Here is a 144179-nt window from a genome sequence, read left to right on the forward strand (position 1 = left end):
AATTTCTGCTTTTTCTTAAACTTTACTTCACACTCACACTACTATGCTGGATAATTTCTAATATTTGGTCTAGCACTTTGAAATCACATTATAGGAGACTCAGCTGAAGGAATTGGAAATGTTTAGGAAAGATTTTTTTTTTTTGGTGGGGAGGAGAAGTGGGTGAGGATGACTGTCTTCAAACATTAGAAAGGATGTCATGGGGATGAGCCTTACTCTGCTCGGCCCCAAAAGAATTGGAAGTAGGAGATATAAACGTAGGCCTGATGGAAGGAAACTCTTCCTTACAACTGGAGACATCCAATCTGTCAACTCAATCCAAAGGCAAAATGAAATACAGTCTTTCCTCTCGAAGACTTTATTTTCTATTGGGGAAAACAATGTATGCACAGGTTAGCATATGCAGAATATGTACCAAGTAAATACAGGGTGATTTGGGGTGGAGAGGGAGACACTATCACCTGGGGGGGTCAGGAAAGGTATTTTTGGTATTTTGATGTTCTTTGAATTGAGTCTTGAAAGAAGCCAGGGATCTTAAGAGACTGAATTGAGGAGGGATGGCATGCAGGTATAGGGGATAACCTATGCAAAAGATGGGGAAGAAAATGGAATGACTCCTGCAAGGAACATAGACTTCTTTGGTTGACCACAGAGTGGGTAAAAATGCTGTTGTTCTCCTTCATTCTTGAAGAGGACCGATGACATCAGGAGGGGGATGTCTTAACTTGCAAGTGAATCCGATTTAAGTGAGGCAGAGCTGTGCAGAGTCATCAGCCTCACTCGCTCCTTCAGAGTCACTGGAGTTCAATGGTAAGATGGTCAGTATGACTGGAGATGGCCTCAGATGCAACGGGAGACCTGGTAAAGTGAGTAAGGTAGGTTAGAAAAGGTAGGTTGGAGGCAGGTTGTGGAGAGCTTTAAATGCTAAAGAGAGGGGTTTGTGTTGGAGTTCATAGAAAATAGCAGCAGAGCAGTAGCAGGGCAGTAATGGTAGTAGTAGTAGTAGTGGTAGTAGTAGTAGTAGTGGTAGTAGTGGTACTAGTGGTAGTAATTTAGATAGTGCATTCAAACTTACCAAGTGCTTCACCTTCAGCTGAGAAGTACAAAAGTGCACACAGAAGGAAAATTCAGGTAAATCAATCTCTTAATGCGGGTTGGAAATCCCATTCCCATAATCTGTCAGTAATCAATAAACATTTATTAAGCACCTAAAAACAAAGTTAATAGGGACCCAGGTGAGTGGACCTGATCCCAAAATAGAATGGGTTGTCTTAGGAAGGTAGTAGAATATCCCTCACTAGAGAGGGCTTTTGGCCAAAAATCTGGGTGCTATTATCAGATGTGTCATCATGGGGAATTCTTATTTACGTTGGACTGGCTGCTTCTGAGGGCCCTTCTCAATTTGAAATTGATGATGCTTATAACAACTCTGTGATAGAATGTATGCTACTCGGGTCAAAAACTATTTCATGTTTGTTTTTGTATTCCCAGCACCTAGAACAGTGCCCAGCACGGAGTGGGCACTTAATACTTGATTGATTGAGTGGCTGGTTGAAATGAGTAGCACAGGAATTATTATCCCCTTTTACAAAGGAGAAGGCTCAGGTTCGGAAAGGTCCCAAATTATTGAGTTAAATGGAAGACCAACACATCCAAAATTGAACGCATCTTTCTCCCCTAACTCTTCACTTCCAAATTACCCTCTTACAGTCAAGGGTACCACCATCCTCCCAGTCACCCAGGTTCATGACCTTTACTTTCTCTCTCATTATATTCCTAACAAACATCTCTTCTATCCACCCCATCCTTTCCTCCAACACCAGTGCTGGCCCGATGCATGTCCTCATCACTTTACACCTAGACTACAGCAATAGCTATTGATTGATCTCCCTGTCTCATCTCTCCCCAAGCCAGTCCACTAATTGTCAAATAATCTTCTAATCTAAAGTACAGGTCTGACTGTCACCACCCCTCGCCTGGAACTCTCTCCTTCTCCTGGCTTCTTTCAGGTATCAACTTAAGCTCCACCTCCTCACAAGACTTTCCCAGTGCTTTCCTTCTGAGATAATCTCTGATTTATCACATATAGACATGTCTGTCTATCTACCTATCATTGCTCTCGTTTATATATACATAGTAGGCTGCCTGTTGTCTCACCCATCAGACTACAAGCTTGTGCAGAACCAGGGCTGTTTTTGCCTCTTTTAATCCTTAGGACTTGGCCGAGTGCCTGGCAGACAGGCTCATCACCTTGAAGACCCCCCTTGGGGAAGTCAGGTTACCAGGGCCCAATTCTGCCTTCCCACCTTTCCAATTCAAACAGTAACTCCCTTTGCCCACAAGGTTAGAATCACACAAAGACAACTCAGCAGCAAAGTTCCCTTTTATTATTATGTATTGTCATGGTCAGGGGTACAGGGGTAGAAAAACTCATTAAAAATCACAGACGGGGGTGAGGCAGAGGGAGAACATTGGGTGGCGTGAACCAGAGTCCATTCTCTTTTCTGGCTTCACACACTTAATCCGCTCAAACAACTGCCCTGCCCTCATCTCAACTCTCTCTGAAGGGGCTGACACTTCCAGATACTATCCAACACTGGAGTGGCTAGAACAGACAGGTGAGAAGATAAAAGTCCAGACCTTGGCAAGAAGCTGGGCCTGTATTACCGGTTAGGGGAAGGGGGAAACAATGGAGAGACCCAGCTTGTTACCCAATTTCGACTTCCCACACAACTGAACCTGCAAGGTCCTGCTTGTTTATGTGGGAAGGAGGAGGATCAGGTCCCTGGCTGGACCTTCAAGGACACAGTATCCTCTGGGGAAAGAAGCCTCCTTCTTATAAACCAGAGCCTCCTTCTGGATCCACCAACACGGAAAAACCAATTGGTGAGCTAAACAGGTTTGGGGTACTATCTGTGAGTGACCTCTCCACTTCCTAAGGGTGGAAGTCTTGGCCTGGAAGAAGCAAGATGGCAGATGTATAGTTCTAGTTTATTATCCCTGGTCTTCCTGAGATTGTCCAAAGTGAGTAGGGGCTGCCAAGGAGCCCCAAAGTCACATGGCTTAATGCAGGAGTCACTGACAAAGGTGGAGAAATGGATAGCATGGGCTGACAGAGATGGAAAGCCTTAAAATTCTGTCATTTGCTGCCCGGTCCCGACTCTCTGGGGACCTCATCCTCCATCTCTCACCCCAAAAGAATAAAACACAATGTTCTCAACACCATCTACCTCATGATTATGTCACGGGGGATGCCAGACTAGGATCTGTTTGCCAATGGGACGTGATGGAGGGCAGGGGAGGGGCTCAAAAGCTAATGACTGCCCCTTTTCCTCAGATACAAGGGAAGAGGAAATCAAATGACTAAAGGAAAAGAGACAGCACAGGAAGTATTATCACTAGGCACGGAAAATCATGACTGTCCTGTAATCTACTAGGCTGCAGAAAGATGGGGTCCAATCCTCTCCTATCCCTAGTGTTACAGTTTTCATTAACAGTCCAATGCCAGGTGGGTCTTTCACACCCAGGAATGGTACTCACCCTTAAATGAAAGAATAGCAAATGGAAGTTTGGACAGAGAACAGCAAACACTGGCTGGGAGCTTCTGAGAACATTCAAAGGAGACAAAACAGCCATCTTGCCATCCTCTCCTCCTTCCCATTCTTAAAGGAGGTGCCAATTTGGAATTTGAGAGAGAAGAGAATTCCTAATCTGGAGGTAACAGATGGATACACGAAGCACCATAACACGTCAGCTCCCTCTTACAGATAGGGAAGCCCAACAGTCTCTGTAAACATTAGACTTAGTGAGATTCTGGGGCCGGATGATACCAAGAAGGCTGGCCAAGCCCCACTGGAATGTAGTGAGATGGAGGTACCTCAGGGCCATGGAATAGTGGTCTTTATTCTTCCTCGGTCCCAGCCAATTCGACGCTGAGAGGAAGAGACAAGGTTCCAGATGGCTCTGGGTATAACTAGTGATTAGTGGAAGGACATTTACCAAAACAAAGTGGGACAAAATGGGGTCAAGGGAGCCTGGAATCTGGCAATACAACTGGCTTGGGTCAGATCTCTGACCTTCGTTGGCCAGAGCTTGCTCACTCATGCTCTCTGGGCAAGGAAAGATCCTCCATTTTGTGATGGTCATTGGCATATTTTGGAAACCCACCATGTTGGAGCTACTGAACTGCACACTTGAAGTCACAAGTGGCGTTGGTCATTGCACGTAGTGTCCCTTGCATGAAGGCTCCCCAGAAGTGCTGGGCTCTGCTCCCTGCCCGGGGCCAACCTTCTGCAGAAAGTGTTTTGCAGCAGAGGAAGCATTTTCTCCTCACTCAAGTGAGACTAGGTTCTCTCTTCTGAGCTTTTCCTGCTCCTCTCTACCAACGGGTAAAAGAAATGGGGTTTTAATTTTGGATACAGAGACAGCAGGAGATCCTTGGGAAGATTCAGTGGTGAGAGAGGATTCTTTCCCACCATCCACAGCACTGCTGGTAACCGGGGAAGTTCCTGGGCCTGTCCTCTGACCAGAAAAGCCCCTTGGAAGGAGACTCCACCTCCCTGCCTCATAAGGGCACTGACGATGGGTCGTGATTAAACAAGATGCGATATGGTGTGGTCCCCCCGACAACAGCCAGAGGCTGGTGCATGGATATGGTTCCTCGAGGTCTCAACAGAAAAGGCCACTTTTTCCCTTTGGCTGTCCAGTCCCAAATTGAGAGGTTAGGCCGCGAGATTCATGAAGATGGCATTGGTTGTGGTTTGGCCAAAGATGAAGGCTCCAAGGGTGACCAAGAGGACACCGTAACTGACTAGTGCCCACCAGCTGTAAACAGAGAAGAGAGGAAAGGACTCTATCATGGGGTCCCAACAATCTGGGGTGACAGAGGAGGGGACAGGACTCTGTCATCCAGTCCTCGCAGATGGGTCTAGAGGGAAAATACTTCTCATTTGTATCCCTTCTGTCGTCTTCACCCTTACACTCTTTGAAGCACTTAATGTTATTCCAAAGTGCAAAAGGACAAGTAGAATCTCCATCTGATGGGTTAGGAAGCCAGGCTCCAGGAGGTAAGTGACTTTGGGCGGAGCTGGGCTTGCACCCTGGCTTCTTCCTCCCTTCCCACTGCCCCAGGTTACATCTCCCAAAGAGCCCTCAGGACAAGGAGTCATGAGACAATATGGAGCTTTACCTGCTTGGTTTGACTTCTTCAATTTCAGAAAGTTTGGCTTGAATGAGGCACAGCCCTAGGAGAAACCAAACCTTTGGTCAACCAACTGGCCAGCTCAAGCCAAGCAAGGGTTGGCCAAGAGTCTGGTTCCTTTCTTCATTGATTCCCTTCTCTGACCACACCCTCCCCCCAACACACACACACACACACACACACACACACACTCTCTCTCTCTCTCTCTCTCTCTCTCTCTCTCTCTTCAGTAAGTCAGAAACCATGACTCAGGGAAAGGGAGAGCTCAAAATGTTTCTCCTTCCCAAGACTGAGACATTTGCCGCTGCTCCTTCCAATTTCAAGGAGTGGCCAGCGTCATCTGTCTGTGCTCCTGAGCAGGACTGGAGGAGACACCTAAGCAATGGGGATTTTTGAGGCTGGAGACTAAAGAGGAGGAGAAGAGAGGGGCATTCCTAGTCAGTAACACATGGCTGGGCTCTGGACGCACGGTGGAGGGTGGTGGTGGGGCTGCCTGTACCTGGGAAGACGAAGATGAAGCAGGCTGCAAGGCCGCCGATGATGGAAATGACTTTCCCGATGTCTGGGATGAAGAGGGCCAGAAGCAGCGTCAGTAAAAACCAGGTGACCGTCTGCAGCACTCGGCGTCGCCTCTCCCTGGCCACGTCTTCCTCCACCGTCTCACCTTTGTAGCGCAGCCATAAGCCCTCCAGGACCGCCCTGTGCATAAGCTCACAGATTAGGAAGGGGGTGCGCAGGGGATGCCAGACTCTTCCCAAGATCAGTATAGCCTGAGGGGAAGAAAGTCTGGCCATGCCACGGAGTTTCCCAAAATGAAGCAGATGGGAAGCTGGACATACATACAAAGCACATGTAGTCAAGTTCAGGAAAAGGCTGGGAGTAGAGCAAAGGAGGAACAGGGGCAGGGGTGGGATGGCCAAGCTCTGTACAGGGAGACCCAGCACCCCCAGGACACACTCCTCTGGGGCATGGAAACATCTCTTCCTTGGGAAGAGGCATCACTCAGCTAGACACGAAGCCCCCTCCCCACTGCTGGCACTGCCCGCCCAGGCAGAGGGCCTCACCGTCCACAGAAGTGCAGAATGGGGTAGGAGGTCAGCACGCTGATGATGATGAAGACACGGGCAATGGCGACAGGTATATCATTCGAGGGGTAGGAGAGGAGCACATCGGGGTTCACACTGACCCCGAAGGTTAGGAAGCCACAGATGCCTGAGGGGCCCGATGGGGAGAAGAAAGTGCAGAGCAGTTGAGTCAGGATGGGAAAGGCAGATGAAAATGGTAAGGCTCTTGGGAGGAGGGTAAAGAATCTTTCCAATCTGTCTGGCCCAGGAAACAAGAGCTGTTAGGAATGGGTCTGAGGAGGTGACGACAAGATTGGGGGGGAGGGTCTGTAATCACTTGGATTTTCTCTTCTAGGAGAAGGCTCTAGGACAGAGGGAGGAGAGAGGTCACGGGTACTTGAGTTCTAGCTACTTCTAGCAGGACCAGCTGAGAAGGCAGAGGGCATTAGGCCCTGAGCATTGCCCACCTCTGCCCGAGAAGGGGTGATGATGGCACAGGAAGAGCGCAGACATCGGGTCTGTCCCTGGCCCTTTCCCCCACTCTCCACCCCACCTCATCTTGGCCAGGAGGGCACTCTACCTTACCTGTGCCCATGTAGACACAGAGGGCTATGACCATGGCTGCCGTCACCACCCCGCCCCAGGTCTGCACCTTGGGCCGCTGCATGCTGTTGAAGACAGGCACGCTGCTCACATGGCACTGCCAAAGACAGAGGAGCCAGCTGATAGGTTACACCATGCTGCTTGCCTGTTGGCCCCCGCCCCACGACTCGGGCAATCACAGCTATCATGAACCCCATTTTATAGCCAGTACCTGGAATCCAAAGCAGATCGTGGGCATGGCATTGAACACGGCCATCCAGGAGGTCGGCCTGCAAGGAAAGCAGCCACATGTGGGTTCACGGTGAGGGGCAGGCCAGACTGGAGGCGGCCCCCCGCCCAGCTTCAAAGCAAGGCCCCTCCACTCTGGCGTGAGTGTTTGCACGAATTCAGACGTCAGCTGCTCCAGAGCTGGAGACCAAGCCCAAACAGGGCCCTCCGTCTAGCCCCCCAACTCTGCTCTGGAAATGGAAATGGCCACTGAAAAACTGTCATTCTAATATCAGCGTTTATGTGTAATGTGAAATGTGAAAGGCTTTCTGGTGGTTTTTTGAGACAGGGCCTTTCATATAAGATGTATTATTCATTTTTATGGATGTAGTAACCAAGAAGAGAGCAGAGAGGATAAAAATGCATAAGATAAGGAGCGTTATTATAGGCTCTACGTAGGCTTTAGAGAAGCCAGATTTGGAAAAGTATAGCCTACGTTGGAATCAACATGCCTCCTGCTAAGCCACCTTCCTTGTCCCAAATGAAATGACTTTCTCATAATATGGTAACAGTCCCATGGTAGAGTGCTTCATACTTTTCAAAGTGATTCCACATCCATTTTCTCCTTTAATCTTTATAGAGAAAAATGAGGTACCTCTACCTCTGTTTTACAGATGAGAAAGCTGAGGGCCTGAGAAACGAGATTTGCCAGGCCAGTCCATAGGCTTCTGGTGTCCCCCACCTCACCCCCCAAGCTAGTTTTCTTTCTACTATACTGTGTGTCTTCTACTACACTGTTCACTGCTCCCAGTGGACCCTGGGGGGAATCAAGTGAAACTGGCCACCCTGAATTCACTTCTGACCAAAGCAGAGAGCAATGATCACATACATAGCTCTAGGCTGGTAGTCAGGTGCCCCAGGTTCTATCTTCATCTAGTTCTGTTGATATTCCTGGCCAAGTTTTGTTCTGGGTCTCAATGAGCTCACCTGTAAAGTGGGGATGGGCAGTGAGGTGGTGCATTGAATAGAGTGCCAGGCTTGGAGTCAAGAAGACCCAAGTTCAAATATGATCTCAGACACTTACTAGCTGTGTGACCGTGGGCAAGTCACTTAACCCCACTTGCCTCAGTTTCCTCATCTGTAAAATGAACTAGAGAAGGAAATGGCAAACCACTGCTGTATTTCTGCCAAGAAAATCCCAAATGGGGTCACAAAGAGTCAGACTCAATGGAAAACCAGTAAAAATGCGATATTCCTCCTTGTTTATCTTTACAAGGACCAATGAGCTAGCTATATACGAAGCACTCTCCTTAGGAGGAAGGGCCCAGGATCAATACAAGAAATACAGTTAGCAGAACCATCAAAAGGAGTACGCTTATGGCCCCTGCAAGGAGGTCACATGGAAGAAGATTGTTTTTTCTCCTCAAGTGGGGCAAACATTCCCTTAGTCCGCATCAGAGCACCCAGCTGAACCGAGGCCTACCAGTTATCAGTGCCCAATGCGATGGCTTGCTCCAGGAGAAAGAGGCCTCCCTGACAAGGAGGGGATTCATGCCTCAGGGTGGATTCTGAGGCCCCTTCCAACTCTGTGACTGAATCTGAGATGCCGTGATCTGAAGCAGAAGGACCTGATGAGGACAAAGGCCTTTGTGAAATGGCTCCTCAACGAAACCTTTCACCTACCTGGTGGGTATATCCCCAGGGAACATCTCCTTATCCGGCCAGATGTATTTGATAACGATGATGGCTGTGACATACCAGGTGCCCAGGACACTGAGGGAGCTGCCAGGGAGGAAAGAATTGGGTTTTGGTGAGCACCGGTCATGCCTGCCCCACCCCTAGCCACATCCTCCTGTCCCTGTCCAGGGATCAGTCTGTCTTCGCTTCAGGAGTCAGAAGCTCTAGAGATTTTACTTGGAGTCGTGAGCCCCCTGCCCCCACTCCCTTACCCTCTCCAGACTTTGGATAAAACCAAAATGAACATACACAGCTAGACGTCCAGTGTGTCAAGAAAACGCCATTACTGAGGCGGAGGGAAGTTACTGACCGCCGATCGAGGGCAGATTCCTAACACAGGGCAGAGCTTTGTCTGAGAGGGTGTGAAGGAGACGGGACCCAGACCGGAGAACAAAGCTTACTGACTCCATCTAAGCTGGCACAGGGCCAGGAAGAAGCTGGGATCAGGGTCTCCAAGAAGGCCAGGAACAACACAACCCCTCTTATGGGAGGGAGACATTCAGGGGAGATGGGACTTAAAGACCTGGAGACTGACTCTTGGGTGGGTGCCGAGAGATTTACCAAGTTCTGAGACAAGAGTTGTGACTGACCGACGTGTGATTGTGACCTTCCCAATTCTCTCCAGCCTTTGGGTCCCACTTCCAGAAAGTGAGTGGGCGAGGAGGAAGGAGGAGAAAGAACCTAAGAGCACACAGGCCTCAGAGAGAAGAGGTCTATGATCCCTGAGCCCTCCCAACCCAGAGCATCCCCTCGACTTTGAGGACGGGAATAACTCCCACCTGGCATACTTCTGGAAGCCGATCTCCCTGGGGATGGAGAGGGGAAGGATAAACAAAAAGGCAGTGAGGCTGATGGTGAATTTTCGGTCCGTGTACCAGTGGCTGCTGCCTGCCTCCTCTGACTCCTTCACGAACACAGCAATAACTGGGGGGAGAGCCAGGAGAGGGATGTCAGCGGAGCAGTGGGCCCCTGCTGAAGTGACCTCCCCTCCCTCCCACGGACTCATTGTGTCTCCCTCCCTTTCCTCTATGTCTGTTTTCTATTCCATGTAACAGACTTAGCACTTCTGATGCTATGGCCTGGAGGGAAGCCTGATTTGGTCAATACCCCGGGCCATCCCAGGCTGATCATAGACAGTGACAGGAATTCCTTTCTTCCTCGCTCCATTTCCCCCAACCAGAGGCAGCCCCCGGGGATGGGGAGGGCTTACTTTTGTCTTGTTGGTCCCCGATGATGATGAGAAAGGCAATGCAGGTACCAAAAGTGTACACAGCGATGGCCACCTCGCACAGGACCCCGGTCAGTTTGCCACACACCGCCCACACCACTTCCTGGTAGGTGCGTTCGTTACTGGCCTGGGAGCAATACGCCAGGATGACCAGTCCACTGATGATGAAGACCAACATGCCCTGCAGCAGAGAGAGGTTTAGGAGGGGATGCCAAGGAAAGTCAGGCCAAAGCACCCATCCCCCTCCCTCACCGGGCAGTCTAGTGTGCCCTGCCACTGCACACAGCCCAAAGCCCTCTCCTCCTTCGAAAACAAGGGGTCTGCTCCATCTCCCTGGCCCCGGGGAAGCCCGCCTCACTCACAATCTGCAGCGCAACGCCAGCCGCTACCCCACCAGCTGTGCTGAAGGCGGCAGGGAAGTTCAGCAGGCCGGCACCCAGGCAGGCATTCACCACAATAAAGACGGCTCCCAGTGTGGAGGTGGTCCCTCCGTTTGTGGCTCCCCGTTCCTCCTCCTCCCCTTTGGGAGCTCCGTCCACGATGGGGCTCTGTAGGAGGCGGGCTCGCTCGCCGGCATCCGAACTCCAACCCCAATCACCGTAGTCACTGTTGATGACCATGCTGGTCTGAGCCATGGCCACATGGGCTCCGTGCCTCGGGTGCTCGTCTCTGCTGCTCACTCACCACCTCACTTCCCATCCAGCCATGAGAGAAACAAGCGTCCAGACAGCGGTCAGGCTTAGCATGACCACAGGCTCATCGCCCTGGGAATGGCTCTGTGGGGCCCTAAAATAAGACACAGAAAAGCAGCATTACCCTTCGATCCACCAATACCTCTCCTAAGCCAATGCTCCATTAGGGATCAAAGAAAGAGGAAAATGATTCATGACTACAAATATTCATAGCAGCTCTTTTTAGAATGGCAAAGGCTGGGAGCTAAGGGGAATCCATCAGGTGGGGAATGGCTGAACAAATTAGGGTAGATGAATGTAATGGAATACTACAGTGTCACAAGAAATGACAAAAGAGGGGCAGCTAGGTGGTGCAGTAGATAGAGCTCTGGCCTTGGAGTCAGGAGGACCTGAGTACAAATCTGGCCTCAGACACTTGACATTTACTAGCTGTGTGACCCTGGGGAAGTCACTTAAACCCAACTGCTTCACCCCCCCCAAAAAAAAATGACAAGAGAGAAACCTACGAATGTTTGTATGAAATGATGCAGAATGAAGGGAGCAGAACTCGAATAATTTATGTGATAATAACAACACTGAAAAGATAACTCTAAAAGACTCAAGAACTTTGATTGATGTAATTAATGGCCAACAGAGGCCCAATGATGAAGCCACAACCCACCTCCTGAGAGGTGATAAGACTAAAGGTACTGGAGGTACCTTTTTGGACAAGGCCAGTGTGGAAATCTGTTTTGCTGGAGTAGGCGTATTTGTTACGAGGGCTTGGGTTTTCTTTTTGTCAACACGGGAGGAGGCGGAAGGGAGAGAAAATAAATGCTTACTAACTGATAATAAATTTAAGCCATAAAAAAAGCAGGATTAAATCAGAGAAACAAGGAGATAAGTAATGGGGTGTGGCTGTGGCATTGGGCAGCAGGTGCTGGAGGACAGTCATGGACTTTCAGAGCTGGAAGGGACTCGAAGTCATTTAGTACAACACACACCTTCACCAGAATTTTCTCTACAAAAAAACAGTCAGCCCAGATGTGGAGAAAACCCCGGCTCCTGGGGGCGGCACACTCCACTTCTAGACCGCCCTAATTGCTGGCAAGTTTTTCAAGCCTAAATTCTGCTGCTTTGTGACTTCTGCCCACAGCTACCGGCTCTGTTCTCTGGGGACAAGCATCACTGGGGATGCTTTTTAAATACCTGAAGACAGTCACCATATCCTCCTCATCAGGTTAAAGGCCTGAACTGGACAAACCCACTGAAATGCTAGTTTCAGCTCATGGACAGACGCCTAGGCTTGGAGTCAGAAGACTTGAGGTCAAATGCTATCCCAGATATGACCTACCTGTGTGACTCTGGTTGCCTGGAAAACTGCTCCAGCAATCTGGTGGTGGTGTTCTGTTGTGTTCATGTTATTTCTCTTTCTCTGTCCTCACAACCTACACCACCCCTCCCCCTGCAGCTCATAAGAAACATATTCAGAATCTGTCACTGGCTGGCTACTCCTCAAAGCAGTGGAGCTCAGAACAGCTGCATGAAACCCAGAGCCAGCCACAAGCTTTTTCCTTTCCTCCTGATAACATGCCACAAGGAAAGGTCAGGCAGCTCAGAAATCCCTTAGAAGGTGATTGGAAGGAAACATGAACTGGTCAGGCTGCTTTTACATCTAAGAGCCACAAGCCCCAATGCCTGGAGAACTTCTCAACGTCCTCAAATAAAAAATGGGTAATCTGGAGCAGGTAGGCTTCCTCTTATGCAATCTGATAACTGGAGGGGTCAATAACTGAGCAAAGATCAAAACTGCCCCACACCCGGACTACACAGCATGCTGGGAAAAGCTCCAGCACAGAAACTCCTTTTTGTTGACCATGCATAACAACGGTGTTGGGTTTTTTTTTTCTTTTTTAAAAGAGATGGGGGTAGGGTAGGAGAGAAAAAAGGTTTTTGTTAGTTGAAAAACGTATCATAAAAATTTGCCAGGTTCCCCAGCACATGGGGATTCTTGGGCTCTAGCTTCTGCTCCAGAGACTTCCTTCCCTTCGCTGGCCAGATGTCTCGGGGTGGGGTTTACGGTTCTGCAAACTCCTGGCTCAGCTTTAAGCAGTAATGAGGATACTGATGACTCAGGTCACATGCTCAAGTAAGGGGGTGAAAAGGCATCGTCCAGCCCTTCCTTAGCAAACTGCCCCGCACGAACGACCCCACTCCTCCGAGGCTTCCCTCTCGGTGTTACCTGGGGCAGGTGAGCAGGTGGTTTCTTCTTTCTCACAGCTTCCTTCCCGTGCCCTTCTCCCTTCAGTTCTGGGGGCGCAGAGGCTCAAGGGCGGCACCTGGAGTTAAGAAGACCCGAGTTCAAAAATACTGCCTCTTATCCTGGGCAAGTCATTTAAACACGCCTGCCTCAGTTTTCTTGGTTGTACAGTGGGGGTGGGGGTGAGGGTGGACCTGATGAATTCGGAGGTTCCTCTCAGCTCTGAGCCTGTGGCCTAGGGCACCCCAAGCCCTCGAGGGGTGCCCCTCCCCAGACCTCCCCCTCTTAGGGGTGCAAGGGGGGGCAATGGGGCCGAGGCAGCCAGTGGAGGGCGGGGCAGGATGCAAAATCCCCTCCAGGAGGACAGGAGCCCTGGGTTCGAATCCGACCTCTGCCACTGACTCACACACGAAGGTATGTCCTCTTCCCATCCCCGGGCCTCAGTTTCCCCATCTGTAAATGACCCAACTGGCCCCATAAAGGGCTCGGGGTCCGGGGCGGCCCCGGATGCCGAAGCCAGGGAACCTCCGGGTCCCAGGAGAGAGGGAGGGGGCCGAGGCCCCTCCCCAGGCTTAGCCCACGCAGCCCCCTACCCACCGCGGACTCACCACGGGCTGCTCCGGCGACTGCCGCTGCTCGGGCTCTTCGCCTCCGGCTCCAGGTGCGGAGCCAGCTGACTCGCCGGTCACGTGAGCGCGGGCTTCCGCGCTAGGCACGCTGGGAGTTGTAGTCCCTCCCCCTTAGCCTGCGCCCCCTAGAGTCCGGCTCCCTGTGCGGGCTGTTCTGAGAGGCGCCGCCCTTTAGCCCGGCCTTTGGTAGCCTCGGAGAAAGTGCAGGCAGGACATTTACCCCCGTGTCACTGACCTTGCCCTGGAACACAAGGGGGTTCCGCTAACTGACCCCGGCACATGGTCAGCAAGCATTTATTAAGAGCCATCCCAGCCAATTCCACAGATTTAGGGCTGGAAAGGACCTTAGAGCTCATGGGGTCCAACCCTCTCATTTTGCGGGTGGGGAAACAGGCACCAGGAGACCTAGGATCATATTTTAGGGCTGGAAGGGACCTCAGAGACCAGCCCCTTCGCTTTGCAGATGAGGAAACTGAGGCACACTCAGGCCATTCACCTCAAAGGCAGCCGGCTGACACTGGACAAGGGACAAGGGGTCAAGAAGATGAGTCCTCCCTCCTCTCTGACACTTCCCAGCTGTGTGATCTTGGCTAAATTATCCGAATTTCTCACTGTCATCTTTTAAGATAGCGATAATTATAGGACCGGGTTGTTGTGAGGAGCAAAAGAGATAACGTTTGTAAAATGCTTTGCAAACCTTAATGCATTCTGTGAATGCTCGCCGTTATCGGGATCTTAGCTTTACCGCTGGAAGGGTCCTGAGAAGTCTCTATTCCAACCCCCTCATTTGGCAGAAAAGTAAAGGAGAAGTCCAGAGACGGGCATGCCCAATGCTACGGGGGTGCTGTGGCTGGGATTTGAATCTAAGCTCTCTGATTCCACATCCAGTGGCTTTTGATTAGCGCCCAATGGGATATTTTAATATAAAAGAATCCAGTGAAATGAGGTTCTCTTGGAAGTTCCATCATCCATATGTCAGAATCTACTGACTACTGCAAAGTCTCCTGGTTCTTCCCAGTACCCCAGGGTTGGCCCGTTAAATCTGGTAAGTTTTGCCTGTGTACATTTAATACTGCGCCTGAATGAATCTCTGGTGTCTTTATGTGCCCACACACACATATATATTAGAGTTAATGAAGCTTCTTAATTAATAGGCTCTTATGGGCTGATACATCTTTGAAAACTAGATTGCAGTTCCAGGTGCTGCACCTAACAGCTCACCCCAGTGGCTTGTATTTAGCATCGATGGCATCATGGGGGGGGGGGTGCTGATTTGTCACCAGCTCTCCACTAATCTCCATCAATCAAAAATGTGTGACTTTGGGGGGGGGATTTTTTTTTTGGCCCCAAGGCCAGCCCTGCCCTTGCAGAGGATTAGCAGAGGCACAGATAAGGACTCGGCATATTTCACCATCCTTCACAATACAAAACCCTGAGCAGAGAGAACTTTGTACTGGCTCATTTCCTGTCCCTCTTGCTGCTACTTCTACTGTGTCTGGTGCCTGATGAAAGTTATTGGCTCTTTCTTGTCAGGTCCCCTACAATGGGCTCCTGCTTTTCCCTGGGTGGAGTTCTGTGGCATAATTTTGGACCTGGGAACAGTCCTTGACTTGGTGGAAAGAGTCAATAGAGACCAAGATGACTAAGTCAGTGGCCGGATATTATGATGTAATAACATTAATAACATATTGAAGAATGCATCAAAACTTAAAAAATCTCATTCTTAAAGGAAAATAATTTTCTGATTCTGGGTGACTAATCATCCTTAAAATAAGCAAAACTAGGTATGCAAAATAACTTACATTCCATTTTACAGGTGAGAAAACTGAGGCTTATAGAGATAATGACCTATTCATGTTCACATGGATTTTAAGTGAACCGTTAAGTCCAATGAGGCTGAGTCAAGCCCAAGTCCTCGGTCTCCAAAGTTAGCACTCTTTCCATTGGACTGTACTGCCTCAATCGCTTTTTTCTTTTCTGGGCAAACTGAAACCTGTAGCAAAAGTTAGCCAGTCAAGGGGGCAGTTAGGTGGCACAGCGGATAGATCTCTGGCCTTAGAGTCAGGAGGACCTGAGTTCAAATCTAGCCTCAGACATTTGACACATACTAGCTGTGTGACCCTAGGCAAGTCACTTAATCCTGATTGCCTCAAGAAAAGGAAAGTTAGCCACTCTTTTGAGTCTGTCAAGAGCCAGCTGCAGTGGACAGAAAGAACACTAAACACTCTAATTCCAGGACCAGCTCAAGTACTTACTGTGAGACCCTCATTATTTTGGCCTTAATTTCTTCCTCCACAAAATGAGGAGGCTGAACCAGCAGATCTTTGATACTGTGATGTCTATGAAAGATGGTACGACAGATATTTGTATTTGTTTCTTATCTTGAGATTCCCTGAGGGCAGGGACCTCTCCTTGTTTGAGCTTTATGTAGTGATTATTTCTCTGACTTCACTCTTTTCGATTGAATTTTTCCCTCCAGGATCTAGGGGTACCTTGAATGTTTTGAGGGGTGTCACGTCTCTAATGTCATTGGGTTGAGCACTCACTAGTTTTGTTACCACCACTGTTAGACACCAGGGACTAGCACCCCATTTCCTTTTTTTAAAATAGTATTTTATTTTTTCTAATTATGTGTATACAAAGACAATTTTTAACACTCATTAAAAAAATTGAGCTCTAAATTTTCTCCCTTCCTCCCCTCCCCCCTCCCTAAAAGGATAAGCAATTTGATATCATTTATATATTAGCACCCCATTTCCATTTAACCACTTAACATAAATAAGCATTTAGAAAGGGATATTTATGTTGAAGATATAGTGATGATAAAAGTACAAACATTTCCCTTACCCCCAACACCTTCGGTATACTCTCTCCCCCATCCTGCCTTGTTCTGTGGAGAAAGTAGGCTCAAATTTAGCTCGGTTCCTACATGGCATTGGACTCACTAAGTTCACGTCCAGCTGTGGCATGACTGCTAAATGAGTCCCTGTCTCAGCCACTGCTGGGCTGGGTCCTGAAGGTTACTTCTGAAGGTCATTCTTGGTTCCTCACTCGGTCCATGGTGGGCTGGGTACAAAATCTGGATTCTAGGATGCCCAGATGCTCACTCTTGTGACTTTTTCAAAATTCACTGGGTGGAGTCTCTAGTCCCTTCACCTGAAACAGAAGAGAGCAAACCCAGAGGCAAAATGAAGAAGGCCTATTTCACAGTGCCACATGCAGCCCCGGTGAGCTGGGCTGAAGGTCTCTCCTGGTATGGCGGCTTTCCTAGGATGAGGCCAGTTGCCAAGGAGTCAAACCAAAGGCAGAAGCCAAACAGAAGCCAATACTCTGGTTGCTTGTGTCTTTCTGAGGGCACCCTCATTTCCAGCTATGCAGTCAATTGAAGAGGCTTCTCCTAACCACGTGATTAACAGAAGGAAACCAGTTACAGAACGTCTCCACATACTCAAGTCCTTCCACGGCACTTCCACTACAGGTGATCATGACTCTCCTGAAGACAGGCTCCTTAGGCTCTTCACATGGAGAGACATCGGAGGTGCTCTTTAAATATTCTGGTCCCGAACGCAGTCACGTGGTTTGGAATTTGAGTGCTTTGCTTTTTCTCCCTGAAGGGCAGTTAATTTCCTTAATCATTTTAACTGCACTTTGCTGAGCCCTCCTAAGGTCTCCAAGCAACTTCCAGTATTGGAAGTTTCATTCAGCTGGAATTTTGTCAAGTATAAGAATGAATGAATGAAAAAAGTAAAAAAAAAAAAAAAGCATACTTACTATGTGTTAGGCCCTTCAGTTACCCTCAGCCTTGTTTAGCCTGTCTGCAGAAATGATTTTACTAGGATGCGGCTGCTGTGTATGCTACAGCTTCTTGGAGCCCAGGTTGAGAGTTGAGTGCCAGGTAGACATCAAAAGTGGATGAGCAGCCCTGAAAAATGCTCGGTAAGCCCACACACCAGAGGTGCTAGTCCTGCCTGAATACTCCATACACCCCTAAAACCTGTCAATGAGTTGGGGGGGTGTCTACCACAAGCATGTGAAAGCTTCCCACCATGGAATGGGGAGATGAGAACAATTTGTTCCAATGGCCATGAAGGTGGCTGATAGTGCTGTAGAGTGATTAGAGACTGGTCAGACATTGAAGATGTCAGGGTCATCCACTGCTTCCCAGGCCATCACCAGTCATCTTGACTTTTGTCTTACTGCTGGACTTTGATGATTGGAAGAGAGAGAGGCTGGTGACTTTGCGCAACTCTGCCCCACTTAAATCTAATTCACGGGCAGGTCGAGACATCATCTGTGATGTCACTGGTCCTGTTTGAAAATGAAGGACAAACGATAATGTGTTAGACACTTTGCTAAAAGGTAGAGATTCAAATACAAGCCCCTGCCCTCAATCAACTTACATTCTAATAAGAAAAGACAACTTATGTAAGGGAGCAATAGCTAGGGAAGGAAATTTTGGTTTGTTTGGAAAGATACAAGAATGGTAAGTAGAACCCAATGCAAATAAATTGACATACCATATAAAAGAACTGATTATGGTTTGAGAACTTGGGGTGGGTAAAGAGGGGAGATGGTGGCTTGTAAGGCAAAATCTAGAAAGTTAAGTGAAGCATGATGGAAGCCTGGGCTGGATATAATGAAAAACTGAGACAACCACATCAGGGGTCCCAGGGTTGGCGGGGTTTTGGGCATGAAAGTATCAAATCATCCAGGGCTTAGTTCGGGGAATGGAGACTGGTGAGAAGTCTCAGATTTGAAGGAAACCCTCACCTTGGCATGGATATAACCTTGGCTTCCCAAATACCATGCCAGTAGAACTTAATCTGTGTCAGAGCCTGTCTATTAAGCTGGAAAGACTTTGAGGATAGACCCAGTGATGTCTCTGAAGATCAACCTAGCTGAGCATGAAGTAGCTTCTTACTAGTTTTCCCAGGTAGTGATGGGGCTTGGGGCCATAATGAAGACAATCTAACAAGCAGCAGAAGAATTGTGATCTCTCTGGAAGAACTGATGAAATCAACTTGATAAAGTCAACAGATCCTTGATATTTTGAAATAACTTGAAAAGTTGAGCATGGAATGGTGATCAGCTCATTGATAGAGGTCTTTCTCTCTGGCTGAGAGCCCTGGTCTCTCAGGAAACAAGTTCAGTCGAATTCATCAAACATTTACTAAATGCTTGCTTCAAGTAAGGCACTGTGCTAGGTGATAGGGTTGCAATACATGAAAAAATAATGTCTCCTATACCCTCCAGGAGCTTACAGTCTGATGATGATGATGATGATGATGATAACTAGCATTTACATAGCATTTTAAGGTTTATAAAGGTCAATATCTTATTGATCCTCACAACAATTCTGAGAAGTAGGTGCTATTACAATTTCCATTTTACAGATGAAGGAGCTAAGGTTCAGGAAAGTTCAGTGACTTGCCTAAACTCACACAGCTAGAAAAGTGGCTAGGGTGGGATTTGAACTCAAATCATCCATAACACCCAGCTGCCTCATAGAGGGAAGATAGAATACATGTGCAGAGAAGTGAGGTAGAATGTGACAGGAGCAAAGGACAGCTAACCGCTTTGCCATGAGAAATTTGAGGAGACAGATAACTGTTAGCTTGGACTTGGGGATTACAGGAAGAAGAATGAGATCAAAGAAGGCTTCATGGATGAGAGGTGAGAATGAGAAGGGGAAATGAAAAGTAGTCCAGTTTGGAAGACAGAATAAGAGGTAATGGGAAACAATATGGTGTAGAGTTGGACAATCAATCAATGAACATTTATTAAGCACCTACTATGTGCCAGATACTGTGTTACACCCTGGGGATACAAAAAGACAAAAAAAACCCCAGTGCCTGCCCTCAAGGAGCTTACAATCAAATGGGCTATATTGTGGAGGGCCTTGAATGCTGGAATTAGAGGTTTAAATGTATTTGGTAGGTACCGGGGAGCTTTTAAAATTTTGGGGGTAGAGTAGTGACCTGATCAGAGAACTACATTAAGAAATTACTTGGGTCTTGGTACACCAAGGAGGTCAAATCAGTCAATGCCTAAAGAGATTAATTCAGGCTATTCACTGGAAAGTCAAATCCTGAAGCTGAAGTTTAAATACTTTGGCTACATAATGAGAAGATGGGACTCACTGGAAAAGACGCTAAGGTTAGGAAAGATTGAAGGCAAAAGGAAAAAGAGACAGCAGAGCATGAGATTGATAGATAGTGTCTGTCCATCACAGCAATGAATGTGAGTTTGGACAGACCTTAGGAGATAGTGGAGGATAGGAGAGCCTGGTGTGCTGTGTCCGTGGGGTCATGAAGAGTTAGACATGACTAAACAACTGAACAAGGCTTTGGAGGCGAGAAATGCTGGAGGTAGGAAGACCACAGGCTCATAGATTTAGACATCCTCATTTTACAGATGAGGAAACTGAGGCTCTGAGAGATTTAGTGACTTGACCAAGATCATACAGGTAGTGAGAGTGGTGGGTTTTTAAACAGTTGAGAGCCTATTATAATAACCTAGATGAAAAGGGTGAAGGCCAATACTAGAAGTGACAGCAATTGGAGTGGAGAGAAAGGGGCTGAATTGGAAGGATATTTCAGAGATGGAATTGACAGGATTTGGCCACTGATCGGATAGGGAGGGGTGAAGGTAAGACTCAAAGACCACTTCCAGGTTACAAGCCTGGGGGAATGGGAGGATGGTGGTTTCATTCTCAAAGAGAGAGAAATTCCATAGAGGGTCAGGTTAGAGAAGATGGGGAATTCAGCTTTAGATATGTTGAATTTGGGGTAATAGTGAGCCATCCAGGTGGAGAGATCTACAATTCTACTATGCTTATTAAGTGCCTTGTGAGAACAAGGAACGGTGGCAAGTGATATGAATTAAAAAAAAAGTTGGGGTTACTAGGTGGCACCATGGATAGAGCACTGGCCCTGCAGTCAGGAGGACCAAAGTTCAAATCCAGCCTCAGACACTTACTAGCTAGCTGTATGACCCTGGGCAAGTTACTTAACTCCTGTTGCCTCCAAAATTAAAAAAACAAAAACAAAAACAAAACAAAACAAAACAAAAAGTTGGAGCAGTCCCTGTCTTCAAGGAACTTTTACCCGGGGTAGAGGTGGGGAAGGGGATCAACTTATGCCTATATGTTTAAGAAAAAACCATACTTCACTATGAATTGTAGACCCAAGCCTGCTAGAAACAACTTTTATTCATTTTAGATTATGCTAAATTCAAGCATTGTTCTGCTTAGAGGGAGAAATAGCCAATCTGACAGTTCTTTTATGCCCTGAGACATAGCCCTAATATATTGGGTTCTTGAACAAGGGATGTTTCACAGTCAAGCTTGAAGAAGGGTCTAGTGTCGGTCAATTGCAGAGTGAATTCGCTTATAGTGGGCAGCAGAGCCAAGATGGCAGACAGGAGGCAGCAACCCAGCTGAATTCTTGCAATATTCCCTCCAAACAACTTTAAAGTAATGCCTAAAATAGAATTCTGGAGCAGCAGAGCCAAAAAAAAGGTTGGGGTGAGATAATTTTCCAGCCCAAGACACTTCAGGCGATCAGCAGGAAAGGTCTGTGATCCTGGGGTGATGGTCAGCCTGGAGGGCAGCACAACCCCCCACACCAGGAGAACCAGCAGCAGGCCTTGAAGGTGGCTGCATCAGTGGCAGCAGCAGCTTTGGGAGGTCTCAGCCCATAGATAGTAGAGGAGTTAGAAAAATGGTGATAAAAAGCAGGGGGACCCTTTGCTGGTCCTAGGTACAAGACCGTATTCCATTGCCCATACCTAATTCTAGTTCCCATTTCCATAGCACAGAAGAGTGCTTGTGGTTGCTCACAAGGGAGTTGGGGTCCTGGTCTCACGTCCAAGGCTTTATCATAGGTCAGGCACATGAACATTTGGAGTGGAGATGTTTCTAAATTTGTGCATTTAATGTTTCTTTTGAGCTACTGTAATTCTGCTTTGCTCACAGAGCATAGCACTTTCTTTGATGTGGGCATGCCATGCTGGGTGGTCCTTTGTCAGTGTCTCCCATGTTAAACAATCGATTCTAAAGTTCTTCAGGGAGACCTTGAGAGTGTCTTTGTATCACTTCTTCTGACCACCATGTGAGCACCTGCCTTGTATGAGTTCTCTGTAAAATAATCTTTAGGCAAAGATTACAGCAATATATCACAAAAGAGCATACATTATGAACAGGTAAAATTTATAGCGGGAATGCAGGGCTAGAACAATATTGAAAACTATCAGTATAATTGACCATGTCAATAACAAAAACAACAAAAACCATAATGATTTTCTCAATAGATGTAGAAAAAGCTTTTGACAAAATACAACACTTACTAAAATACAACTTACTAAAATACAATACTTACTAAAAACTCTAGAAAACATAGGAATCAATGGAGCTTTCCTGAAAATGATAAGCCGTATCTATCTCAAACTATCAGCAAGCATTATCTGTAATGGGAATAAACTAGAAGCCTTCTCAATAAGATCGGGGTAAAGCAAGTTATCACCACTATTATTTAATATTGTTTTAGAAATACTAGCTATAGTAATAAGAGAAGAAAAAGAAATTGAAGGAATTAGAATAGTCAACGAGCAAACAGAACTATCACTCTTTGCAGATGATATGATGATATACTTAGAGAATCCTAGAGAATCAACTAAAAACTAGTGTGAATAATTAATAACTTTATCAAAGTTGCAGGATATAAAATAGACCCACATAAATCATCAGCATTTCTGTATATTACCAATAAAGCTCAGCAATAAGAAATAGAAAGAGAAATTCCATTTTAAATAACTGCAGACAATGTAAGATACTTGAGAATTTACCTGCCAAGGCAAACCTTGGAACTATATGAACACAATTACAAAGCACATTTCAAACAAATAAAGTCATTTCTAAATAGTCAGAGAAATATTAATTGATCATTAGGTAGGCCGGACCAATATAATAAAAATGACAATTCTACCTAGATTAATTTACTTATTCAGTGCCATACCAAACTACCAAGAAATTATTTTACAGAACTAGAAAAAATAATAAAACTCTGCTGGAAGAACAAAAAGTTAAGAATATCAAGGGAGTCATTGAACAAAAATGTGAAGGAAAATAGCCTGGCAGTATCACATCTCAAACAGTATTACAAAGAGGTAATCATCAAAACAATCTGATACTGGCTAAGAAATAGAGTGGTGGATCAATGGAATAGGTTAGGTAGTTAATACACAGAAGTAAATGACCATAGTAATCTAGTGTTTAATAAACCCAAAGATCCAAGTTTTGGGGATAAAAACACTATTTTGCAAAAAATTGCTATGAGAACTAGAAAGCAGTTTGGCAGAAAGTAGGTCTCATATACAAGACAAGTCAAAATGGGCACATGATTTAGACACAAAGAGAGATATCATAAACAAATTAGGGGAACATGGAAAATTTTATCTGTCAGATCTATGGATAAGGGAAGAATTTATGACCAAACGAGATAGACAGAATCATGGGATGTAAAAAGGATAATTTTGATTACATGAAATTAAAAAAGTTTGTTGTTTTTTCTTTTTTTTGCACAAAGTCAATGCAGCCAAGATCAGATGGAAAGCAGAAAACTGGGGGAAAAATTTTACACCAAATTTTTCTGATAAAAATCTCATTTCTTAAGTATATAGAGAACTGAGTCAAATTTATAAGACTATAAGTCATTCCCCAACTGATAAATGGTCAAAGGATATGAATATGCATGTGAAAAAATGCTCTAAACCACTATTGACTGAGAAATGCACATTATAACAATTCTGAGGCACCACCTCACACCTATCAGATTGGCTAATATGACAGAATAGGAAAATGACAAAGGTTGGTGGGGATGTGGGAAAATTGGTACACTAATGCACTGGGCAGTTAGGTGGCACCGTAGATAGAGTGCTGGGCTAGAAGTCAGGAAGACTCATTTTCCTGAGTTCAAAACTGTTTTCTATACCACGAATTCCACAAAGCCATTGTTGAATCACGAAGAAGCTTTGTTAATGACCTGGGAAGGCAGGGTGTCCCACGTGTGTGAGAGCACACCTATAGACAAATGCACACTTTTTATTCCCTATTCCCTATTTGAATTTCCTTCCCCTGTTTCCTCATTGGCTGGGTACTATAGAGATTACAGCCTATCTGAAGCACCTAATTTCCCTACGTGAGTCTCTGTCCCTAATTACATCTCCCACTTCCCACATTTGGGGCACCCTGGCTCTTACTTGGGAACACCCCTTTTGATGTTAATCTATACCTAACCTCAGAACTGGTTTTCCACCAGTTAGTCTATTCACCACTGATAGTGTTTTTCTTATTATAATGTAGCTCCCTTTGTTCAACTTCCACCTAGCCCTTTAGATAGCATTCCTTAGGTTCCACTTGACTTTTGTAGAGATTAAAAAAACTAGCTATTTCTCACATTTCCTCCTGGTTTAAACTGACTCCAGTGCTGTCACACAGGCACCCAACCCCTGACTGAATGATACGCAGAAGCAACATCCCCAACCACATTTTCCACAAAAACTGACTTCAGACACTTACTAGTTTTGTGACCATGGGCAAATCATTTAACCCTGTTTGCCTCAGTTCCTCATCTGTAAAATGAATTGGAGATGAAAAGTGGCAAATCACTCTAGCGTCTTTCCCAAGAAAATACTGAATAGGGTCACGAAGAGTCAGACATGACTGAACAAAAACGATGCATTGTTGGTAGAGTTGTGAACTGGGCCAACCATTCTGGGGAACAATTTGGATCTCTGCCCAAAAGGCTACAAAACTGCATACCTGTTGGTCCGGCAATAACACCACAACAAAACCCAAATAGATCAAAGAAAAAGAGAAAGAACCCACATGTACAAAAGTATTTATAGCAGCTCTTTTTGTGGTGGCAAAGAATTGGATATTGGGATGGGATGCCCATCAGCTGGGGAATGGCTGAACAAGTTGTGGTATATGATTATGATGTAATATTATTGTGCTATAAGAAATGATGAGCAGGATGGTTTTAGAAAAACCTGAGAAAACTTAGACAAACTTACACAAAGTGAAGTGAGCAGAACCAGGAAAACGTTGTACACAGTAACAGCCACATTGTGTGATGATCAACTATGATAGACTTAGCCCCTCTCAGCAATGCAAGGATCTAAGACAACTTCAGAAGACTCATGATGGAAAATGCTATCCACATCAGAGAAAGAACTACAGAGTCCGAATGCAGATTGAAGCAATTTTTTTTTCTTTACAACATGGCTAATATGGAAATGTCTTATGTGATTTCATAATTGATATCATTTCATAATTGATATCACATTTCTTGCCTTTACAATGGGTGGGGGAGGGTTAGGAGGGAGAGAACTTTAAACTCAAAAATTTTTAAAAGTGAATGCAAAAAACAAATGTTAAAAATTGCTTTTATATGTAATTGGGAAAATGTTATTAAAAATGCTAAAATAAATTCTTAAATTTATAATTATTTTAAAAAGAAATAACTTCTACGATAAAATGTTTTAAGTCTAAAACAAAAGAACACAAGCTTCCAAAATGGCATCAAATGTTGCATAAATTTAAAAAAATCTGGAAGAAAAAAATTTCATTATGATTCCAGAATGGTTAGAGTGGTGGGAGATGTGGTGTGGAATGGTGGTCAGTGAGAAATCTGGGGAGTGAAAGGATTTTTTGTTTTAATGTTAGTGAGACTTTATTAATTTCTAATATTTTATTGTTGTATAGGACAAAAAATGAAAAAAAAGTCAAGTGGTAAAGCATTCATGCCTAGGGGAGTGAGGGGAGAGAAATCACAATGAGCCACAGCATAAACAGTGCCCCAGCAAGCACACAGGTTATCACAAGAGCGTTTATGAAGGGAAGACAAATAGCTCCAGTAGTCACTTAACTTTAGACATGCCTTTACAGAATAGTTTTCCTAAAATCATTCAATCTTTCTTAGACCACTCCCTTCAAGGATTTTCCTTTCAGGATCGCCAGAGGCAACTCCAGAGATAGGGGAAGTCTGATCATTTGTTGTTGAGTTGTTTTTCAATCCTGTCTGACTTTTTGTGACCCCATTTGGGGTTTTCTTGGTAAGATACTGGAGTAGTTTTTTTTTTTTTTTGGTGAGGCAATTGGGGTTAAGTGACTTGCTCAAGGTCACACAGCTAGTATGTGTCAAGTGTTTGGTCTGAGGCCGGATTTGAACCCAGGTCTTCCTGACTTCAGGGCTGGTGCTCTATCCACAGCTCACCTAGCTGCCCCTGGAATAGTTTAACATTTCCTTCTCCAGCTCATTTTTGAGGCAAACAGGGTTAAGTGACTTGCCCAGGCTCACACAGCTAAGTAAGAGTCTGAGGCTAGATTTGAACTCACAGAGATGAGTTTTCTTTATTTCAGCCCCTGTTCTCTGGTCATTATCCTAATCATTTAAGGGATTGGAGAAAGAGGCCACTAATCTGAGGTGAATCAATATAGTGAGGGTCTTCTGCTCTAATACCATTATTGCCTTTATTATTTCAAGGGAAGATTCCCTCTTGCGCTTGAAATTGATAGTTAAAAAAAGATCAGTTTTGTCCTTCAGATTAGTCCAAAGGCTTCCGGTATTTTTCAGATACTTTCTTTTTCATTTGTTTGTTTGTTTTTGCTAGGCAATGGGGTTAAGTGACTTGCCCAGGCTCACACAGTAAATGTCAAGTGTTTGAGGCCAGATTTGAACTGGGGTCCTACTGACTCCAGGGCCGGTGCTATATCCATTGTGCCACCTAACTGCCCCTCTTATTTTCTTTTTAACTGATGTTTGTTGGTCTCTTTGACACCAGTCACTTTGAAATGCTCCTTCCCCCTCCAACTCTTCCTTAATAACAAATAATAATTATAGTCAAGCAAGAAATACTTTCTTAATATTTCCTTCTCTTTAATTAGTTTTTTTCAATTAAAAAGTATTTTTCTCTCTTTCCTACCTCTCCAACACTGATGACAAAAGCCTTGTAACAAAAGCCTTCAGTCAAGCAGAACAAATTCCCCCATTAGGCAGATCCAAAAATGTGTGTCTCATTTCACAGTCTAGTATATCTTTGTCAGGAGATGGACAGCATGCTTCATATTCTATCCACTGGAATCATGGCTGGTCGGTCACTGGATTGATCAAAGTTCTTAAGTCTTTAAAAGTTCTTCATTTTTACAATGTTTTTATTGCATAAATTGTTCCAGTCAAGTCAACAAGTGCCTCCTTTGTGCCAGGCATTGTGCTAAGCACTGGAAATAAAGGCAAAAAAAATTTATATACGTATATGTATACATATATATATGTATATATATAATATATCTAAATATATGTATATATATTATATATATATATATATATATATATATATATAAAGATCCAGTCTCTGCTCTCAAGGAGCTCACAGTTTAATGGGGGAGACGACATGCAAATAATTATGTGCAAACAAGTTATGCTGCATGCAGGATAATTTGGAGATAATCTCAGAGGGAAGGCATTCACTGGCCTTAGAGGAGACCTAGAAAGGCTTCTTATAGAAGTAGTGGATAGAAAGCAAGAATTAGAAAACTCATTTCTCTTTAGCAAATTTGCTGGATGACCTAAAGTGAGTTTCTTGATCTATTTTCCTAATCTATAAAGAGAGATAGGCCTGGAGGATCTCTAAAGTGTCTACCAGCTCTGGGAGTTTACTATAATCAATACTTAGGTCTCAAAAACCTTTGAAATTCTACGACCAAGAGTAGTCAAGACCAAGAAACAAGGCTGCCTACTTGCAGTTGGCCTCATCTTCCTCCGCCACTAGGTGTCGCTATTACTTCACAAAGAGTCCAGAATAACATTCGAGTAACCCCTTCGTAAAAAAATACAGAAAAATTCCTTCATGTTATTGGATCTCATAAACTCCCCACTTTAGTAGGGCCTTGGGGTCTAGTTATAATGATCCTCCTCAAGAGCAACAGGGTCTAGAGAGATCGTTCAGTTCTATGAACTTTAATCATGGGCCCACAATTGCATGGCCTTAGAGGGCCTAGAATTTAAGAAAGTCTGAATTCTAGTCCATGCTTCCACACCAGCTTCATAAAGCCTCTTAGAGAAGTCAGAACCTTTCCTGAGATTCTTCTGGTTACCTGTATACTGTTGTTTGCATGAAGTGCTGCAGGTTCATAAAACACACACACACACACACACACACACACACACACACACTCACACACACACTCACTGGTTGACAAAGTCAAACTAGGGTTGGATAATTACAGAAGGGAGCAACAGGAGTTATCTACCCAGAAACTGCCCAGTTTGTCTTTTTAGAAATTGCCCTACTTTTAAAAAAATTACATTTTTATAGATAAATTTTGTTTTTACATCACTTTTATTTCCTGTTGTTTTTCTTCCTGCCCCACCTCCCATCCCTTATAATAATACTAACAGTTAACATTTTTGTAGCACCTATAATGTGCCAGGCTTTGTGCTAAGTGCGTTACACATATCTCATATCCTCACAACAACCCTGGGAAGTAGGTGCTATTATTATCCCCATTTTACAGCTAAGGAAAGTGAGGCAAACAGAAATTAAGCAACTTGCCTAGGGTCAACACAGCTAATAAGTATCTGAGGTCAGATTTGAACTCAGATCTTCCTGACTTCTGGTCCAGGGCTTTATCCACTGTGCCACCTAGCTCCCATTATCACATTCATGTACCACAATTTGTTGAGTCATTCCCTGAGTGATGGATATCTACCTTATTTCAATTCTTTGCTGCTATAAAAAGTGATGTGATAAATGTCTTGGTGCATATGGGACTTTTTTTGTCATTGTCTTTCTTGGAGTGTATGCCTAGCAATAGAAGAAACTGCCCCGCTTTATTATTTTTTTCTTTTACAAATTATGTATTTATTTTTACAAGCATTTATTATCTCTCTTCCCACTGCCCCCTCTCACTAAACAATAAAAAAAGAAAAAGAAAACTTTCCAAATGATGTAGTCCCATGGAACAAATTCCCCCAATGGCTATGATCAAAACTGTATGTCTCATTCTGCATTTTAAATCATTGACCTCTCTGGCAGGTAAGATGGCCCCACTTCATAAACAATATGAAAATACAGAGACTTCATTGTTTCAACAAAGCAGGCCTTGTTTAGGGCTAGGGTAGTTCACCGAAGAGTTGACCAAAATCATACAGAGAGATATACATTCACAGCAATGGGTTATGTTGCATGATTTCAGATACACACACACACACACACACACACACATATAAATACACATATAACATGGTAGCAATCATTTAGTTTGTTCACAAAAGGGAACTTTTCAGCCCTGTTTGCTCAAAGATTGGACATTTTATCATTGTCCTCAACATAGTAACTAGTAATCCATGGTGGCAGGTGGTAGGAAGGATCCTACAGAGACCAGTTGGTGATCTAACACAGATTAGAGACCTCCCTGCAGTTAAAATGGGCAGTGGCTGACTGCCAATTCTGAACATTACCTCCATTGTATTCACAATTGACCCTTGCTCACTGACTCTCTAAATGCCATTTTTCTAAGTTTCATTTTGAAAAAATAAAATAACAGCATCGGAAATGTCCTATGGTGCTTTTGTAGCATTGTCTGTTTTCTTGCAAAAGATGCCCAGCTCTACCCATCCCTCCCTGTCCCTATTCTGATCTCTGCCTGGCAAAGGTCACAGGGACCTACATCAGTGTGCCCCTTAGAAGTGGTTTCTCTTCAACTGCTAGGCCTGTAGGAAGCAGTAAGTTTCAGAGGCTTCGTGATTAGCAGCCAGCATCCCCTGCCCTCTCATCATAGCACTTGTAGAAGGCCAGCAGGAATCGATTTGAAAGGGAAATTGGCCTTTGAGTAAAGACTTCCCATTGCTGTTATTTCTAATCCAGGTTCCCTAACCTGTGGCACCAGCCTGAATAAAACCAACGTATTTTAAAGTAAAGCCTCTCAGCTGGTAGCACTTCTTTCCTTCCAAGTACCTCAGCTCTGAACACGGGATGCCTTTGATATATAGCTTTCATTTGGTCCCTACCATCAAACATCAGTGCCCCAGTTAGGTCCCCTGCTAACCTGAAGTGTGCACGAATCCTCTGAAGACATGGTAGGTGGGAGAAGTGAGCCCCGAACATGGCAGGAATGAGTCAATTGGAGTGCTGGGTTTCACAGCCTGAAAATCCCCCCAGGTTCTTTCCAGATTGTGTCAGGTCTGTTACTATTTGGTCATTTGCATATCTGTGGGTATTAATGACAACAAATGTTGGGTTGAATTTAGCCACTTTCAACCCAGCAGTCGAGTGGTCAAGATGTTAGTGGCACCTCAATGTTTTTCTAGTCTCTGTTTCATGAAGGAAAATGATATTGCTGAAATGGCACATTGGTTGGGAGCGCAGGATAAAACCCAGCTCTTAATTTCAATGTTAGGGCTATTGCAATAGTAGCTCATATCACTTTACTGAGATGGACCTCCACGGTCCTCTCCTTGCGGCTGGAGAACAGAGGTAGCTGGGTGCGGTGCACAGAGCACTGGGCCTGGAATCAGGAAGAACTGGGATCAAATCCAGCTTTGGACACTTGATAGCTGGTGACTTTGGTGCAAGTCATGATCTCAGTTTCTTCCACTGTAATGCGGGCATAATTAAAGCACCCACTTTCTACAGCTGCTACAAGAATCCAATGATACATATTTGTAAAAGTGCTAGATACATAGTAGATGTCAGTGAAATGCTTATTCCCTCACCTTCAATGTCCATTCCATAAAGGACAAATCCCCTTCATTTTCACCTTTCTTCTCATGCTCTTTCCATCTTCTGAGAACAGGGACTGTCTTTTAACCTTCCTTTGTATCCCCAGTGCTTAGTATGGTAATTGTCCCATAGGCACTTAATATTTATTAAGTCACTGGGTCCTTCCATTCTGCCTATAAATATGCCCAGGTCTCCCTCATCCATTGCCTCAAAAGGCTATTGTCTTATATAGCTCTCCTATTTTTCTTGGTGAAACTCCCAGGAAAAAACCCCCGAAAACTGTCTACATTTGTTACTTCCACTTCCTAATATATTTTTTAAAATTACTGCAGATCTTTAATATCAAAGATATTGGGAACAGCTCCTGGTGGGGAACCTCTACCAATGAGAGAGACATTTTCTTATCTAGGGTCACAAAGCCAAGACATGTCAGAGATTAGAATTGAACCCAAGTGTTTCTGATTGATCTTGACTCTCTATCCACTATTCCACACTTCCTCTCCTCTTACTTCCTGACACTTGTTTTAATATTTCTTCTGTTTGGCCCTTTCTGATTTACAGGGAGTCCAATTCTTTGATAAGGTTTACCTATTTTTAAAATATTTTTTAAAAAATGTAATATTTATATAATTTTCTGGAATATGGTTTACTGATTCTAAATATATTATTCTATTCTAACCTATTGGATCTCTTTGCTATTCTGTCCTTTCTAGGTGTCATTTCATTGAACATTTCGTATGTTCTTGCTTTCCTTTCTCCACGGATTTTTGTAATCCCCGCTCAGTCAGTCTGATTCTATTCCCTCTAGAATCAAATACACACTGCTGTTTTCCATGAAAAGCCCTTCATAACCTGGCCTCTTTCTGCCTTTTTACTCCCCTTAAATGATCGCCATAGTCCAGCCAAACTGGCTTTTCCTCTGTTTAGGACACTCTGTGCCTCTGCCCTGGCTGTTCCCCTTGGCTGGAATGTAGCCTGCCTCTTCATGACCGTGTCTTAGAATCTCTAATTTCTTTCTAAGCTCAGTTCATGTGTCACCCTTCTAAGTGAAGCCTTTCCCCCTAAGATCACATATGTAATCTTCCCATCTTTTTGCTGTAAACTCTAGGTAGCTGGTGGCTCAGTGGATGGAGTGCTGGGGCTGGAGTCAGGAAGACCTCACTCACTTAGCTATGTGAACCCAGCGGGTGAGTCACTTCACCTCTCATGTTTCCTCATCTGTGAAACGGGGCATTTTTCCTCCTACGTTACAGGATTGTTATGAGGATGAAGTGAGAATATTTGTAAGTGCTTAACAGTGCCTGGCACATAGTAGGAGCTTAATAAATGCTTACCCACCTCCCTCCCTACTTGGCCCATAGTAGGCACTTGATAAATGCTTGCTGATTGGGAGAAGGAAGGGGTATGCATTTCAGATAGAAAGGTTTGGGCAAAAGCAAGATAGGAATATCACAGGGCTTTGGGAAGATAAAGATACTAGAAGGTCTCTGGAGAATGCATAAGGTCAAGGCCAGCTCTCAGAGGAGCTCTAATGTTGGGCTGAGAAGTAGGCCAACTTTACTCTACAGGCAACAAGATGCAGGGAAGTGATTTGTGCAAAACAGTATTTTTATAAATATCAGTATTTCTTTAGCACCCAGGATTGGAGATACTGATACAATTTTAGGACTATAAACATTCCCGAGACATTAAGCACTCCCACGAAACAGAAGGAAGTATGATCACTGCTTTGTGGAGAAGGTCGGAAGTAATTAGGGAAAACTTGGCTTAGTGGGTGTTAAGTGTCCCCGACTGGATCCCACAGTCTGAGAAGTTGTCTTTCATTCTCGAAGAGGACCATGACATCAGGATGGCAAGGCTATGACATGCAAGTGAAGTGGATTTAAGTGAGGGAGGGCTGTGCAAAGTCACCAGCCTCACTCTCTCCTCCAGAACCATTTGGGTCCAGTGGCCAGATACACAACAGGATGACCGGAGGTGGAAGAAGCGTCGTAAGTGAAGATTCTATCCTCCTGAGAAATGTAACAAGATCAAAATACCATGTAATTCCTTTCAGAAAAAAAAAAAGAAAAAAAAACGGGCACCAGCCCAAGATGAACACACATGTACTTAAAAATAAGGCTCTCAGGGTGGTCAAATTTCTTGCCAAGTTAGTGTGGTCAGAAGCCAGTTTTCAGCTGCTCCCACTGAGGGCTCTAAAAACACTGAATGACCATTTAATGGAAGGAGGCCAGCTCCTTTAGACGTACATTAAGGACAGAAGGGGAAGGACAGAATGATTATTTTCCCTCAGGTTTACTTTCCAAAAACATTCTGTTGAGTCACTCTCCATGAAAGGAAAGCTTTTTATTTTTTTTTTTAAAATTTTTATTTTTTTATTTATAACATGTGTTTTTAAAACTTTGGGTTACAAATTTTCTCCCTTCCTCCCTCATCGAAAAGGCAAGCATCTCGATACAGGTTATAGATATGTAGTCATGCAAACACTTCCATAGTAGGCCTGTTGTGAAAAACTAAGTATATTTCCCTTCATCCTATCCTACCCCCCATTTATTCTATTCTCTCTTTTGACCCTGTCCCTCCTCAGAAATGTTTGCTTTTGATTATCTCCTCCCTCAATCTGCCCTCCCCTCTATCAACCCCCTGCTCTCGTCCCCTTCCCCACTTATTTTCCTGTAGAGTAAGACAGATTTCCATACCCCATTGTGTATGTTATTCCCTTCTTAAGCCAGATCCTATGAGAATAAGATTCACTCATTCCCTCTCACCCTCCCCCATTTCCCCTCCACTGTAAAAGCCTTTTCTTGTCTGTTTCACGTGAGGTATTTTACCTCATTCTACTTCTCCCTTTCTCCTTCTCCCAGTATAATCTTCTCCCACCCCTTAATTTTATTTTCCAGATAGCGCCCCTTCATCTTCAACTCACCCTGTGTCCTCTATCTATCTATACAAACATGTAATTTTTTCCCTCCCACTACCCTAATACTGACAAAGGACTCATGAGTTACAAATATCATCTTTCCCTGAAGGAAATGTAAAAAGTTCAACCTTAGTCTCTTATGATTTCTCTTTCCTGTTTACCTCTTCCATGTTTCACTTGAGTCTTGTATTTGAAGGTCAAATATTTTATTCAACTCTGGTCTTTTCCACAGGAATGCTTTAAAGTCCTCTATTTCATTGAATGACCATTTTTTCCCCTGAAGGATTATACTCAGTTTTGCTGGGTGGGTGATTCTAGGTTGTAGTCCTATCTCCTTTGCCCTCTGGAATATCATACTCCATGCCCTCTGAACCCTTAATGTAGAAGCTGCCAATTCTTGTGTTACCCTGATTGTGTTTCCACAACACTTGAATTGTTTCCTTCTGGCTGCTTGCAATATCTTCTCCTTGACCTGGGAATTCTGGAATTCGGCTGCAACATTCCTAGAGTTTTCGAAAGGAAAGCTTTTTAGTGACTCTGAGTAACCATTCAGCAGCTTGAAGGAAGCAGAAGAGCAGAGAATTAAGGTTATGCTTTGCTTCTTGAGTTCAGGGTCCTGAGGGACGCAGGATCAATGTTGGGTTCCAGGGAAGAAATCAGAACCCTGAAATCAAAGACAACCCAAGTCTTGTTTCCCCTTGGTTAAGGGCCAATCGGTTGGGGACACACAGCATCCCCATAAGGAATACTGTGCACACACTAGGCAGCAATAGCTGCAAAGGAACAACGTGAAAGCAGGGCAGGGAAGCTACTAAATATCGTGCCATTATTCAGCCACAGCCCAAGACCCTTCTTTACTTTCCCCTACCTCCAAAAGCATCCTAGCAGCAACATTACTTTCCTTTCTGGTGGTTAGCTCCCAGAGAACCAGTATCTTTGCAAAGGACAATTTGCACAAAAAAGATGAATGCGCAAGTTTGGTTTCAACTCTGGCCCAGATTATCATCATATATTCATTAGTTTTTTGGGGTGAGCTAAATATAGTGTTAGTTATAGGCTACTGTGGCTGATACCATTTCCCAACCCTGCTTCCCCTTAAAAGAACAGCCTTGGAGACGGTGATCCAATCTACAATAACTTTATTGTAACAGAGAAACCAGGCTGCATAAAGGCCTACATGATTACAATGGAGGGTGATCTTTTCAAGGTTTATGTTTGAACTCGGCTAGCAACACAGAGAAGCTTACAACCACAGCTCAAAATACTCATCTCCCAGGACCGACTGCCCCATACATACTTGTCATCAACAGGTTATTTACTGCACAACCACATTGATGAGGTCTGGTGGGGAGGTGGCAGAAAAGGGGACGATTAAAAACTTTACAATGATGCCAATATTAAAGTGCAGTCATTTTATCGAATTCTCCTCCTCCATCTTTTGCTGAGAGAGGGGAGGAGAGAACATGCTCACTTCTTAAATTACATTTTACTTAATTCTCCAAGTATATGGATCCTGATAGGAAGGGTCTGAAGGTTAATTCAAGCAGAGGGAGGGAGAGAAACCAGGGCAGATTTGGATCTTTGGGTCAAAGGGAAAGGACAGCAATAAAAATGGGAGGAGGGGAGAGTTAAAAAAAGTCTTAGATGTCCAATGGGTGAGAGCCACCTCCCTTTCCTGCTATTTCTGAAAGCCAAGATGCTGTGCAACAGCAGCATCTACGATTTCCAAAAACCAACTGCCACGCGAGGTGCCTCTATCAGCCATGGGAGGCCCATCAGAGGTGGAAGTCAGAACTGGGCAAGCCTTCTTTGGAAGCTTTTAGCACCACAGAGATTTTGGTTACGCGGGTTAAGTGATATTTATTACCTACATTAAAGCTCTTGAACAACATTGTAACGCCGGAGATCTAAGACTGGGGGAAGGGGAGAGGGCAAGGAATTCTGGTTTCTGGGTGGGATTTTTGGTAGAGTTACTGTAAACATAAAATGTTTTGGAAAAGTTGTGGAGGATGGGTTGGGGAGTTTGGGTTAGACCCACGAAGCTCCAAACACTAGTTTCGGATGCCTTTAGCCTACTCACAGGTCTTGTTCTGAGATACTTTCAATGGCTGAGCATTAAGCACTGTGGTTGAAAGAAATTCTCACACCACTCCTATCTTCGCCAGCTCAATCATCTCTCTGAATCTCAAACAGCAGAGTCTGAAGGTGGGAAGGTCGTCTCTGCTCCATCTCGCCAGGGAGAGTTATTTGGTTACTTGGTGAATGGCATGGGCAAGGTATCCTACGTTGCCTGATGTGACCCCTGCTACAGAAATTCGGCCATCTTTTGTCATATAGATGGAGAATTCCTTGATCAGCCGTTCCACCTGCAAAAAGAGAAGAAACTGGGCATTTCTTACTGCTTTGGGAAGACTTACCTCCTAATCAACTAAAATTCAAAGTACATTTCTATCTATCATACATGCTCTCTCTGCAATTTCTATCATACTATGCTGCTTTAAAATGGCAAAGAAGGAAGACCACATATAATGACCATGGAGGTAAAAAGGTTTTAGACTTACACAAATCACACAGGTAGCATTTAATAGAAAAATCAGAAAGAACTGTGTTTTCCTTTCAAACAATCACAGCTTGTTTAACATTGTTATTCTAAGGAAAAAGACTCAGTCTTTCTGTTTCTCATAAGCCCTTTCCCCCTTTAATTGAAGAATATCTAAACAACCCTCATGAAAATTCCACCTGTGATTCTGGAAGGAGTCTTTTGACAGCGCACCCACCTGCTCAGGTTTCAGGCCTGTGAAACAAAACATGCCAATCTGGTCAGTGATGTGCTGCCAGTTGTGGGAGGAGCCTTCTTTCTTGAGGTTGGAAACCAGCTGGGTTCGCATGCCAATGATACGATCTGCCATGCCTTTGACCTCCTGCAACCTAGAAGAAAAAGAGAATCACTCCAGTCAACTCCAGGGCCCCTTCCCTCCAGCCTCCTTCTGACAGGAGCCAAGATTAATTCTAATTCCCATGTGAGGAGATGGTTTCACAGCTTTCTGCTCTGCGTGGGAAGAACGCTATTTTGACCAAGGCAGCTGCAGTCACCGATGCAGCTAGTTTAAGGGTGCAGCCAAGTTGGTCAATGAATCTGGTGAACCATTAACTTCCTCCTCCGCTGATTCTGTAAAGCTCCAGATACTAGGTAGTTACGGAGAGAGGGTCCTCTTCATTTTATTATTTTTTTCTCCCCTAAGAAGAGACAGTAGATAACATCTTGCATTTACTCCTTACATTCTAGGCTACTTGAGGTCTAGACCCTTTGAGAATCTTACATGTTGTACTTAATATATTTCCAGAGAATATCATTTAAAACCAATCCCAGATGTTACCAAAGGGAAAAGTAAAGGTGCCTTGTTACATTCACTGTGTCAATTTGAACTCTTCCCTAGGGGCCTTTGGGTTTTAATGTTCAAAGTACATAGAAATGTTGGCATGAGAAATGTTATGATTGCCTCACAGATTTTTGTCTGTTCTAAAAAGTCCTGGTATGGGAAAAGGTGTCACATGACCATAGGGACAAAGTGAGGCAGCGTGCTATCTAGGAAAGGGATTTGTAATCAGAGGTCCTGGATTCAAATCACTTTGCTTCTCTGAGCCTCAGTTTCCTGTCTCTAAAACGAAGGGGTTAGATTAGATGGCCTTCTACTCTCAAACTATGGTCTTAGATGACTGTGGCTCCCATAAGGTAACTGGCCATTTCTACACCGCACTGGAAGCCGATACCATGAAATAGCTCTTAAGGGCAGCTGAAGGGACAGGTCAGAGGACAGGAAGTAGCACTGGACATTTACCATTGGCTCCTCAGATCAGGAGTATTCAGGATCGTGGCGGCAATTCGGGCCCCATTGAGAGGGGGGTTGGAATACAGGGGACGAATCAGAATTTTCAACTGGGATTCTACCCTTTTGGCTTCATCAGCATCTTTACAAACCATGGTAAAGGCTCCCACACGTTCACCTGGAAGATAAGGCAGGTTACACATCACCGAGACCTTTCAACATTTACTTCGCCAGAGTAGACACTGAATTTACCCTACAGTTTTCTGTAAGCAGAGGCACTTGTCCTTGATGGGAAAAAGTCATTCTGACCAACATGGGATAACTGACTCGGGCACAAAAGAAGCCTGGATGATGCTCCCCCCACCCCCCCAAAAAAGAGATTGGTCAATTTCTATAGGACACAAAGATGAAGATTACTAGGTCACTTCCAATTATTCCATGCAGGCCAGTTTATTGAACAAGAGAGGTAGCTGGTTATCTTTACTGGATTAGATACCTGGAAAGAAATTAACATGGGAACAATGACTCGTCTGACAAAACTGTCACTTAATTCCTCTAGATCCCAAGTTTTTTCTAATAGGTAAAATGTAATATGAAAAATAGGGCTAAATAAAATGAATCCAAGTTTCCCTTTGCAGAATATCTGCCACCCCCAATCCTTCTCGGAAATCAATGGGAAAACCAATCAATCAAGTATCCCTGCTTACCATATAGGCCCATGTTCTTGGCGTATGACTGACAGAGAGCGACATTAATGCCCTGATCAATGAAATGGCGAACAGCCCAGGCATCCTTGTTGCCATCTCCACTGGCAAAGCCCTGGTATGCCATGTCAAAAAAGGCAAAGAGTTTCCTTTGCTATGAATGAATCAGAACAAAGTTTTAATTAGTCACTTTGAAGATTCCACAGAGAAATCTTACCTGACTGCATTTCACTGACTGGCATCACTACGTACTCCAAATGGGTACATTTTAAATATTGTTATGTTAGAAAATGAAGGTAAACTGAGAGACAACGCTTTATTAGTTAGGTTAGCAGTAACCAATAAAGTGAGTCAATGGACTCTCTTAATGACCAAAAGATGGCGAGGTAGGGCTCCTCAGCCTTAATATAAATTCTAGAGAGTTGGGTGGGTGGGGAAGACAATTTGATGGTTACAGGGTGGGGACGTGACTAATTATTTTAAAGAAATCAGGCTAGCACCCACATGGGGCTAGTAACCACCCCTCTCTGACAATTAAGGAATGGTAATTGTTTTATGGGACCCACTCCATCTCTCAGATTTTGTTATGGAGATAAGACCTTTCTTAATTGTAGAAGGACAGGAAAGGATGGACAATATATCTTGCGGAAATTTACCAGATCAGCTTGTAGGCCTTTAAAGATAAGGTATGGTAGATAACAGTTCGTTTTGTTTTTTTTTAAAATCACACCTTTAAACGAACTCGGAGAAAAAGTGGGGCAGTAATACAAGACAGGATCAATTACAGAACAGACTCAATTATAAAATGATGCAGAATCAATTTAATTTCTTCAACATCCTAGTTAGCCAGAGCCAATGCCATGCTCTTTAATAATTATGAGCTATAGAAACGTGAGCTATTAAGATTTACAAAGAACTTTATAGATGTGATAACATTTGATCCTCCCAACAACTGTGTCAATAGGCACCATTATCCTTGCTATACAGATTCGGGAACGTGCCCAGGGTCACACAGCCAAAAGGCGTATGAGGCGGGACTTGAATTCAGGTTTCCCTGACTCCAATTCCAGGGCTCTTTACACTATACCAAGCCGCCTCCCATAAAGTACGTGGCCGCTAGATAGATCTTATTGACCTGCTTCACTAACCACCTGTCGGGTAACCTGCTGAGATGTTCGCAGGTTTTGGCTACTAGAGTTCTCATGAAAGAGAAGCAGAGACGAAGGGACCGCAATCCGCGTCCCTTCCACAATCATTCTAATTAACGCTACATTTCTATCACCTCCACATCCCACCCAGTTTACCTGGGCATATAAACCCAGTGCAAGTTCAATCTTAGCCAATTTCTGCTGTGACTTCCTTGCCACGTGTGGCTGGTCCACCCTAGACAACGCACCTTTACCAAGGACGCTACTTCTTTCCACTGCTCAGGACGAGGATCAACTCCAGTGGGGTTGTGAGCACAGGCGTGCAGAAGGATGACACTCTGCTCTGGGATTTTCTACACAGAGGATTAAAAACAAACACACCATTAACTCTTGAAGTTGCTTTCCAGTGAATGGGCCATACTGCCTCGGCTACAGAAGCCACCTAAAATGTGTACAACATCAGATCCTTGAAGGCAGGCGCTACACCAATCTGCACCCTTGTCTTCTTAGGGCCTTGCACCCGAGCAGGCATTTAATACATAAAAACTGGTTGAATGGAGTGTGACGGGTTAGTGTGTTTCATGAAACCTACACCCACTGTCTATCACTTTTCATGTGCTTCTCCCTCTTCCCTGAAAGCCATACTTACTGAAATGTCTTCCAAGGCCCCGGTGAAGTCAAAGCCACAAGTCTTGGGGTCGTAGTAGCGATAGCCATTCAGCTGCATGCCAGCGTCCCTGAAGATGGGGGTGTGATTTCCCCAGGATGGTTTTGGAAGATAGACATCCCGGCTAAATTTGAAGAACCGTTGCTAAAAGATGTGGTGAGGAACGAGCAAAATGGAAAAAATAAAGAAAAGAAGTATTTATATATCACAGTTGTCACTGTTTATTTGCCTTCCCTGGAAAGATTCCCTTCTACTAAGAAATACTTTGTAAAAACTCTAATCCAAGAAGAAAAGCAGTGCTTTTCATTTGAAAAGCATTATCAAACCCAAGAGTTCTACACTCACCAGAAAATTGGCTCCCACTCTCAATGCTCCAGTTCCAGAAATGGTCTGTACGGTGACATACTAAGAAAAGAGACAAAAAAGTCAGTCAAAGAGCCTCTACATACAGTACTAATTAACATGATTGAAATAGAGCAGAATAGTTAGCCACCATTACCCCTAATACCACACCTCCTTTTAGAAGCTGAAATCACTTTCCAAAGTGAGACCTTAAACAGGTTGTCACTGGACTAAGCCCCACTACCCGCTCACTGGTAATGAGATGGGTTGATCAACCAGTCTCTCCTGAGCACAAAAGCTGAATTAATTTAAGAAGGCTCTTAAGTTCATAAAACTTTTATAATATATAAGATTTAAGAAGGTATCTAGGAGTCCAAAATTTCTCCTTGGCCTTACATATAGATGGAAATAAGGTGCTAAAGAGGAGGTCAACTAGGCCTCTTATTTCAGAGCATTCCAAGAGTGACCGGCCTGCCTCCCACCACCAGGGCCCTGAATCTAGGTGTAGCTCTCTGCTACTTCTGTGGCCCTGGCCCCATCTTTGAATGAAGATGACACGACTTTTAAAGCTCCTTCAAGCCCCAAGTCTTGGCTGTTACAGGCTGGGAAACTGAAGCTCAGAGTTTCAATGGCTTTTCCATCGGTCACTTGTTTGTCATGGATCTGTGATGTCATTTGAGTGCACGCCTCCCAATGACACAGACCCTCGTTTTTCTACAGCTAACTAATGTCGTTTTTTTTTTTTTTAAAAGAGTTGACTCTTTCACCATGCAGCCAGTAGGGTCCTTAGCTGAGAGAAAGAGCCTGTTCATGGACCCACAACCAAAGACTTTCCAGCTTGGCTGGACCTTTCAGAGCCTGTGTTCTGCTGCCCCTGGCTTTCAGAATGGGGTCATTTCTGTGCCATACTGGAACAGGAGAGGGGGCAGAGCTCAAAGACACAAAGCCAGCAATCTAGCAAAAAGTCTATTTGCTCAGTAGATACAGTGTGGTGCCTGCAGTCAGGAAGACTTGAGTTCAAAGCCAGCCCCAGACACTTCCTAAGCTGTGTGACCCATGGTGAGTTAACTTAACCATTGTCTGCCTGAGTTTCCTCAACTGTAGAATGGGGACAATAGCAGCATCTCCCTCCCAGCGTTGTTGCAAGGATCACACAAGACAATATTTGCAAAATGCTTTGCAAGTGCTTCAAGTGCTACATAAATGCTAGCTATTGTTGGAAGAAAATTTCCACCCAATTTTAATAGGCTTAATTAGAGTTCCTTGGATTAAAACAAAACAAAACAAAACAAAACAAAAAAACAACAGAAACCCCAAACCAGTATTTGCCTCTGCAATCTTTGGCATATGGGATATTACAAAATCATTCTTCAGATTACAAGTTAACTCTCGATGCAAAGACATAGAAATTTCCAAATACTGGTGAAGTCCTAATGACTATGCCTTGAAGATATAACCATTTTGCCTCCAACATGAAGATGGAAAAACTGGCACAGACCCCCGAATCAGTGGTAATATGTAAACTGGGACCCAAAGTGCCTAAATCCAATACCAACAGTTCCAAGGTCCATTGATTCAACCACCCATCCCCCACAAATCAGTGTTTTTAGTGTTATGACTCTGGGGTCACGGAAGACATTGTTTGCTTTTTCCTGGGCTCATGAACTCTAACACACATGACGTTAGGTCAGTTGGCCTTGCAAACAGGACTTGTTTACTGCCAGCAATGATTCACTCTGGCCCTGTGTTTACTTTGCTTAGCTTAAACTGCTGCCAAGCCAATCATCCTTACCTGGTTGGCCCCTCTTTTATTACGGGGCTGTATACCATCTGCCCACATGTGCCAGGCTTCTGTCAAAGTAGTGGTTCTCAGTCTGACTAATGTAATTATGCCTAGTAGGCAGGACTAGTTAACTTAAAAAATAAAAAAGGCAAGCAAGTGCCTAGTAGAACTTTAAGAAATCTCATCTCTTCCTTCATTTCCCCCTTTGGGGAAATGACAGTGAAGGAGAGAGGCAGGCTGATGCCTCCCATGAGTGACAGTTTAAGCAGCCCCCAAATTCTCTGGAGAAAAAGGGCAGATGCAAGAGGAGAGGGTCAGTCCCAAGGAAGGGTAGGCCCATGTTCCTCAATGTGTGACACGTCCCTTTCTAATCCTCTATTTAGGTTTTGGGGGCTTACAATATCAGGGGTGCACATGACTGGATCCTCAGGTCTATACTGAGATTTCACAAGTACATTCTATGTAAAAGCAACAGAAATGTAGGCTGAAAGTAGAGATGGGACAAAACTTACTGATTAGCAAATCCGTAACTGGCACTACCCTGAAGCTGTGATTGTGGCCACCTCTGAAGAATCACTACAGACGCTCGTTCGCAAAGTTAATGGGAGAAACAAAAATGGAGCCCTGGCATTTACAGAAGTGGAAATCTCCTTGACTTACTCGACTGCTTTTCACAACCTCATTATTTTCACCCAGGGCCAACTCTGCTGAGGCCTTGCAAAATTCAGCCAGTCCTGCGATGGGCAGGTACTCTTTGTCCATGTTCTTCCCTGCAATTTGAGCCTCTGCCTGTAATGGAGGAACAGGAAGATGTCAGAGATTCTCCTTAAACCCTGGCTCCCACCCTTGTTCCCCACCCCCAGCACATGTCATGCAAAAAGCCGGTTCTGAGCAGGGTAATGTCTTCATGAAGCCAGAGAATGTACTGCATCTTTCAAACAACAACCAATAAGTCTGGACTTGTGATTTCATCAGTATGAGGAGAGCTCCCTGGTGAAGAGATTGCCCTTCCCAAATGCAGAGGGCAACTCTTTGTCTTAAGAGTGGTCTGGAGCCCTGAAAGGTCACCCTGGCCCCAAAGCGGCCCCCTTTTGTTCACTGTCACGTTGCCTTTCATTATGCATTCTGAGTGCATACATGTTAATTCCAAAAATTCTACTCCATGTGGCACAGAATAATTTACTTTGTGGTTAGGTTTACTTTGGAAATTTGAAATGGAGAATAACACATCAGAGGCACAATTTTCCAATGAGCCCATGGCACACAAATGCTTTCATTGTAACTCCGTTTAGAGACCATTTAGTTCAGTATCTTCATTTAAAAAATGGGAAACTACATGGCCCATGGAGACTAAAGTTAGAACTAGAACCCACGTCTTCTGATTCCCTTCAATGCTCTATACCAAAGCGACCCGGCGGCCCACGCCAAACTCACCTTACGGACACTTGCAAGAACATAAGGCTTTCCATTGTCATCTCGGTAGGCCCCAACTCCCAGATTCATCTTCTTGCTGTTAGTGTCCCTCTTAAATGCTTCTGTAACCCCCAAGATAGGGTCGGGAGGGCCCATCTCTACATGGGTCCACCAAGAGCTAAAATGAGAATTACAGGACATCAGTAAGTTATCCACCCTTCCCCACCTGAAGCTGCAGACAGAAGTTCCAAAAAAATGGAACAAAAAGAGCCCTAATTTAGTAGTTCAATCTCCAAGTGAGAAGGCAGGCAGGGGATTTCTCTTACAGAAAGGGCAAGCATGTGCCTCTCGGTCTCATGATCAGCCTTCTGGCAAAATGAGCTTTATAGAGTTCTATGTATTTAGCAAGATATAAAAATGCTTCAAGGCATAATCCACTAACCTAAAAAAGGATATATTACTTCTTTATGAGAAAGCATTTCATACCATTGCATATTCAAGACTTCAGTCTTTAATATCCAGTTCTCTCGTGTTTCCAGGTGACTCTAGATCAGGGGTGGGGAACCTTTGGCCTCGAGGTCAGGGGTCAGAAGTTCCTCACCCCTGCTCTAGATAAAAGAGTCTAGTCTAGGTTTGCTGGGCAATTAGCTACCAAATGAAATCAAATATTTATTAAATGCCTATTAGAGAAGCATGGTTCCATGTATGCTATCTTCAGCTCACCACACTGACCAACCTACTTAATTGTTCTACAAAAGAAACTTGCTCTTATGTGTTCCTCAATGGCTCACTCTTCCAATTGTTCTACGTGAGAAGGGTCAACAGAATTGGTTACAGGGATAAATGAGACTATTCAATGCCAAGTTTGTGCTCCCACAATTGGGCAAAAATTCTTGACGTGGCAGAAACAGCACTGGATTTAAAAACCCAGCTCTGTTACTTATCTGCCCAAGGCTACCCAGGAGGGCAGTTCCCTTCTCTGGGTTCCATCTTCTCATCTGGGAAATGAGGTCATTGGCTTAGAGCAGAGGACTGCCCCAAACAGATTAAAATGTAATTGGGAAATTTTTAACAAAACAAATAGAAATACAACACAGATGATGTTAATTTATAGTTTTCTATGTCAATGTACCTTGGAAGGGATCCCTTTCTATGTGGCCCACATTATCTCTAAAATCCTTCTGAGCTCTAAATCCTTATTACCAATATGAAGATAAGTCTGTTATTCTGGGGGCAGATTTATTTAATTTCTGGATTTTCCAGGCTTTTTACTTCTTGCTCTTATCACTTCTACTACTTGGCTGTGGGCAGTTTTACTACTCATACCTCCACCAGAAAGCAGTTCAAGAAAATGTACCAAATGATGGAAATAGCTGAACAAACTATGTTACGCAAAGAAATACAGGATGGCTTGTATGTAACGAAGACTTAAGGAACTATAGTTAAGAGAACAAGATACATTCCATATACCATATAAAGTTAACGAGGGAACAAAATTCAGGCAAAAAACTAGTCCACAACAGTACCATACCATTGAAGTTTAAGGAAATATGCTTTTTGTCTATTCATTGGTAAACTACAAAAGTAGAAAGTAATACTGTACTATCAGTCACAGTCATTTGATGGTTTTAGCAAAAGGCACCTTTTGTGTGCAGGGGTCTGAAAAGTACCTTTTCATTTCAACACATCAGATAGCATTCAATTTAAAAAGAACATGGAGGAAACATACAAATTACAGGTTAGTTTTATTAGGAATGCTAGTAAATTTTGGAAGAAAAATGAGGAAGAAACTCAAGTTTCCCAGGACAAGGGGCTATATCTCATGCTTCTTCTCTAGCACACAGCAGGCACTTAATATCTGTTGAAGCCAGTTCCCCCAACTACAACCAAAAGCTGTTTATATTGAATAGCCATAATATACTTAAAAATCTACTAGATGCTAGTAGTCTCTAGTATTTGAGGACGTAAGCTATACTCCATGCCTAATTTTGTAAATTTTCAATGAGGTATCTTATCATCAGAACCAATTCTTTTGAAATTTCATGGTTTCCCTGGCTTCCTTCCTACCCCAGGTAAAAGCTCACCTTTTACAAGAAACGTTTTCCACCAATACCCCTCAATGCCTGTATCTTCCTTTTCTTATCTGTCTATATCTTGTTTACACATCATTTTTCTGCACATTGTCTCACCCATTAAGACTGTGAGCTCCTAGAGATCAGGGATTGTTTTTTGGCTTTTCTTCTTATCCCTTGCACTTAAAATGTGTGCCACACAGTAACTGGTGTTTAATGTTTGTTGACTTGATGATCCCTGAAAGTTGTTTTCCATCTGCTAATTATTACTACTAAGTTGCTAATCCAGATCCTTTCCTACATGTTACTTTTAAAACTGCCTTGCTTCTCTTTGTTTCTTTCTGTTCTGTGCATTTAAAAAAGCACAATGGTCTTTTTTTTTTGCATCCCTATTGTTAATTTACCCTCCCCATGTTGCCCTTCTTCGCCATTAACTCAGAGTAAGAAAGAGACAGTCCTCTTCCCTCCCTTTTGTGACAAATGAGCCAAGAAAAGGCATCCAGTGGCCATGTCCAAAGATACATGCCTCTACATCTTGTTCATCAGGTCTGTGAAATGGGTGCTCAGGAGACACAACTGGTCAATGCTCTAAGAGTCCTTCAGTCTCCCGAACCTTTATGATACTTGCATCATAAAGGTTCTGCTCCCTTCATTCAGCATCAGTTCTGACTATCCAGGATTCTCTGAAATTATCTATTTCACCATTTCTTGTTTGTGGCCATTCCCTCCCTCTTAACTACCCCTCGCCACCCCCAGTTTCCCAGCTGAATTGGATGTGTTTCTACACCAAACTTCATGTCTGTGCGCTTACAGGTGCACACTCTCAACTTTCCACCGTCCATTTCACTCAAGAGTGAGGTTCATACAATCCCTACTCCTCCCAGCCCTTCCCTCATGTTTGTACAGTTTTCTTCTCATGAATCCCAATGGTGTGGTTCTTCCTCTGTGTATGAATACTCCTGTATTCTTTGAACTCTTCCTTTCCCCCCTATTCAAACCCTGAGAACAAAACTAATCCATCCCTCCACCTCAATCCCAGTCCTCTGTTTTTCTTCATTTAATTCCCTCAATACACTGGGGAGGTTAAGAGACATTTATTTCTTCTCCCTTTACTTTATCATAAAGATTCTTTTAATTTTTTTTGTTTTGTTTTTGTTTTTCGTTTTTTTTTTTGGCGAGGCATTTGGGGTTAAGTGACTTGGGTCACACAGCTAGTAAGCATCAAGGGTCTAAGGCCAGATTTGAACTTTTAATTGTTAAAAAAACAATTTACCTATGTTTCTCTGGACTTCTGTGTTTTCGAAATTTTCAAAAATAATCTGCCTTGTCTCCTGTCCAACACCACCCTCTCCACTAAGAAAAACAAAACCCTTATTACAAACATGTAGAGTCATACAAAACAAATTCCAACATTAGACATGTCCAAAAAATGTCTCAATCTGCACTCTGAGTACACTGCCTTTCTGTCACAAGGTAGGCAGCATGTTTCACCATGATGAACTCGTAACAAGTTAAATTTCAAAATTCATACTTAGCTCTGGTCTTGCCACCAGAATTTCTTAAAGCTTTTCTGTTCGTTATAGGCCCCTTTTTCTCCCCTGAAGGGTTATACTCAGCTTTGCTGGTTAAGTTATTTTTGGTTGTAATCCTATCTCTCTTACTTTTGGAAGAGCATTACAGGGTTTCCTATCAGTCAGCATTCATTTGTTAAGCACCTACTACGTGCCAGATACTGTTTTAAGTGTGGGAAGGGGAGTGGGTGGGACCCTGGGGTTCCACGGCCTCTAAAAGAAAGGCAAAAGGCGATCCCTGGTCTCAAGAACCTCAAAGTCTGATGGAGGAGACAATGTGCAACAATTATGTACAGACAAGAGAAATACAGGATAATTTAGAAGTCATCTCTGAGAGAAGATCCTAGCGTTAACGAAGAACAGAAGATGGGACTTTACCTGAGATGTGAAGGAAGCCAGGGAGGGGAGATGGACAGATGGGGAAAATGCTAGGAGGAAGGATACAGGAGTCTCTTGTGAAAGGGAGACCAGAGTTACTAGACAGTACTGAGTCATCTGCACATAGATGTTAACTAAAAACAGGGGAGCTGATGAGATCACCAAGTGAAATGGGATAAAGGGAGATAAGATAAAATGGCCCAGGACAGAGCTTTGAGGTACCACCAAAGTTAGTGGGGTGACCTGGATGAAGATCCAGCAAAGGGGAGAGAATCAGTGTCAGACAGGTAGGAGAAAACAGTGCCATGAAAACTTAAGAGGAGAGTATTCTGATTCTTTTTCGATGCTTGTTGTATTTTTCTTTTGACATGGGAGCCCTGAATTTTGGCCAAGATGATCCTGGGACTTTTTCTTTGGGGGTTTCTTTTAGGAGGTCATCAGTGCAGTCTTTCCATCTTCCCTTTGATTTCTGGATCTTATGGATCGGGGCAGTTTTCTTTCATGATTTCTTGAACTATTGTGTCCAGGATTTTTAAAAATCATGGTTTTCATGAAGCCCAATGATTCTTAAATGATCTCTCCTTGACCTGTTTTTCAGGTCAGTTAAAAACAAAACCAAACATCTAGCTTGCATTTTCTTCTATTTTCCATCTTTTTATCTTGTTCTAATACTTATTGTTGTCTCCGGAGTCATTGACTTCTGTGTGGCCTATTCTAGTTTTTAGGGAGGGTTCATTTGTTGGATAGGGTTTTTACTCTGCCTCCTGCTTTGTTTTTAGGTGGGGTGGTTAGTCTTGTACCATGAGTTCCTGTGGGTACTTCAATCTCTCAGGGTGAGGCCCCTTGGCTCTTTGAAGTTTACTTTATCTTCAGAGATCTCAGGATAGCATTAGAGATCTCAGATGCCTGGGCCCAGCCTGAGTGATGTGGCACCACACGGGTTTGCCTGGAGCTTCCAATTCCTACCCTCAGGGTAGGAATTCTCAGGGAGCCCTCCATTCTATATCTTTGGATGCAATATCCCAAGAAGTCTGGTTACCTTCGGGGGCACTGGTGGGCACCCGGGCTTCTGGCTAATTTTTTATGTAGTTCTGGGGAGGAAATAGTTTCTTGCTGCATTTCTTGATCGTTATTTGGCCATTAAGAACTTGAACGTTCTGCTAGAGTCCACATTGGGAAGCTGGGGAGCCTTGTTGTCTGTCTTGGCAAGACTCGCTGAGATATCATTTTAAGGTAGGGTCAGTAAGAGGCAAGTCAACAGAGATTCACGTGTCCAATAAATGAAAACTATAGTTTTCATAATACTGTTTTAGCCTCATATGCTTAATGCACATTTGAAAGGGATGGACTTATGATTTCATGTATATGAATACACATACTATAAATAGTAGAATTGGTAGACAGGGAATACCTTAAAAGTCAAGGGGAAAAAAAATCCCTCTAATATCTGGTGTAAGTCTCAGAACTTGGTGTATTTACATTATGTGCTAGCATAGTTCCAGAAATGAACACTTATTAGGTACTAAGAACAGCTACCTAAAATGAGGCTAAAGAAAGTTTTCATTTTTTTTTCAACTCATAGATTTCAGATAGACTTGAAATGATGAGACTAAAACAAGTCACACACAGCTCTCGTTCCTATCCTATTTATTTCATTGTCACCTAGCTGAGGAAGGACATTAAAGTCATTTTAATATCAAAGTTAAAACTTATTTATTATCAGATTTTATTTTGAAAAAGGAGAGTGAGTTCTTTTATCACACTCAACTATGGTAACTATCTGTTATTGAGAAGTTGAATGGTATGATGTACCGTTGGAAGAAAGACCTGGTCCACCAGGACTGACAGTTATTTGCTGTGGGCAAAGGCCAATCACTCAACCCTTCTGGGTCTGTTTCTTTAGATGATACCATTCTTCTGAAATAACTCAAGATACATTTCTTCACAAGTTAAAGAAAGGTTTAAAAAGAGGCAAAACTCTGTAGCTTAACAGAGAAAAACAATTCTAAGATTTTGGTTTCTAAGCAATTTAAATCCAGAAAAGAGCAGGTGGGCGGCCTTCACATAATTAGTTGCATGCTGGTAAGCACATCTGTTTCTGGCCTCTGCCTCCTTTTCCTTTCGTTGAAAGGAAAAAATTCCACACACAATCAAATTATTTTAGGTTCTTGAATGAAGTAAAATGCTCTTTTAAATTAAGATAGCTTTAAGTAGGTTACTATTTAAAACTTCATTCATGTCCTTTAATATTATGTGAAAATACAAACCTAGATCACACATGTGTCATGGACAAATACTGTGTAACATGGAATATCCCAAAAAAGCAATTAGGTAAAAGGAGTTTTTTGTTTTGTTTTCTATCATTTTTTCCTTCAATTTTGTGTTTAACAATCCAAATATTGAAATTTCTAGAGGTTATAGTTACTTAGCAAAAATCCAATTGTTAATTTATAAGACAGAACTACGTGTCAAAACTGTGTGGAAAGGGAAAAGGCTTAGAAAAGTACATAATAAAGCTTTCCTATCACAGCACATGGAAAGGTATATCACCTCACCTCTCAAGATCATAGCCAAGAACCAAAAAAGTAAACCAAAACGGGCTTCAGCAAATGAGATTTCAGAGGGGGAAGGATACTAGAGGAAGATACAGGGACAGCAAGGAGAAATGAGGGAAGACAGCTGTGCGGGACAAATAAGCGACCAAGCTGAGTCAAAAAGTACAATAGTCTAGGACCATTCAGGAAAAGGGTGAACAGCCCTTATTGACCTTGATAAGCCCCTAATGGCATCACTGTACTATATACAGCACATTAAAACTCAGGTTTCCTGAGCTCCAGCTACAGTGAAGTTTTATGCTGACATTGCCTATTAAAAGTAACTCATGTGCACAATGATAATTCTGAAGCATTAAAGATTAAATTATACGCTTTTAAAGAAACATGCTATGAAAGTATGTAATCCATTTCAGAAAGATGTTTATCTTAAAAGTTCAAAATAAAAAGGTTTTACTGTTTCAAGGCAGTAAAAATTCAAACACTTGGAAAACTCAGCAGCTAGGTGATGCAATGAGTAACATGCTAGCCCTGGAGTCAGGAAGACCTGAGTTCAAATCCAGCCTCAAACACTGATTGTGTGACCCTGGACAAGTCACTTAACTGCTGTCTGCCTCAGGTCCTCAACTGCAAAACGGGAATAAAAACAGCAACCTCCTCCTAGAGTTGTTGTGAGGATCAAATATTTGTACAGCACCTGGCAAGTAGTGGGTCGACACTTAAATGTTCCCTTTCTTTTTCCTTTTTTCTTTATTCCCTTGGGGCTGTTCCCTAAGTGAGTCAAGACCACACTGTATTTGAGCAGATGGGTAGGAAAGACTGTTAAATAATCGCAGAGATGTAGAGGCACATCTTACCTAAGATCAAGAATGTTGAACGTTAATACATTGTGCACTCACAATCAAGGATTTGCATTTGGTTTTTAGAGTACTTGACAGCCCAAGTGAAGCTAAGAGAAGGGCTTCATTCAAACTTCTAACTTTATGGGCGTCAAACAACCCTACTTCTGGAGCTATTGTAGACAACATTCTCCATTAGATGCTGTGGGCTGAAGATCACCTGTGTCAACTGAGTGAAATTTTGAGTAAATGGCACTATATCTGATCTGAGCAGATTGTTACTATGAGCTTATATTTTAGAATGTGAACCCCCTCCCCAAGTCATGAACTTATAGCTCTGTACTCTTCCCCTCCAACATATTATCCCCCCCCATTTTATTTTACTTTCTGCAGAGAGTTGTTTCTGAAAAAGCCCTAGTCTCCACATCCTGATTCACCCTGTGAACTTCAATGTCCTTAATTCTGCTCTAAGTACAAAGTCTAGCTTTTATTTCTCTACAGTGGATTTCATGGTATGCTTCAGAAGAAATAGTTGAAAATGGGGGGCAGCTAGGTGGGACAGTGGATAGAGCAGTGGCCCTAGAGTCAGGAGGACCTGAGTTCAAATCCTACCCCAGATACTTGACACTTACTAGCTGTGTGACCCTGAGTGAGCCACTTCACCTCATTGCCTAGCCCCCCCCCCCAAAAAAATTAGTTGAAAATGAGAAGACCATACAGGCAAGTCAGTTAGCCCCTGTGGGCTCCAGTTTCCTCATCTGTCATACTCGGTTCCTCCAGGATTCTATTCTATCTTGATTATCAGAAAAGAAAGATGAATTTGTTAGCTTTAAGGAAAAAAATTACACCTAGTCAAAAGGAACCATTTCTCTTTTCAAATACAAATAACTTGGCCACTGGAACACATTAATTAGTATAGCACCAATAAAAGCAATTTAGATTTTAAAAAGTTTGATGAAAAATACCTTACCGCCCTCCAATCCTTTACCAACTTTGTTTTCCCTATTTTGTAAGAATAAATTAAGCGTGACTTTAGTGCCTTGCAGAAAATGCTCAGCCTTTACAGGGTGTCAGTAATTCCTGCTTTTGCTCACACAGCTGGTATCTAAAGAAGTTACTTAGCATTTTATTACTGTGAAATCTCAAATTTTTTCTCTTCTAGTACATCTCATATTAACCATTCCTTTCTCAAATTTGCTTTGGAACAGCACTTTCCCAGTCTCTGGGCATACCTCTTTTTATTGCGCTTCCAATACTGTGGTTTTCTGTTTTACAAATTGAAGGTCTGTGGCAACCCTGCCTTCAGCAAGTCTACTGATGCTATTTTTCCAACAGCACGTGCTCACATTGTATCTTTGTGTCATGTTTTGTTAATTCTTGCAATATTTCAAACCTTTTCACCATTATTATATCTGCTATGGCGATCTATCATTGATCTTTGATGTCACTATCTTAATTGTTTTGGGGAGCCATGAATCCATAAATGTGTGTGCTGACTATAACACCAGACAATTTCAAATTAGACCAATTAATAACCCTATAATGGCCTCTAAGTGTTCAAATAAAAGGAAGAGTCAGCTGATGAGGCAAACTTCGTTGTTATCTTATTTTAAGAAACTGCCACAGCCACCTCAGCCTTCAGAGACCACCACCCTGATCAGTCAGCAGCCATCAATACAGAGGAAAGACCCTTGACCAGCAGGAAGATCAGAACTTGTTGAAGGCTCAGATGATGGTTGGCATTTTTTTTTTTAACAATAAAGAGTTTTTGAATTAAGATATGTACATTTTTAAAAGACATAATACTACTGCACATTTAACAGGCTACACTGTAGCCACTACAGTATAGCATGCACACAATTTTTATATGCACTGGGAAAGTACACTAAGAAATAGGCCTCGACTATTGGTTAAGAGAAACAAGTATCAGGGAAAAGGAAATGTGTCTGTGTTCTGTGGGGGGAAAGTTGGGGTAGACCTCTGGATTTGGCTTGTGGAATTCATTGACTGGGTTGGATTATGAGATCAAGGGTTCTCAGTCTGGGGTCAGAGAATTCATTTCTTTATAAAAAATATTTTGGTGTTCCGGCTTCCTCTGTAAATCTATGTAACTTAACTTACATATTTTAATCTAATGTATTTAAAAAACATCATTCTGAGGAGTGCATAGGCTTTGCCACACAAAAAGCACCTCTGTAACAGACGATCTCCCCGCTCCCCTACAGCTCCGGGTCCGGAAGACTACCTAAGCATGTCCTGAGGGTCCAAGGCTTTTTTTTCCTTTAACACCCTCATCCGGGAAGAGAAGGAAGCGAGTCTGCTGCTTTCATCCATCCATCCAAGGGGCAGTTCTCTAACTTTTTGGTCTCCCTTTATGCTCCTAAAAAACTCAAGACCTCCCTTTGCTATTCACCGGATTAGGAATGGAAACGTGTTAGCATCATCATGAGAGGCGTTTCGTTCTCCGGGGCTCCTGGAGAGGGTCTGGGGTGGCAGGAGCCCCCGGAACCCCAAGTGACCCCGCGGGCATCACAGCAGGGAGGGTCCCGCGGCCAGGCACGCCGCCTGGGCTCGGTTCCCTCCGGCTCGGGAGCCTAAACTGGAGCACTTCTTCGGAGGATTAGGAAGCACGTTCCTCCGTGGGGAGGATTAAGTTCAGTAATCCGGGACGGGGAGGGGGGGAGGAGGGGAGCAGGCTGGGGGCTGGGCGGCTGCAGAGGCCTCCAGACCCCTCCTCAGTTTAAAGACAGAGGGCTTCAAAGGAAATAGTTACCAGGGACCCCGGGGCGCCACTCCCCCTGCCCGAGGGTCTGGCCCCTTTCCGCTCTCTCCCACCCCCGTCCCCTCTCCGGCCGGTCCCGGGGTTGCCGGGGGCTCCCCAGGGTGCCCGGCCCTGGGGGCGCGCCCCGCTGCCCTCCACCGAGCTCAAGGGCACGCGCGCCCCCGCCGCGAGTCCCGCCCCCTTGGCCCGCCGGAGCCAATCGGCGAGCCGCGGGCGCACAGCCTCGCGGGCCTCGTGTCCCGGCTCCCCGGACCCGACTTCATCATGGCGTCCGGCAACCGCAGAAGGACAAAATTCCTCGTGCACGGGGCTCGTCCGCGTCCTCGCGCTCCTCAGCTCCTTACCTGGCTCTGGCGGCGGCGGCCGCGCCGAGGCCCGGGTGGAAGGAGGTGGCTCCGCAGAGCATGCGGCAGGAGTGCAGCAGCGCCATGGCGAGCAGAGAGAGGGAGAGCTGAGCGACTGCTGGTGAGAGGGCTGGCGGACGCGGGCACACAGAACCTCCTCTGCCGGTCAGCTGAAGGTAACGCTAAAGCCCGCCCCGGGAGCTCCGCAGGAGGCACCGCCCCGGAAGCGCTGCTCCTGCGCCGCAGCGCCCCCTATGCACCAGGAGGACCCCGCGCAGGCCCCTCGGGGCCCCAGCCTCTCCTGCCTCTCTCTTCTGTGGTCAGGAGCAGGTGCGTGGTTGTATCGTGTTCTCCGTTGTTGTATGGTGTTCTCCGTGGCTGTGCCAACCGCATGGTCACAGTCTACTCCTGTCTGCAGCCCTGCGCAGCCCTTCCATGCCACGGAGGTCACCCAAAACGCTATGGACCTTCTTCCCTTTGTTGGATGCCCCTGGTTGCCAGGGGAACGCCTGGACCATCCATCAGTTACCTTTCCCTCTTGCACGTGACCAGCCCATCTTTTCTCCGCCCTACCTGTCCTTGAAGACAGCTGGCTCTTCATATTGACGTGTTTTATGTGAATACTCTCAGTGTGCCCCTCCATTTACCATGGGAGTGACACTCGACTTTTGTTTGGTGCCCGGATGGTAGGCGATAGGAAGCCTATTGATTGTATTTTAAAAAGCCCACATTCCATCGATCGAGCCATAGAAACTCTCTACTACGGAGGTTTTCTTAGCTGGCTGCTGTTTTCATCATAAAGCCACTAGGAGAGGCCATTGCTACATGAGTTAAATCTTCATTCTCGGTTCTTCAGGGCTAATGGGATGATTTTCATGTGAATCAAACCCCTGCAAAAGAAGGAGGTGTCTCTCTGTTTCTGCCTTTTGTACCTAACTAAAAGTCAATTGTAAATCCCTCTTTTGTGTCGCCCTCAGAGGTGGAAAACCCCTGGCAAAAGGCTCTAAGATTATTCTTACCCAAAAGATTTGGTGAAATAGCAAATATTCGAAGCACTATTGCTTTTTCTACCCTAGTCTTAAGTATTGCTCAAATCACTCTTAACCTTTTTTCATTTTTGTTTTGTTTTGTCATCATTCTCTCTGTATTCCCTCAGGCCCTTCTTCTTCCATCCCTTGGCTTCTCTTATTTTCTTTTTAACTAATGTTTGTTGGTCTTTTTGACACCTGTCACTTTGAAATGCTCCCTCCCTCTCCAACTCTCCCTTAATAACAAATAATAATTATAGTCAAAGAAGAAAAATCAACACATCGACCAGGTCTGAAAACGTGTGCCTCATTTCACACTTATTGTATTCCACCTCTTCATCAAAAGATAAACTATCTGCTTAATGATCAGTCCTCTGAAATCAATGCAGTGATCAGAGTTCTGAAGTCTTGCTCTCTTGGTTCTGCTTACTTTGCTCTGTATCAGTTCATTCAAATCTTTCCAAGTTTCTCTGAATCCTTCGTGTTTGTCATTTCTTACAGCACAGCAATATTCTGTTACATTCATATGCCACAGCTTGTTCAGTCATTCCCCAATTGGTGGGCAATCTCCTAACCTTCCAGTTCTTTGTTAATCCAAAAAGGGTTGATATAAATATTTTTTCTAAATATGGGACTTTCCCTTATTGACCTCTTTAGGGACAAAGAGTTTGTATAGTTTTTTTACTTTTTAAGATAAATGTCAATTAGCTTTCCTAAATGGTTGATCCAATTCATAAGTTCACCAAAAGTGTATTAGTGTGCCTCTATTCCCATAGTCTCTCCAACATTTAATATTTTCATCTTTGCCACTCTGCTGAATATGAGCAGCACACCCTCAGAGTTGCTTTAATTTGAATTTCTCCTTATAATTAGTTTTTGGAGCATTCTTTCATCTGGTTTTTGATAGTTTACATCTCTTCTTTTGAAAATGGATTATCTGTTCCCATCCTTTCCCTGTTGAGAAATGGCTCTTGTTCTTATACATTTATATCCCTTCCTTATATCTTGGATGTCATACTTTTATCAGATATATGGGTTGAAAATATTGTTCTCATTTAAGGGTTTCTCTTCTTATTCTTATTTTCCTCTCTCATTCTCTTCCTTTTCTTTCTCTGTTCCATTTTGTCCCAACCTTCTCTTCCATAGATCCCAGATTTGTCCCTTGACTGAATTTATGGTCTCCATTGTCATCTTAATATACTCCAATAATACTCAGATGCTGTTCAGACTAGGGCTGACTCCTAGAGAGAAATAGGAAATTCCTTGGGGAATTCTGAACTAGAGGACTTTTTTCCTGGGTGGATGGAGGAGTACCAGCTTGAAGCTGTTAGACACAGTTTGGTTCAACAAAGATCCATTAAGCATGTGCTATGTACAGGGACATTGTGTCACCTAGTAAACCACAATCACACACATAGATAATTGGTAAGTTCTTGAGTGTTTCCCCCTCTTGAAAGGAGATGGTAGATGCGGAAAATAGTTGAGAAGCTTGCCTCAAGACCTACTGCCTCCTTCACTTCAGCTGAATTTGATGAATTCTTTTCAACAAACTGTATGCTACTGTGCCAGGAACCATTCTGAAATCTTTTAATGACTGAACTCTCATCTCAAGATAGAAAGAACGCTGGCCTTAAAGAGAGGACACTGGATTCTAGTCCTGGTTAGGCTTTTGTCTTGCACGGTGACTTTGGGAAAATCACTTTTTCTCCATGGGACTGTCATTTTTCTCATCTATAAACTAAGGCAGGGGTGGGGAACCTGCAGCCTTAAGGCCACATGTGGCCTTTTAAATCCTTTAGGATTTGTTCTGTAAAATTTGGATTCAGCCAAAAGGCTGTGCTTAAGGATTTAGAAGGCCACATGTGGCCTTAAGGCTGCAGGTTCCCCACCCCTGAACTAAGGCAATTGGACTAGATGATTTCTGACATTCTGTGGTTCTTTGAATTGAAAATATGACTGATATTGATTAATGTTAATATTAGTCTCAATAATTAATATTAATATTAATGAATAATCTCTTGATTCTATAGCAGGCTCTACTCCCCTAACTTGAAAAGTACAGAAAAAGTTCCCAGGTTGATGAAACTTGTGGTAGGATTTCCCTAAGCTTCTTGCTTGGAGTTGCAAACAGTGAATCCGCCTACTCACCCACTCTTAATGATTTGGTGAGTCTGAATGTAGGCAGCTCTTAACTGGCATTCTGGGAGAGGAAGAAAAGGGCAAAAACCAAATTCACCCCATGTTCCTTGTCAGCTTCGTCCCAAATAGCTTTTTTCAGGCCTCCTTACATTTGAAAAAATCTTAAGAAACCAGTCACAGTGTTCTCGGTCGTCTGTAGGAATGCTGTCATCTTTCACTTCAGTCAGATGAACAAAGATGCCTGCTTTCAGAAAGGGCTAAAATGGATCATTAAAAGAAAAAATCCTGTTTTTGCTAGAGTCCAAATTCCCCAGGCTCCTCTGATATGACAGGATGACAGCCAAGGGATCTCAACAAACCAAGTTCTGGGAAGCGCTAATGAGATGGAGCCAGGCCAAGCTGTGCCCCCACAGGAATCCAGAAACACAGCCACCTGCTCTCCTCACCCCAGCCTGGCCAGAGGCTGGCACCGGAACACCATGAGACATGCAGTGGTCTCATTTCAGAAAGGGCAGTTGTGACAGAAAGGACTGAGGAGAGCCAAGGCTGACCTTGCTAACTGGAGACCAGAAGGAAAATCACTTCTCTTGGCCTCCATGTTTGCGAGGCAGCCAGTGACAAGGAATCAATCACTGGATGTTGGCCAGACTTCCCCAAGGGATTCTTTGGTACTGCCAAGATATATCTAAGAGCCAGTCACATAATATTCAGTGGACTTGTGACGTTTCTTGAATTGTTTGATTCTAAAGTTGTTGAATTTTTGATAGGCTTTTATCTTATGCCTTATCTCCCTAAGATTGTAAGCTCCTTGAAGGCAAGAGTCCTACTTTAAACATTGATGAAGTCTGTTTAGTGCCTAGGAGAGTGCTTTGCACAGAGGAATGCCTCACTACTGGTTCAGTGAATTTCATCTTGTGGCAATATTAATAATCCCAGTGCTTCTGTTTGTAAAGTACTTTCACATACATTAACTCATTGGAGCGTCCCAAGATGAAGGAGGGAAGCTAGATGAAATAAAGAATGATTAGCAAGATTGGGATCAATAAGGTCTGGAACTCTGGGGAGCTGAGACAGTCTCAGAGCTATGGTAAAGGTCAGAGTTTTTAGGGAAAAAAAAGCATCTGTTTCCTGTCGTGGGGAAGGATTATCTTTACTGGGTCTAGGGCTCACAAAGACATTTTAGCCCTGCTGGTGGTCTAGGAATATAAGTTGATCACTGACCCCTTTCCTATGACAGTAGGTAGATCATTCTCTCTTCTTTTTGGAGACGAGGTGCTTTCAAGTTTGGGCTGCTCTGGGAAAGATCGTAACTGAAATATATGCTGAGCAGGGCTCTTTATATTTGTATGTAGGTATTTATGATTTCAAAACACCAGTATGTTTTTTTCATTTAATTCTCACAACAGTACTGTGAGGGATGTAGTACAAATGTTTTTATTCCCATTTTACAGATGAGAAAACTGAGGCTCAGGAAATTAAGGGACTTGTCCAAGAGTATACAGCTAGTGAGTTGCAGAACCAGGAGTCAAATCCAGTTTCTAGGACAATACACACTCTCCTGAAGGCCTCCAGTGAAAGCTTTTTAACATGGATGTGATCAGTCACAGTTGGACAACACTATATCTTGACCCCAACATAGTGATGTCATTTTGGTCCTCTTTGAGCATGAAGGGCGGCAACCAACCAATATATTAAACACCCCCAGTGTGCCAAACACCATGCTCAACCCTGGAGATATAAGGACAAAAATGAAATAGCCTTTGCCTTCAGGCAGCTTATGTTCTGTTTGGGGAGACAGTATGTATTAGGTAAATTCTAAGGAGCTGAAGAGGTTTCCTTTGTATAGAAGATAGCCTTAAGTGGCATTTTTAAGGAAATAAGGGATTCTGAGAGGCAAAAAAAAAAAAAGGAGAGAGTACATTTCAAGTATGGGGCACAGTCCAAGCAAAGACCTCAAGATGGGTGGTGGAGTTCTACAGTGAGAATGCCAGTGTAGCTACACCACAGAGTACAGGGAGGGGAGTGGTGTATCATAAAGTTGGAAAGGTAGATTGGAGCCAAGCTGTTAAGGCCTTTAAGAGTCAAACCAAGGAGTTTATATTTGATCCCAAAGGAAATCATTGGAGATCAGTTGATAAGCTTATGATCACACCTACACTGTAGGAAAATCATTTTAGTAGCTGTGTGGAGAATGGATTGGAACAGGGCAAAATTTAAGGCAGGGAGACCCATTAGGAGGCTACTGCCTTGTAATTGTCCAGGAGAGAGGGGACAAAGATCTGGACTAGGCTGGTGGCCAGGAGGGTAGAGAGAAAGGGACAGATGTGGTGGAGGTAAAAATACCAAGACTTGGCAGGTGGTTGAGCATGTATGTTTAGGAGAATGAGGAATGGATGATAGATAAAGAATTTTTTAACTGCTTCCTACATGCTAGACATTGTGCTAAGCACCGTGGATACAAGACAATGCCATCATAACAAAACCAAGGTGATTCCTACTCTTAAAGATCTTACGTGCCAATAGAGGAATTATTTTCTTTTTAACTAATGTTTGTTGATGGTCTTTTTTTGACACCAGTCACTTTGAACCCCTCTCCCCTCTCCCTTAGTAACAGATAATGAGTATAGCGAAGCCCCTGCCTCCCCCCCCAGGGTTGTGGTGAGGATCAGATGAGATAATTGTCAAATGCTTATTGACCCAGGGTCTGGCACCTAGCAAGCGCTTAATAGGTTCTTATTCCCTCCCACCATCTTCAAGTTTTAAGGTCTATGTGATCTCTAGTCAACAGAGATCTGGTGCTGAGACCAGGACTTCTTTCCTTATCCCTGTACATGGAGGCGGATGTGGGTGATGAGGGTCCCTCAGGACAATTAACATCTAATAACCCAGGCTCCCAGTTTGCTGTGCAGGCAAAATTCCCCCCTTTCCCATTCAGGAAGCCTGTACCCTGTTCTCTCTCTCACTTCGTGGCTGGTATAGGTGCCCTTCAACAGAATGCTCTTTGCTCCAGGGCAGTGCCCAGTGACTAATCCTCCTCTCCCCTTTCCCCTCCCCCCTCCTCTCCCCCCTACCCTACTTCCTTTTCACTTTTTTGTTGTTTAATGGGATTGAGCAGCACAGCATGTACACGCAGGATAGGTTGGGACTTCATTATCTTTCTTTCCAAATTACCCTTTCCCCAAACGTCCCTATTTCCATTAAGTGAATCGCCGTAGCTCTCATCTCCTAGCTTCTTAACCTTTTCTTTACCCATGACTCCTTACTCAACTGAAACTGCCCCCCCAAAGTCACCAGTGACCTCTGAATTGCCAGATCTGATGGCATTTTCTCAGTACTTATCCTTGATACCTCTGCAGCCTTGGATACTGTCAACCACCCTCTCTGGGATGTCAGGACCCTGTTTTCTCTTGGTTCTTTTCTTGTCCGTCTCCTTTGCAGCTCTCCTGACTGGTATAGCCTAAAGCTCTGTCCTGTTCCCTCTTCCTTCTCCACCCGCTCTCTCAGTAGTTTCCTTATTATCTCTATGCAGATGGCTGCTGGGTGGATATATCTAGCCCCTGCCTCTCTCCTGAGCTCCCAGGGTGCAGGACTGTATCTTCATGAATGAGTGGCTCTTCCTAGGTAGGCAGTGTGCCACTGACCAGGCATTCCCATGGCTATTTCCCACTTTCTTTGTGACAAAGGAGGCAGAAACCACCTCCTTAACCCCATTCTGGGTTAGGGTGGCTAACGAGAAAGAAGAAGTACAGGTTGTAAGCCAGTGGGTGAGCTTGAATAGCAGAACTTTTCCATTTTATTGTTTGTAAACTCTTCTTTGGTGAATAATAAGACAAAAAACTGAAAGCGAAAACAGGGGAGAACCAAAATGGAGAAGGCAAGGCAGGTCACGTTCTCGTCACAGTCAGAAGCTGGAAGAAGGAACGAAACTACACACCACCAGTTAAAGGGGTCAGGTGAGACTTGGGGAACCGGGGCAGAGGAGGGACACTGGGGAGCAAGACAGACTGTCACCCTATTGGACGCAGTAGCCTAAATCATACAACAGATGAGCTCATGCATCACAGCAAAGAGAACTAGGGCCCCTCTCCCCTAATCCAAGTCACAAGCAGAGCAGCAAGGCTAGCCTGGGGTGGGGTGGAAGTGATGGGGGACGGAAGGCTCAGTGGACATCCATCAGCAGCGGCCGCTGCCTTCCTCTCCTGCTCTCTGGGTGTGCTGTGTCGGGTAGCAGGGGATGTTCGGGGCCTCATAATCTCTAGGTCTTGGTGGAAGCGGCAGGGCAGAAGAAGGGAGAAGAGAATTGGCAGGAGAGGAGGGAAACTGATGGCCACCCCCTTTTACATGGGGGGCTCGCTACAGAGCACAATCTCCAGGTCCTTGCGGTAGAGCTTCCCGCCTTCAGCCAAAGACATCACGCTCTTTCTGTAGCTTGTGAGATTCTGAATATTCATCTCCTGGGAGACCAGATGAGAGGGAGAGAAGGGGTGAGGGGTCAGTACAGGTGGCCACTTAGAAATGCAAGACTAGGACCTCACTCCCTGTCATACACACAATTGAGCCCTTTCTGCAGTTGGAACCACTCCAGAGGAATACAAGAGGTTTATCTGAACACCACATGAATACAACACAGAACTGAGTAATTTGAATCCCTGCTTGGACTTTGATCTTCCTTCTAATCCTAACCCTAAATCTTCATCTTGCAAATAAACTCCCCTTACCCGGCCTCCTCCTATAGGCCAACAAGCCATGTCCTTGAAGGTAACGGGAAGGTCTTGGAATATGTGATAGGGTCCGTACTACCTAAGAGGTAGCCCAGCATCCCCTTCCAAAGGACTTTGCTGAAGGAAGCCACGTTAGCACAACCAGACACCGTAGAAGATTTCCCCCTCCTGCCATGGACTAAAGCCTCATGCCACATCACAGTGCCCTACTGCCCAGTATGGGCATGGGGTCAGTGGCATCAGATGTTTGAGTTTGTTCCAGCTGTATCTAGTATCCGTCTAAATACCCCTCCCCATGTCTTCGTGTTACGCAGAAGCCAGTTTTTAATGTGCTTCTGGCACAACTTAGGCCTTTGCAGTATTGTTCTATATATATTTTTTTAATTTTTATTTTTAGGCAATTGGGTTTAAGTCACTTGCCCATGGTCACACAGCTAGTAAGTGTCAAGTGTTTGGTCTGAGGCCGGATTTGAACTCAGGTCCTCCTGACTTCAGGGCCGGTGCTCTGTCCACTGCGCCACCTAGCTACCCCCTGCAGTATTGTTCTATAAAGCTGAATTAGGGCATGAGTCCGAAGTTCAGGACAGCCACCGAGACAGAAACCTGTCAGCAGCATTCCAGCATTGCTTGTTTCAGAGACGTTACCAGGTCTATGTGCTCAGTCACTGTGGTAACTAGAGTTAGGGGATGGCCTTTGAAAGTTGGGTTTTTGGTAGCTCCCGTACACATCTAGTATGTTCGTGTCATCACCCCCATTTTACTGATGGAAAACTGAGCCACAGAGGTGGTTGACTGAAGGACCAGCCCAATCACAGCTGTCCATTTCCTTAGCTCCCAGAGCTTGTTCTTGAGCCATTTCAGTCGTGTCTGACTCTCTGTGACCCCATTTGAGGTTTTCTTGGCAAAGATACGGGAGTGGTTTGCCATTTCCTTCTCCAGCTCATTTTACAGTGAGGAAACGGAGGCAAACAGGGTGGAAATGACTTGCCCAGGGTCATACAGCTAGTAAGTGTCTGAGGCCAGATTTGAACTCAGGTCCTCCTGACTCCAGGGCCGGTGCTCTATCCTCTTCGCCACCTAGCTACCTTCTACGGAAAGCCTTTCCCAATCCCTCTTAATTCTAGAGCCTTTGCTTGTTAATAGAGGCTGTCTTTTGTCTCTCTTTGTATCACCAGCCCTTAGCATAGCACCTGACATACAGCAAGCACTTAATAAATGTCTATTGACTGACTAACAAAATCCTAAGAGCTCTCATGAAAATGATCCATGCCTTTGAAGTAGCAGGGTCTACCACAATCACTTCTTTTCTCCCCAAACCGGGTTCTAGCTACAGAAAGCTCTTAGTTTGCATCATCTTCTCCCTTTAAGTGACCAAATACCTAACCTGCAGAGTGGTTGAGGTGGAAGGTTCCCCAGGGGAGCTGATGGCATTCACATCCTGTGTTCCCTAACTCTGGACCAAAAATCAAATATTCCTTGGGAAGTGGTTCTGGATGGAAGCACCCACTTGAAACAGATCATGAGCTCTGGGATGTGTGTCTCTTATTCCCGACTAAAGCTCAGAATGGAAGTCTGCATTAGGTTTTACATACCTGAGTCTAAACCAGGGGTGGGGAATCTGTGGCCTTAAGGCCACATGTGGCCCTCTAGGTCCTCAAGTATGGCCTTTTGACCAAATCTAAACTTTACAGAACAAATCCCCTTAATAAAAGGATTTGTTCTATAAAACTTGAACTCAGTCCAAAGGCTGCACCCAAGGACCTAGAAGGCCACAGGTTCCCCACCCCTGGTCTAAACCTTCTAGGTATTTTTCATACATACAGCTACAAGTAACAATAGTATTTCCACTTTGTGGTATTTTGGGCACTGCTGTGCCCACTCCCATGAGTGCTTTCTCCATTCTCACCCCAGTTCAAAATCTTGCAGTCACTCTTGGATTTTTGTTCTCCTTTTCAAGAAAAAAGAAGTTGTTGACAGTTGAACTTTTCCCACATTCAGACCTGAACCAAGTCTATGACTTTCCCCATCACTTCTCCTTCTTTATTCACCCTGAGAGGCAGTCCTCTAGCTCACGCCAAGGTCAGCTCATACCTAGGCTTTGTGAATCTCTGCTGTCTGGCTGTTCTTTCTGCTCTTGTCATTTCATTGGATCCAAAATGCTGCCTTAGATTTGAGTTTCTCAGACAGTGGCTTTGCTTGTTTTGCTTCCTTGCTTAATGATTTTTTCTGGCTCCCCTTAGGCAGAATTACAAGGTGATTAGCCAGTCCATCCTTACATTTATTACCTTCAGAATCTTCCCCTCTCCTCTTCTCCCTATGCTACCTAGAAGCATGCGATCAGGACCAACGCTACATAGAGAAGCATTCTTGGTAGTTTCAATTCTCTAGGCTTTTTTCACACCATGAATCAGTTCAGAGCTCTGAAAGGAGTTAGGTAGAAAGGTAACATAATTGTGGGAGAGGCGTGCTTGGCTTTAGGGGTTCTCATCTGTTCCAGGAAAACAGATTTGCTTGTGACCCCCTTTTCTCACTCACTCTGCCTTTCTTCTTTGGGCCTATTATGTTGTCTCATAGCTTCCCACCTCACATCTGCTCCTTCCTTCCCACATCCTCCTTCACATAGGAAGCTTGCTTAGATTGGGCAACTGGGCTGGTGCAAATCCTTCTCAGATTTTCATGGGATGGGCTGAGGCAGAATTGTGGTTCCCAGTCTGAGCCACACCTCAAAAGGCTCCCCCAAAGACCTCCTCACCTTCTTGTTTTTCTCATACAGGTCCTTCAGAAGAGCATCCAGTTCATTCTCATCAATGTAGCCACTCCCATCCTGTGAATTGAGTGCACACACTTGTCAGGAGATTTCTAGTAATTCCCTCACCCTTCTCCAGCAACCTCATCTTCCCATCACTCAGCACAAGCTGAGGAACATTAGGGCTCATAGATACTATCTTAGACCAGCTGGCCAATCTAGTCAATTCAGTCACAAAACTATTTTAATGGAGAGAGAAATCAATCATTCATTTTTCAAACTGGCCAGCTATTTCTCTCAAAATAGTTATTCTGACCGCTGATGCATGGATTACTTTATTCTTTTGTTATTATTCGCTAGGGCTGAACAGATCCCCATAGAGTGAAAAAGGGTTTGACAACTTCCTGGAAGCCATTCCAGAGAGGAGGTTTTAAGAGAAAGCATTCATTTTCCAGAGACAGGTGTTAAGGGCTTCTACCACCACATACCACTAAGGATGTCCTAGTCAAAAGGAAAATGCTAAATGGCACTGATGAGCCAGTGGGAGGCTGGAAGTGACCAAGACAGCATTTCTGATCATTTTTCTTCTGCTGTGAGGCTTCAGATTTCCTATCTCTGGCCTTTCCCCCTAGAAATACAGCCTTGCTTTCCTTTATGTATGCTGGCCTACTTTTTACCTTGTCATAAAATGTGAAGATAGCATTGAACTCTTCTGCAGTCAGCTTCATGCCCTGTAAGGATTGAGGATGCGTGGATGAACAAATAAAAATCAATTTAAAAGGGGTGTGTGTGTGTGTGTGTGTGTGTGTGTGTGTGTGTGTGTGTGTGTGGAAAGGGGCTTGTGGGACCAACATTCAGTAAGAAGAGGAAAGGCACAGAAAAGGGAAAGAAAAAAGGACTGTTTTACCTGAAATTTAAGGAGAAAATTTTCCTGTACAGGCAATAGTCTGGAAGGAAAATGTTAGAGTATAGATTAGACAATAGACAAGAGAAACTGAGGCAGGGCAAAGGATTCTGGGAGAGGGTTAGTATCTAGAGAGAAGACTGAAAAGTCCAAATATGGGAGAAAACAAGTGAAATGAGTCGGTGGGGATCGTGTAGTAGTATTTAGTTTTCTCATTTCTGGAGATCTCATTCCACTTTTGTGACTTCCTTTATCATTTTAGACTAAGGCCAAATTTATATTCCAAGCACAATTCTTTTTCTAAGTTTCAATTCTGCATTTCTAGTTCTATTCTCTTTGGAAACATTTCAGATTGACCACATCCAAAGTAGAATTCATCAACTTTCTGATTAAACTTGTTCTTCCTCTTATTTTCCCCCTTCCTGGTGATGCTACTGCTACCCTATAGTCACGCAGGCTCAAGACGTTAGCATCACCCTTGATTCTTCCCTCCCCCTTGCCCCAGACCTCCAATCAGTTGTCAAGTACTATGGATTCCACCTCTGAAATATCTCCATTGCAGGTCTCCTCCTTTCCATTCACACTCATCACTCTTATTTCAGGCCTACCTCAGCTCTCTCCTGCATCATTAATATAGCCACCTAACTAGCCTCCCTGCCTCCATTCTTTACCCTCTTGCCTTCATCCTGCTGCCAAAATCGTCTTCCCAGTGTCCAGGTCTAATCACAACATTCTTCAAATAAGAAACCTCCTGGCCAATGGGATAAAATAGAAATTCCTTAGATATTTGAGTCCCTCTGGCTTCAATATCTGGCCTTATTTCATGACATTCCAATTCGTGTTCTTGGTGTTCCAGTAGAACTGGACCACGTATGGTCTGATCAGCCACAGTTGGACACACTGTACCTCGACCCCAGCATAATGATGCCATGTTGGTTCTTTTCCAGAACAAAGAACAGCAACCCCAAATGTTCCCTAATCTCAATAAGCTATCTCCCATCTTTGTGTCTTTGAGCACAATGTCTCCCACGCCATGGTCTCTCTTTCCCTCCCTCCTTTATTCCTCTTCCCATTCTTCCCCTGGTCAAGACCTACTTCTGGAGTTACCTTATTCATGAACCTTCCCTGATCCTCCCCAGCTAGAAAATACCATTCCTTTGAAGGAACCTCTCATGGCCTCTCAGGCCATTCCTGGTTTTTCTTATGTGCCTTATAATTTTCTAATTTGTCTTACAGTAATTTGTACGCCTGTCTCTTCCCTCCCCTTGTTCCTTAGGGCTGAAAGCTCTTTGAGTGTAGAGACTATGTCATTTTTCATTTTTCTATTATTAGCATCTAGCACACTTCCTTAAACATGGTAGGTGCTTAATGAATGTTTGTTGAATTCAGCTGGAAGATGCCTTTCTTTTTGGTTGGCCAGAGGTGATGGGATCATAGCCACTAAAAGCAGAGCTGACGACCAGTAGGATAATTGTGGTAATGACATTGGACGTGTGGGTGGCTCTTACCGGGACATCTCTGAGAGGCCCAGTTTACCATCTCCATTCAAATCAAACATCCGCAGCTGTTAGGATACAGAAAGATATTTGGGTTATTGGCCTGCAAGCCAACCAGCCTTCTTCATGTATAAGGCAGTCTGGCAAAGACTGATTTGACACCAAGTTCTCGGAACCTTGGCCATTTCCCAGCTACCTCCTATTTACCAACTATACTTCAGGCTTTGTTGGAAAGGAAAAGGAAGGGGATAATGTGCAGGGACACCCTGAGATTGCTTATTTCCCTCTGAGGCTATGTGGAGGTCAGAAATGAACATCACTTAGAAATGGCACCCAAAGTGATAGCAGGAAGGCACAGACTCCATCCTCTCCCTTCTTCCTGTATTAGAGAAGCTAGAAAACCAGGTTCTCGTTTCTTGCTGAGCCCTAATTGTCTTATTTTCAGAGTCTTGCCTAGCTCTCTCTCCTCATCTCTCCCTTGCTGGAGCAGCAGAGGTTGCCATGGAAATGGTCAGTCCCCAAGTCTCCTGCTGGCTCAGGGGTGAAGGCTCAGAATTTCAGCCATTTCTTGGATGGAGCATGGAGGGTAGGGAGCAGAAAGTAGAGGAGGGACCTGAGTATGATACAGGCATGCTGAAATAAGGGTCCTGGGCCAGTTGGCCTGAGTCAGTCTTGGGTCTGAGATAAGTGGTGTTCCAAAGATCATCCAGGGATCAGAGCCCCATCAGCTTGGGACAAAGGCTGAGTTCCAGTTCAGTTCTCCTGTCCTAGGGGGAAGCTTTCTACTTACTATGGTCTGTGTGTACTCTTGGAGCTTGGGCTCATCATAGGGCCGGTTTGCTTTCTTCAGCAGGTCTGACAGGAATCCCTGAAAATGTAAGGATTCAGTGACCCAGTGAGCCTACAGTGACATTGGTGGGATTAAGTAATACTATGGAATACAATTGGCTGGTCTAGGGCATAGGTACTTGATAAAAAAGGGTCAGAGAACACAGAGATAGATGGAGGAAGCAGTGAAACCTACCAACATTTTCCTCAGGTTATCTGTCCCAGTGGTGGGAGGCATGGTATGTCTTTTCTGGTCAGGGATGTGCCCGGTCTGAAGGGAAGGGCTTGTCTGGTTGGGCTGCATTCACATTGTCTTATTTCCCCCAGTTTCTGAGTGGCCTGGGGGGGCAGTTTCTCCCCTTCTTGTTACCTCAAATTTGGTACCTAATCACTGCATCTGGAAACTGGTAACCACAACTCAGAAAAGCTCCCATCCCAGAAGAACATCACTGCTCCAACACGCACACCAAGGGTGTGACCACACTGCTCCTGCACCCAGTCACTGGGAGGATGCGTCATCTCACACCTAGCTCTGTGGCTGGCTGGCCTGGAGCTGAGAAAACTGAGAGGTGTCTTGGCTTTCCAGGTGGAAATCTTCTAATTACCCTTTTCACAAGATATGCAGTGGAGGGATCGAACCTGTTTATATTCTTTTCCGGTTTTGTCCCTCCCTCTGCCTGCCCTCACCCCACAAGCAGCCTTCTCGCTAGGAGCCTGTTTCTTGACTTCTGCATATGGAATATGGTAACATGAACAAGAAGACATGACCCAGGAGCCCCCAGGCTTGCAGTGCCCATCCTTCCATTTTTTATGGCTGCTTACCTTGAGCTCATTGGCTTCAATGTAACCACTCCTGTCTGTGTCATATTTCCGCCAAGCCTGCAAGGGAATTGTTGGATGGTTGGCAAACAGCCCCCTATGGCCATCAGTGCTCCAATCTCTGGAGTCTTTGGGAAGGGCATCTGATTATAGAATGTCAGTGTTGGAAGAGAGAGACCTTGGAGATCCCAATCAGTACTCGGGACTTAGCTATCTCTTACCTCTCCCCCCCATACACCCTTTGGGCCTTAGCCTTCCAAGCCAGTGTCCCAACCCCAGTTCTGTTGAACTTAGAAAACATTTCTAGGTGCCCCAACCCAAATTTGGGGATTAAGATGTAGGATAGATAGGAACTAGGGTATGAAGACAACATGAGACACTCCTTGCCTTTAAGGAGGTGAGAAGCAAGATTTTTTTAAGGCCTAGAGAGACCTGAGCATGCTTGGAGGCCATAACCTTAGGGAGAGATTGAAGACAAGAGGGAGGGAAGATCTATGGGATGAGGTCTCTGAGGAGATAGGAGAGTAGGATCAAGCACACATAGAGAGGGTCTTAACCTTGATAAGAAGAAGGCCTATTTCTTTCTCAGACCCCATAACAACTCTGTAAACTAAAAAAAAATTTTTGCCTTTTTTTGGCAACATGGCTAATATGGACATGTTTTGTATGATTTCACATGTGTAATGGGTATCATATTGCTTCAGTTCTCGATGGGTGGGGGAGAGGCTGGAGGGAGGGAGAGAATTTGGAACTCAAAATTTAAAAATGAATGTTAAAAAATAAAAATGACAATTGTGTAAGGTAAGTATTGCCTCCATTTTAAAGATGAGGACAAGTGACTTGTCTATGGTCACATATCTAACAAGGGTTGAGAACTGGGATTCAAGCCTACCTCTCTCCCTTTCTTGAGGCTATTGCTTGTTTCACTGATGACAAAAACTATTGTTTGAGATTCCACTTGGAGTTTTCTTGGCAAAGATACTGTAGTGGCATGCCATTTCCTTGTCCAACTCATTTTACAGAGGAGGAAACTGAGGCAAACAGGGTTGTGACTTGCCCAGGGTCACACAACTGGTGTATGAGGCTGGATTTGATCTCACAGAAATGAGTCTTCCTGACTCCAGCCGAGTGCGCTCTCTGCCTTATCACCTAGCTAGCAAATAACTTCAGTCCTGTGTTACAGACTAGCCATTTGGGGAATATCTCATTATGAGAGCACCTCCTTTTCTTCAAGAAAACCTTCACACCCAATTCCATTGAATAATTCCTTGACCAAGGATAAATGGATAAATGCCTGCTTTAAAGGATAAGAAGGGGGAATCCACACTTTCAGATAGTCCAATTGGGCTGATTTTTTTTCCTGTGAGAGAAGACAGTGACATAAAGAGACAGAAAGAAGGGGGGCTACAGGACAGAGTACAGCTCAGACCGTAGGCCATTCAGAGGGTGAAACATCGGAACCAAATTTTGAAATGAGATCACTCCAAGGCTAAACTTTTCCTTCCCTCCCTTCCTCCCAGGTCCTCAGCTTTTTACCTTGGTGGCTGGCTCTCATCCTTTAGCATTCTGCATTCTAAGGTTGGATCATTATTCTTTTTTCATTCAAGACAAAGAGGTAAAGAGACTTGGGTGTTTTGAAATTCCAAAGGAGTCCTGAGGCTTGGCTAAAATTAGAGAGACTCGGTGCTCAGAGCAGGTGGCATTCATGTTCTCTGAGAGCACAAACCTTTTTGTGCTGCCGAGCAGCCTATTTCATGTTTTTGGCTGATAGAAACTGCAAAGGGGAAAGACTCAGGAGGGGTGGGGATCTTAGGAGGTTATTATCCTGGGACATCTGCTTTTCAGCTATTGTGGCGCTCAGGAGGGCTGAAGCCAGAGATGGATTCCAAATCATTTCAGCCTCAGAGAGAGGGATGATGATCACACATACTTGGCCTCTTTTCAATTCCCTTTTAATCTATCTCCATGCTCTGCTCCAATTAATCTCTTTCTGGTTCTACATAGGAGGGGAAACTGAGGACTGCTCACTGCATGCCCTCCCTCTCAGGTTACCTTTCATTTGTTGTTGAGTGGTTTCAGTCGTGTCTGACTCTCTGTGACCCCGTTGGGGGTTTTCTTGGCAAAGACACTGCCATTTCCTTATCTAGCTCGAGGTTGAGGCAAGCAGGGTTAGGTGACTTGCCCAGGGTCACACAGCTAGTAGGCTGGATTTGAACTCACTGAGATGAGTCTGCCTGACTCCACCTTGCCACCTACCTGTTTATTTCACTTAGCCTTTCATTTACTTTGTACATATCTTGTCTCCTTGTGAGAATGTATCCAATCATCCTTGAAGGCAGGGACCATTTTAGTTTTTCTTTGTACCCTAGAACTTGGCACAGTGCCTGGCCCCTAGTAAGCACTTAATAAAAGCTTGTTGACTGGCTAACAAGCTCATGATGAAAAGAAGGATCTAGATGTGAAATAATAAGTGAGGTTAGATCAGTTCAAGAGGTAATTAGTGTATCTGGATGTGGACCACCTTGAGATGTTCCAGTTTGCTGCTTAGGTGAATAACCAAGCATAGAACTCTAATCTATGTGTCAACCATTGGGTTTCCTTGAAGGAAAAGCCACTATGTTTTTAGTGGCATACTAGACAAAGAAGACTACTGATGTGTTGGATTTGCTCCGAGCTGGCTTTGCCACTTGATAATGATCCCATTTGAATATGAATGCCAACATATGGTGCCAAGGAATGTTGGGATTTTGAAAATGCATCCCCCACCCTGAGAAACTGTTAGTTCCCAGCCAATGTGTATTGCACATGGGGATTTCATTGAAGGGTTTTTATTTTTTGGGTTCAATTTCTAGTCATTTTTGGCAATGAATTTTGGTGGTAGGACTATTAAATGGAGATTGATTTAAAACATTAAAACAGCAACATGAATCCCATTTTAAAAACCCTGTCTGTTTGCCAGAGTAGAGAGAGAGTGTATATGGTGGGTAGGTTTGAATTTGGCTCTGAGATTGATCAAGTGAAGAGCAGGGCTCCGGGAAACAGGTTGGTAAGTCATTACCCATATGTTTGAGTCATGGCTGGTTCTGTAATATTTCTTTATGGGAATATAGGGGACGTTATAAGATCCTTAAATTCTGAGGTCATTTTCTAACATATAAAGAATGGAAACCTTTTTGTACCCAGGGTCTGACAATGTCCATTTGTAAGAAGGAAAGCTGAGGTGTAGAAAGAAGAAATGATTTCTCTAGTCACACAATGAATCTGAAGTGGAATTAAGACTAGAATCTAGGATACTTCCTTTTCCTGGGCTCAGTTTTTTATCTTTAGTAAAAAATGCATTGGCCCCTTTCCCTTCCTTTACTCAGGGGGTTATAGGGGAACAGGATGCCTACAAAGTATTTTGAGCTCCTTGAAGAAAGCTGTTGGATCAGCCCAACAAGTCATTAGTATGTCGAGCTGTGGGCCAACCTTGGGGCCTCCCCAGTCCTAGAGGAAACTCAAGTGCTCACCTCCATGAACTCTGCGCTGGAGCCCACGTGTTGCCTGAAGCACAGCAGAAAATTTTCCTCTGTAGGCAGGATCTGGGCCAACTGAAGTGAACAGAGAAGAGGCTGGTGAGGATCTCCTCTCCGTCCTGACCTACCTGACCACTCTGAGGTCAGTCAGCAGCCTTGCCAAGGTGGCACCTCCTTCTGCTTACTGCCTTCAAAGCATGAGGGGTAGACGTGCCCCTCCCCCACTCTCAACCCCCTACAAGTCCTGCATGTGGAGCATTTGCTGCAAGGAATACCAGGGCAGAGTAGTAGTTCTTTAAAATACAATTAACCCTTCTAGAGAAGGGCTGTAATTCAGTTAGAAAGACATAACAGCTTATGAATGAACACTTTATCGAAAATTGGCCTCTTCATTCTTAGAGCTAGAGGGGACTTGAGAGGTCTTATGAATGAAAAAACTTAGACCAGAAATGTTAAGTTCTGGACCCAAGGTTATGCAGTGGTACACAGCAGAGCCAGGAATGAGGCCCAGGTTTTCTGACGCCACACCTGCATTATTGGCAAGAAAGAGATCCTAGATGGGTGTCTGGGACGTGGGGCAGAAGGTGAGAGAAGCCCCCCAGGATAGGCAAGGTAAGAGAGAACTACATCATAGTAGCCGGCATTTATATTAGTGCTTTAAGGTTTCCAAGGTGCCATACATGTTATCTCATTTGATCCTAACTTTGGCTCAATTTCTCAACTTTAGGATCTTATCTAGGGGTGGCTCTGACCTCTGCCATTCAAAAATCAATCCATATGTGCAGTCTTTGGCACACACAGTGCTGCCAATCTTGTGCCTCATTGTGCCCCATGACATCATTATGACTGGGGCCCCTTCTGTGCTGTATACGGGTGACAAAAGAGAGAGAGCTGAGCGTGCCTATATTGGGCGGGATCTGCCTGGAATGGGGGCAGCCTCTCCCAAAGAAGATGGAGCAAATCTCCACGATGTTAGTTATGCGAGGGGGCACATTGAGCATGTTTGGCCATTGCTGTTCTCTCACTTTCTAGGAGGGTAAAAGAACTGGATGAATAATAACAGCTTATATTTATATAATACTTTAAGGTTTTCAAAATAGTTTACCTGTGTTATCTTAATCCTCATATCTACCCTGTACTGTTCTTATTTTGCGGAAGAAGTAATTTGCACAGGGTCAACGTAGCTAATAAATGGCAGAGCTGGGATGTGGACCCTAGGTTCAGTCGTTTCACTTCTGTCCAACTCTTCACAACCCGGTTTAGGGTTTTCTTGGCAGGGATGCTGGAGCAGTCTGCCATTTCCTTGTCCAGATCATTTTACAGATGAGGAAACTGAGGCAAGCAGGGTTAAGTGACTTGCCCGGGGTCACACAGCTAGTGAGTGTCTGAGGCCGAATTTGAACTCAGGAAGATGAGTCTTCCTGACTCCAGGCCCAGTACTCTATCCACTTCATCATCAGTGGTTTTCTTACTTCAACTCTATGCCATTTTTCAGGAAGTAAGTAGGAATTCTCCAACGCCCTTTGGGTTCATCCCATCCTGTGCTCTGACTGAACTTAAATCCCAGTCTTCCAAGGTAGCCCCAAATCCCAAACCCATGAGGATTAATGGGAGAAGCGGGGAAGGGTGTATAGGTGGTTCTCCCCTGCTGCACCCCGGTGCTTTATCAAGACAGCAGAACTCACCTCTGCCATCTCAATTTTTCCATCTGCATTCTTGTCATACTTCTGCATGAACTCCTTCATCTTCTCCCCAAAGCTGCCACTCTTTGTTTCCTTCAGAAAGACAAGGAAGGGGAATCTTATTTTTCTTATTTTACATGTTATTCCTTAGACTCTTACGTTGAACCCCTAGACTGCCCCCACAGAACTTCCCTCTGACATGGCAGTGGGTGGGAAGAGTTTCTACCTAGTTGTTTGTTATGGATGGTGGCCAACACTCTCCAAATTGGGCTAATCCCAAGATGGCTAATCTAGTTTGGGTTCCTTTCACCTTTGTTTTTTTAAGTTTTGATTTTTATCAGTGTAGGGACCTCCTGAAGAGAAACTCTCTCCACCAATGCAGACCTTAGAGAATTGTCTGGAGCCCTTGCCCAAGGTCCCCTAGCCCGTATCTGTCCGAGGCCGGGCTTCCACACAGATCTTCCTTATTTCAAGACCAGTTCTTTGTTCATTAAGTCAGGCTGTCCTTTAACTTTCTAAGCCCTGCCCTTGTCCTCTTTACACATTTTTTAAAGGAAGGTACAATGCCTCAGCATGCCCTGCTGAATATAAGTGACTGTGCTCTACCCTAAACCTCATAGCCATACTAAAATTACTGTTCTTGACATTCTCCCGGTCTCTCAGACATGCTAATAGTGAGTTCCATGTTATATAGTGATCATTTTGGCTAGGGGTCGCCCTTCAGGGAAGGCTACAGTTTAAATTTCCAAGGCAGCCATATAGGTAGGGATCTGATCTTCACATCACAGAAGAAGAAACTGAGGCACAGAGAGGGACAGTGTTACACATCATGTTATTAGGGGTAGCTGGCAGTAGTCATTTCTGTGGCTTATTATAGTCATCTCCTTACTTGATCCTAAACCCTACATTAATGTGGCTTTTGAACTATTAGGAATTAGTTATTTAGTGGACTTGGAAGTATGGCTTTATATGTTCAAAAATTAAATCTATCCACATATGAACCAACTTTTTAATATTATAAATTGCTTTTTTGGGGGGAAAAGCTTGAGAGAATTCATAGTATCTCAAAGTTGGAAGGGACCTCATAGGTCCAGTTTACATCTAGAGTTGTACTTGGAGAAAATGTGACTTTCTAAGTAAGAGCAGCAGGCTCTCACTTACGGCATGGACCACAGTGCTTTCCTCCAGGAAGGGTCTTACCTCAGGTCCTAATGACCACCTTTGATGGATGAGCATTTGTTGGCCCTATGCCCGCCCCACTACCAACCAAAATATGATAGAAATAATCTCATTGTTATTCTAAGTTATTTGGAAGTAACTTTGAATTCATTTTAGGCAAGGTGAATGAACAGCAGGCTGGGCTATGCAATGAGAGTCTGACCTCTAGTGTCTGCACAATATATAGCTCTTGATGCCCAGGTGAGAGATAACAAGTTCTATTAGCCTTGAGTTGGGTGTAATGTGGGACTGGCCAATGAGCCTAGTCCTGATGAGCATGTGCAGAGGGTTGCTGGTGCCATTCCCTATATAGAACTATATACGCGTTATTATATTATATTATATATAATATAGAACTATATTCCCTATATACGCGTTTTCAGCTTTCTCTCTGACTCTGTAGGCTCCCAAATATTAGTAACTCTGAACGTAGAGTAACCTGGAACCAGCTCTTTAACTGTACAACTGAAGAATCAGCTGCTCAGTATTATTTAAGCAATTGTTTCGTGGAAAATAAAAACTCAGCCATGCATGGAGGTGTACAGAAGGAATTCCTGATCCTGGAGAGGCTAAAGCTGGTGGGTTATTGAGCTCTGGAGTTCTGAGTTGTAGTAGTGGCTACTCTAAATCCAGCATCAATATGGTGAGCCCCCAGGGGCAGAGAGCCACCAGGCTGCCTGAGGAGGTATGAATGGGCCCAAGGAGGAAATTGTGTGGAACAGCAGGAGGTCAGCTCTGTACTTTCAGCCTGAGTGAGACAGGGAGTCCAGAAAGAAAGAATGAAAGGAAAGAAGGAAGAAAAAAGGAAGATAAAGAAAGGAAGATAGGAAAGAAGGAAGATACAAAAAAGAGAAGCAAGGAAGAAGAGAAAGGAAGGTAGGAAGGAAAGAAGGAAGAAGGTAGGAAGGAAGGAAAGAAAGAAAAAGAAGCCATTTGAGTTAGGCAGGCAGGCACCAAAGCCAAACCGGCTGTGGGCACATGTGGGCAGGGGGTCCTGGTCTGACTTCTGCCCAGGTTCCGGCTATGGGCAGAAAAGGTTCAGTTCAGAGCAAGGGGAGCCAAAGGAGAATTTGAACATCAACAATCCTTACCATGCCAGCTCCTTTTCTCGCACTTTCCAATTCTTGGAAGAAGTTTTCTAGTTCTTTTCCTTCAATGTATCCGTTTCCTGCAGGATGAGAGAAACAACAGAACCCCAGCCATCAACCCTGGGGTGACTGGGGAGCAGAATTGATAGAAGGCTGGAAGGGGGAGCAGGAAGCCTGGGCCACCAGAGGGCTGGGATTCTCATTTTGTTGATAAATCACCTCATCAACTAAACCTGGCTTTGGTGCCTGCCTGCCTAACCCAAATGACTTCTTTCTCTTTCCTTCCTACCTTCCTTGCTTCTCTTTTTTGTGTCTTCCTTCTTTCTTTATCTTCCTGCCTTCCTTCCTTTCATTCTCTTTCTTCCTGGACTCCCTGCATGTTTGCTGTATGTTTACCGTATGACTCCCACTAGGCAGTGCGGGGGAACATAGCCCTTACCCTCAGAGGGCATGCAGTGGAGTCTGGGGGACACGTTGACATGCACACTCTCCCCCCCCCCACACACAATAATACAAGATAATACATGCTGAAGGGTCAGACTTCACAGAAAGTGGAGCGAGACAGGAGGCAAGACTTTGAGCCACAAGGTGGAATTGCTGCCAGGGACCCCAGGAGGGTTATACTGTCCAACTCCCTTGTTTTAGTTCATTTTTAAAACTAGGTTTTTATTTTTCATTTTCTATGGACACATTTGGTTTGAATAACGGAATGACCCCCAAACAGCGTCTCCTCTCAAAGCCTGTTCCCAGGAAAGAGTCAAGCCCATGGGTCCTAGTGTTGACTTTTGCCTTGGACGCCGTCTTCACTTTGCTGTAGTCATGACTATTGTTCCTTAGACTCTTACCTTTTTTATTCTGTGTTTCTTCACTCACACCTTCCCAGGTTTCTGAATTCTTCCCAATCTTTGTTCCGGAGGGTACAAGAATATATTCATCTACCACAATCTGTTCAACCATCCCCCATTGCTGGGCACATATTTCATTTCTAGCTGTTTTGCTGCTCTGAATATTTTTCTACCTAGGGATCTTTTCTTGTCATTAGCTTTCTTAGGGCATCAAACCAATGGTGTCTTTGCTGAGTCAGAGCACAACTGAGGAACTTTTCCTGGATAATTCCATATTCTTTTTAGCCCATTAGGGTTCTTATTTTTACATTTTAATCGTTTTAAAATTTTACATTTTAAAATTTTTCTTATTTTACATATTTTACATGGGGAGAAACTGAGTCCCAAAGAAGTTGAGGGGCTTGCCTGAAAGAATGCAGTGATATGATCTGAAACCCTAGTATCCTGATTAGAATGGGTCTCCTCAGAGGCAGCTCGGTAGTGCAGAGGACACAGCGCTGGGCCTGGAGTCAGGAAAACTTGAGTTCAAATCTAGCTTAATACTCTTCTGAGTTCTGTGGCCCTGGGCAAATCACCTGACCTCTGTCTATCTCAGTTTCCTCAGTTGTAAAATAGGGATGATAATAATAGCACCTACCTCCTAAAGTGGTCGTGAGGATTAAATGAGAAAGTATACATTAAGTGCTTAGTACTGTATCTGGCACGTAGTAGGTGCTTAATAAATGCTTGTTTCTTTCCTTTCTTCCTCTCTAGGACTTCTCCTCTTGGCCTCTTAAGAATATTATTCTCAGTTCCTCTTCTGCGTATCAACCAGGGGACCTCAGACTCAGACAGAACCCCTGAGACAGACCTATATGTGTCAAGCACATTATTAATCAAACTCTAAATATTGAACGTGTATAGAAATAAGTAACATAAATTATGGATGCTGTCTGCGAGTCAGGGAAAAAATGTGAATAGGGAAGTAAGAGAAGGATGTTTTTTTCTTGGCATTGCATGTTTGATGGGAGAAGAAGGGAATGTTGGGGGAAATGTGTCACATCTCTTCTGATTAGTCCCAGGAAGCTTCTGGAGGAGGTAAAATCTCAAGACCTTCTTAAATGCCAGAGCAAATTAGTTGGTTGGGTGGGGAAGGTGGCATTTTAGGGAACAGTGCAGTTCCCTTTTTAATGGTTCCCTTTGATGTTAAAGGAAAATGCACTGGAAATATTGGTAGGTGAATCAGAAATCAGAACACCTAAATGGGAATCCCAGTTCTGTTGTCTATTACAAAGTCTATGTGACTTTGGGCAAATCTTTTTTTTTTTTTTTTTTGGTGAGGCAGTTGGAGTGAAGTGACTTGCCCAAAGTCACATAGTTAGTGTTATGTGTCTGAGGTCAGCTTTGAACTCAGGTCCTCCTGACTCCAGGGCCAGTGCTCTATCCACTGTGCCATCTAGCTGCCCCTTGGGCAAATCTTAACTTTCTTTTGGGCAAATCACTTAACTTTTCTGGGCCTCAATTTCCTTAGCTATAAAACTGTGGGCTTAAATTATATGATCTCTTCTAGCTCTAATCCTATGAACTGGATATCTTCTTTTCTTTCTTTGTCCTGATGATGGCCTCTGACTTTTAGATAGACTTTTCCTTTAACCAAGAAGACATCATTGCTTAGGATCATATCCATCTGCCATTCCATAGCTGAGGAAACTGAAGCCCAGAGAGATTGAATAATTTGCCTAAGATCACAGAACTGGTTGGTGGCTGGGGAAACCAGAAACCTGGTCTGACTTTTAAAGTCTAGTACTCTGTTAGACCATCTCCAGACCAAGTTGGTTGGGGGCCCAGACGGAGGGTAGGGGGGAAGTAAGTAGGCATGGGAGGAGGCAGAGCTGCCTGAGTTTTAGCCCGAGGGGAAGGTAGGCTGTGGGAGTAGGTCCAGGGTTACTAGCTGCCTGTCCACCGTTCTGAAAGCATCTACAAATGTCTGTCTCATAACACAGACCCTGCCCATCTGATGCCAGTCTTGCCCACATCAGGTACACAGAAAGCACTTGGCCCATCATCATTTGGTCCCTACTAGGATGCTATTAACCACTTAGAGGTTCCCTCATGGTAGTACCAACCTATATTACCCAAGGGCTCTACTGATATGGGGCTGAAACAGGTTGGTGCCACCCTCATGCCCCTTCAGGGTAAAGAACCAGACTCTTGATTTCATTCCCAAACAGCATTTGCAGGGCTCCTGCCCTCTAGGTAAGCCCCACACCAGTGGGCATGGATAAGGATGTGGTTACCATAGTTACCAGTTTTTCCTAACCTTTTAGCAAATCTGCTTCCCATGAACAGCAGCAAAGAAAGAGAGCTAGTCTGAGAACCCGAAGATCCTGGGTCCTTTTTCTGACTTTAGGTATGCCACAATGAGTTGACATTGAGTCAATTCATTTGTGCCCTCCATACCTCTGTTTCCGCATTTGCAAAATGAGGGTGACAATCTTTTCCATCGAATATGATCACAAACATTTAGTGCTTCCTGGGTGATAGATGCAATTTAAAAAAATTAAATACATTTTTATTGATATCTTTTGTTTTTATCATCTTCATTTCCCAACATATATCTCTCCCCCCACCCTCTTAGAGAGTCATCCCAAGTAACAAAGAATAAGAGGGGGAAAAACCCTCAACTCTGTAAAACTAGCAAACAGAAAAAAGTCTTGATATTATCTGAAGTGTTCCGCACCCATAATTCCCCATCTCTGCCAAGAAGAGAGAGAGGTGCATTCTCATATTCATTATCATTATTATCATTATTTTGTAATTATCAATTTTGGATATTTACATTTCATAGCATTCAGTTGCAAATATTTTGTGGTTCTTTCCATTTCCATTGTTGTAGTCATTGTTTTTTCTGCTTCTGCTTACTTCATTTTGCATCATTTCATGTATGTCTTTCTATAGTTCTCTGTGCTCATTTGATTCATTGTTTCTTTTTTTTTTGATTCATTGTTTCTTATAACACAGTAATATTCTGTTACACTCCTACACTTGTGTAGCCATTTCCCGATAGATGGGCTCAATCCATTATCAGTGCCAGAGAACCCTGCTGCACAAACACAGAAAGGCTCCTCTTTGCATGTCTGTGAGATTTGCATTTACAAATATTGTTAGAACGAATGAGTTATATTCCAGTCTGAAAATATCAGGCACTCCATGTCATGTCAAGTCAACAGGCATTTATAAAATACCAACTATATCTCAGACACTGGGAAAAGATCTCTAATTCTTGGAGGATCGCCTCAAGGGAGTGATAGTTGGGTCTTAGTTCCAAATGGGTATAAGGTAGAAAGGGAAGTGAAGCTTGAGTAGTTAACAACAACAACAACCGATTAACCAAACAAGTCAGAGTATAAGGTCATAACTTCTTCCTGTTTCATGTGAGACAAGACCCTGGGATAGAAGCAATGGGGGCAGAAGAGATTGGGTCTAGACCAGGGGTGGGAAACCTGCAGCCTTGAGGTCACATGTGTCCCTAGGCCAGACTGTGTACTGAGCCAGGAAGCTTTAGTTAAAGGGCGTTTAAAAAATGACCAGAAATTTCCTGAAGCTGGTTATCATATCCCTCCCTAAATTTTCTGTTCTCTAGGCTAAACAACTCCAGATCCTTGTATGATGTTGTCTGGGATTCTTACCACCCTGATCACTGTTTTCTGGATGCCTTCTGATTTGTCAGTGGCCTTCATAAGCTCTGGTACCCAAACCAGACCACACTATTGCAGAAATGCTCTGCCGAGGTGAGGGGCTAGGGTATTACAGGATGACCACCTCTTCATTCTTTTCCCTCTGCCTTTTTTAGCTTTTTTATTTTTTGGTTTCCCTATTGACTCACACAGAGCTTGCCATCCATGAAAACTCCAGATCTTTTGCATATGAATAAGTAGCAAAGGGATAGACTGGGACTGGTCTTGTGATTTCATTGGTATGAGGAAGTTGTTTGTGAGGATGCTCCCTGTGCCAGTGTAGATTCTGCCCCGGAGATGGTTCAAGGGACATCTGAGGCCTCATCTCCTCCACAAAGCCTCCCCTCACTCTTCCAGCCCAGGCTTACATCTCCTGTCTCCAAATGCCTTGAACAGTTATAATCTCTACTATACAATTCATCACTTATGTGACTTTTAGTTTTTATATGGACATCCTGTGTCCTGTCTTAATCCCTTTAGGCTAAAGTTCTTGATCTGGAGTCCGTGAACTTTAAAAAATATGTATTTTGATCATTATGTTTTACTATAATTGGTTTCCTTAGTATTTTATTTTACATAGTTAAAAGCATTATTTTGAGAAAGGGGTCCATAGGCTTTGCCAGACGTGGCACAAGAAAGGTTGAAAGTCCTTGCTTAGCACCAGCTTCTATTTCCCCAGAACCCGCAGGGATCACAGGATGGTAGATCTGGGGCTGGGAGGGACCTCAGAGGCCTTCTAGGGCTCACGGGAGAGGCTGCATCAATTTTTGTTGTCCTCGTCTTGCCGCTTGCTGGTGCAATAGCTCGAATGACTCTCCACCCTCCTTCCCAGCCTGCAGGCAATGGTAGGGTTTTGTGCAATTTTAAACCCAGAAATAAGCAGACACACTTTCTACAGACTGAATAAACACCACATCTGTGTATGAATACTTTTTCAATGTGTCTTGATGCTCTTTTGATGAATTAAGACGCAAATTCATTAAAGAGCAAAAATAAAATAGAATGACCAAAAATAATCCAAGGACATACTTTTTTTTTTCCTTCAGGAAGGAAGAAGTCCATAAGCTATCACCTTCTCTTTATAGAATTAAATGGTTCAGAGCTTCTACTTTGTCCTGATCGTCTCAGGACCCAAAGATGTTTCTCTCAGACAACAGCTTGATTACCCTGGGCTATCCCCTTAATTATAAATCTGAGTGTTGCTGGCCAGTTAGATCAGGCCCTTCACCCACAGGGGGATGGGAGACGTCCGTATAAAGATAGCTAGAGTGTCTAATGGATCTCCATGAGGGCAGGCCAAAAGTCCAAAGGGATTCTACCAACCCTTGTGTTTATGCTTCTCTGACCTACTCAGCTTGATGGTCTGGTTCATAGATTGCTGGGCTCGGAGTGAGGAAGACCTGAGTCTGGGTCCTGCTTCAGACACTTACTACTATTTGACTCTGGTCAAGTCACTTAAGCTTTCTGTGCCTCGGTTTCCTCAGTTGTAAAATGGGGATGATAATAATAGCACCTACCTCACAGAGTTGTTGTTAGGATCAAATGAGAAAACGCATTAAGTGCTTTGTAAACCTTAAAGTGCCATAGAGATTCTAGCTATTATTATTATTATTATTACTCTGGTATGTATAAGAAGCGCTAGTTCCCTTTATATAACTCATAAATATGTATAGCCCCTCGAATCTGTGAGCCGTCTGGCACTTGTGCTCTTGTTTTCTGGTTGGAGCCAATTTTTTGGAAGCACTTACATATGCAGCCTCATTTTCCTGAGCCAGACAAAGATGGGGACCCAGTGGGTGTCTGGGAGGTGGACTGAAGATGTCTTCTTGTATCCTCCTTGTATGCATTTGTTCATTTAATTTGTATCTCATTCAATACATTTTGTAGTTAGAGCCACTTAGTGTGAAGCTTTGTCTATATTCCTTGAAATCCCAAACCTGATGGGTAATACTGGGTATTCTCCTTCTTTTGAATCTCTACCATAATACTTGCCAAAGGGATTCAACTCAAGGTAGCCAAATGAATTCCTTGGCCACTTGAATTTTAACCTCATCTGCTGGGGCTCAGTTGGGCTGGAGGAACTCAAGTGGGATGGAGGTCCCTGTATCTGGCTACGTTAATAGTCTTCCTTTGGGCCAATGCCAGGGACTTGGAAATGGGAGGGGCAGGGGGTTAGAGCTGACAGACTAAGAGAGAAGGGGGGAGATGCTGGAATGCTATAGAGAAGAGAGGGAGAGAAAGGTAGAGCTAATGGGTGGGAATAGAAATGAGAGATGTAGGAGGAAAGATGATGCAATACATCGTTGGAGAGAGGCTGAGCCTTCTAGGGCATTGCTGAGAGACTGTTCTTAAAGTAGTCCAAGCTTGAACTGCTATTAATTGATGCTCCTTGGGGGCTAGGACCAATTTCTCAAGGGCTTCTCAGTCCTGGAAACCTCTCAGGGTGGAGGAGTTGGAATAATCATTTGAGTCTGGAGGAGGAGTAAACAAGGTGTGCTGGGCAAAGATAGTGGCATAGGCCAGGATGGTACAGTCCCCTGCTCCCTACCCTTCACAAGTGCCCGCAGGCAAGCCCAGGGAGCCTTGTCTGTTTAAAATGAGAAACAAACTCCATTTGGCTGGGATGAGCAGAGAGATCAAAGATGGCAGTAGCCTTTCAGAAATAAACAAAGCCTTCAGAAACTGTTGCTACCTCTATCGAAGAAAGGGAAGGGTCTCTTAGCAATAAGGTAGTCCTGGCACCTGGAGGGAACCTTTCTCTGCCTGTACTTTCCAGAATGGGTGAGTTGGGGGAAGGGAAACAACTTGAGTTCCCTAACACCCTATTTACAGTGGTCTTGACCCCCCAGAGATGGGCACAGCCCATTGTATAAGCTGAGCTGGGTCCTAGTGTGGGTCAGGGGAAAAGGGATGAGCTCAAAGTTGGCTTAAGGGATAGAATCTGAGTTTTACTTAGCTTCTCCCTTTCTCTTCTCCATCCCCCTACCTCTAGTTCCCAAAATCCAACTATGCTTGAGTCTTCATGTACCTGAAAGCAAGAATCCAAGTGTATCTGGCAAACTGAACTGCAAACTGAATACATTGTTGTCCTCCACCTTAGGAAGGAGGGCAAAACTCCAGGACCAGAGCAGTCAGAGGTCCAGGATACCAGGCCACCAAACACGACCTTTTTATTTTCCTCCAATGAGGAGGGGAAGTACATGAAAGGGCTGGATGTGTTCAGATCCAGCTCCAGATATTTACTAGACTTTGGGACCCTGGGCGAGTCACTCAACCTCTTCCTGCCTCGGTTTCCTCATTTGTAATGTGGGGATAATAACTTGACAGGCTGCTAGATGGCATAGCAGATAGATGTGGAGACAGAAGAGTTGGGTGCAAATCCTGATTCAGACCTTTACTATCTGTGGGACCCTGGGCAAGTCACTTAACCTCTGTTTGCCTCAGCTCTCTCATCTGTAAAATGAAGAGGATAATAAAACCTTAAAAATAATAAAGATAAATAAAAAAGAACAAAAATTTAAAAATTAAAAACTCACAGAGTTGTTTTCAGGATAAAGTGAGATCATTTATTTTTTGGCGAGGATATTGGGGTTAAGTGACTTGCCCAGGGTCTCATAGCTAGTACGTGTCAAGTGTCTGGTCTGAGACCAGATTAGAACTTAGGTCATCCTGCCTCCAGGGCCGGTGCTCTATCCACTGCGCCAAAAATGAGATCATGTTTGTAAAGTGCTTTGCAAACCTTAAAGTGCTATACAAATGCTACCTATTATTATTTATTATTATTCCCTCATTTCTAAGCCATCAGGCAACTGTCCAATTGACTCCGAGAGGATACTTTTCAGTCAGTCAGTCAATAAGCAGCCAATGAACCTTTATTAAGCACCTGCTATGTGCCAGGCACTGTGCCAAGTACCAGGGACACAAAGAAAGACAGAAGACGGCCCCTGCCCTTGGAGAGCTCACAGTCTAATGGGCACCCCCTGCTATGTCCTGAACTTGTTATTCTCAAACAGATTCTCAAATTCATTAGCTGTATGACTCTGGGGCAAGTTGCTTGAGCTCTCTGTGCCTCAGTTTGCTTATCTGTAAAACAAGAGGGTTGGATAAGATGGCCTTTAAGGGCCTCTTCAGCTCTAACTCAATACTCCTGTGATTCTCCGTCATCTTATTAAAAAGATCAGACTTGTGGTTTCTTTCCCTGGTGTCACAAGCTTCCAGAGGAGGATGCCACCTACTGCTGCAGAGAGCTGCCTGGGAGAGAGGTGTCCAACTTGGCGTATTTGCCACGTCTTCCTGCCTTCAAGGCCAGCTCTCCCCCATTAAGTGACATTGCCTCTAGTGAGAACACTGAGTAAAAGTAATGGGTCAGAATATTCTGAGCTAGAGTTTCTTTCTCTTCCTCTGACTGCTGGTCCAGCCAGTATATTTCTACCCTCAACAGCAAGAGAAAGGTATTGGCTTCAGAGCACTCTGATGCCCATTTGGCTTGTGAGACGGGGAACATGGTGGATGCCAGCCTGGCTTTCTTGATGAAGTGCTGGGTCTTAGAGGGTGAGCAGAAGAGGCCACGTGCCTGTGACCTGGCATCAGCTGACCCTGGCATGTAATGATAATGATAAAAATAATGATGATGATGATAGCCACTGGCATTGATAGAGCATTTTAAGTTTTGCAAAACACTGTACATTCAATCTGATCCTCACGCTAACCCTAGAGGCAGGTGCTATTATTATCCCCATCTTTATAGATGAAGAAACTGAGTCTGAGAGAGGCTGAAGTGGAAACTTGCCCAGGGTCATCCAGCTCATAAAGTTCATGAAGCAGGATTTGAACTCGGGTCTTCCTGCCTCCACGTCCAGGCTCTATCCATTGTTCTCCTGAGCTGCCTTAATGTAGCCCCTGTCAGAGCAGTGACATCTTTGCACTGTCCCCCACCTCCTAACAGGTAGGAGGGCAAGGGTTGACAAACAATGGCATGGATGCCCATAATGTCTCGGGGGCTGCTTTTCAGGAGCAATACTGTTGGTTGCTGCCCACTCCCTCTTCTCCTGACCCACTTTTGAGAGGCTGAGCTATCTTCCCACACCCAGCATCACAAAACAGCAGCTGTTGCATCTGAAGGGTTGCCATAGTAGGATATATGGCAGGGATTCTTCACCTTTTTTTGTGTTCTGGATCCCTTTGGTGACTGTCTAGTGAAGCCTCTCATGAAGCCCTTCTCAGAATAAGGTTTTTAAGTGAGTAAAATAAAATTGGTGGTGTCATAGTGCATAAAGCACTGGGCTTGCAACCAGGAAGACTCAGCTTCTTGAGTTCAAATCCAGCCTCAGACACTTACTAACTGTGGGACCCTGAGCAAGCCACTTAACCCTGTTTGCCTCAGTTTCCTCATCTGTAAAATGAGCTGGAGCAGGAAATAGCGAACCACTCCAGTGTCTTTGCCAAGAAAACCCCAAGTGGGGTCACGAAGAGTCAGACGTGACCGAAATGACTGAACAACAACAAATAAAACGCAGAGGATGACAGAAGAAACCAATTCTATTGAAATAGAGCTATCAAAAGTGTATAACACATTATGTTTCATGTATACCCATACACATCCTTGCAAGTTCCCAGATGTCACTGCTCTACAGGCTAACAGTGGGCTTGGAGATTGGACAACCAGCCTCTTGGTTTGGGCTCTGGCTCCACTTGCCATGTGACAAGTGCAAGCTGCCTTCCCTGCCTGAGCCCCAGATTCTCATTCTTGAAAATGAGAATCCAAATATGTGGTGCTTCTCAACTCCAAAGCGGGGACACGAGAGTTGATGAAATTAATATCTGTGAATGTGTCACAGCTCCTTGGACAAAGGTACTAAAATGATGCACACATCTCCTTCTGGCAACAGACTGCCCCCCCTCCCTTTCTACCAAGGAGACTGTCTTACTCTCAAGGTTTTAGGAGAGAAGCCAGGCATCAGATCTACTCATATCTCAGTTTCCAGCTTTTGCCTAGGATCTATCTCTCCATTTGTTTACTGGGTGTGGGTAGCCTGAGAGAATGGGGAGTCAGTCCCTCTCACAGGTGGTAGGGAGTCATTAATTGGACTCTAGTGAGCCCCAGGTGTCCCTAGGAGAACCAGGGGAGGCTTTCTTGGAATATCTCTGAGGTCTTGATGGGCAGGGGGAGCATTAGAGGTGGGAAAGGTGCCAGAGTTAAAAACAAAATGAACAACAAAAAAAAATCAAAGCTGTGGAGAGAGACCAGGGAGGAGTCAGAAGGCAGGTGAGATGGACAGAGGAATAAGGCAGAAAGTCAGCAGGTAGAAAGAGGAGAGTCAATAGAAATTGTACAGCAGAGGAGCCCAAGTACCTGGCACAGACTTCCCTTCATTGATTTCCAGGCAGTTGTACCCACTGGTTGTCCTCCCAAAGTCATTTTTCATTTCTGAAAAGTTGTACTAGGATTTTAATCTGTTCCCTCCAACTTGTTATATACACATCCGCTGAATCCCAGTATAGATAAAGTAGGGAGGTCAGAGGTCATCCAGAAAATGAAAAAAGGAATTTCTCTGTAGCATTCCTGACAAATGGCCATTCAGCCTCAGCTCAGAATGACTTTAAAAGATGGGTAACCATTTCTTCTTCCTTTTTTTGGACAACTCCAGTTGTTAGGATATATATTTTTTCTTACATGGAGCCTAAATCTGCTCCTGCAACTTTGACATCTGTCCCCTGGGACCCAAACAAAACAAACCTAAGGCCTCTTTCCCTCTGGACATCATAATACCTCTAGTAACTACCTCTTAAGGTTGTTGTGAAGCTCAAATGAGATCATGTGTTGTGAGCGTCAAATTAGTACCTTGTGACTGTTTGACAAAAGGCAGGGTTGGCGTGTAAAGCATTTTTACAAACCTCGAGGCACTATGCAAATACCAGTGCTTCTTTTTCTGCTTATTTTTTCTGTAGAAAGTTATCATGTTGTCCTCCCTCCACCCTTTCCCCTACAAATCTTCTCTAGTTTCCCCAGCTAGTCCTCAGAAGGCATGGTTTCCAAGCTTTCACCATCCTTGTCTTGGTATGCACCCTATGTAGTCAATTTTCTTTCCTAACTATAGCTACCAGACCTTAACACAAGACCCCGAGTGTGGCCTGACCAGAGCAGAGTTTAGTAGAGCTATCACTACTTTTGTTCTGGACATGATATCTTTTTTAATTCTTGTTTTATTGTTTGCTACATCACACTGTTGACTCCTTGAAATTGCGGTCAACAAAAACCCACAGATCTCTTTTCATAAAACTGTTGTCTAGCTAGCCATACTTCCGTCATCCTGTCCTTGTGAAAATGAGTTTTCCAAGTGAAGGAATTTAGATTTTTCAACATCTCTGTTTACATTTCATCTTGGTAGCTTCATCCCATCATTCCAGTCTGTCAAGATTTTCTTTTGTATCTTGACTCTGATGTCCCAAATGGTAGCCAATTCTCTCAGCTCTGTGCCCTCTGCAAATTTACTTCCCACCAAGTCACTGATGAAAATATTCAACAGCACAAGGATATCTAGGCCACTTCATTAGGGATCTTTTCCAAGTTGGCGTCAGCCCATTAATGGTGATCCTTGGATCTGGTCATTCAACCAGTTTGAAAGCTAGTTAACTGTACTACCATTTTGCCCATGTTTCTCCACTGTGTTCATGGAGACAACAGAAGAGATTGTGTCAAATTATTCTCTCATATGCTTCCTCCAGAGATCTCCTGAGGGACTGCAACTTCTAAACTGGTTGCAGAGGCACTGGATGAGGAACCACTTGTTTGTCCTCTTGGTAGAATGTCCCTGAATGATGAGGTGGCTCAGTGAATGGAGTGCAGGGCTTAGAGTCAGGAAAACCTGAGTTCAAATCCAGCTAACTAGCTTTGTAACTCTGGGCAAGTTACTTAATATCTCTCAGCCTCAGTTCCCTTATCTATAAAATAGGGATAATAATAGCACATGCCTTTGAGGGTTGTTGTGAAGATCACATAGGTTAATATATGTAAGGTGCCTTTCAAACCTTAAACAGCATAGAAATATGAGTTATTTTTTATTAGACTAGGGCTTTTGGGGTGAAAAGGTGTGGCTTTTGAGGGCTCCTGAGGCTAGTTTTAGGTCAGCTATTCTCAAAATCCCTCTCTGGGGTGATTCTTCCCCAAGGAATAAAAACAACCACTCTAGGGCTGAGCCTCTAGGATACTATATAAAAGAAGACAGCAGACTGATCTTATTTATTACTCCTGGAAAGCTACTCTTCTGAATCAAACCAGATGTGCCAAGTGGCAGAAAGAGAAGTAGCCTTAAGACAAGACATCTGGGTTCTAGTCCTGGTTAAGCCCCTAATTTATTCTGTATCTTGGGAAGTTTTTCACTCAATCTTCCAGTTTCCTCATCTGTAAAATGGGGATAATCAACCTGATCCTCTCTAGACTTGGCAGGGAGTATGTGTGGGTATTATGGATGTGACAATGCTTTAAAAAGTATGATCTAAACAAATGTCATTGTATAATTAAATAACAAGGCTTTTATATGTTTCCCATAAAATCCAAGGGTTTGACAAAAGAGAGGGTTGGCATAATCTTGGCTACTTGGTAACTTTTTTTTTCAATTCCACTCAAGTCTTTGGAGCAGAGAACTGAACAAAGGATCCTTAGGTAATGCATGTGTACCTTGGAGGACAATTATTCTTCATTTCTTAACCTAAGAGACTTTACGGACACATACTTTTTGGAAAGCTCAATCTCCTCTTCGTTTCCCTGTCATTCCTAATTTGACCAACTGGGAAACTAAGGCATTGTAGGAGAAACAACTTACAGTTATTTTGAGGCAGAACAAAAGATTGAACCTAGCTCCCTTGGAATTCAGTCCTCTTTGCTCTCTCTAGCTTCTTCCTTTCATTGTGCCCCCTCACCAAAGGCTAGGGAAAATCAGAGTTGACTCCAGCAGTTTGACTTCCCCTCCATTACCCTCTGTCTTCCCATTACCTATGTCTTGCAAAAGGGACCCACTGCTTAAATAGGACTCCTTTCCTACTAAAAGGATTTTGAATGCTCCCTTTGGCTAGGACTTCTGAGCGGAGAGCTGGTTTGACTGTTTTGGACAGATGGGGAAGATTTCCTTGGCCATGTAAAAGCCATTGCAAGAAGCTTTCATGTATGACTAAATCATGGCTCAGTAGAATCCTAGAGCTCTGGAGGTGGAAGGAACCTCAAGAGGTCATGTTATCTAGCCCCGAGCCATTATGTAGATGAACGTTTCTAGACCACCCAGCACTTTTAGGAGAGAGGCTTCACAGCTTCACCCTGACTGGTGAGTCCTTCTCAGCACTTGGGGTGCCACACCCTTCTCTGCTTCAGCTTGGGTAGAGTGCTCATTTGAAGGACTCCCCATTCTAAATGGGCTTTGGATTGAGGTCACAGCAGCTGGCACACAGGGACAAAAGTGAGGGCAGGTTGTAAATTTCCAGAAGAATCCCTCCCCCCACTCTGCCATAGTCGCAGGACTGCCAATATCAGCGGGCACGGCTGGTGCTCGATTATTAAACTACAGGCAGAATCTGGGGGGGAAGGTGTGAGGATTTTTTTGGGTGTGGTTTTCATTTGGGAAGTGGCATAGGGTGGGGGAGAGAAGTCCTGAGCCTCGGGGCAGTGACCTTAGGGACAGAGCAGCTAGAGACAGCCAATTATGATTCTACCTGGGAGTGATGGTTGGGAGCTCGGTCCACTCTCTCCATCTCTCTAGGAATGCTCCAACTTGCCCGCAGTGGAGAGGAGAAAACCAGAGAGAGGCATCCCTGAACTGCCTTGGGAGGAAAAAGTTGCTTGGCAGTTGTCAACGAGAACAGACGGACTTTCTCCCAAAGCCAGACCAGATGCGGAGCCCCAAGAGATCCGGGATGGGAATTGACACGCACCCGTTCTGATCCAGAATCTCCTTGAGCCCCTATCCCCTACCGCCCTCACCACCATCACCACCCGGGTCTGGATAAGGAAAATAAAGTTCAGTTCTTACTGACCGTCAGCATCAAAGTGCTTCCAAATGTCCAAGAACTGGGACGCCGACAGCTCGGCCAAGTGCAGGTAAGGAGGCTGCTGCTGTCCAGCCATGATGGGTGGGCAGGTCGGGCCAATGCTCAGCTCTGCGCTTTCCCTGCGGCTCCTGGACTCTCGATCCCCAGTTCTGCGTCCAGCCCCAGCGCCTCTCCGCCTTTATATACAGAGCCTCGGGAGAGGGCGCGCGGAGAGCGGCCTCCACTAGAGGGCGCACGGAGGCAGCGAACAAGCCTCCAGGTTCCTGAGGGAGGGACAGGTGGGGGCGCATCTGGGGCCAGGGGATGCTACAGAAGAGACCGGCTCAGTTGATACTTAGGAAGCTATGTAATGATGAGGGAGTGTGAGGAGCCTTGTACCTCGGGCTTTCTGATTACTTACCCGGCCCTTCTCTATTGCCTGAGGGGGAACCATCCTGGTGATCAGTACCTTCCTGGGCTAGGTCCAGAGGGACCAGTACAAACCAATGGTGGGATCCACAGGGGAGTGGGATGGACTGTCTCCATTCTGCCCTTTCCCGTCCTATTCTGTCTGTAGAAGGAGCAAGTGGGCTCTTCGGAGTCAGGATTCCCAGAGCCATAGATGATTAGAACTGGGAGCTCCCTCAGCGACCGTCTAGCTCAGTTCTGTTTTCTGGGGATTTGCCAAGAGATTGTCCCACCTTGAGCCAGGGGACTTCTGAACTGCCTCCTGGAGAAATTGGAGCTTCCTAGAAGGGGATACTGGGGTTGCCCTTGTCCCCTGGGCCGTGGAAGCTGAGCCCAGGACCCTGCCATCAGGAATGCACAGCCTGGTAGATGCCTGCCTTTCACTGCAGCATCTTGGCAGCTTTATGCCCCCTCCCTGCTTCCACCTGCTCCATCACTAGGAGCAGCAGAGATGTGAATTAATGCTCATTAACATGTGTTGATGAGTGTTAGCTGAATAGTCTTCAGAAAAGAGGAAGGAAGAGAGAAAGGAGAAGGAGGTGAATCAGAGAGGTCAGTAGGGGAAAGGAGAGGATGGAGAAAAAGAGATCTCAGAAGGGAGAGATTATCTGTCAAGTGAAGTGAAGGAGAGAGGCTGGGTCATCCCAGTGGGTGTGGCAACCAGGGCAAATTACACTGTACCCCTCTTCCCAACTTTTTTTTTATGGTTGAGAAGCACATGAAGAGCAACCTTGAAGTGGAAAAACCACAATCTGGGCCTTAGTTTTCTCATCTCTAGACTCAATGACCTGACAGGCCCTTTCTAGCTCGCATTATATGAGAAGCAATACTAGTTTGCATTCAGCTTCCTTTCCTCCAACAACTTTGGGAGTTAGCTAATACAAGAGCTATGATCCTCATCCTAGGAGTGGAGAAACTGAATATCAGAGAAGTGGTTAAGTGACCTGCCCAATGTTGCATAGTACTAGGGCTTAGCTCAGAGCTTTCTTTGTGATACTTCCTCTATAAATGACAAAAGGGCATCAAGTCCTGAGGGAGGGTGGCCGCTGCTGCTGAGGTAGCCCAAAAGAGAAAATGGGTTATTGGGAGCGGGGAACTTGTGACCTTGAGGCCACATATGACCCTTTGGGTCCTCAAGTGCACCCCAACTTGTATTCAGTCAAAGGGCTGCACTTGAGGACCTAGAGGGCCACATGTGGCCTCAAGGCTGCAGGTTCCCCACCCCTGGGTTACCTTATTGATGAGAATTAGGAAGCGATTTATGTCTGTATGAATTTTTAGGACTTTTTTTTAAATGCCAGATGACATGAGTCACTTCTCTCTTTCCCACCTGATGCCTCTCTGCCTCTGCCCATCCAATGATTCATTGTATCCACACTGGTTACATAGGCGACATGGCAGCCACCTCTCCTTGCTGTGCCTAAAGAATGGAAATGGGGAGAAAAAACTGGAATGCAGTCCTCCATCAGGAAATTGAAGACCACTTGTGATGCTTGTGGCCACACTCAGCTAGCCCTGACCACAGATGCCAGTTTTCCCCATGCTTTCATCCCAAGGGAAGTAGAATCAGCAGTGTAACTTTGGCTGGAGTAAGCTCTAAGAAATGCCCTGGCCAACACCATCCTGGAAAGACAGTGGATCATGGAGGTTGCAGCCCCATTGGAGGGCAGTCTCCTGCAGGGAACATAGGGTGGACAGACAGGATTTCTGGGTTATCAACTGGTGAGTTCCCCTCTCATCAAGGGCCAAAGACAAACGACTTCTCATTTCCTTTACTCAGAAATGGAGAGAGTGTTCCTTTTCCCTATTGCGTAAAGGGTGGTGCCAACAAATAGATAATGCCTAGAGAGATGCTGAATATTGTCACAATACGATTAAGATGATATTTAAACCTGTTCTTGCAAGTGCTTGTGGACCCTTATTTTGAATGGCTTGGGCCTTGACCTCAGCTCTTCTGTCCCTTTCCTGGGGAGTCTCACTACTGGATTTCCCTAGGTCGCCAAGTGGGGAAGTTTAAGTCTTTGAATTGTCCTCTGCCCCGGTACTTATTTCTATCCCCAAGGGATAGTGCTGGAGGGCAATGATGCTCTTCTTCATGCCCCCTCCCCAGCACACATGCCAAGCTTAGACTTTGGCTGGGGAAGGTCAAGAGAAGAAGCCCAGATTATTAGTGTGTGGGAGGGCCTTATGTGCCTAAGGCCATTTATGTAGTCTCTGGACCTTATCTGGGAGGGACAGGATCTAAGGCAATGATGTCAGACTCAAATATAAATAGGGGCCACTAAACTGTACTTAAGAATTCCTGCTGGTCATATATTGACTTAGAAAACCACATATTATCTATAGCCTATTACATGTTTATTATTTTGTTAAACATTTCCCAATTATATTTTAATCTGGTTCTAGCCCCACTTCTTCATGTTTGATGGCCTCTTGGTATAAGTGTTATTGCTCCCATTTTACAGATGAGGAAGTTGAGGCCCAGAGTAAATAAATGAGTTCATCAAGGTCACCCTGCTAATAAGTATCAAAGCCAAGGAAGCTCTTCTTAATATCCCTTACTCTTTACCAGAGGTGATACTCAGGTTTCTGTGGGACAACTGACAAGGAATTTTCAAGTCAATTAGACAATGTCCCCAAGGCCAGGCCCTCCCTGTGTGATACCATTGTCCCCAGGGGCTGGAGCTCAATTCTTCTCCCACGACCATCCTGGGAAAGGGTAATTGAGGCTGATTCAGTCCATGCCCCTGATCAAGGACCCCCTTTCCCCTCTGGAGGCTTCTCCTACCTCTTTTAATCCTCCAGTACGACACTCCCATGGCACAGGAACATGCTGTTATGATGGACAGTAAGGGCAAAGGGGGAGGGAAAAAACTCCAGGCTGTGCATTCACCTGGTAGGGGTTTGAACATCTGTTGGTATTTTTGGTTTCATCAAAGAAAAAAAATTCCAAATCCAGACCCCCAGCTCTTCCTCTGCCTCTAAATATTCTTTCCATCCTCAACCTTTTGCTTTTGGACACTTTTTTTGGGGGTCTGTTTCTGGTCTTTTTTGACAGGTTAGAAAGGTCACGCCTGGCTACTGAGGGTGCCAACGGAGCCAGTCTTGCCTCCCAGACTTTCAGATGAAAGGGATGCAGGAACACAGTGGTTTCCATAGAAACAGGTATGTGTGTGTGTGTGTGTGTATGTGGTGGGGGGAGAGCTGGATGGTACCCAGAGGAAGGAGGAGGACCCATTAGGTAAGTAGGCCTGAAAGGAGGAGGGTGAGGCCCTGAAGCTCAATTGGCATGTGAATCTGTAAGGATCTCTCATTCTTGTACTAAAGGGGTTCTGGGTCACCCTGATGAGGGCAGAAGGTTTGCTGTCAGAGGACTTAGATGAGTAAAGATGCTGCCCTGGTAGTTGAAATATTAAGAAACAGGTTTGTTTTTCTTTTTTTGGTACCCTTGCTGCCCTTTGCTAGTACGTTCTATGACTTCCGGCAGCCCAGTTCCAGCTCCCCCTTGATACAGTCTGTTGGGCTGGAAATACCTATGAACTGAACGCCCCAGGGAAATTTTAGCTGATCCAAGGACTGTGGATGTGTGAAGAAGGTAGGACATGTGACCAGGCAAGTTTACTGTAAACATGGAGGAAAGCCCAAATTCCTAATCAATGAAGTTCCACTGTGAATTGAAAACCACAGGACAGAGGGCTCTGGCAGGATGACTTCTGGGCTGGAACTAGATGAACCAGATTCCCGTCCTGTTGCCACCATGTACTTGTTTTATGACCTTGGGTGAGTACCATTATTCTTCTGGGTCCGACCTGTAAAGTGGATCTAATCATCCAAGCCCTCACTACAGTGCAGTGTAATATAAGGCAACCTGGCACAACATAACAAGAATCATTAAGTGTCTACAGTCTGTAAAGCAGTGTACCTCAAGACTGTTGGAAAGATTATATAAAATGAGAACAGCAAAAACTTTTTGGAAGGAAAAAGTATGAGCAATTATGAAATAAGGAGAGAGGGAAGCATTCCTTTCCTGTGGCAGGAGAACAGTCCAAACATAGCAGGGCCCTGATAACAGACTGCTGGGCTTGGCCTATGCTTGAAGGGCCTGGCAGTGTGTCCTACCTGGGCACTGTTAGTAAACAGACCTGTCCCATTTCCTGGCTAAATAGGACTTCCCAGTGGTAGGGAAACTGGGACTATCACCAAGACAAAAAAAAAAAAGGACTTTTCTCCCCCAAACAGACAGATGGATCTCTGGGAATGTCCTTTCCTCAGGACTCCTCAGGATTCAGAGAAAGCTTTGGTAGGCCCCAGTGTCTCAGACTGGATGGACAGTTACTCCCTGTAGCTCCTGTGGCCCATTGTCATTCAGGATAGCAAGGAAACTTTCCAGCCTCTGAAAAGAGTCATCCTGACACCCCAGACCCATAAATTCTAGTGATGCAACCCCATTAGCCCTGGAAAGAAAGCACCTTGTACAACGGTCTGAGCCACATTGGTACCCAAGTGATCGCTGGGTCCAGTTCCCCGCTGGAGGTTACCAAGGCATTTGCTGAACCTCCCTGGTGCTTCTGGGCTCTGCGTGGAGGGGGCTGCATATTTTGCCTCTCACTGTGCCTGGAGAGTTGCTTTGGGCTTGCTAATTTATATTCGGTGAATAGACTAGTCTGCCTGTAAAGTGCAGAGGAAAAGAATATGAATTAATTCATTTCCAAGTTCTGGACTCAATAAGGAGCTACTGACTTCAGACACAGTAGGCCTGGGAAGGGGACTGAAAGGCCCAGGGTGTAGATAAGTGGGATCAGAACAGTCAGGCCAGCAAGCATTGGCTGTGCCTCAAAGTCCTTTTCTAGACACTGTAAGGCAGAGGTTCTTAATCTGCAGTCTGTCAACTTGGTTTAAAAAATATTTTGTATTTCAACATAATTGTTTTCCTCTGTCATCCTCTGTACTTTATTTTATGCATTTAAAAACATTATTCTGAGAAGGGGTTCATGGGTTTGATTGGATTGTAAAAGGAGTCTATGATATAAAAAAAAAGTTAGTAACCTTTGCTGTAGCGTCAGATAGAAGACAGAAAGTAATAATAATAATGGCAGCTAGCATTTTATATGTCAATTTAAGGTCTGTAAAGCGCTTTACATATTTATCTCACTTGAGCCTCACAGAAACCTTGCTCCTCTTAAAATCCTCACTGTGTAGATGAAGAAACTGAGGCAGACAGAGGTTAAGCAACTGGTCTAGGATCCTGCAGCTTCTAAGTGTCTGAGGTAGGTTTCAAGTTCTGGTCATTCTGACTTTAGGCCTAATAATCCTGCCTCTAGAACTGTACTACTTAGTCAAATAAAATTAAGTCAATTAGCATTTATGAATTACCTACTGTGTGTCAGGCAATATGCTAAATACTGGGGATACAAAGAATGATTTAAAAAAATAGTGCTGCCCTTCAAGGAGCTAACAGGGGAGACAATATGCAAACAATTGTGTACAAAAATATATATATGGAATAAGTTGGAGATACTTTCAGAGGGAAGGCACTAACTAGCGCTAAGGGAAGCACCAGGAAAAGCTTGTGGAGGATGGGATTTTAGCTGAGACTTAAAAGAAGCCAGGGAAGCCAGGAGGCAGAGATGAGGAGGGAGAACATTCCAGGCATGAATGAAAGCCAGGGAAAATGCCCAAAGCTGAGATGGAGAGTCTCAGTCCAGGAAGAGCAAAGAGACAAGTGTCTCTGGATCTAACTGCCTAGATGAAATCTCTACCCTTAAGGAGCTTATGGCATAGTAGGGGACCCATCTCAAATACTTTATAAACCTGAACCAACTTCTTAGCAAGAATATATCAACATAGGCAGTGTAGTGAAGGGGAAGTAAAGTAGGGAGATATAGGTTCAAATTCAGGCCCTGATACTTAACTGGTATATTGACTTTCAAATCTACAAAATTGGGATAATAATCCTTGCACTACTTATGACATAGTCTTGTTTTGAAGAAAGCCCTGTAAACCTTAATGTTCCCATAAATATATAAACACTGGAGGCTCTACCCATTGCTGCTGAACATTTATCTGATTCTATTCAACACTAGGGACCCAGCACTGGCAATCCTATGCTCACCTGGCAATTATATAATCAACCCCAAACCAAAGAGCACTCGGGCTGCAAAGCTCCCTAGAGTTCCCAGAGAGTTGACTCCCTTTATTTTCTTGTTCTGTCCCTTTGGTGGGTGACAATGCTCTTTCCATTGGCCAAGGAATATGGTCTGATAATTTTATTGAATAAGATGTGGGGAGAAAAAGGAGGAGGGGGAAGGGGTGGAGGAAGAAGAGGAAGAGGAGGAGGAGAAGAAGAAGAGAAAGAAGGAGGAGGAGGAGGAGGAGGAAGAGCAGAAGAAGCAGCCCAATGTATCTTTCTTTTTATAGTCTTCAAAAAAGTACTTTGGGATTCTCAAACAGAAGTGTCATGCTGGATGATGAGTTGCACTTTTTTGTTTTCTAGAGGCCAGGTCTGTGATTTCTTTGGCATAGGGAATGTCCAATAAAGAACTGACTGCTACAAGTGTAGATCAGTACTTGCTCAGTACCTTTTAGTCTTAAAGCAGTAATTCTTCTCTCTGTTTGAGTGCCACACCCTGCCTTGGCCAGTCAGTCTGCTGGAACCTCCTCAAAAGTTGTGTTGTTTTTTTTTAATGTTTAAAAATAATCATTGAAGGACATACTTCATTTTATTTAGCGGTCAGTGAGAAGAAAGATGTATTTTTTTCTGTTTAAGTACATGGAAGTTACATTTAAGTACATAGAAGGTTAAGAAGGTTAAGAATTTGTATCTTAGAGAGTTTTCTGGGGCACTGAGAAGTTGTGACTTGCCCAGTGTCACATAGTCGATCTATGACCGAGGTAGGATTTGAACTGAGGCCCTCTTGACTCCAAGCTCAGGTCTCTATCTTCTACACCAGTGGTGTCAAACTGAAATAGAAATGGCCTCATTAATCCATGTATAAAGATCCCTCCTGGCTGCTTATTTACTTAGTTTTAAAATGGGATATTATCTATGTTTTATTAAATTTTTATGTACTTTGTTAAATATTTCCCAATTACATTGAAAATAAGTTTTTATTGATAACTTCTGTTCCTTATGTCATCATAGTTATCCTAAGTATCTCTTCCTCTCCCCTCCCCATAGAGTCATCCCATATAACAGTATTTTTTTAAGAGGAAAAAAAAAATCAGTGTAACTGAAAACCTGTGTAGCACCTGGAGACCTCCACAGTGGTGGGTTTCAGGGTGCCCTCTCATATTTTTTTATTCCAGTCCTGCTTGATCTTTGTAATTTTGTTACATTTACTTTTGACTTTTTGGTGTGTAGTTCTTTCTATTTAAATGGTTGCAATCATTGTGCATATTGTTTTCATGGCTCTGCTTACTTCCCTCTGCATCAGTCCATAGAGGTCTTTCTATACTTCTCTCTATTCATCCCACACATCCTTTTTTTTTTTGTGAGGCAATTGGGGTTAAGTGACTTGCCCAGGGTCATACAGCTAGTAAGTGTCAAGTGTCTGAGGTCGGATTTGAACTCAGGTCCTCCTGACTTCAGGGCTGGTGCTGTATCCACTGTGCCACCTAGCTGCCCCTCACACATCCTTTCTTACAGAGCAATAATACCTAATTACATTTTAATCTGGTTTGGGCTAAGCTAGAGATTATTGTGGGGGATGGAGAAGAGGCTATGTGTTTGATCCCTCAGCAGCTGGGTGCTTTTTGTTCAGTTATTTCAGACTTGTTGTGACCTTATTTAGGGTTTTCCTGGCTAAGACACTGGAATGGTTTGCCATTTCCTTGTCTAGTTCATCTTACAGATGAGGAAACTGAGGCAAACAGGGTTGAGTGACTTGCCCAGGGTCACACAGCTAGTAAGTGTCTGAGGCCAGATTTGAACTCAGGAAGATGAGTCTTCTTGACTCTAAGGCTGGCTCTCTATTCACCTGACCACTTACCTGCCTCCCCAACAAAACAACAAGGGAATATTGCGAGGGGTGTGGAGGGGACTATGTGTTTAACAGCCTCTGTGGCTGGGTGCTTTACAACCACTTAATCCTCAGGTGCGAGTATGTAGCAAGTATGCACCCAAGGAAGATAAAAGCTAATTGTCTATGAGTCTGGTCCTGAGAGGTGTGAATTTGGTTACACTATTTACCATTCTGGAAGAGGTATCACCAGCACTTTGATGGAGATTAGTTGAAAGCTAGCCACAGCCAAGTATAGGGGTGGGGAAGGAGGGGGAGAAGGGAAGAAACAGGAGTGAGGATCAGAAATTGGGCACCACAGACAACTTTACAGGACCATGGGGATGCTTCTTCTATTACCCAGGAACAGTGCTAATAGTCTTTCCGAGGCTGCTGAATGGTGTTGTTGGTAAGTAATTCTAGAGTCTTTGGGTGTCTCTCTTTTTTGGTTTCTTTTCTTTTTTAATCTTTTTCCCCCCCTTAAATCTTAATTTTTAAATGAGAGCATATATTAAGTAATCTAAGATCCCTCCTTTCTAGCCCTACAATCCTGTAAATTTGTCTGTGGTGGCCAAATGCTGCTCCCTCTCACCTCTCTCATCCTCCCCCCCCCCCCCAATGCCCAAAGTGGCTAACTTTCAACTAATTTCCACTGAAATACTGGTGTTACCTCTTTTATTGTGCTTTAAGGTTTTACCTTGTTTATATTGATATTTTATTCTCCCCGCTAGAGTATGAGCCCTTTGAGGGCATACATAGCATTGTCCTGAGCTACGTGGCAGAGTGATTAGAGCTGTAGACTTGAGATTAAGAATAGCTGACTCCAGGTCCAGTTCAAATTCTGTGTCAGACGCTTACTATGTGACCCTGGGCAAATTACTTAACCTCTGTCTGCCTCTATTCTTTTTTTTTTTCTGGGTTCAAATCCTGCCTCTGACATGTATTTTTTTTTCTCACTTAATAGTATTTTATTTTTTCCAATTACATGTAAAGATAGTGCCTGAATTCTTTAACTGTAAAATGGAGAGCAGAATAGTACTTACCTCCCAGGGCTATTGTGAGGATCAAGTGAGATATTTGTAAAGTGCTTAGCACAGTGCCTGACACATAGTAGGCACTTAATAAAGACTTATTCCCTCCCTCTCCCTTATCCCCCACAGTACATATCACCTTATACATAGTATATGCTTAATGTTAATTAGGTCCTAGTCATTCAGTAAGAGTAGTAAAGTTACATCTCCATTGAAGATTTACTGGGTATGCTTAGGTGAACTTGATCTGTAAAATGGGCTCATCCCTTTTCCTCTGAGCATGTGAGTTTTGATGTCCTCAGGCTATGTGGTTCTAGAATAGTGAGATGCTATTTATTTGATACCTATTTGTAGCTTTCCCAAGAGGAGGACGTGTTAGGTAACCTCAAAGGAGAAAAACCCGGGCCAACCCTACTGCGTTTTGCAGATTCCCCTTGTCCAGTCGGCCCTGGAGGGCGCTTCAGCCTCCTGCTTTTTCCCGAGCTAGGACTGTTGTCAATGACCTGAGCAGTGGTGCAAAAAACATCGCAATGAGTTGGATAATCCAATTACGGGCAACTGGCTGCGCCAGCCCACTGGCAGGAGCGCAGTGAGCCAGGCACATGGGGAGAGGTGGGGGTGGGCAGAAGGAGCTGCTGCTGGCCCCCAGCACTGTCAGCCCTGGCTTTGGTTTTTAAAGGAAACGTCCTCTTTTTGAAGGAGCCAGTTGGTAAGGGAGATCTCTGCGTAGAATGTGGATGCCAGCATGGCCACCAGGCAGCCTCCAAGCCGGCTCCAGGGATGGTGCCAGGGTTTTAATGGTCCTGGTCTGAAAGAGAAAAAGAAAGACTAATACCTTACATTGGCATAGCACTTTGGGTGGTCACATCCAAGGTCTTGCTGGCTCCTCACAACAACCTCGTGGAAGGGGTAGAACAGAGATTATTGTGGCACGAACAATGAGGAAACTGGGAAAGGAAGAGGCTGGAGCTGGCACTTCAGGGGAGATGATGATGCTGCTGTTATTGTGGCACCCGCCTCTTCAATCCAGGGACGCTGGCTTCCTGGTTGTCCCATGGATAAGACGCTCCATCCTTTGGCTCTGGGCATCCTTGTTGCTCTTCCCTGAACCTGCAATTCTCTACCTCCTCTGCTTGGACTGCTGGCCTGCCAACTGAAATCCCACCCCCTACAGGAAGCCTTCCCCAGCCTTCTTAATCCCAGCAGCTCTCTTCTCCTAGTTATTTCCTATTTATTCTGTATATAGCTTACTTTGTGTAATTTGTTTGCATGTTGTCTCCTCTGATACATTGTAAACTCCTTGCGGGCAGGGACTGTTTTTTGCCTCTTTTTGTATCCCCAGTGCTTAGCACAGTGCCTGGCACATAGTAGGCATTTAATAAACATTTATTGAATTGAATTCATTGTGCAGTGATGTACGTAAATTACAGCCAGATGGTGCTGTGGGTAGAGTGCTGAACCTGGAGTCAGGAAGACCTGAGTTCAAATCCAGCCGTAGGTACTTCATAGTAGTTGTGTGATCCTGGGCAAGTCACTTAACCTCTGTCTTCCTCACCTGTAAAATGGAGAGAACAGTATCGCCTATCTCCTAGGGTTATTGTGAGAATCAAGTTAGATAATATTTCTGAGTGCTTTGGAAACCTTAAAGTGCTACATAAATACTAGCTATTATTATTATTGTATATTACCCTGAAAAAGAGTGTATGCTAAACATTATATATATGTGTGTGTATATATATATATATATATATATACACACACATATACACACATATATTTGAATTTGAATTCAGATCTTCCTAATAACCAGTCTGGGCAGCTAAGTCTTGATGCAATGGATAGAGCATCAAGCCTAGAGTCTGGCTCATCTTCCTGAGTTCAAATATGGCCTCAGATACTTACTAGCTATGTGACCCTGGGCAAGTCACTTAACTCTATTTGCCTCAGTTTCCTCATCTGTAAAATGAGTTGGAGAAGGAAATGGCAAACCATTCCAGTATCTTTGCTAAGAAAACCCCAAATAGGGTCACAAAGAGTCACACTTGACTGAAATGACGGAACAACAATGCCGATTCATTATTCTCTATTACACTAGTTGGTTTCTTTAAAGAATACACCAGGGGCAGCTAGGTGAAGCAGTGTATAGAGCACTGGCCCTGGAGTCAGGAGGATCTGAGTTCAAATCCAGCCTCAGGCACTTGACACTTACTAGCTGTGTGACTGTGGGCAAGTCACTTAACCCCAATTACCTCACCTAAAATAAAATAACATAAAATAAAATAAAGAACACACCACAAGTTCATGATAATGACAAAGCCAAGGTAAAAACCCAAGTTTGCTACTCCTACCCCAGTGATCTTTCCCCCATACCACACTTCCTGCCATGCTGTCTGGCTTCTGGGCTTCTAGGGAAGCGTTTGTTGATAAGGAGAATGATGAATTGTTCTAGACACTTTCCCCCAAATGATCTAAGAGACTGACACAGATAATCCCCAGGAGGATGGAAGAGCTCTGGAATGAGAGCCAATAAACCTGGATTCTAGTCCTGGTTCTATCATTTATTAGCTGTGTGACTTTTGGGCAGATCCCTGCCCTTCTCTGGGCCTCAGTTTCCTCATCTGTAAAGTGGAATTAGACTCAATGATCCCTGTGGTCCTTTCAGCACTAAGATTCTGTGCTCTAGCAAGCTATATTCTGACATTCCTTCTGAGCTTAATTCTGAGATCCTGGCCAACTTTGATACTCTGTGTTATTTGATGCCTTCTAGCTTGGGCAGCCTGTTTTGCTTTGGCATTATTTCTTGGTATTCTCTGTTCATCCACTGACATGATTTTCCTATAAAACTCAGGTCTGATCGTGTTACCCCTCCCCCCCACTCAATAAATTCCAGCAGCTCCACTGTTCCTTCCAGGATCAAATACAAAATTCTCAGTTTGGCATTCAAAGCCTTTCACAACCTAGCTCCTTCCTACCTTTCCAATCTTCTTATATCATACTCCCCAACACATATTCTTCAGTTCAGTGTCACTGGCCTCCTGGCTGTTCCATAAATAAGACACTCCATCTTTCAGCTCCTGGAATTTTCTCTGTCTCTCCCCCATGTTTGGATGCTCTCTCTCCCTGACTCTGAACCTCCCTGGCTGTCTTTAAGTCCCAACTAAAATCCCACCTTCTGTAGGAAGCCTTCCCCAACCCCTCTTAATTGTCTCTTCAATTTTTAATTTCCCTCTTTAATTATTTCGTATTTATCCTGTACATAGTTTGCTTTGTATGTATCTGTTTGCATGTTGTCTCCTCTATTAGATTGTAAGCTCCTTGAGGGCAAGGACTTTTTTTTTGCCTCTTTTTGTATTGCCAGTGCTTAGCACAGAGCCTGGCACTTAGTAGGTACTTAATAAATGTTTACTGAATGAAAAGAATAAATATACTAAGTAAGATCTCTTGTCAGTGAATGAATGATTCTCTGAATAAGCCTGGGAAGAATTCCCCAAGCCAGTGAGGCAAGTCCTAATGATGTCAAGCCAATGGGCGGGGAAGGAAGGAAATAATCTGTTTCTTAAGCACCTATCATGTGCCAGGCACTGTGCTTAAAAACTGGTGATACAAATATGAAAAAAAGACAGACAGTGCCTGCCCTCCATCATCTTACAATCTAATGGGGGAAGAAAACACACACATGGAAACTGAAAGGGGGTATTGGCAGCTATAATGATACTTGTACTACCTACCTATCAGAGTTTCTCTGATGAGAGTAATTTATAAATTGCAATACTCTATAACCATTTAGCTACAGTAGTATTATAATTTTAAAAATACCTTTTCAAAATACTTTCTAATAATAGTATTAATCAGCATTTATATAGATTTGCAGAGTACTTTTCATATGTTATATCAGTTGATCCTCAAAACAACTCTGTGAGGTAGGGTGTTATTGTTTTTCCCATTTGACAGATGGGGAAATTGAGGCTAAGATTGGTAACTTGACCAAAGTTACACATGTCTGAAGCTGAATTTGAACTCAGGTCTTCCTGACTCCAATTCCAATATTCTATGCACGGTGTCACCTAGCTGTCTAAATATCAACCAGTTTTTCTGGATCTTTCTATCTCAACTGACCCTTATAAAAAACGCCAGACGGGACATACTATCTTTATTTTAGATATGAGGAAACTTAGGCACAGAGGATGTCACTCACACAGTGAGTCAGTGGTACAGCAGAGCCTGGCTTCTTTTCCACTAGTTTATTATTTTTTTTTTCTAGGAGATCATGCTGCTTTGTTGAAAATATAACAAAAGAAGCCCCTGGTTGGGGCAGGTGGGACTAGACCAGGGGCAAATTGGTTTAGCTGAGGATAAGTTACATGCCCCGGGGGTTCTGGGTGCTGAATCTGGGTTGGCACTTCCTGCCTGGGTGACCTTGCACCAGCCAGCTGATTCACCTCTGCATTCCCCTCCCCACCCTGGCCCGATTCCACACTGCTGATTATGTGTGTCCTTGGCAGCAAGTCTAATCAAGGCTGAAAGGGGGAATCTGCAAGATGCCAGGTTGAGTTTAGCAGGCAAAGGAAAGGAGCATCTTTTGATTTGTGAGCCAGCCCCTTTGATCTGAAAAATCAATGGGAGCAAATTGGTTGAACCAGGGGAGGGCCTTTCCCTGCCGTCCCAGTGGCTTTGCCATCTCTTGAACTATCACAGCATCAAGACTCCATCCCAGTCTTCTCCCTGGAGTGTCTCTGCAGATGCCCTATAGCCTGGGGAGAGGTGATGAGAGGAGAAGAATGGGAATCATCTACCAGTATCAGGCAGGTATTCTGGGCCAGCTCCAGACTGAGCTCAGACTCAGTCAGACTACTCTTCCCCTGCTGCCAGGACCCTATCTGTAGGGAGAAGTCGCCCATTTAATGGATCTCTGCCTCACATGCTAACTGGGCCTTACCACAGCTGCTGGGATGCCCCACAGGAGTACTGTAGGGCTGCCCTAGTGTTTTGTTTCCTATCTATATCCGAGAGATAGAGCGCTGCCTATCAGGAGGCATTCAGAGTGTAGGAAATGCTGTTCTTGAGCTCAGCTGGGTCACTGATCCCAGCACTAAAACACATAGTGACCCTACCACTCCTCACACCGTAGGTTAATAGGTTTGGTGATGGAAGAAACCTCAGAGGTCATGTAATCTAACCCCCTAATTTTACAGGTAAGGAAGCTGAGGTCCAGGAAAGCTTAGGGGCAGCCAGGTGGCACAGTGGATAAGAGTGTCAAGCCTGGAGTCAGGAAGATCTGAGTTCAAATCCAGCCTCTGATACTTACTAACTATATGACCCTGGACAAGTCACTGAACCCTGCTTGCCTCAGTTTCCTTATCTGTAAAATGATCTGGAGAAGGAAATGGCAAACCACTTCAGTAACTTTGCCAAGAAAACCCCAAATGGGGTCACAAAGAGTCAGACACAACTGAAACAACCAAACGACAACAAAAAAGTTTAGTGATTTGCCCAAGGTCATACACATAGTTAGAGGTCAGAAGCTGTTCTGGGACAGGCCTAAGTTAGGTCAATCCAATTGATTCAGGCTTGAGGTCTAAAATGCAGTAAGGTACTTTTGGAGAAAAAATACAATTAAAAACAACTGATTATTTTTGTTTGGATTTTTTTTTTTTTTTGCTTTTTTTCGTGAGGCAATCAGGGTTAAGTGATTTGCTCAAGATCACGCAGCTAGTAAGTGTTAAGTATCTGAGGCTGGACTTGAACTCAGGTCCTTCTGACTCCAGGGCCAGAATTCTATTCACTGCGCCACCTAGCTGCCCCCAATTGATTATTTTTAATATGATTGTACACATATAGCTTATATCAGTTTGCGTTATGATTGGGGAATGGGGAGGGGAGGGAGGAAGAAAAAAATTTCAAACTCAAAATCTTAGAAAAGTGAATGTTGAAAACTAAAAAGAAAATAAAAATTAAAAAAAACTGATAGGAGATTAAAAGAATGAAACTTTTACATTAAAAGGATATATTTAAAAAAAATTTTTTTAGGCAATTGGGGTTAAGTGACTTGCCCAGGGTCACACAGCTAGTAAGTGTCAAGTGTTTGATCTCAGGTCAGATTTGACCTCAGGTCCTCCTGACTTCAGGGTCAGTGCGCTATCCACTGCACCATCTAGGTGCCCCTATATGTGTTTAAATTAAAAGGATATAATGTTTCCTTTGCAGTTACCAGGTCAGGAATATACAAAGGTGTTCTGAAGTCAGTTGGAGCTCAGGAATTACTTCTGATGCAATTTCCCACCACCACTCTCAAGCCTCTTATTTTGAATAGTATCATTTCTCCCCCTGATAGTTCCACCCCAAGCTCTCTGACTCGGGGCCAGTGACTATTCATTACACTACACCACCTCTCTTGCTCAGGAGGTGTCAGTGGCTGCCTATGGTTTGTGGAATAAGACACAAACTTGTCAGCCTGGCATTTAAAACCTTTCAGAGTCTAGGCCCAGCCTACCTTTTGGGAGTTCTTTCTTTCTTTCTTTTTTTTGAATTTATTTTATTTTTTTTTTGTATTTCTTTCTTTCTTTTTTAAGAATGAAACATTTAATAAGTGAGAAGATAAAAAAAACAATCATATGTGAAAAATAATTCATTTGGACCCCTACTCTATTCCAATAAGTATTAATCAGTTTGCTATGATTCCATAGGGGTAGTGACTATAAGTTCTGTATATTAGGCCCCAGAGTTGTGAGCTGCAGATTCACTTGCTTAATCATAGGAAGCTAGAGACCCCCACCCTTTTTTTTCCTTGTGGTGACCAGTGTGGCAGAGTTGATTCAATTCCATATAATCATGGAAAGTCCACTAACTTATTTTTATACCTCTAGACCACTCTCTCCTGTCCCACATGAGCAGGTGACTATCTTATGACAACTTAATCAAAGGAGATGCCCCATGCTTCACCCAACCAGAGACCCCTCTGATGATCCATTGTTTTTCGCCCTTGGAGGAAGGTCCATCAACCAATGGAATTCTGTATTTTGTGTAGCCCCTCTAGAACATTCAGGTATTAAATCTTGTGTCAAGCCTTATAAAAAGAAGACCCTGGAAGGAATGGACATGTCAGATCATGAGGAAGATCTGAAATCCACTTCATTAGAGGGGACCATAGACCCTTTAATACAGTACCATTGACTTAGAGCTCTGCCTCAGTCTCTTTTATTGTAGGTTGGACAATTTTAATCCCCACACGTGTCAATAATATTTACTAAATAGAAAGCAAAAATATCAATAATGAGAGCATAACAGTCCCACCATATACCTTATCCATTCAAATAGATCACAAGCCTAACATATCACAATCCCTTTCTCGTTAGCTGGTCTCAACTGCTGTGAGTTCCTCAGCTCTCTCAGCTTCTGTGTTCTTATGTCTTAGCTTCTGTAAGTTGCTCTGTTCATTGATTTCCTTGACTCTCCTTGTTATATGCTTTTAAGGCCTCAAATCAGTGACTCTCCAGGTGTAGTGGTCCATCTATAACAAATTGAGGACTCCAAAATACACATTTCTGATAGATATGATGCAGTTATAATATAATAGTCCCATAATCCAAAAACAGTTCCGTTATTGAGAGTTACTGGAAATAAACTTACAATTCTTGAAAATAGTTGTATGAAGTTATTTTGTCCTTTATTTTTGAAGAGGGCCAATGACATCATGTCATCATGTCTTGACTTTTGCATGAATTGGATATAAATTAGCCAGCATCACACAGGCAGTAGGGGTCAGGGGTGCCACTTGAGCCAAGGTTTTCCTGAATACTTCTTCAGATGTCTCTCCATCTACTAAGAGTGGTTCATGTTTTTATAGAAAGCCTTTCGTGGTTTACCACTTTCCTTCTAAAGCCCTGTCAAGAGAGCTCAGATTCAAATGATCAGTTCAGGAGTTTCAAAGTTGAGTGGGATTGACTGCCCCAGGAACTAGGGGCATGCTCGCTGGAGGGCCAAGCTTCTAGTCTTGGCTGGAGAAGAACTTGGGGTTAGGCAGTTTCCCCATTATGGGCTACCAAAAGGATGAGGTTTAGAGGTTCATGGGTGCTGATATCCCAAAATCACAACACATGGGTCCTGCCCAAAAGAACTCAACCCAAGCCCTCTTTCAGCCAAAGACAAGGTCTATTAAAGATCCGCAACACTGCCAGACTTCTGAGAAATCTGAGTCTGTGAGGCACTGGCTAGATTCTAAGGATCTGAGCAGTGGCTAGATTTGAAGAATCTAAACTGGGAGTTATTTCATATTACTTCACTGTAGCCAAAACTTTCCTTTACATGCCAGCCAAACTGGTCTACCTTCTGTGCCCCACACTTAGCACTCCATCTTCCCCACTATCCTGTGCCTGTGCACAGACTGAATGCCGGAGTTGGAGGTATTTCTTCCTCACCTTCAGTTAGAGAGCCCTTAGCTTTCTTCAGGGTTAAGTTAATGCACTACCCACCACGTTGTTGTTGTTTGTCCTTAGTTCTCGAAAAGGACCAATAACATCAGAAGGGTGATGTCTTGACTTGCAAGTGAATTGGATTTAAGTGAGGCAGGACTGTGCAAAGTCACCAGCCTCACTGTCTCCTCCTGACCATCCATGTTTTTAGTACTCACTACTACCTCCAATTGGGCAGCTAGGTGGTGCAGTAGAGAGAGTACTAGGCTTGGAATCAGGAAGACTCATCTTCCTGAGTTCAAATCTGGCCTCAGACATTTATTAGCTGTGTGACCCTGGGCAAGTCACTGGTTGCCTTGGTTTCCTCATCTGTAAAATGAGCTAGAGAAGGAAATGTCAAACCACTCCAGTATCTCTGCCAAGAAAACCCCAAATGGGGTAACGAAGAGTAGGACATGACTGAAAAATGACTGAACAACGACTTTCCCCAATTTTCATGTAGATGCTAATCTGTTTGTATGTTATATAATCCAAACAATCCCCCCTCCACCACCAATAGAAACCCACCTACTCATTGAGTAGAACTTGTTTGGTTTGTGTGTGTGTGTGTGTGTGTGTTGTCTTTCTACCACCAGCAATTATTATAGGGCCCCTTCCACACTGTAGCTGCCTAATAAATGCATGCTGGATGATCTAGATTGCACTGCTCTCTAGGGTTCACTTGGTCTCCTCCTACCTGTTTAGTCTTTTAATGTTTATTGTCTTCTGTCCCCTCTGGGATCACTTTATGGTATTATCTGAGGCCAACAGATATTTGGGCCTATTTGTTGTTCCTTGAACATGACTCTCCATTTCCTTGGCCTCCTTCTTTCCTTCCACATTCTAGAATCTCCAGCTTCCTTCAAGACTCAACTCAAACTCTATTTTTTGTAGGAGGCCTTTCCTGATTCCCTTAGCTGCTAGTGCCTTGCCTCCTCTAATAGCAACTTCCATCTACTCTGGAGGAATTTTCTATAATAATGGCACCTACCTCATAGGGTGGGAGGATATTAAATAGGATCTATCTATCTATCTATCTATCTATCTATCTATCTATCTATCTATCTATCGTAAGCAAACCTTAAAGTGCTATATCAATGTTTGCTATAATGATGATGATAAGAATGAGCATCTATTAAGTGCCAACTGTGTGTGTCACACTATGCCAAGTACTTTTTACAAATAGGATCTCATTTGATCCTCAAAACAACCTTGTGAGGAAGGTGCTATTATTATTGCCATTTTACTGAGGCATTCAGGGGTTAATTGCCACGCCCAGGGTCACACAGCTCGGATATGTCTGAGGCCAGAATTGAACTTGAGTTTTCCTGACTTCCAGCCCAGTGCTGTATCCACTGAGTCAGCTGGCTAGCTATGCTATACTATATTATACTATAAAGCTATTTTTTTACATGTTGTTTTGCCTGTTAGAATTAAGCTCCTTTAGGGCAAGGGCCACTTTTGCCTTTCTTTGTACCCCTTATGATTAGCACAGGGCCTGGCATGTAGTAAATGCTTAATAAATTCTTGTTGAATGATTGCACATGCATAACTTGCCTTCTCAGGGAGAAGGAGAGGGGAGGGAAGGAAGCATAGAATTGGGACCTCAAAACTTTAAAAAATTCTGTGTGTTAAAAATTATTTAATTTAATTTAATTTTAATTAAAATTATTTTTAAAATTCTTGTTGACTTATTGAGTGACTAGGATGATCATGATAGAAAGCTTAGGAAAAGCTGGAATAAACACTGAGCACGGCACCTGTGCCTTGTTGGTCCAGGGAAATCTCCCTGAAGTATGATGATATATTGTTTAGTGTGAGGTTTGCCCAGATAGTGTCTACTTTGGGCTCTGCAATTTGGGGATATTATAATCAACTACCAGGAAAGCTGTGTCATGACAGGCACTAGGTAGGGGAATGATGAATGTCTTTGTATGAGAAGCCCACCTTCAAATTATTAAAGGGTCTTTGGTCTCTCTCCACCATGAGCTCCATTTAGGGCCAGTGTGGGTTAGAAGACAATCAGTATTCCATTAAACATTTTGGAAGGAGAACAGATCAGTGTTATTTAATCTGAAAGTTTTGAAAGTGATACTTGAGAGACTTCCTTCTTGGGTGCATCAGAGCAAAACAAAAGAAGGCTTAAAGTCCAAGGGAGGGTGACCACAGCTAAGTGCTGTTGTCCTTGTTAGCTTCTTTTGAAGGATTCACGTATGGGACTGGACAATCAGAGGCTTGGAACTGGGACATGCAGTCTTTCATCTCTAGGTCAACGGTTTGCATCTAGCTAAAGCAGTGCTGCCTGAAACCTGTTAGCATCTAACCATGAATTCTAAGTGTGAGGGCTATTGAAATGCAGTAGAGATTGCAGTTCAATCCTGAGGGTGTCTATACTAATTATTATTATTATTTGGTTTTCTTTATACTTTATATCTGCACTTTGGTGCCATCTGTCAAAAAAATTTCTGTGGGTAAAATGTGGACTGTCACCCCCATTTGACTGATAGGGAGGCTGAGGCACAGGAAAGTGGAACATTTTGTTTAGTAGTACACATAAGACAGATATAGAGCCAGGGCTAGAGCCTGGATCTCTTGAATCCCTGTCTTTTTCTCACATATCATGCCACCAAATGACAGTTGATACTCATTAGAACTTTTGCCACTGACTAGCAAGCAGTGAAGGTCAGAGAAGGTTGAAGTTTTCAGTTGCAAGAAAGATGAGAAAGTCTGTCTGGGTCTAGGCAATCGTGTGGACTGGGCACACGTCCTTTCCCTGTCAATCATCAACAAGCATTTATTAAGGACTTACTTTGTACCAGGCACTGACTAAGTGTTGGGGGTACAAAGAAAGGGAAAACTATTGTCTCCTCCCTCAAGAAGCTCACATTCTAATAGGGGAGACAGCACGCAAACAATTGAGTATAAACAAGATAATATACAATTTAAAAGGGGGGTAAGTTCAGAGGGAAGGAACTGGGAGTAGGAAGAAAGGCTTCCTGAAGAAGTCTGCATTTGAGTTGAGTCTAGAAGTAAGCCAAGGAGGGAAGCCAGGAGGCAGAGCAGAGGAGAATGAGCATCATAGGCATGGGGGACAGCCAGAGCAGATACCTGGAGCTAAGAGGTGGAGTGGCTTGGGCAGCAAGGAGACCAGCATCATGGGATCAAAACTGGTCAGGTTTTGATTCCTACCTCCTGATGCATCATAAGCCAGGAAAGTGGCTTTGAAGGCCCATGGGACTGTTCCTACATTCAGTGTTTTTTTTTTTTTTTTTGGGTTAGGCAATCAGGATTAAGTGACTTGCCCAGGGTCACACAGGTAGTGAGTGTTATGTGTCTGAGGCCGGATTTGAACTCAGGTCCTCCCGAATCCAGGGCCGGCACTCTATCCACTGCGCCACCTAGCTGCCCTGTTCCTACATTCAGAAGAGAAATTTCAGGTACGAATAAAGAATGACCTTTGGTCTTGGTCTGTCTTTTCAGAGCTGGAGGTGGGCACAAAATAGATTTTGCTATTGGTAAAGAAAAATTGTATAAATGGAGGAAGCTGAATTTAAACTGTGAGCAATAAAAGTGGAGACTAGCCAATAATGTTTACTCCACCCACAGTGATGAGACTGTGGCAGTAATAAGTCTCTCTAGCTTAGTTACATTCAATGTTCATAGTACTGGATTGTACCAAGAGTACATGCATGCACACACACACATACGTACATACAATTGTGTATATATACACACACATATAGAGAAAGTATTCAGCAACATTTTAATGAAAAGAGTGGTTGTGGTTATGGTGATAATTTTTAATTTTATTATTATATTTACCCTCATGAACTTATCATAAGAAAAAGAAAAGCCCAGCTTGAAAGGAAAGAATGCTAGCCTTGAAATCAGGAAATATGAGCTCTACTCCCTGCTCAGATACTCATGTGACCTTAGACTGTGGCACTGAATTTTCTCATCCCCATCAATCATTAAACATTTATTGAGCATTTACTATGTGTGAAGCTCTGTGCTAAGCATTAGGCATGTAAAGACAAAAGTGAAATGGTTTGTCCTCAAGAAGCTTACATTCTAATGGTGGAAACAACATGTCCATCTGAACATTTACAGAGTATATGCAAAGTGAAGACAAGGTGATTTGGGAAGGGATATCTTGTGGTTGGGTGTGGGAGAACTGGGACAGACTTCCTGCAGAAGGTGCTGCTTCAGCTTAGTGCTGAAGGAAACCAAAAATTCTGAGAGTGTATTCCAGGCATAGGGGCAGCTATTGCAGAGAGGAGATGGAGCCTCATGTACAGAACAATGAGTATCTCAGTATGGCAGGTGGGGAGTAAAGTGTAAGAAGCCTAGAAAGATAGGAAAGAAGGAGCCCCATTGTGAAGGACTTTAAATGTCAATAGAAGAGTTTATATATACCCCTGGAGGAAAGAGAGAGCCATGAGAATTGGTTGAGTTGAGGAAAAGGTGTAACATGATCAAACCTGCACTTTAGAAAAATCACTTTGGTAGCTGTGTGGTAGATAAGATTCCTTCCATCTCTAAAATCCTATTGTTCTAATCTAATACAAACAACAGGTTTTCCCCCTCCCATACTGATATTTATTTAGACTGTGTTCCAAAATCAGGACTTTTAAATTCACAGGCAGATCTGTACAAGCTGGAAGATGGGGTAATTCTTAAGCTTTGTCGCCTCTACTCAGACAACAACCAATCTATCAGAATGGTTATTTGGCACAATTCAGATTTCACTCCACTATATCCAAATGCACATCCATATTCCCTGACTTAATAGAACTTTTGAAATATTTGTAGTGGCTTTCTGTAGTCAACTGTATCCTGGTAACTGCCTGCCTTGTGGATAGGGAGGTGGAAAAATTATATTTAACTTCACTTAGAGGAGAGACAGTGATGTTCTATCAAAACAAAATTGAACAGGAATATTCTTTTTTTTGTTGTTGTTGTTGGTTTTGTTGTTTGTTTGTTTTTTGTTTGTTTGTTTTTCTTTAGGCAATTGGGGTTAAGCGACTTGCCCAGGGTCACACAGCTAGTAAGTATCAAGTGTTTGGTCTGAGGTCTGATTTGAACTCAGGTCTTCCTGACTTCAGGGCTGGTGCTCTATCCACTGTGCCACCTAGCTTCCCCAGGAATATTCTTTTCTTTCTTTTTTAAAATTAATTTATTTTTATTTATCAACAATCATTTCCATAAGCTTTTGAGTTTAAAATTTTTCTCCCCCTTCCTCCCCACCACACTCCCCAAGACGGCACACAATCTGATATAGGCTATACGTATGCATTCCTATTAAACATATTTTCACATTAGTGATGTTGTAAGTAAGAATTAGAACCAATAGGAGGAACCACCAGAAAGAGGAAACAAAACTCAACAGAAGAAAAAAAAGTAGCAAATAGTATGCTTCGTTCTGCATTCAAACTCCATAGTTCTTTCTTTCGATGTGGATGGCATTTTCCATCATGAGGCCTTTGGAGATGTCTTAGATCCTTGTATTGCTGAGAAGGGTTAAGTCTATCAATATTAGTCATCGCACAACGTGAATGTTACTGTGTACAATGTTCTCCTGGTTCTATCATTTTGCTCAGCATCAGTCCATACTAGTCTTTCCAAGTTTTCCTGAAGTCAGCCTGTTCATCATTTCTTATAGCACAATAGTATTCCATTACATTCATATACCACAGCTTGTTCAGCCATTCCTCAACTGATGGGCCAGAATATCCTTTTCTTTCTTCTTTTTTTCTTAAAGGCAATTGGGGTTAAGTGACTTGCCCAGGGTCACACAGCTAGTAAGTGTCAAGTGTTTGGTCTGAGGTTGGATTTGAACTCAGGTCCTCCTGACTTCAGGGCCGGTGCTTTATCCACGGTGCCACCTACCTGCCCCAAGAATATCCCTTTCTTAAAAAAAATTACCTTACTTGAAACCAGGTTCTATGTTCTCATGACCCTACTCATTCCCACACTGCCTTGTCTGAGGAACTGTCCACAGTGCTGATCATGGCTCACCAGGATATGCTTGATAACACTTTTCTCAAAGCCTTTCATAATCTAGTTTCCTCCCACTTTTCCAGTCTTCTCATACTTAATCCTTGCCCATGTACTCTTTGATCCAGTGACACTGGCCTCCTTACTGTTCTATGAACCAGATAATCTATCTCTTGGCACCAGGCAACTTCTCTGGCTGTCTCCCATGCCTGGAATGCTTTCCTTCCTCATCTCTGCCTAAATTCCAACTAAAATCCCATCTTCTACTGGATGTCTTTCCCAACCCCTCTTTATTCTAGCTCCTTTCCTCTGTTAATTATTTCCTATTTATCTTGTATATAGTTTGTTTGTATATATTTTTTGATTCCCCCATTATATTGTGAGCTCCTTGAGGGCAGGGACTGGTTTTGCCTCTTTTAGTATCTCTAGCACTTAGCATACTCTCTGGACATAGTAGGCATTTAATAAATGTTTATTGATTGTTGTTGTTTAGTCACCAATAAACCTTAATATTTTTATTGGTACTTGTCTTGTCCAGTGACCAAGTGATCAGACATACTGCTAGAGGATCAGAATTATATGAATCTCAACATTCTCACTATAAATGAAATCAGAAGACATAGGAAAATTGCAACTAAATGGAAGGAGGGCCCGTGGTTTTCCTTGGAGAAGTAAATAAAAGAGTTGGCAGAGTCAGTATTATCATGTGTCCAAAGGCAACAGGAAACATGATTTTGTGGGACATTTGGTCATCATCTCAAAACTGCAGTGCTCATGACAAGCATTTGCAAAAAGATCATCATGAAAATAATTGTAGCTTATGCACCGACACAAAGGATGAGAAAGTAGAAAAATTCTATAAAGAGTTTGATTAGACCCTTCAAATTAAATCAATTTCTGCTTTAATGCTTGGAAAACTGGGCATGAGGAGAATGGTAAATAATATTTTTGAAAACATGGTGCAAGCAGGCATAAAAGATTTATAGATTTATAAATTATATTGAATCTTTATGCCTATAGATCAGGAATACTTTCTTTAATAAGAGCTTTGTGAGGTACTGGACATAATAAATATCAAATAGTATGAAAAAGGAAACTTACTTTATTTTAACAGGTAGGAAACATCTGATTACTAATGTGGGAGTTATTTTTGAAGTAAATGTGGGCATATAGTCAGACCATTGGCTTGTAAGAGTAAAGATCAAAATCAATACCAATAAGAAAGAATAAAAATGATAAGACATGGTATGCAATTGAGGCAACTCCAATCTAACTTATGTAAACCATCTGTTGGTGCTGAAAAATTAGAAAAAGATAAAAGAATAGACATCAGGAGAAACAACTACTACTTTTTCTTTTTTTCCTTGTAATCACATTCATGTAATTTTTACTCATTCTCAAATGCTTCTTTTCTTTTTTAATTAATAGTTTTCAACATTCACTTTTATAAGATTTTGAGTTCCAAATTTTCTCTCCTTTCCCTTCCCCTCCCCCTCCCCAAGATGGCATGCAATTTGATATAGGCTGTACATGTAAAATCATATTAAACACAAATTACTATTTTTCAAGGAGATATCAACTATATAAATCAGTCTTAATAATAAGGAGATTAATGATCATGAATTCCTTGAGAGCAGGGACTGGGTTTTTTGATCTTTATTTGTATTCCCAATGCTTAGCACAGTGCCTTGCACTTATTAGGTGATTAATAAGTGCTTACTGATTGACTAAACAAGCCTAGAAACTGCCTTCAGTTAACAAATACAAGGTCTATTGCCAAGTATACAGAAATGGCAGCTAAAGTAATACTGGTTTTGGGTATAAACTTATTTGTAAAATCTTTTGGAAGAGGATGGTGGAAGATTATGAATAGTATCACTTCATAAAACAATGAGAATCAAGGGCAGTTAGATGGCGCAGTGAATACAGCTCTGGCCTTGGAGTCAGGAGGACCTGAGTTCAAATCCAGTCTCAGATACTTAACACTTACTAGCTGTGTGACCCTGGGCAAGTCACTTATCCCCAATTGCCTCACCAAAAAGCATAAAAAGAAACTTCAAGAAAACCCCCCCCAAAAAAACAAAAACAAAAACAAAACAATGAGAATCAGTAAAAAGAAAGACATGTTTGCAGAAAACTTGATCAGAGTCCCAATTAAGCTACAACAGTGACAAATACCTTTGGTGAGAACACATACAGGAGCATTTAAGGATGGACCTGGAAAGAGGACAATAATTAGATAAAAATAGAAAAGATCAGTCAAAATTTCTGTAACGAATTATTTTACCATCAATAACAATAGAACCACCAAATTTGGATTCTAATATCACAGTCCCCAATGTACTAGTTGAGGAAATAGAAATGATGCTGAAGAAAACAAAGAAGGGAATTAATTGAACTAAGTTAAGTACACATAGAGGAGTTCTATGCTAGGCATAACACAATTTGGAGGTTGTTGAGGGATTAATTCCCCAAATACCTGAAAGAAGGCAGAATACCAAATGTCTGGAAAAAATCATGGACTTTATAATTATGAAAAAGGGTGACCAAGAAAATAGTCATAACCTTTTTAAAAAATTTTTGATTAATTTATTTTGAATTATCAACAATCACTTCCATAAGCTTTTGAGTTTTAAATTTTTCTCCCCCTCCCTCCCTACCTCCCTCCCCAAGAAATTAAAAATTAAAAAAAGAAAAAAAATACCTATTGTTGACACTAATGAAACATAAGCTTCTTTAGAGTAAAAAAAAAAAGAGAGATTACAAGAAAATATGAAGAACATGGAACATATTACCTATACGACTTATGGATAGGTGAATGGTTTATGAATAAACAAGAGATAGAGAGCAGTGTGGAGTATAAAATGGGTAATTTTGATTACATTAAATTAAAAAAGGTTTTATACAAATTTTAAAAAATGTAACCAATATCAGAAACAAAGCAGAAAATTGGCGGGGGGGGGGCATTTTTAGAGACTGTTTCTTAGATAAAGTCTCATATCTAAAATATATAAAGAACTTTGTCAAATCTATAAGAATACGAGTCATTTTCTAATTGACAAATGATCAAAGGATATGAACAAGCAGTTTTCTGTTGATGAATTCAAAACATTTTATAGTCAAATAAAAATTTAAAAAATCATTATTAATTAGATAAATACATGTGAAAACAACAAAAGAAAAAGAAAATAGCCATAACCACCAACTAAAATGCCTACTTCTGCATCTCTTTGATGGAAAACCTTTTCAATAATAATCTATAAACACATCAAAGGCATCCTTGATGAAGATTTAAAGAGAGAATGGGTAGGCTTTTACAAACAATATTTTACATCACATCACATCATTACAATCACATAATTGGTTGAAAAGTGTATAGAATAGAAGACCACTGAGCTTACTGTTTAGCTAAAAAAGAGCATATGGTTTGGCAGAGCGAAGGGAAGGGAAGGGAATAAGCATTTATTAAGTGCTAGCTACATACTAGGGGGGCAACTAGGTGGTGCAGTGGATAGAGTGCTGGGCCTGGAGTCGGGAAGACTATCCTGAGTTCAAATCTGGCCTCAGACATTTATTAGCTGTGTGACCCTGGGCAAGTCACTTAACTGTGTTTGCCTCAGTTTCCTCATCTGTAAAATGAGCTGGAGAAGGAAATGGCAAGCCACTGTAGTATCTTTACCAAGAAAACCACAAAGGGTCACGAGGAGTTAGACGTGACTGAAAAATGAACCGAATAACAACAAACAAAAACATACTAGGCACTGTGCTAAGCACTTTACAAACAATTATTTCATTTGATCCTCACAATAGCTCTGGGAGATAAGTGATATTTTTATCCCCATTTTAGATTTAAGGAAACTGAGGCAGAGATTAAGTGACTTGCCCAGGGTTACACAGCTTGGAAGTGTCTGAGACTGGATTTGAACTCAAGTTTTCCTGACTCTGAGTCCGATGCTCCATGCATTATACCATCTATGTGCCTCTTGGCAAAGTATCACTTTCAAGACTGCCTTCCAACCAGGTATTTCTTATGACTGCGTGAAAATCATACAAGCTTTTGTTAGAAGATATAATAGAGGTAAGTCTGTTTGACAACCCTCAGATTGTTAGCAAGTGAGGGATCAAACAAGAAGAGGAATGCCATTTGCCACTGTTATAGAACATGGTCTCCAGACTTTTTTGATTACATACATCTATCAGTTCACACCAAATGTATATATATAAACATATTGATATATAAAACATATATGTTTTACTAGTTTATACATTATGTATGTGTGCTAATTTACTCCTAGTTGTGTACATTATTAAGTTTACAAAAGTTGAGATGAAAAAGGATTGGAGAAAGATAAAATCATTCATGATTCTAGAGTCAATAGGCTACAACTGGGGTAGGGAAGTGCTATGGTCAGATTTGTGCTTTAGGAATATCGATTGTGTTGAAGACTGATTTGAGTGGGAGAAGACGAGTCTGGGAAACCAGTTGGGAGGCCATTGCAATCATCCAGGGAGGAAGTGATGAGACCTTGAACTAGAAGAATGCTGTCTATAAATGGAGAAAAGGGATGGGTTTTTGTGATGTGGAGAAAGACATGATAAGATTTGGCAATTGATTGGATATGTAGGGTGAGGATGTAAACCTGGATGACTGGACATACAGTGGTATCCCTCGACAAAAATAGGGAAGTTCGATAGAAGGGTGAATTTTTTTGGGGGGAAAGAAGGATAATATATTGGCATATACAGTGTAGTACACAACGCATCCATGCCTGATTATCTTGTGTGACTCACTCTGTTCCACTGAAAATGGAAAAGGAGAGGGCAGGCCTTTTACTAACCAGTCACTGCCTTGGAGTATTGAGGTGACCTGGAGAGAAGGTTATATACATGTGTGTGTGTGTGTGTGTGTGTGTGTGTGTGTGTGTGTGTGTGTATGTGTGTGTAATTTTGCCTGTGCAGTTGATGCAAGGGCCTGGATTGTGGTTAGGTTATAACCATCTGAGGGGCTGACCACTGGGTAGCTACCAGAGACCTGCTGTGGGAATTGGTGAAGTGGTAGACTGTTGAGTGATAAGTAGTTTAGTCAGAGACAAGTTGGTGATTGCCTGTGGCAAGGAGAGTGGGAAGGGAGCCATCTTCCCAACCTCTGACTGGGTGATCACATAGCTCTTAGGGTCACACCAAGGTTGTATGGGGTGGCAGGGCCCACCGCTGTCATAGAGGATGTCAAGCACAGAATATACATGAAAGTAGGATTTCTTATAGATCACAAGATCCTCCAGCTGCTCCCATTTGCAGGTTTGCAATCTAATTGAATCAGGCCCTGGAACATCGCAAAGTCCCCTTAGTAATATCCACAATCACTCAAAAGTACTAAGCCAAAACTTCCACATACAAAAAACCAAGTAGATAAAGAATGGTTTTGCCAGGATCAATTGATCAGTCAACAAACTGGGTCCACCATAGACCAGGTGCTGTGCTAGGCAATGTTGATCCAGGGACACAAATGAAACACTTCTTGCCCTTGAGAGGCTTGTATTCTATAGGGGAAGACAACACATACACATGAAAGCATATTGGAAATAAGTTTACACACAAGATATTTTTTTTCAACTGATTTCACTGGAATAAGGATCTCCCAGTAAGTAAACTCCCTCTACCAATCCACGTTGTCTCCTCTGCAACTCATAATCTTATTAAGTTGCCTAAAGCACCAAGAGGTGAACCCCTGTTTAGGGTCCTCCAGCCAGTGTATGTCAGAGACAGGACTTGAATCCAGGCTAACCTATACCTTTCTTCCCTTTCTCAGACAAACTCCTTGAAAAAGTCGCCTAGATTCATTTCTGCTACTTCTGCCCCCTTAATTGTCAGCTCTGCATTCTGGGTTCTGATCTCATCCCTTAAGTGAAACTGCTCTCTCCATAGTTATTAGTCAACTTGTCGTTGCCAAATCTGATGATTTTCCTCTTCCTCTACAGCCCTCTTGATCTCTCTCTGGTGCTTCTGACTACCCTCTCACCTTGATACTCTTCTCTGCATTTCCTTGACACTCCTCTTTTGTGGTTCTCCTCTTATCATTTGTTCTTTATCTCTCTCACTGCTTTTCATTGATGCTGTGCAAGATCCAGCCATCAGTGTACACCGAGGCTCTGTCTTTGCCTCTCTTCTATTCTCTTTCTCACTCTACTCCAGTTGGGTAGTGCAGTGCACAGAGTGCCAGGCATGGAGACTCATCTTCCTGAGTTCAAATATGGCCTCAGACACTTACTAGCTGTGGGACCCTGGGCAAGTCACTTAACTCTGTTTGCCTCAGTTTCCTCATTTGTAAAATGAGCTGGAGTAGGAAATATCAAACTACTCCAGTGCCTTTGCCAAGAAAACCCCAAATAGGGTCAAGGAGAGTTGGATATGACTGAAAAATAACTGAAACAATAACAACAATATACCCTCACTTGTGACCTCATCAGTTCTCGTAGGTTTAATTATTGTCCCTGTGCAGATGGCTTCAAGATCCATATACCTAGCCCCTTTCAGTGCTTCAGTCCTGTGTTGGCCACTTCCTGTTGTATGTTTCAAACTGGATATCCAGGAGACATGTCAAATTCAACTAAAATTGAACTTGTTATCTTTCCCACCCATGTCCACTCCTCTTCTGAGCTTTCTCAGTAATGTTGAGGGCACCACCATGCTCCCAGTCACCTAAGTTCACACTGTTGGGAGTATCCTTGACTCCTACCTTGCTCTAATCCCACATAGTCAGTCATTTGCAAAATTTTGTTCTTTCTACCTCCACAACATTTCTTACGTCCTTCTCTTTCTCACTACTCATGTAGCTATTGCCTTAGTCAGGTCCTCATCATCGCTTGCCAGGGCTGTTGCAATTGCCTCTTAATTGATCTCCCTTCCTGAAATCTCTCCTCTCTCCAGTTCATTCTCCACCCAGCTGCCAAAGTGAATTTCCTAAAGCACAGGCCTGACCAGGTCACTCTCTTACTTGATAAATGCCAGTGATATGCTATTGACTCTGGGATCAAATATAGACTCCTCTGTTTGGTTTTTAAAGCCCTTTGTGACCTGGCCATTTCCCTTTCTAGCCTTATTATACATTATTCCCCTACCTGAACGCAACTGTCTGACCAAACTGGCCTTGCTAGTGTTCTTCACACACTCCATTTTTCCTTTCTTTTCTGTATCTTTGCCCTGGCCGTCCTCCAGCATGAAATGCATTCTCTTCTTAACTTTGCCTGAGAGTCCCTTGCTTCCATAAAAGCTCAAGCCCTCCCTTTTCCATGAAGCCTTTCCTGATACCCCTAAAGGTTCACGTTCTCTAAACTCTCTTGTATTTATTCTGTATATATTCACATATATACATGTTGTCTCTCTTGGTAGAATATAAGCTCTTTAAGGGAAGGAACTGTTTCCCTTTTTGTCTTTGCATACCCACACATCACCCAGCGCTTGACACTGTTATGTGTCGGGTTGTTGTTGTTCATTCTTTGTTTTAGAAGAGGGCCAATGAAATCATGGATGATGTCTTGATTTGTGAGTAAACTGGATTGAAGTGAGGCAGAGCTGCCCAAAGTCATCAGCCTCATTCTCTCTTCCTGAGTCACTGAAGTCCAGTGGCAGGACAAAAGTGTCCTTGATGTCTTCAGTGTCTGACCAAGCTCTCCACAGAGCCTGCTCCAGCCACATTCATGGCCATTGGAACAAATCATTCTCATCCCCCTAGTCCGCCAGGGAAAGTCTTCACATGCTTGAGGTAGACATCCCCCCTATCTCACCAATGGGTTTGAGGCCTGTTGTTCACCCTTAACTTGGTTTAACCCATTTGCTGAGATAGTTTAACTGGGCCATGGCCACTGCACATGCTACAGCTTCTTGGAGGCACTGATGAGAGTTGGGTGAAGGTGGGCACTAAAGGTGGCTGAGCAGCCCTCGCACCAGAGGTGCTAGTCCTCACTGAACACCTCATACACCCCTTGTTGATTGGTTTCTGAAAAACTACGTGCAAAATAAATACAAGGCAGTTTTTAGAGAGAAGCACAAGCAGCCATGGAGATCAGGAAAGGCCTTATGGAGGAGGTAGCTTCTGCATCAAACTTTGAAGGAAACTAGTGAGTCTAAGAGACTGAGGAAAGGGGGATGTGCATTGCAGGCATAAGAAAATGCCCGTGTAAAGACACAGAAATAGGAGACAGAATTCTGTGTATGAGAATGATAATAAGGCCAGTTTGATTCTACTACAGTTTGAGGATGGGAGGGAAGTGTAAGCAGACTGGGAAGGAGGAAGGTGCTGGGTTGTAAAGGGCTTTAAATGCCAAACAGAAGAGTCTATATTTGATCCTAGAGGTAATAGGGAGCCCTAGGAGCTTGTTGAGCAGAGGAGTGATGTGACCAGACTTGTGATTTAGGACTATTCTGTAGGCAGCTGTGTGGAGGATGATGATGATATGCCAATGGACAGACAACCTATTGAGCTGGTCCCTTAATACATGTATCTTGGAAAGGTACAATTGAATAGGAATGCTTTTAATGTACTCAGGTGTCTCCCCAAAAACAAATGCCCATTTTAAAAATATCAATATTCTACCAGTAATGCTATATGGTTGTGAGTCTTGTACTGTGCTGGTCTCCAAAGAATTAAAGTTACATGTCACCCAAAGGACAATGGTGAGTTGTATGGTGGGTATGAATAGGCTGAAATATATTTTAAATGATAAATTGTCTAGGAGAAATGGTGTAAGCTGATACCATCAGAGGACTTGTGGGCTCCTCATGAAATGAGATCAAGGGATAGACACCACAAAGACTCCATTGGGTAGATCCCATAGAGGAAGATTGGACAAATGTAGCATAGAATGAGAAGGTGTGGATGAGTTGGGAGCAGTTCCATTGGTGGGAGTCTCCCTTGATGAGATCAAAGATTTGTCAAAGCATAGCATCCTCCACCTTGGCTAAGTCATTGGATCATAGTATTTAAAGGTCAAAGGAACTTTAGTCTATGCATCCTACTTTTCCTCCTCTGTCTTCTACCTTCATGAGTCTTACTGCTCTGTGATATGATAACTCATTCACCCTAACTCAATTCAGGAACATTTATTTAAAGGTCAATTTCTGGGAGAGTTTTGTTTTTGTATGGTTGATAGTCTAGTGGAGGATGTTAGTGACACATTATATTCCCCCAGCCTCTTGGATAATTTTCATTTTAAAAGAAGATCCTAGGGAATGATCAATGTATAACCCAGGGAATGATTACATAATGGTTGACTTTAGTTAACATAGAAGGCCAATGTAGGATTGACTTTGGATAGGGAGCTCTCTTTGTTGTATCTGGCATCACATGCATAAGTAAATCTGCTCTACCAGAGGGAGTTTGACCTTGTATGTTATACACCAAGTGCACCATTATGGAATCATTGTCCCTGGAGCATGCTAGTCAACCTCCCCTCCCTCTCCACCTACTTTTCCTCTCCCCCCCCACCCTTGTGTTGAGTGAGCTAAATATCCTTTAGGATACACACCAAGGGCAATGCATATTTCTTTCAGTCTAGTGCATCCTCTGTAGAGGGAGCAGTTCTATACCCTCCTCCCAAACAACTAAATGTTGGATTTGTCAGTGCAGAATTATGTAACCACTGATTCCCATGGGGTGGTGAGAATTAATTGATCTGATTTTATGGACCTAATATTTACTTTTGAAGGGAGGGGCCTTAGCATTCAATCAGGGTAGATGACCTGTAAGAGGGTTAACCCCAGAGGCTTGAGCTGCTGCCAAACTGTCACAGTACATAACCCTAAATGGTACTCCATGTGTCTGACTAGTGTGGGTTAGTGATTGAGCCAAAGCCTCAGCTTAAAATATATTCTTCTGTACAGTGAGTATCCCCCACCATCTGGAGAAATGCTTTTCTTACAAGCCAAGGCATTGCCAAGTAGTAGAGCAGGCCCTCTGTGGCAGCAAAACACACCTGTCATATGCCTCAATGCTGGCTCCAAGCAAACCAGCCTAATAAAAATGCTATCAAAATGGGATAACAGAAACTGTGGACCTGGTTCAGAGGTCATGCCTCCTTGCTATTTTTGCAATTCACACAAATGCTCCAGGCTGGATATTTTCAAAATAGTTGGGTGAGTGGCCCATAATGCATTAGTACAACCTTTCCCAAGGTCACCTGGGCATTGCAATATTTCATAATCCAGACACCTGACATGAGGCAGATGGCCCTATCCCTCTTTCATAATAATGTGTTTACTTCTCTTCATCTTCTGCCTGACATTTATGGAGTATCTGGTCAGAAGAACAAAGCAAAATCAAAGGAGGCTCATCTGCTATTGGAGCTGATGCAATCTTTCCTCCTAGAAGCTTCTGCCTGGCCCTTTCCTCTGTGCATGCCTTCTTCCTCCCTTGGAAATGGCATTCACACAGCTCTTGGCTTTCCCCGAGGGTGTGTCCATCTTTGGGTTGATGGGTAAGAACAGAAAGCTATGATTTCATGTCTTTGCCAGCTGAAAAGTGTTTTGAGGAGTGTACTCATGTTGGTACCCAAAAGGAGTGAAGTGTTTATGAAGGGCACACAATTGGAGGCCTGAGAAGCAAGGACTAGAAATTCAACAAACATTAAGCACCTACTGCACACAAGACAGTATTAGGCACTAGGCACAGGACGTGACAGAAAAGGTAAAGAAAATACAGTCCCTGCCCTCATGGAATGTCTGCTCCAGTAGGTGGATGCAACACATAAACAAACCTCTCCATCACTCAATACAAGTGAAAGAGAAGACGAATGTTTTGTGTAAAGTCTAAGGCAGACTAAATCTGCATTATTTCTGAGTGGAAAATCTGAGAAGGCTTGATAGAGAAGGTTCTCCATGGTCACCAGGGCTTTATTTTCTAGAAGCGTTGGGGAATCATGCACACATGCACACACATATTTATCCATTGATGTGTATACTTCATGTAGATGTGCAGGTACATATTATCTGTAGAGGATAGGGACTGGACCTGAGGTTTTACTGTTATGGGGAATTTCTTGGTGAAGAAACTCCCTGCCTCTCCCAATGTAGGTCAGCACCTTCTTGGCAGTTTAGAGCAGTAGGCAGTTGTCTAAGGTGCTGAGAGCTTGAGTGCTTGTCCAGGATTTCACAGCTAATATCAGTCAGAGGTGAGATTTGAATCCTGGTTTTCTTGGCACCAAGGCCAGCTCTCTGTCCACTGTGCCAGGCTGCCTCTCTATTTTATTATCTTATTATTTATAAGTGGAATTAGTTATGTTAGTCTTAGTGGGTCTCAATGAGTGTTTTGTAGCTCTTAAATTAATATATTAATGTGGTATTATTATTATTGTCACCAGCCACAAACAGGACTAAAGGATTTTAGACTACCAAAATCATAGCCCCACCCTGGATATGTGTCCAGTGTGGCCATAAATTAATGACTGATTTCTTTAAGTCATAAGCAACATATTAAACTATATACTATTTATACATAGTTTGCCCATTCTGAGTACAAAATTATTTCCATGTACATAATTCACTTTTTCTCTATAAAAACAAGCTATACTTTACCTCATCTCTTCTCTCTCTCTCTCTCTCTCTCTCTCCCTCTCTCTCTCTCTCTCTCTCTCTCTCTCTCTCTCACACACACACACACACACACACACACATACACACACTCTTACTTTACTATTAGTTAGTATGTTTTCATTATCCATGTGGTTTTCATCACTGGTCAGCAGGGGGAAGTACAGCCAATGGATCATTTACTATGTATGAGGGAGGGGATGACTGCTTAGCACATTAGAAACAGGGTCTGGGTATGTGCAGCAGACAACCGCTCTTTCTGCCGCACCACCACTGAATAGAATCTTCTGCCTCTAAATACTTTATTTTTAAATTATTTAAGTATATAAAGTATATTTAATTTATTAAAGAAAATATATCCTTTCCTTTATCTTCAGACCCCTATTCTAATACTTCTTTTCCTTCTCTCCTTTCTTCTCCTTCCTTCAGCTTTCCCCCTATTCCATGGTGCCTTTGCTCCTTCTGATTCTTATCTTTTCCTTCTGCAATGCCCTCTCCCCTCCTCTTCCAACCCAAATCTACCTCGCCTTCCCACCTCCTTCATGAAGCTTTCTTTGATTACTTCAGCTCACCATGATTTTTCCCTTGACTCTGGGCTGCTGATCTCTTATACCAAAAACAGATCACTGGATTATACACTGTGTTGTGGTGTTATCCAATTGTTACCCATATATCAGTCTTGTCTCCCTGATGAGAATATATACTCCTCAAAGCCATGGATTATATGTTCTACTTCTTTGGGCTCTCCCATGATATTTACCACAGCATTGGTTACATTATCGACCCTCAGAGATTTTCATTTTGATCGCAAAAATTATAAAATCAAAGCATTTGTAGGGACTTCAGAGTGTACCCAATTTCTATCTCAACAACATCGACAAGTAGTCATTTAGTCTTCATTTGAATGCATCTGTTGATGGTGAATTCACTTCCCCGATGAAGGAGTCTATTCTGTTTAATAGTAATAGCTAACATTTATATAGAGCAGGGATCCTTAGCCTGGGGTCCATGGATTCCTTCGGAAGTCCATAAACTTGTTTTTTTCCCTAAATTTTGATAAAATGTATTTCGGTATAATTGGTTTCCTTTGTAATCCTGTGTATTTTATTTTATGCATTTACAACTATTATTCTGAGCAAGAGTGATTAAGTCACTTGACCATGTTCACATAACCAGTAAATGCCAGAGGGAGTGTCTGATTGGGTCTTTCTGATTACAAGCCCAGCATTCTACCTTGTTACCACTTTTTCTATTAGAAAGTTCTTCCTTTTGTTGAATTGAAATCGGGTTCCCTGTCTCTTCTGTCCACCAGTCCTAGTTATTGCTTCTGGAGTTCAAGAATTTCCAGCTTTCCATCTACATACTGCTGCCTGATTTCCTGATAGGTCTTCACCCTGAGGCTTAACCCTTAGGGATATTGATAATCTACCCAAACTCATTTATCTCTGATGAACAAATTCCTATCTGGTCATATCCTCCCCATATCTCCACAAATCTTTCTTATTTCCCCCTTTTACCACCCATTCAACTGAGAATGTTGACTTATATTACACTGAAAAAATTGAAGCTATTCACTGAGAGTTTCCTCTTCCCTCTTCATCCTCATCTCACATCAGGTGCCTTCTGCCACCATCTTTGCCTTTACCCATTTCACAGGAAGAGGTGACCTTTTTCCTTATCAAGGTAAACCTCTATACATACACAATTGATCCCATTTTACCTCATCTTTTCTGGTAGATTACCTCCTGTATTATCCCCACTCTCTCACTTATCTTTAGTCTCTCCCTGTCTACTGGCTCCTTCCCTCCTGCTTACATTCTTGTGTGTCTCCCATCTTTAAAAAAAAAAAACAAAAAAATCACTTGATCCATCCATCACTGTTGGCTATTGTCCTATATCTCTTCTCCCTTTTGTGGCTAAACTCCTTGAGAATTTATATTCTGTGCCTCCACTCCCTTTCTTCTCACTCCTCTGCAGCCTGACTTTGATCTCATCATTCATCGAAATTGCTCTCTCCAAAATTATCAGTGATCTCTTAATTGACAAAGCTGAATGGCCTTTTTCTCTGCTGCCTTTCAAACTCTTGACCATCCTCATTTGTTGATACTCTTTTCTCTTTGGATTTTCATGATTGCTCTCTCCTGGTTCTCCTCCTGCTTATCTGACTCCTTGTCGGTTTTTTTTCCTGACTCTGTCTAGGTCATACCTGCTAACTTTGGGTGTCTCCCAGTGTTCTCTCCTGGTTCCTTTGCTTTTCTCCCTCTATATTATTTCACTTGATGATCTCATTAGCAGCCATGGATTCAATGATCATCTTTGCTGATGCTTCTCAGATCTATTTATTCAGACTTAACCTCTCTCGTGACCTCTAGCCTCACATCTCCAGGTACCTATCGGTCATCTTGAACTAGATATCTAGTAGACATTGTCAACTCAACATATCCAAAACTGAACTCATCCTCCTTTCCCCTGAGACTCCTCTTAACTTTCCTATTACTGTGGAGGGCACCACCATATACCCAGTCTTGCAATTTCATTGTCATCCTTGACTTCTAATTTTCTCTCACCCCCTTCCCCCCGCCCCCCCGTACCTAGTTTCCAAATCCTGCTGTTTCTACTTTCCTCTGACACTGCCACCACCCTGGTGTAGATCCGTATCACCTCATACCTTGATTATCACCTGCTGGTGGGTCTGCCTGCCTGGGGTCTCTCTCCCCACTCCAATCCATCCTCCATTCAGTCACTAAAGTGATTTTCCTAAAACACAATCTGATAATGTTACACACACACCCCCCCCCCAAGTCAATAAACTCCATCGATTCCCTATTGCCTCCAGAAACAGATACAAAGTGCTCTGTTGGCATTCAAAGCAGTTCATAACCTGGTTCCCTCCTACCCTTCCAGTCTTCTTACACCTGTCAATTCAGTCATTTTCAGTCTTGTCTGACTCTTTGTGACCCCATTTGGGGTTTTCTTGGCAGAGATACTGGAGTGGTTTGCATTTCCTTTTATCCAGCTCATTTTACAGATGAGGAAACTGAGGCAAACAGGGTTAAATGACTTGACCAGGGTTACATAGCTAGTAAGTGTCTGAGGCAGGATATGAGCTCAGAAAGATGTCTTCCTGACTCCAGTCCAGGTACTCAGTCCACTGTGGCACCTAGCTACCTCATTTACATCTTACTCCCCTACTGTGTACTATGCAATACAGTGACACTGGTCTCCTGGCTGTTCTATGAACAAGACACTCTATCTCCTGACTACGCATTTTTGATGGCTGTTCTCTACGCCTGGAACTTTCTCTCTCCTTATCCCTGTCCCCTGGCTTCCCTGGCTTCCTTTAAGCCACAGCTAAAGTCCTACCTTCTTCAAGAAGTTTTTCCCAATCTCGCATAATGCTAGTATCTTCCCTCTGTTACTTCCAATTTATCTTGTACATATCTTCTTTGTTTTTAAATATTCAATTTTATTTTATTATTAGGTCCATCTTTTTTTGGTGAGGCAGTTGGAGTTAAGTGACTTGCCCAAGGTCACACAGCTGGTGAGTTTCAAAGTGTCTGAGGTCAGATTTGAACTCAGGTCTTCCTGATTCCAAGGCTGGAGTTCTATCTACTACACCACCTAGCTGCTCCTTTAAGTTCATTTTTTTCTCCCTCCTATTGCTCCCTTCCCAACAATAGGTTCAGACCTACTGTGAAAACAAGAAGAACAAAACCCATTACAACCATGCATAGTCAAACAAAACAAATTCTGGTATTGGCCATGTCCAAATATATGTGTGTGTGTGTGTGTGTGTATCTCAGTCTGAACTTCAAGTGCATCCCTTTTCTATCAGGAGGTTAGTAGCAGTATATAGTTATTTGCATATTGTCTCCCCAATTAAACTGTGAGGTCCTTGAGGGCAGAGGCAATTTTTGGCCTTTCTTTTTATCTCCAACACTTAGCACAATGCCTGGAATATTGTAGATGATTAATAAATGCTTGTTGACTGACTCATTTATGATTTTCCATATCACAGCTCTTCAGATAGTTGAAGAGAGTGATCACATCTTCTGAGTCCCTTAAAACATTTCAGAGCATTGGTGATTGTGGCACATCCTGGTGAGGGAGGGGGGAGAAAAGCAGCAGGGTTAACTGCATCATCCTGGCTACCCTGGCTTGTGGAGTCTCTGCCATACTTAACCACAGGGTGCTGCAGCTAGTAAAACTCTAAAGGGTAGGGAAGAGCTATCATCCATATTGATCACATTAATTTAGTTCATCTAATGTACCAGCTAGTGGTGTTGAATGTCTGAAGCTCATGGTCATAGAATCTAGAATTGGAAGGGACCTGTGAGGTCCTCTGCTCCAACTCATCTTTCTTCCAACATGGTGCAATGGAAAGCAGTCTCAACTTGGAGCAACGGGAACTGTCTGTATGACCTTGAGTAAGTTACTAAACCTCTCTAGGCCTCAGTTTTACCATTTGTAAGATGAGGGGATTTGGACTAGATGATTTCTGAGGTCCCCTTCAGCCCTTACACTCTGGTCCTTTGATTCTAAGCATGAATCTCTTCTGCATTTCCACTTCTTCTCAAGCTTTCACACTAATAGGTCAACTTTTGAAAATAAAAGGGGCTCAATGTGATGCTGATGTTGCTTATACACACAGGCAGTGTTGTGATAGGGTCAGCGGGACCTAAAATACCCTTTGGATATGAGTTAGGCTGTTAGAGAAAATGCTGACAGTTCAATAGGCCGGTTCATCTAGGGAGTATGTTTGTTTAAAGCAGCCACTAGTATTGTTTTCAACAGATGCTCCATTGCAAATATGAAAGGATGAATCTTTGACGGCAGGACTGTGGAATCCTGGCTCTAAGGCTGGAAGGGACCTCTGAGGCCATCTGGTCCAGCCCCCTCATTTTCCAGATGAGGAGAGTGGGCCCAGGAAGGGGAAGTTACTTGCTGAAGGTCATTCACCTGGAGGTAAGGGCCAGAAGCAAGATTTAAGGCCAGGTTCTGTGACTTCTAGAGCCAACGCATTTTTCCACTCTTGGCAGTAGTACTTCATGAGTGTTCTGTTAAAAAGATCAGCGCCAGGCATGGTGGCAGCAGCCTATTACTGCTACAGCAGCTGGGGAGGCTAAGGCTGCTGGATCTCTTGAGCTTGGGAGTTCTGAGCTGCAATAACGCTAAAGCTGATCTGGTGTCTGAACTAAATCTGGCACCAATATGGGAAGCTTTCTAAGAGCAGGGGAGGTTACCAGGCTGCCTGAGGAGGGGGGAACTGGCCCAGGATGGACACAGTGCAGGTCAAAACTTCCATGCCCATCAGTACCGGTGGGCCTCTGAGTGGCTGCTGCACTTCCAGCCTGGGTAAAATAGGGAGATTCAGTCTCAAAAAAAAAAGTGAAGAAAGAGGAAGAGGAGGAGGAGGAGGGAGGGAAGGAAATGAAGGTGGTGGTCACGAAGCCTGTATATATCAGAGGCAGGGCTTGAATCCAGGTTGTTCTGGCGCTGAAGCTGGTTCTGTATCCTTTCTATCACGCTGCCTTTATACACTGTACTATGCCATGTTATGCTATGTATATTAGGCTACTGGTCTGGGTGGGGGACGGATGAAGTCCTGCAGCTGGGGTGGGAAATGATTGTGAGTTTCAGAGCTCATTTCATCTTGCAGGATGATGAGCTTATGGATATCATGAAGTCCAGGAGAGGAATCAGGTGGGTGATGATGAAGTGAACTCCCTGGATGCCCTTCTTAAATGATGGAGTATTTGGGAGGAGATCCCCAATGTCCACCATCCACTCTCTTCAATCAGAGGGAAGGAGGGGCCCCAGAGGCAGATAGTACTTAGGAGATGTGAGTATATTATTATATTATCTGAATATAGTATATTACTATGCTATACTACTATTATGGTATTTTTAAAAATAAATTTTTATTGTTGTCTTCTGTTTTTTACACCATCATGCCTGTCTTTCCCCTCCCCTTCCTCCTCGTAGAGAGACATCCCATATAACAAATAATATTTTTTAAAAGATGAAAAAAAATCAGCACAACTGTTCAATATATTGAAAAAGCCTGAAAGCTTGTGTAATGTGTAACACCTGTGAACCTCTCACCTCCATGAAGGATTAGGTTGGATTTGTCTCCTCATATCTCTCCATTTATGTCATGTTTGATCTTTATGATTTTGTTACATTGACTTTTGATTTTTTGGTGGGTAGTTGTTCTTTCATTTACATTGTTGTAGTTATTGTGTATATTTTTTCTTAGCTCTGCTTCCCTCTGCTCCAGCTCATGTAGACCTTTCACGTTTCTCTGTATTCATCACATACATAATTTCTTACAGCACAGCCATTATTTCATTACATTCGTGTACCATAATTGGTTTAACCATTTTCCAATCAATGACCACCTATTTTGTTTTGAAATCTTTGCTATCACAAAAAGTACCGCTATAAATCTTTTGGTGTAGATGGGGACTTTCTTTTTATTGATAGCTTCCTTGGGCTATAAGCCCAGTAATGAAATTTCTGGTTAAAAAGGCATGGATATCTTAGTCACTTTATTTGCATAATTCCGAATTGCTTTCCAAAATGATTTCACATTTCACAGTTCTACCAACAATGTGTGCATATCATTCTATAACCCCACACCCCAACATTGACTGTTGCCATTTTTTGGGTCATTTTTGGCCAATTTACAGTGTGTGAAGTCACTCCTCACAGTTGTTTTAATTTGTATTTCTCTTCCTATTATTAGTGATTTGTAGCATTCTTTCAATACTTTACAATTCTTTTTTTTGAGAATTGTTTGTTTATAACCTTAGATCACTTATCTATTGGAAAATGGCTATTATGTATTATGTATATATACACACAATATATGTAAAATACATATGTATACAAATTATGTATATATATGTATATTTGTGTGTATTTGTCTTTCTTGAATACTCCTTGGATCAGAGAAATTTGATACAAAGAATTTTTTCCTTTTGATCACTTTCCTTCTAATTCTGGGTGCATTAGTTTTATATGTGCAGAAACTTTTCAGTTTCATGTAATCAAAATTATTTATTTTATCTTTTGCAATTACCTCTATCTCTTGTTTGATTAAGAATGCATCTTCTACCTACAGCTTTGAGTAGCATATGATCTGCTTCTCTTCTAATTTTTTAAATCATCTGATCATTAATATTAAGGTCATGCATCCATTTAGAATGTATCGTGCAGTATGGTGTAAGGTGTTGGTGGTCTAAACCTAATTTCTGCCAGACTACTTTTTAGTTTTCCCAGGAGCTTTTATCAGATAAGGAGCTTTCTCCTAGATAATCAGTGTTTTCTACTTTATCAAACACTGGGCTATTGAGGTCCATTGTTTCTGCTTCCTTGTCTAGTCTTTTCCATTGATCTATCTCTCTGTTCTTTAGCCAATGCCAGATGGTTTTGATGCTGCTATTTTGTAATATAGTTTGAGGTCTGGAAGTGCTCTTCCCCCTTCATCCCCTCTTCTTTTTATCATTTCCCTTGATATTATAGATCTTTTGTTTTTCCAAATGAATTTTATTATTATTTTATCAAGTTCTGTAAAGCATCTCCCTGAAAAATTCATTGGCATAGCATTAAAAGAATAAGTTAACTTTGAAAGTCAATGAAGCAGAAGTAGATGTTTTTCTGGAACTCTTGCTTTCTCCATAATTCAGTGAATGTTGGCAATTTGGTCTTTAATTCCTCTGCCTCTTTGAAAACCAGCCTGCCCTGCTTGTAATTCTCTGTTCACATATTGATGAAGCCTAGCTTACAGAATCTTAAGCATATCCTTGCTGGTATGAAAAACGAGTACAATTGTTCAGTAATTTGAACTTTCCTTGGAATTGTCCTTATTTAGGATTGGGATGGAAACTGATCTTTTCCAATCAAGTGGCCACTGCTGAGTTTTCCAAATTTGCTGGCATATTGAGTACAATACTTTAGCAGCATTATGTTTTTGAATTTTAAATAGCTCAGCTGTAATTCCATCATCTCCATCAACCTTATTGTTAGCATTGGTTCCTAAGGCCCAGTTGACTTCATTCTCTAGGATGTCTGGTTCTAGATTGGTAACCACACCATTGTGGTTATTAGTGATATTAAGATCTTCCTTCTAGAGTTCTTTTGTGTATTTTTGCCACCTTTTCTTGATTTCTTCTGCTTCTGTTAATTCCCTATGATTTTTGTCTTTTATCATGCGTATTTTTGCATGAATGTTCCCTTAACATCTCTAATTTTCTTGAAGAGATCTCTTGTCTTTCCCATTCTATTGGGTTTTTTTTTCTATTTCTTTGCATTACTCATATAAGAAAACCTTCTTATGTCTCTTTTCTATTTTCTGGAATTCTGCATTCATTTTGGGTATATATTTTCCATTCTCCTTTCCATTTTGCTTTCCTTTTTTCCTCAGCTATTTGTAAAGTCTCACTAGACAGGCATTTTGCTTTCTTGCTCTTCTTTTTCTTTGGAATTTTTTTTTTTGTTGCTGTCCCTGTACAATATTGTCAACCTCTATCTATAGTTTTTCATGCATTCTATCTACCAGATCTAATCCTTTAAGTCTATTTGTTCCCTTTACTTCATATTCATTAGGGACATTATTTAAATCATTCCTTTATGGCCTGATGGTTTTCTGTACTTTCTCCAATTTAAGTCTGAATTTTGCGATTACTAACTCTTGATCATTGACCCACTCATTATTTAGGATTTCATTGTTAAATCTCCATTTGAGTCTGTAGTTTTTTGTTTGTGGTCTCAGAACCAATGGCTATTTTTATTGTATTATGGTCTGTAAAGGATATATTAACTTTTTCTGCCATTTTACATTTGTTTGCAATATTGCTATGCCCTAACCTATGGTCAATTTTTGTAAAATTTCCACATAGTGCTGAGAAATATGTATTTTTTTTGCCATCCTATTTAGAAGATGCTATAAGTCTTTTGATTCTAATTTCTCCAGGAATTTGTTAATTCCACATTTTCCCTTTTATCTTTCTTCCAAAACTGAGAGATGTGAAAGCTCCTATCATTCTTGTGTTACTATCTATGTCTTCCTATTGCTCAGTTAATGTTTCCTTTATGAATTTGAATGGTAAGGCATTTGGAAAGCATAAGTTTAATGTTAATATTGGTTTGTTGTCTATGATTCCTTTTACCATAATATAGTTCCTTTGTTTATCTCCTTTTATTTTTTAGATGTTTGTTTTTGCTTTGTCACATAGCATGATTGCAGTTCCTACTTTTTTGCTTTCAGTTTATGCATAGTAAATTTTTTTCCCCTTCCCTCAGTTTAAGTCTTTTTTAAAAAATATGTTTATTATAAGCAACAGATTGTAGGGTTTTATTTTCTTATCCAATGGTCCCTCTTTTTCATTTTATTGACTTGTGAACAATCCATTCACATTCAAATTTGTGAGAGTTATATTTATATTTTCCTTCATTTGTCTCTAATTTTTTTAAGTTGATTCCCTCACCCCCCTGCTTCTGCTGCAAACACAGTACTATGTTCCTTTAGCTTATTTTTTTAAGGTAGCCATGTTTCTAATATTTCTCTTCCCCTCACCTTTCCACTCCTCTTCCCATTAGTTATCCCTTTCCCTTTGGGATTTTGCTTATTAGTTCTTTTCCTCTTTCCTACTTTTATCTGGTTACTTAATTTTCCGGTTTTTTTTCCTCTCAGCTTTTCCACTCAGTCAAATAGATTTCTCCTTCCTCTCCTCTCCTTCAACTAGTATTGTTCATTAGCTTTTTAAATTTCATTTTTGTGCCCCTTTCCAGAGAGATTTTTCTCTCACCCTCTTCATTATTCATCTTCTCTTCTACCTACTCTAGACCCTCATTGTCTGGTTCCTGGACCCTAAATTGTCTAATCTCTCTCTATTCTCTGCATTAATCATGGGATCACCACTTCCGGGGTCTCCATTTTGCATTCTCTCCTCTTGGTAGTTTCTGGCGCCGCCTTTTAGAGCTTACTCCATAGGTTCCTCATTTCCATTGTGTTTCACTCTGAGAATAAAGACAGAATAAAGACAGGAAAGAATTTGCTCCACATACCTGCTTGTGTAGTCTACCAGTGACCTCTGCCTTCCCTCTGGTTCCATTCTCTTTTCCACTTGCCTCACAATCTCCTCCCTGGGTCCATGCCCTCCCACCTGAGGTAGGATGAGTGACCTTTTCCAATCTTCTAGACCAAATCCAGCGCAAGGTCCCCATCTTCCTTCACAGAACATCTGTCTTCACCCATAGAAGCCTTCATCAGTGCAACCCCAACCCAGTACCAAAGGAATGCCTCCTTCCTTTCCTTCCTTTTCAGTCCTTCTCCCCTCCTCTGCATCCACTCTCCTGCAGGTTCTTCTCTTCCTGAGCCCACCAGAATCACTTTCCCCTCATTGCTAATCCTCAATCCTCAATCTGACCCATGCACATCATCCCCTCACTTCCTCCACTCTTTTCCTTTCACACACTCTCCAATTTTGTAATGTAGTCCCACAAAAACAATTGATTTGCCTGTAGGCGGAGTGCTGCCACATTCTGCCCATCGTGCTCCAGGTCTGCCTCTTCACTGTTATCTCCCTGTCTTCTACCTTCATCTTGGTCACGTTTAGAAACAGATCTCTTTCTGGAATCTCCGCACTCACTCTGTGCTGCACTTGTTTACCCCTCCTGCATTTCTGTTGTCTGGGGCGTTTGAGAAGTAAACGATCTCTTCAGGTCTGGTTTTCTTTCTCAGAGTGTTTCAAGTTACTCTTTATTATTGAACATCCATCTGTTTTCATTTATGGTTAAGCTCAGATTTGTAGGGCACATCACCCTGGGCCGCATCCTGAGCTCCATGGCTCTTCAGAATACATTCTTATGTTCCCTTTTGCATTTTGTGGTGGGCACAAATTAGTCTTGTGTAATTCAAATTTCCTTTCTTTTGTATTTGAAAGTCTTACTCTTGATAGCTTGCAGAACCATTTATGTTGCATTTTGTAGCTGGAGGGATCTATTAATTCTTTAAATTTCATTTTCTACGTTCAGAAGTTCTGGGTAGTTCTGTCATATTAGTATAGTATGGTATGAGATAGGATGGGATGGCATGACATGGGATGGTAGTATATTATACTATACTAATATTATGCTTTTACTCTTACACTGTTGACATTATACTTTTATTATACTATATTCATTCTATTTTGCCACATTGCTATCTTTGTCAGTAAAGAACTTAGTAAAGTTCAACTTTATTGCCCTTCCCCAAGTCCTCTCCCACCATCTTTGGGTTATTAGAAGCATCAGTACTTCATAGCCCTATGATTTCATGAATAGTGTTGTCTCCTCCACCGCTGCCCATCATTACCTCAACAATCCCTTTACAATTTTATCAGCAGCCTTCCAGAGTTGCATAAGCCCAAAATTCACCGCCTTGTAATCACCCCCATGAAGATCTTCTCTGAACTTACCTCTACTGAGCCTTGAATGACTGACAGACATTGAGTCTGTGTTCTGGTCCTCAAAGCCCTTCAAACTTGAGGGTCTCTGCCTTTCCAAGTCTGGTGCTCCTCTTATGCTTCTGAGAGTCAGGATCATCTCTACACCAAGGATGATGAGACATCAGAGAATGTTGGTGGAGAATATAGACACATTTACATCTATCCAGTGCTTAATAAGAAATTTACAGATTTGATCATGTGCCTTTATGAGGCATTTCTTCTTGGTGTATTAAATTCACATCAATTATGAGCTGGCCTTTGACCTTAAAACTTTCTTGCTGTACCCAAAGAAGGAAATCTTTGGGTACTGCACCCCACCTCCCAGCCACAGATGGCTGTGAATGCAAAAGGATATAATAGTTTGAAAGAGAGAAAAATCCCAGGCTGGACCTCTATTTCTGCTTGAGTCCCTTATTCATCAAACTCAATTCAATCATTCAGACCCTTAAGAAGTATTTTGTTTTACTCAGTGACTCTGATCTTTCTGATTGTCCAGGTGTTGGCATCACTTTCAGTTAACTACTCACTTTCAGAAATGCTCACTTCAATCATATTTAACGGAAGTTTTGGGTTCAATATGGGAGCATCTCAAAAATCCTTCTTTGACTTATTCCCCCACCTCAGGTTTCTCTGAGAAAATAAGAATTTGGCTTATTCTTTACCCGTATGGGGACATCTCCTTGAAATAACAGAATAGAGCTCATTTCTAGTTCTCTGTAGTTAGTCAACAAGTACCTACTATGTATCAGGTACCCTCCCCTCCCATATCTAATAGGGAGAGAGAGGGAGGGGTAGAGGATGACACCTATGTTATTTTGCCATGCCCAAAGGGTAAAAGCACTTGAGATCACTACAAAATCGACCCTCTTTCCTCAGATCTGCTGAGTTCGCATAACCCACAGTAAAGTCTGAGTTTACTTCTCCACAACATTCTGTCCTTTCCTGCCTCAATCTTGACCTGAAAACCTCTAATAACAGGGAACTAAGTACTTCAGAGTTGATTTTGGGACAATTCTAATTGTTATAAAGTTCTCCCTTCTGTTGAGCTAAAACCTACTTCCCTGTAGCTTCCACCCACCGGCCCTTGTTCTTCCCTCTGGAGGCCAAGCAGAATAAGTCTAATTACCCTTTTCTGTATCTGCTGCTCTTCCGATATTTGAAGACAGAAATCTTGTTCCTTCCCCTCCCTCCACCAACATATACACACACAAAATCACTTAAATTAAAATTTCAGAACATATGTATATTAAAAAAAACTTCATCCTTTTCAAACACATTCTTCCTTAAAGGAACAGGAAAATGTACACAATCTATTATCAAAAATTCCTCCCCTCAAGGTGGACTAGCCATACCAAATATAAAATTGTATTATAAAACAGCAATCATCAGAACTACTTCATACTGGCTAAGAAATAGAGTGGTGGATCAGTGGAATAGGTTAGGTTCACAAGACACAGTAGTCAATGACTGTAGTAGTCTACTATTTGATAAACCCAAGGATTCCAGCTTCTAGGATAAGAACTCACTATTTAACAAAAATTTCTTGGAAAACTAGAAAACAGTATGGCAGAAACTAGGCATAGACCAACATCTTATACCATATACCAAGATAAGGTCAAAATGGGTACACTATTTAGACATGAAGGGTGATACCATAAGCAAATTAGGAGAGCAAGAAATAGTTTGACTGTCAGATCTATGGAGGGGGGATGAATTTATGATCAAATGAGAGATAGAGAACATTATGAAATGCAAAGTGGATAATTTTGATTACATGAAATTGAAAAGTTTTTGCACAAACAAAGCCAATACAACCAAGATTTGAAGGGAAGCAGAAAGCTGGGAAACAATTTTTACAGCCAGTGTCTCTGATAAAGGCCTCATTTCTAAAATATATAGAGAACAGAGTCAAATTGTAAGAGTACAAGTCATTCCCCAATTGATAAATGGTCAAAGGATATGAACAGGCAGTTTTAAGATGAAGAAATTAAAGCTATTTGTAGTCATATGAAAAAATGCTCTAAATCACTATTGATTAAAGAAATGCAAATTAAAACAACTCTGAGGTACCACACCACACCTATCAGATTGGCTAACATGAAAAACAGGACAATGATAAATATTGGAGATGTGGGAAAATTGGAACACTAATGCATTGTTGGTGCAGTTGTGAACTGATCCAGCCATTCTGGAGAGCAATTTGGAACTATGCCCAAAGGGCTATAAAACTGTACATACCCTTTGATACAGCATACCACTACTAGGTCTATATCCCAAAGAGATCATAAAAGAGGGAAAAGGACCCACATGTACAAAAATATTTATAGCAGCTCTTTTTGTGGTGGATGAGAATTGGAAACTGAGGGAATGCCCATCAACTGGGGAATGGCTGAACAAGTTATAATATATGAATGTAATGGAGTAATATTGTTCCATAAGAAATGGGTGAGCAGGTGGATTTCAGAAAAACCTGGAAAGACTTACAAGAATTGATGCTGAGTGAAGTGAGCAGAACCAGGAGAACATTGTACACAGTAAAAGCAACATTGTACAATGCCCAACTTAGTAAGACTTAGCTCTTCTTAGCAATGCAATGATCTAAGACAGTTCCAAAAGACTCATGATGGAAAATGTTATCCACATCCAGAGAAAGAACTACAGAGTCTGAATGCAGATCAAAGCATACTATTTTCTCTCTATATTTTTCTTTCTTGTGGTTTTTCCATTTTGCTTTGATTCTTCTTTCACAACATGACTAATGTGGAAATATGTTTACTATGATTGTACATGTATAGCCTATATCAGATGGCATGCAGTCTTGGGGAGTGGAGTGGGAAAGGAAGGGAGTAAAATTTGGAATTCGAAATCTTACAAAAGTGAATGTTGAAAACTAAAAATAAGTTACTAAATAAAAAAAAATTCCTCCCATCTCTAAGCACACAGTTCCTTCTAGCCCCTTTGTTCAAGGGTGTGACATAGCCATCCATTATGTAGACTTTCATTCATCACTGTGAAAGAGCTGAAGAGACACTTCCATATTATCACCAGAATGTCTGTTAATTGTTTAGAGGGGATACTGATTCCCCAGGCATCCTTATGGAGCAAACTTGTGATCTCACCAAGTTCCCAGTGATGAGAAAATCCTTTTTCCTTAGGGCTGCTCGTACCTCATTCCTCATTGCTACAATGTTCTTGCATCTGTTTTCCTGCTAAAAGAAATCCATGACCTCAGTGGAGGCCAAAGCAATAGGGTCAGGAGCCTCAGATTTGGAGGCAGGAGAATTGAGGTCTAGTTCCAGATGGTTCTGCTAACTTTCTGACCCTGGGCTTCTGTTTCTCTATCTAAAAAAATGTGGAAGATTCTTACCACCTCAAGATATGAAGCCTCCAGATAGAAAATAATATTCTTTTAAAAAGATCAGCAACCAAAGTCCTTGGCTCCTTTTCTTTGAAGCAAAAGTCTATTTTAATAGTACATTGTACAAGGTATAATGCTTTGATATAAATGAGATAATGTAAGTGAAAGTGCTTGGTGGTTGGTTACCAGGCTGTATAAATATAAGTTATGATGATTCCAAGCTGGACCATAGGTCTGCAAAGTTTTATTCCATTGAGAAAAGTGGGGATGTGAAGTCAAACAATAATAGAATTAAATGCCTCAGACTAAAACTGTTAAGAATAGGGAACAGCCAGGTTGATAGAATAGAATTTATTTTTGCAGTCTCCTTCACACAAAGGTATCCCACCAACCTTTTGCAACCAATTATTCTGTGTGTGGAAATGCCAGCCAGTTATACAGGCAGTGATACATCACACAGACAGCATCTGCAGATGGGTAAGGTTGGTGATAATTACCAGTGCCTAAAAGCTTTCGGCTTCGGCTGGCCAAAGCCCACAGCATCAGAGATTTGACAGGGATTACTCATTAGCCTCTGTCTCATATGCTCAATTACAGCCTATAGTCATCTTTTGGACTGTTCGACTCTGTCTCCTTTTCCTAGCTAGGGATGGTCTGCATTTCTGAAGTCCATGGTATTTCTGGTAAATGGAGAAAAGTAGTGTGGAAGTGGGTGGGTGACAATTAGTGGGTGGGTCTGAATTAGAGAGTGGGGCTGTCTTATACAGAGAGGAAGAACTCAGAAAAACACCAAGTTCATTCACAGGTCAGATGAGTGGGAACCTTACATTTCTGCCTCAGTAAATTTCCAGTAACTTGGTAATTTCAAAGTTCATTTATCTCCCAAGCCAGCATTCTCACACTGAGCTAAACCAACCCAGAGGGCAATTAGACATTTTCCCCCCTGGGGCTTTGTAGAGTAACCTTTAATTCTTGTAGTTTATTGCGCTAGGGAGCAGAAGTGGCCTGTGGCCCCCAGGAGTTGGGTTTAATGGCCTGGAATCATGACACCATGGCTGGCTGGCTTTGCTAAAGTCACGATACTCATCACTTCACCTTGATTAATACCTTGGGTTAGCCTGGAAAATCCAGCTATTTCCTCCTGCTGTTATGGAAATAGAGTTGGATGGATTCAGTGGGGGTCCTATCGAGGTCTTTGTGTACTGGGGATAGGCTATGCCTACTTGAGGCCTGCATTCTCACCCTGGGCAGCCCCCTCCCCTGCTCCTGAGTGCATGAGGCTGGAGCCATGGCAGCAGCAAAGGCCAACTTTCTTTAGGCCTGGTAGGAGAGCTGCTGAAAACCCAGGACATATCAGTAGCAACAGCATTGTTAACATTAGAGATAACATTAATATGGGGGCAGCTAGGTGGTGCAGTGGATAGAGCACCAGCCCTGAAGTCAGGAGTACCTGAGTTCAAATCCAGCCTCAGACCAAACACTTGACACTTACTAGCTGTGTGACCCTGGGCAAGTCACTTAACCCCAATTGCCTAAAAAAAAGAAAAAGAAATAACATTAATAATAATAGCAACAATAATACTTAGGATTTCATAGTATAAGCTTGATCATAGCAGGGGTTTTTAACCTCATACCTTTGGACTTGTTTTTGTAATATTTTGATAACTTTTATGTCTATGCAATTGATTTCCTTTGTAATTCTATGCATTTTGATTTATACATTTAACAATATTTTTCTGAGAAGGGGTCAGTAGGTTTCACCAGACTGCCAGAGAGGTCCAAGACACAAAAAATGTTAAGAACCTCTGTTACGGAGTTAAGAAGTTGTATCTTATTAAGGGGAAATAAAAGGATATGAGGTTAAATAATAATAGCATAAAACCAGAATCACCAAAGAAAGGACCAGCTGCAATGATGGATCGTCAGAGCTATAAGGGACCTTTGAGAACACACATTCTTAGATCATAGGATGGCAGAATGGGGAGGGGGCTTCTTAGAATGTAGACTGTTAAAACAGAGAATGAAAGAGCTGGAAGAAACCTTAGGACACAGATTGTTAGACAAGAGGCTGCAGAGCTGGAGGGACTTTAGAACACACTATTCTACTTTATATAAAATTAGAGCTGGGAGGGGTCTTAGATATTCTTTAGTTCAAACTAAATTATCTTGTCCAAAGCTCACAACAAACCAGGATGAGAATTCAGGACTCCTGAAGGATAGTCTGGTGTTTACAGGGGAGACATTTAAACAGTCTTGAACGAACGTGATATACACGGGTAAATTGGTGGGAATCTCAGAGGCAAGGCACAGGTAGAGGGAAGTTATGAGCCACACCTTTTGCAAAAGGTAGGATTTCAGGTGAGTCTTGGAGAAAACCTGGGAAGCCAGGAGGTAGAGACAAGGGGAAGAGCATCCCAGGCATGAGTCAGTCAGAGAAAATGTCCAGAGATGAAGTGTCCTATGAGGGGAATGGCTGAGACTGGTGTCCCTGGATCACAGGACACATCGGGAGGAGGGGGTAAGGGAGAGTAAGGTAGAAGATGTCTAGAAAGGAAGGAGGGCACAAGGTTATAAAGAGCTTATAAACAGAAGATTTTCTATTTTGTCTTGGAGGTAATAGGGAGCTACTGAAGTTTACTGAATAGGGGATGTGACATGGTCTAACCAATACTTTAGGAAGCCGAATAGAGGACGGACTGGAATTGGGAGCCCTTGAGACCAAACAGCAGCCACTGTGGTGGGCTAGGCATGAGGTCATGAGGGCCCTCAGGTTTGTGTTACTATCAATAACTTCACCAGCCATGGGACCGAGCTGGGAGATGGGAGCAGGCAGGGTCCCCTCTCTCCCCCTGTGGAGAAACAGAGGGCCACAGGTACCGAATCTGGGCCCTGAACTGCTTCATAGACTTCTGCTTGGTTCTTAGCTTGGGCCAATGTAGAGTTGTGTGACGCTTCTCAGTAGCTCCAGCATACTCACAGGTACACTTGGTATCATTCTCCATTCTCAGCCGCTGAGTTGCCAGGGTAGCATGCCACAACTGTCTCCTTCTCCAGGCCTATTTTGATCCAATAGAGTAAATATAAACATGACTCTTTACACGATACTTATGTAAAGCATGGAAGATGGCCACAGGCTGGTCACCCTCGGTACCATCCCAGCATACCTGTGTTACCTGAACCACCTGAACATCAGCATCAGGAACACCTGGTGGCATGGTAGTTTCATATCACGGTCTAGGAGGCCCTGAACCATAGTAAGCACATGTACATTTTGTGTACCATGCTCTAAAAGCAGCAACAGCAGCAGTAATAGCAATGCTC

The 144179-nt window shown here is 43.1% G+C and overlaps 3 protein-coding genes across 4 annotated transcripts; all 3 read right to left on the reverse strand.

Moving 5' to 3' along the window:
* Nucleotides 1-2365: 2365 nt before the first annotated feature.
* On the reverse strand, nt 2366-13654 carry SLC38A7 (solute carrier family 38 member 7). Its single transcript, XM_027857956.1, has 12 exons — nt 13579-13654; nt 12953-13049; nt 10402-10825; nt 10022-10220; nt 9591-9735; nt 8758-8856; nt 7079-7136; nt 6850-6964; nt 6265-6412; nt 5700-5899; nt 5189-5243; nt 2366-4824 (listed from the first exon to the last, which is right to left on the reverse strand). The coding sequence occupies exons 3-12, from the start codon at nt 10672-10674 to the stop codon at nt 4722-4724; spliced, it is 1395 nt and encodes a 464-aa protein (XP_027713757.1). The 5' UTR covers nt 10675-10825; nt 12953-13049; nt 13579-13654; the 3' UTR covers nt 2366-4721.
* A 20769-nt stretch (nt 13655-34423) lies between these two features.
* On the reverse strand, nt 34424-53887 carry GOT2 (glutamic-oxaloacetic transaminase 2). Its single transcript, XM_027857961.1, has 10 exons — nt 53724-53887; nt 43207-43363; nt 42433-42561; nt 39993-40052; nt 39630-39791; nt 39229-39333; nt 37836-37986; nt 37141-37306; nt 36079-36229; nt 34424-35667 (listed from the first exon to the last, which is right to left on the reverse strand). The coding sequence occupies exons 1-10, from the start codon at nt 53807-53809 to the stop codon at nt 35545-35547; spliced, it is 1290 nt and encodes a 429-aa protein (XP_027713762.1). The 5' UTR covers nt 53810-53887; the 3' UTR covers nt 34424-35544.
* Nucleotides 53888-60674: 6787 nt separating this feature from the next.
* CALB2 (calbindin 2) lies at nt 60675-90639 on the reverse strand. 2 transcript variants are annotated; one of them, XM_027857946.1, is made up of 11 exons: nt 90492-90639; nt 75911-75987; nt 73605-73694; nt 71914-71994; nt 68408-68464; nt 67548-67625; nt 66770-66825; nt 65265-65304; nt 65035-65088; nt 64364-64435; nt 60675-61344 (listed from the first exon to the last, which is right to left on the reverse strand). In XM_027857946.1, exons 1-11 carry the CDS (start codon nt 90580-90582, stop codon nt 61228-61230), a joined length of 813 nt encoding a protein of 270 aa, XP_027713747.1. In that variant the 5' UTR covers nt 90583-90639; the 3' UTR covers nt 60675-61227. The 2 variants fall into 2 exon arrangements, with proteins under 2 accessions (XP_027713747.1, XP_027713748.1); XM_027857947.1 differs by lacking the exons at nt 65035-65088; nt 65265-65304 and having other exon boundaries at nt 61260-61344.
* Between the last annotated feature and the right edge of the window lie 53540 nt (nt 90640-144179).

The sequence above is a fragment of the Vombatus ursinus genome, unplaced genomic scaffold (genome assembly GCF_900497805.2).
Source record: "Vombatus ursinus unplaced genomic scaffold, bare-nosed wombat genome assembly UNPS02012515.1, whole genome shotgun sequence".
Lineage (NCBI taxonomy): Eukaryota > Metazoa > Chordata > Mammalia > Diprotodontia > Vombatidae > Vombatus > Vombatus ursinus.

Excerpts from the sequence above, each read along its gene's own strand:
- SLC38A7 (XM_027857956.1), bottom strand. The coding sequence starts at position 10,674 with ATGGCTCAGACCAGCATGGTCATCAACAGTGACTACGGTGATTGGGGT. Across the intron at positions 9,736-10,021 it reads CGGGGACCAACAAGACAAAA|TTATTGCTGTGTTCGTGAAG; the intron begins GTAAGCCCTCCC and ends CTCTCCCCCCAG. Across the intron at positions 6,965-7,078 it reads CGATCTGCTTTGGATTCCAG|TGCCATGTGAGCAGCGTGCC; the intron begins GTACTGGCTATA and ends TGTCTTTGGCAG.
- GOT2 (XM_027857961.1), bottom strand. The coding sequence starts at position 53,809 with ATGGCGCTGCTGCACTCCTGCCGCATGCTCTGCGGAGCCACCTCCTTC. Across the intron at positions 39,792-39,992 it reads GAGTGGGAGCCAATTTTCTG|CAACGGTTCTTCAAATTTAG; the intron begins GTGAGTGTAGAA and ends CACATCTTTTAG. Across the intron at positions 39,334-39,629 it reads GGGCCTTGGAAGACATTTCA|AAAATCCCAGAGCAGAGTGT; the intron begins GTAAGTATGGCT and ends TCCTCTGTGTAG.
- CALB2 (XM_027857946.1), bottom strand. The coding sequence starts at position 90,582 with ATGGCTGGACAGCAGCAGCCTCCTTACCTGCACTTGGCCGAGCTGTCG. Across the intron at positions 66,826-67,547 it reads AAGAGTACACACAGACCATA|CTGCGGATGTTTGATTTGAA; the intron begins GTAAGTAGAAAG and ends GTATCCTAACAG. Across the intron at positions 61,345-64,363 it reads TGTATGAGAAAAACAAGAAG|GAGATGAATATTCAGAATCT; the intron begins GTGAGGAGGTCT and ends CTGGTCTCCCAG.